This window comes from Sorex araneus, chromosome 4 (genome assembly GCF_027595985.1).
Source record: "Sorex araneus isolate mSorAra2 chromosome 4, mSorAra2.pri, whole genome shotgun sequence".
Lineage (NCBI taxonomy): Eukaryota > Metazoa > Chordata > Mammalia > Eulipotyphla > Soricidae > Sorex > Sorex araneus.
The window spans coordinates 196,726,141-196,842,169 of NC_073305.1; the positions used below are offsets into that span (position 1 = coordinate 196,726,141).

General features: G+C 56.9%; 1 protein-coding gene across 2 annotated transcripts; it reads left to right on the plus strand.

Moving 5' to 3' along the window:
- The first annotated feature begins 15,555 nt into the window (after nt 1–15,555).
- Nucleotides 15,556–107,077, plus strand: COL26A1 (collagen type XXVI alpha 1 chain). 2 transcript variants are annotated; one of them, XM_055135570.1, is made up of 13 exons: nt 15,556–16,572; nt 45,407–45,529; nt 61,781–61,884; nt 99,821–99,882; nt 100,469–100,616; nt 101,490–101,588; nt 102,153–102,281; nt 103,066–103,149; nt 103,299–103,351; nt 103,931–103,966; nt 104,486–104,533; nt 105,715–105,799; nt 106,483–107,077. In XM_055135570.1, exons 1-13 carry the CDS (start codon nt 16,415–16,417, stop codon nt 106,632–106,634), a joined length of 1,281 nt encoding a protein of 426 aa, XP_054991545.1. In that variant the 5' UTR covers nt 15,556–16,414; the 3' UTR covers nt 106,635–107,077. The 2 variants fall into 2 exon arrangements, with proteins under 2 accessions (XP_054991545.1, XP_054991546.1); XM_055135571.1 differs by having other exon boundaries at nt 61,787–61,884.
- The last annotated feature ends 8,952 nt before the right edge of the window (nt 107,078–116,029 follow it).

A 116,029-nucleotide genomic window follows, 5' to 3' on the forward strand; every position in this document is an offset into this window, starting at 1 on the left:
TATGGGATGCTGGGATTCGAACCCGGGTCGGCCGCGTGCAAGGCAAACGCCCTACCCGCTGTGCTATCACTCCAGCCCCTGTTTTTTAAATTTTTTAAAATTAAATCCTCATGTTCCCATGAGCTACAGTTACAAAATTTTCATGTTTGAGTTTCAGTCATATAATGATCGAACACCCATCCCTCCACCAGTGCACATTTTCCACCAATGTACTAGCATCCCTCCCCCCCGCCATGACAGACAATTGCCCTCTGACTCCTTCTCTACTGGTGTGTATTATAGTTTGCAATGTCTGTGTGGATTTTAAATGCCCTTTGGACGTGAATAAAGAGCGCACGCCTGTTCGTTGAGGTTTGGCCGCTTGGCATTTGTGAGGCGTAACTGTCCCCCACCTGCTTCTGATTCCGGAAGCCGTGAGTGAGGGTCCTGCCTCCTCCGTGTCATCAACAGTGTCATCACCATCACCATCGCCGTCATCAGTATTTGGTTGAGGGGGCTACATTCTACTATCTCAGGGCTTCCTCCTGGCTCTGTGCTCAGAGATCAGGCAGGGCCTGGGGGACCCTGGGGGGGGCAGGATAGACCCTGGGCTGGGCATATGCAGGCAAGAGCCGTCCCTGCTGGCCTACCTCTCTGGCCCCCACAGTAGCAACCTTTTTGTGTTTCAAAGTTCATCGGGAGAGATTTGTGCTGAATACACCAGCTCTTTCCCTCTCGGCCGATACCTCACTTGCATGCCCCGTGGTCCATGTTCAGACATGGCTGGCAGCCCCCTGGCCTCCAGGGGACCGTGATCTGGCCAAGAGAAATAGACTTGGCCATGAAAAGGGTCCTGGAATGTTCTATCCTGACTTTTGGTTTGGGAGATGTGTCCCAATGATCAATCCCGTATTCTCTTTGGTTTTGGGGTCACACCTGCAGGTAACTCCAAGACACCTCTTTGGGGGCTTGGGAGTTGCTCCTGGTGGTATATAAGGATTAAACCTGGGCTGGGGGCTTGGCACACAGAGTAAATATGCCAGTTCTTTAAGCTTATCTTTCTCCTCTCTCTCTCTCTCCCTCTCCCTCTCTCTCTCTTTCTCTCTCCTCTCTCTTTCTCTTTTCTATCTCTTTCTCTTCCTCCTCCCTCCCTCCCTCCTTCCCTCCCTTTCTTCTCTCTCTCCCCTCTCTCTCTTCTATTTAATTCTCTTCCTCCCTTCCTCCTTCCCTCCCTCCCTCCTCCCCTCCCTTCTCTCTCTCTCTCTCTCTCTCTCTCTCTCTCTCTCTCTCCTTTTCGGGAGGCCACACCAGCTCTGTTCAGAGCTTACTCCTGGCCCTGCATTCAGGGATCCCTTCTGGTGGGGTTTGGGGACCCGATGAGGGCTAAGTGCCCTTCTAGCTATACTATCGCTGGTCCCCACGACTCATTTCCTTCTCTCCCCATGAGACTTACATCCTGGGGGTCAGGAAGCAGTGCCTCGAAGGGTGAATGTCCATGTTCTACATGCGGGACACAAGGGTTTGAGCCCCTTTGAGCATCCCCAGAATCAACCCCCAAGCATGGAGTCGGAGTTGCCCCGGGCACAGCCCTCTGGCACAGGTGGGCTTCCAGCTGGTCACAGGCACGCCCTGGCTCAGACCTCACAGAGTGTCGTCACTCTGCCACTCCTGCTTCCTCTCCAGGTGCACAAAAACAAACAAACAAACAAACAAACAAAAAACAGTGACTCCAAGCACTGGGGATCAGTGAACATGAACCTGGGACAGCCAGGATTTGGCCTCCCTGGGCTGGAAACAGCACACGGTGATGTGTGCAGAACGGTGGAGCCGTGCATGGGGAGACCTGGGTTCAATCCCCCACCCCGCACAGCCCCCAAGCTCCACCGGGAGGGACCCCTGTAATAACATCAGCAACTAACATAAACCAACCAGCCCCAAGTCTGCACTGTGCACAGCACGACTGCTGGGGTGAGGGTGGGGGAAATCACCAGGTCTTCTGGAAAGTTCTATGGCAAGCTCTGGGCAAAGGCTGACCAGGAAGGTGGACCACTTGTCCAAGTTATGCTCACTCAGATGGCAGGGGAGCCCTGTGTCCCAGAAGCAACAGGCCCTAGCGAGACGTGGCCTTGGCCGTCCACACCACCTTGTCCACGCCGCCTCGTCCACGCCACCCTGCATCTGTCATCAGGCCCTTATGAGCCGGGGCCGGTGCAGCCTGGTGATTGCTACTCAAGGAGCAAGCTCTGACTCAGCCAAACTCTCATTAATCACGAGGGCGATAAATGGAATTGCGCAGGCGAGAGAATTGGATTTGTTTACTTTTATTGTTTGTTTATTATTATTTATTTATTTTCTTTTGCTTTTTGGGTCATGCCTGGTGATGCACAGGGGTTACTCCTGGCTTTGAACTCAGGAGTGAGTCCTGGCGGTGCCTGAGAGACCATAAGGGATGCTGGGAATCGAACCCCGGGTCGGCCACGTGCAAGGCAAATGCCCTCCCCGCTGTGCTATCGCTCCAGCCCCGAGATTTGGATTTGAACATGAGGAGTACGGGGAAATCCAAAGGCACAGTTTGTGGCTGAAGGACTGGAGGCGGCTCTTCCTGTCCGTCAGGGAGAGGTCAGGTAGCCGGGCGCATCGGGGAGCAGGGCCAGGACGCCCTGGGGGGCTGTAGATGGGAAGGTCTGTAGAAAACCGTGTCTGATTCAAGCTGTGAAAGCTGCCAGGTGCCATTGCTCTCAACACCTGACACATGTCAGTTCCTATCAAAACACCTGCAGGGGCCCAGCACCATAGCACAGCTGGGAAGGTGCTGGTCTGGCTCGTGGCTTGCCAGGGTTCGATTCCCGGCACTACATAGGGTCCCCTGGATGGGGGGGGGGCGTCGAGTAATTCCTGAGTGCAGAGCTAGGAGCATCCCTGAGCACCACTGGGTAGACACCCCTTCCCAAACAGAATAAAACAAAATAAACACCTGGGGCCAAAGAGACAGTACAGCAGAGAGGGAGTTTGCCTTGTATGCAACTACCTGGCTTCAATCCCTGGCATCTCATATGGTCCCCTCAGCACCACCAGGTATGGTCCCGTAAAACTTAAACAAAAACAAAGCCCCCCCTGAAAAATACCCATCAGTTTCCTGGGTGGAAGTGACCACTACCTGCCATCTGGGTTTGGTTTGGGTTCTGGTCGTACCTCACAGTGCTCAGATAGTATTCCTTTTCCAGGAGCAGGGACACCCGGCTGTGCTCAGAGGTCATTCCTGGCCAGTTTGGAGGACCATACGGGATGCCGGGGATTGAGCCTGGGTAGGCGTGTGCAAGGCAAGCACCTGGCTGGCTGTATTATCCATCTCTCTGGCCCCATCAGCAGCTTTCCTGGCTCTGTGCTGGGGGGTCATGCTCAGCAGTGCTCAGGGGACCATGAGGTGTCAGGATCAAACCCGGGCCTCCCGCACACAAAGCCTGTCCTCGGCCCATTGACTTTCTCTTGGGAGCCTGCTTTTTGTTTTTGCTGGGGATGTGCCACTCCTGGCTGAGTTTGGAGGCTGCTCCCATCTGGGTGGTGCTGGGGGCCGTGACCTTCTGGGAGCCCCCCTTACAAGCCTGCCCTCAGTCCTTTGAGCCTGGCCCCTCTTGCTGTCTTTGTAGGAGGTCGGGCCGAGGCACAGAGGTGCCCCCGGATGTGGAGGGGTGTCATGTGATGCCTGAACCATAGCCTCTGCTTCCTTTGTTTTGTTTTGGGGCCATACCCGGCAGTACTCATAGCTGACTCTGGACTTTGTGCTCAGGAATCACTACTGACAGGTTGGGGGACCCTATGGGGTCACCCGCTGTATTATTGCTCCGAACAGCCCAGCCTCCGCTCTAGGGCTCATTTCCAAGCCAGCATCACGTTTTTCCCTCCAGGGTACTTTATTTTTTATTCATTATTTGGGGGGGTTGTTAGGCTACACTTGGAGGTGCTCTGGGGCTAAACCTCTCCGCTCTCAGGCGGTCTAAGCAGTGTCTGGGGTCAACAGCTTGCAAGGCAAGTCACCTACCCCCTGGACTTTCTTTTTTTTTTTTTAATTTTTATTAGTGAGTCACCATGAGGTACAGTTACAAACTTATGAACTTTTATGTTTGCATTTCGTTTAAATCCCTCCACCAGTGCCCATTCTCCCGCAGCAATGTTCCCAGTATCCCTCCCACCACCCCCACCCCTGGATTAACTTTCTGGTCCAATTTTCTGGAGTTTTTTTTTGGGGGGGGGTTACACCCAGCAATGCTCAGAGGTTACTCCTGGCTTTGCACTCAGGAATTACTCCTCCTGGTGCTTGTGGGACCATATGGGACACCGGGGATCAAACCCAGTCCAGCCGCATGCAAGGCAAATGCCTTACCCACTGTACTATCACTCCGGTCCCTGGAGTATTTTTAAAATTAATTTTAACTTATTTTTTATTGTTTGGTTTGGGGGCCACGACTGGTGGTGCTCAAGGCTTAGTCTTATCTCTGCTCTCAGGGATCACTCCTGAAAGTGCTCAGGGAATGGTGTGCCAGTGATCAAACCAGAGAGGGCCGTGTGCAAGGCAAGGACCCTATTTGCTGTACCTCTATCCCCTAATTTTCCTGTTGTTTGTGTGTGTAAGTTTATTACTTTAAAATTATTCGTTGGTGTTTGGGCCACAGCTGGCAGTGCTCAGGGCTGACTCCTGGCTCCGTGCTCAGGTATTGCTCCTGGTGGGGCTTGGGGAAGTATATGTGGTGCCGGAGATTGAACCGGGGTCTACCGTGTGCAAGACAAGTGCCCTTCCCACTGTCCTATGGCTCCAGCGCTGTGTGTGTGGGTGGAGTATTTTAAAGCAAATCCCCGACGTCATGTCATTTTACCCGTGTGAGCATGTGCTGAACAGATAGGGAATTAAAAAAAAAAAAAAGAAAGAAAAGTCACAACTGCCATGTCACGATCACACCTAATAAAGTGAACCCTCACGTCCCACCATGGTCCAATATCTAGTTTCATTCCAGTATATGCTCTGTGCTCTTAAAGACATTTAAGGCTGGAGAATTAGAGTAGCGGGTATACTAAAAGGGATATAGCGGGCTTATCTTGCTCGTGGCTGGCCCAGGTTCAGCTCACTCGGCTTCACTCCCTCACACTCCACAGGGACCCTGGGCTCCACCAGGAGTGATCCCTGAGCACTGAGCCAGGAGTAAGTCCTGAGCACCACTGGTGTGGACCCAAAACAAACAAAAAGTTTTCACAATTGGCTGCCTCAACCCAGGGCCCAAACAAGAGCCGCCCACTGCATTTGACTGTTATTTTAAAAGTCTTTTAAAGATTCTTGCACTCTCTTGTAAGCTTTTTATTTCTACATAATTGTGGGCTCACAGAGAAGTTCCAGAGCTGGTTCGCTGGTACAGAGAGTTCCCAGATTCTTTTCACCCAGTGTCCCCTGATGCCAATATCCTATTTCTGAGAGGCCTCCAGGCCACTTCCTGGCTCCGTGCTCAGCAGTGACCCCTGGCGGTGCCCGAGGGACCAGGCCTGGCCTCCTGGAAGGCGAGCGAGCCTCCAGTACGGACAAGCAGGCCCTGGGGCTGATATCCGAGCCCTCTCCAGAGGGTCCTGTCACAACTAAGAAACGCACGCAGACCCATCGCTAATTAGCATTTATTCAGATTTCATCAATTTCCCTCCAGTATCCTGGTTCTGTTCCAGAAGCCAGCCCAGAGCCCATGGCGCTTGGTCATCTTCTGCTCTGCTAGAATAACTCCCTTCTTCTCCTTCATGCCTCTGGCATTTGGAGAAACTTGGCCGCCGCTTCCTGATGGTGCTGATGAACTTGGTCCTCTGTCCTCTGTGTGTCTTAGAACTCCCTCATAAGCACAGAGATTGGGTAAAGGCTCCGTTTCTTATTTTTAAAATTCATTTTTTTTTTTTTTTGCTTTTTGGGTCACACCCGGCAATGCTCAGGGGTTACTCCTGGCTTTGCACTCAGCAATTACTCCTGGCGGTGCCCGGGGGACCATATGAGATGCTGGGAATCGAACCCGGGTCGGCCGCATGCAAGGCAAACGCCCTACCCGCCATACTATCTCTCCAGCCTCTAATTCTGATATTTTTAAGGTTTTTTGAGTCACACCTGGCGATGCTCAGGGCTTATTCCTGGCTTGCACTCAGGAATTACTCCTGACGGTGCTTTGGGGACCATATGGGATGCTGGGGATCAAACCCAGGTTGGCCGTGTCCTGTATTATCACTCAGGTCCCATTAATTCTTTTTTTCTGGGGGGGGGGGAGGCACACACTTCAATGTGTGCTTACTCCTGGCTCTGTGCCCAAGGATTACTCCTGGTGCTCAGTGGACCATATGGGGTGCTGGGATCAAACCCATTGGACTTCATGCAAGGCGAGCGCCCTCGTATTGTGCTGACTCTCAGGCTCCATTTCTTTTTCTTTTCCTTTGTGTGTGTGGTGTTTTTTTTTTTTTTTTCCCTTTTTGGGTAATACCCAGTGATGCACAGGGGTTACTCCTGGCCGGGCTCTGGGGACCATATGGGATGCTGGAAATCGAACCCAGGTCAGCTGCATGCAAGGCAAATGCCCTCCCTGCTGTGCTATCGCTTCAGCCCTTTTTCTATATGTTTTGAGCCACACCCAGCCGTGCTCAGGGGGCTACTCCAGGCTCAGCCTGTGGGGACTAATCTCAGCGGTGCTCAGGGGTCCGTGCAATGTCTGAGAGGGGACCCGGCCTCCCTCCTCCGTGCCTACACTCAACCCGGGGCCCTCGTCTGTGTTTCCGACGGGAGTTCTGCAGACGAGTCCCCCTGCGCGTCACACAGCGCCCCTCGAACCCGCAGCACCCACTTGCTAAGTTTGGGGGATTGTTTGAGCCCTTGACTCATGCTCAAGCCTCCCTTGCACCAAGTTCCTCAAGCATCATCAGACCCAAATCCTCAGCACCCTAGCAAGAGGCCTGGCGTGCAGAGGCCAGCTCTGCACTCCAGCATCGTCCTGGATGCTTCTGGAACAGTCTGGTGCTTGCAGGAGGAGGAAGGCAGCATTAAGAACACTGGAGGGAGGGTAACTCAGGCATAATGGTGCTGGTGCTGCACACGCTCTGGGGAGCCCCAAGGTGGCCCCGCTCACCCCAGGGGTCGTGCCTGCCCCCAAGTGCCTTCCAATAACAGACTTAAACAACTCCCCTCCCCCCCACGTCCCTTAAGGTTCTGGTTAAACTGACAGGGTCTCTCTTCACAACTGTTGTCTGATTTTGGTTTTTTTTGTTTGTTTTTAGGTTATTGGCTCTGTGCTCGAGATCACCCCTGGCCTGCTCAGGGAAACCTAAGGGGTGCCAGGAATCGAACCCGAGTCGGCTGTGTGCAAGGCAAATGCCCTCCCTGCTGTACTACATCTCTGGCCTTGGCTGCCTGAGCTTAATTATAGGACTTTATAAATGGTCATTTTTATTTTGTTTATTATTTTTAATTTTTTTATTATTATTTTTTGCTTTTTGGGCCACACCCGGCGATGCACAGGGGTCACTCCTGGCTCTGCACTCAGGAATTACCCCTGGCAGTGCTCAGGGGACCATATGGGATGCTGGGAATCGAACCCAGGTCGGCCGCATGCAAGGCAAATGCCCTACCCGATGTGCTATTGCTCTGGCCCCCACCTGTATCACTGTATCACTGTCATCCCGTTGCTCATCAATTTGCTCGAGTGGGCACCAGTAACGTCTCCATTGTGAGACTTGTTACTGTTTTGGGCATATTGACTACGTCACAGGTTAGCTTGCCGGGTTCTGCCATGTGGGCGAGATACTCTCGGTAGCTTGCCGGGCTCTCCGAGAGGGGCAGAGGAATCGAACCCAGGTCAGCTGCGTGCAAGGCGAACACCCTACCCACTGTGCTATGGCTCCAGCCCCCCCCCGCCCCCATTATTTTAAAATGATCATTTTAATCCTTGCCATGTTTGGCTTGTTCTAGCCTGCAAAGATTCCTCTCCGCCAAAGCCCTTCATTCTGCCGTGTCCATTTTCCCCATCAAAGGGGACTCCATGGGGATTTTTGGTCTTAACCAATGAGTCTGTGGTGATAGTGTCACTCACGTGGCCTTAGCTCCCCCTCGCAGGGTTTATCTCTGACCTGCACCCCATAAACGAGACGCATGAGAGCAGCCAACACAGAGAGGCTGAATGGAGAGGACACACTTTGCCATTCTTCCTTTCTTTTTCCTTTTTTGGCTTTGGGGCCATACCCAGTGATGCTCAGGGGTCACTCCTGGCTCTGCACTCAAGAGTTACTCTCGGCTGTGCTCAGGAGACCACGTGGGATGCTGGGGACGAACCCGGGTTGGCTACGTAAGGCAAACACCTTACTTGCTGTACTATGGCTCTGGCCTCACACGTTCCCTCTCTGGGTCTTCTCCCGCCCTGGGGAAGCATGCTCCACCTTCCTTCCTGGATTTCAAAACCTGCCTCTTGAGATGCAGTAGATCCTGCGGGTCCGGAAGGTGTGTGTGGGGTCAGACAAGACCTCCCTGGGAACTCCCACCTGTATTTTCCTTGTTTTGGGGCCAGATCTGACTGCTCAGGGCTGACCCTGGCTCTGTGCTCAGGGAGCACTCCTAGCGGGGCTCAGGGGACCCTGTGAGGTGCCAGAGGTGGAACCCAGGTCAGCCATGTGCAAGGCAAACGCCCTCCCCGCTGTGCTATGGCTCTGGCTCCAGTTCAGCTGATACTGAGCTGTTCGGACACTCCACTCCTTCAAGTGCTCAACTCATGTCTTCCAGAAAGATTTTTTTTGGCAGACAGGACTCCTTGTACCTCTGGGAAGAAATGCCTCCTTCCTGCTTGGGGCTGGTCAGTGGTAAGACCCACTCGACCATTTCCATTTGCTGTTTTTCTTTTTTTCTTTTTGGGCCACACCAGCGATGCTCAGGGGTTTCTCCTGGCTCTGCACTCAGGAATTACCCCTGGCAGTGCTCAGGGGACCATATGGGATGCTGGGAATCGAACCCGGGTTGGCCGCGTACAAGGCAAATGCCCTCGCCGCTGTACTATCTCTCTGGCCCCATTTGCTGTTTTTCTTTTTCCCGCTTTGCCACCGCTAAAGAAATCAGCTCAGCCAATGCTGGTGTTTCCCAGGGCTCAGAGCAGCAGCCTTGCTCATGTCACCTCGGAGGCTAGTGACTCTACCCAGCCGGGGTCTGGACAGAACACACTGGCTGACTCACTGCCTTCCTGAGACTCGGGGGGAGAGTGTGTTTTGGGGGCTGACACCCCATCAGCCCCTCGAAAGTCAGGGCACCTTTTCTCAGTCCTCACACTTGTGGGCGAGCAGTGACTCTGGAGAACCAAATCCGGGTTTTTTGGAGGATGACACAGGGCTTGGAGGTCACACCTGGCTGTGCTCAGGGGTCACTCCGGGGGTTTCTTGGAGGACCCTCTGGGGTGCTGGGGGCCGAGCTACACTCGGCAGCGTGTGAGACAAGTGCCTTCCCCAGGGAAGTCCTTCCCTTCCGGCCTTTAGTCCAGGTTTTAACCTGCTTAAATCGAGGACCTTCGGGAGACGGGATATGGATACCTGGGTGCCCGGGGGACTCGGGCAGTTAGTGCTCTAGACAGACCCGAGTGACTCCCCAGGGGTCACCTCTGTGTGGCTTTGCCAAGCCTCCACACTCTGTTTCCAGGACCCCCACCCCCCAGTCCCATGGTGCTGGAGTCCCCGAGATCATCTGGAGCCTGTGCCTGGGGCCAGGGCCCCCCAAAGGTTCCGCCCTCCCAGGATTTCTCATGAGCCCTGGACTGGCAGGGCATGGGGAGGAGAACGAAATGAAATGGAAGGGGGGGCGCACGGGGAGGTGTGTGGAGCTCATAGTGTGGGGGACCCCACCCACCCCCTGCCTCCCCACGTTCCAGTCCTTCAGAACAGCAGGGGTCCCTCCTGGCCCCTCACCCTGCTTCCCGTTCCTTAGCTCCTTCCACTCTCCCAAAGCCTCTCTCTGTTCCTCATTCTCTTGCCTAGGCCCATTGCCACCCCCTGGACCCCCCTCGGCCCCCCGAGCTGTTCCTGGGGCCCGTCTCTGCTTTCCTCCTTAGGAAGCACCAAGTATGTTACTGGGCACATGGGGTGCCCTGAGGTGCTGGGGTGAGCTCAGGGTGCTGAAGGACACAGTGGGAGAGGGGGCTTTGCCCAAGCCCACTTTAGGGGTGATTGTTTACCGCCCGATCACAGCAGGAGTCCTGAGCAGCCTCAGGGCTAAGTTGTGTGGAGCTTGGGGGGCGCCCACAGAGAGCTCAGCCCCAGCCTTGGGGGGACGCCAGGGGGCAGAATCTGTGTCTGAGCCCCCCACCCTGTCTGCGGTGAAGCTTGAAGCTTGCAAGACACCTCCTCCCACACACACACACCTTTTCTCTCTCTCTTTCTTTCTTTCTTTCTTTCTTTCTTTCTTTCTTTCTTTCTTTCTTTCTTTCTTTCTTTCTTTCTTTCTTTCTTTCTTTCTTTCTTTCTTTCTTTCCTTCTTTCCTTCCTTCTTTCTTTCTTTCTCTCTTTTTCTTTCTTTCTTTCTTTCTTTCTTTCTTTCTTTCTTTCTTTCTTTCTTTCTTTCTTTCTTTCTTTCTTTCTTTCTTTCTTTCTTTCTTTCTATTTTTACTTTTTGGGTCCCATCTAGCAATGCTCAGGGGCTACTCCTGCCTCTGTGCTCAGGGGGCCAGGGATCGAAGCCGGGTGTGCTGCATGCAAGGCCGACGCCCTTGCCACTGTCCTTCCCTTCAGCCCTGCCTCTTGCTTGCATCGCTCTGGTAATGGACTGAGTGCTTTGGTTCCACCCCCACCTCATTATGATTTTCTTTCTGTTTGTTTTCGGGCCATAGCCAGCCTTGCTTGGGGGTTACTCCTGACTCAGTACTCAGGGGAACCAGGTGGTACCGGGGGCTCCGGCTTGCAACGCTTCAGTCCAGTCCTTTGGCCAAGTCCCCGGCCCAGAGGGACACCAGTAGGACTTTGGGGTGTTCAGATGAAGGAGAGCACAGTGCTGGCATCTTCCATAACATCCCATGCTGGCTGGACCGGACCCTGGTCAGAGGGAGGCAGCCCGGAGCAGCCCCGAGAGCCCTTGACTGGGGTGCTCCGCTGCTTTGGGGCCACCGCACCCCACTTCTTGGCTGCCATGAGATCTGGAAGCGCAGGGGGCAGGAGCTTGGAAACAGCCCCATTCCTACCTAGCATGCTCTTCCAGAACTTGGGGGGTGTGATGGGGGAACCGCGGAATCCGTGTCCTTTAGGGCGCGTGCGGGAGGGGGGGGAGTGATCTCTGTTTCAGATTAACCGAGGATTTATCGGGCCACTAGGTCAATATTTACCTTGGCTCGGACTGGCTGAGTATTTACTTCTCCGCTCGGTGGCTCTCTGCTGACTTCAGCAGAAGCAGAGATCTGCTTCGTGTCTGCCCGGGAGGGTGCTGGCTGATGGTTTCTTATCAGGCCTGGAAACAGCTGTGGGGAGCTGCCTGTGTGTGCATGTACATGTGTGTGTGTGTGCGTGCGCATGTGTACGTGCATGTGTGCATGTGTGTGCCTATGTGTACACTGTGCATGTGTGTATACGCATGAGTGTGCATGTGTGTGCTCATGCATGTATATGTGTGTGCCTGTGTGTACATGTGCATGCATGCATGTGTATGTGTGTGCCTCTGTGTGTGTACATGTGCATATATGCATGAGTATGTGTGTGCCTGTGTGGGTGTGTACTTGTGCATGTGTGAGTGTGCCTGTGTGCGCGTGTGTGCGTGTGTGTGCACATGCATGCGTATGCGCGTGCCTCTGTGTATACATGTGGTGCGCTTGCATGCATGTGTGTGTGTGCACACGCTCCCACATACAGGGGTCCTTGTGGGGGTGGGGGCTGTCTTCTTACACAGAGCGAGTAATCTGACTCCTCAGCGCGCAAACACCCCCCTTTCTAAGGCTCTTTGAACTCCAGAGCTGGGAGTACAGATCCGGGCAAATCCCTGTCTCCCTCCCTGTCTGCAAAGTGGGGATTAAGAGGAGGCCAGGCCCCGGAGGCGCCCCCCTTCCCCGGCCCCGTATTGTCTGGGTCTCATTGAGTGGGGGGTCGTAGGGGCCCATGACGGCGCAGATGACCCGGCACAGGCAGGATGAGCCCACTGGGCCTTCCTCCGCAGCCCCACGCTCCTCTCCAGAGCGGGTGTCACGGACCGGGGCTCCTGGGGGACTCGTCTTTGATCAGCCGTTGTGTGGACGAGCAGTTGGGCAGCTCAGTTTCGGAAGGTTCTAGATCTCTCCTCAGCCCTGCCCGCCTTTCCACTGGCCTCCTTGCCACTTACCATGAGCTTGTCTTTGTTCTTATGCCCCTGGCACTCAGGGCTTACTCCTGGCTCTGTGCTCAAAAGTCACTCCTGACTGTGCTCGGGGCTGGCTGAGTGCTCGGGTCCAAGGAGGGCGCTTCACCTTGCCACTAGCTCTCTGGTCGTAACCTGGAATTATAAGTTGTTGACCATAGTGTAGGTGTGGTTTGTCCCTTGTCCCCAGGCCTCTTTGGCCTGCCCTGTTCTGGGGCCTTGAGAGGGATGGTTGTCCTTCGAGTTTATCCCTCCCCAACAATAATAAATTTATTCCCGCAAATAATAAGAACGAGTTAGGTTTATCATGCATCTAACGCGTTAGGTACACTGGCGCCAACTCTTGATGTGAATGAGCTGTTGGATTCTTCTAGCAAATTCTGCCGTAAGTGATATTCTAATGCTATTATAGTTAGGGAGGTAGTAGCCCCAGGAAGTAACCTGTCCAAGGTCACACAGCAGGTCTCGCGGGAGTTGGGCCACAGGCGTGATGTCATAGACTCCTTCATGCTAGAGTCTTCCTGGCTCTCAGGGTGCTGCTTCAGCCACTGCTGTCAAAGAGAGTGACAAGGTGACTAAGGTTGGGTCTGGCCATTGTTGCCTTGGAAATAGAGTGGTGGGAGAAGGGAAAAAATGAGTTATAAGAGCCAGAACTGGAGTGGTCTTTTGAGATCAGGAGCCCACACTTCCTTTCACAGACAGGGGTGCTGGGGAGCACGGCAGAGGGGTGTGGGGAGCCCCAGGAAGAAGCCTTGGCTCCTGGCCAGGTGGCCTGCAGATGTGCCCTGTTGCATTCTTGGGTCTTAGACGTCTTTGTTTTTTCATCTGCACCATTGAACTGGCTGGAGTGATAGCACAGTGGGTAGGGCGTTTGCCTTGTACACGGCCGACCCGGGTTCAACTCCTCCACTGCTCTTGGAAAGCCCGGCAAACTATGGAGAGTATCTCACCCACACAGCAGAGCCTCGCAAGCTACCCACGGCGTATTCAATATGCCCAAAACAGTAACAACAAGTCTCACAATGGACACGTTACTGGTGCCTGCTCGAGCAAATTGATGAACAACGGGATGACAGTGACAGTGAGAGTGACCACTGAATCTCTCCAGTCTGCAGAGCACTGGTCCATGGTGCTGGGCCCGAGAGAGAGGACAGGGGTTAAGGCGCACGGCTGGCCATTTATACCCTAGCTCCCTAGGTGGTCCCCTGAACACCACCAGAAGTACCCCCTGAGCAGTGCTGAGTGTGGCCCCTCATCCAGAAAAGGAGTGATCACCAGGCATAGAGCCCTGAGAGGCACAAGGTGTGCTCCTAAAACAAAATCAACCCCCCCCCCCCCCGCAACTCACTGACATTCCAAGGAACTTTCAGGGCTGGGGATGCAGCTAGGGGACGGAGCACTTGCTTTGTGCGTGCATATACGCCCTGAGTTTGATCCCTAGCACCCCAGGGAGCCAACAGAAAGGATCACTCTGATGCTTACTAGCAAGAGCAGCATCAGCACTGGGGTAGTGACAGCCAAACTGCTGCTTTGGCACGACTGCTGTCCCTTGCACTGGGCTTGTCCTTGCTTACTCATGGCTGGACTGAATTTCCCGGCCGGAGGTTTCTGGGGTGTGCTCACAAAGCTTCCATCCAGTAGCCTCTGGCCGCCACGGTGCCATCCTTCCCTCTCCTGTTTCCCCCTCTGTCCCCTTCCGTTGGTGCAGCCCTGGGAAGATGAGCCTCAGAGAAACCAGAAACTTGCTCCCTTACATTCCTGCAACAGAAAGCCAATTTAGAGCAATATGGGTTTCTCTGCTCTTTTTCTTTCCGTTTTTTTTACTTTTTGGACCACACCCACTTGGTGCTTAGGGCTTACTCCTGGCTTTGAACTCAGGGATCACTCCTGGCTGAGCCCCGGGACCATTTTTTGTGCCAGAGATTGAACCCAGGTCAGCTGTGTGCAAGGCAAGTGCCTTACCCGCTGTACTATCTCTCTGGCCCTTTGCTGTCCTTTAAAATCTCATTATGTGAGTAAAGGAGGAGAAAAAGGAAGACAGATGCTTATAAATTCCTGTGGGGGGGATGACTTCATCAGTACTGGGTGTTGGCCAACTGCCTAGGGGGCAGAGTTCAGATTCTTTTTGGGGAGGCACTGAAAAATCCCCTGATAACCCAAATTCTCTGAATCTTTCAGGTCTTGAGAGTGGGATGGAGGGAAAAGATCCAAGGTCCAAGTTACATTTTCTGCTGGGGACGATCACTCCGGGTGCTCAGTCTGTCCTGAGTCCCAAGTAGAGAACCCTGCATGGGGCAAGCTTTTCCCCAGACTAAGTAGCGTTGGTGGGAACCTGGTGGCTAAGGGTGGGGGTGTGGGGGTGCAGTGGGTAGAACATGGTATCCTGAACTGCGTACTCAGGGCACAGACGCGTATGCCCAATGCATATGTGTATACAGGTGGGGCATGCAAAAACAGTCAGGGCACATACTGGATATGGAGGTATGAGAACTGAAGGGTAAAAGCCACCAGAGAAGAGAGGAGGGGAGACCATTCGATTGGTTGTTTTACAAAACCTTATTTGCATAGGGCGTATGCAGCCATTTAATTGGCTATTTTTACAAGAACTCAGTTACATAGGGTGTAACCAATCAGATAGCAGAACCAGCAAGGGGGGTGGGGGGGAGGAGATTAGGAGCTCTATAAATACACGCCACTGTATTAGCGATTAGATGGGACAGGGCAGGAAGCCAGTGGGGAACACAACTGCAGACAACACAGTCAGCATGGACTGGAATGGCGAGACAAAGAAGAGAAGCAACGAATGGGGCACAGAGAAGTTCCTGTATTGTTTTGTTTTGGGGGGGGGGTTGAGTCACACCCCGCGATGCTCAGGGGTTACTCCTGGCTCTGTGCTCAGGAATTGCTCCTGATGGTGCTCAGGAATCATATGGGATGCCAGGGATAAACTGGGTTGGTCTCGTGCAAAGCAAGCACCCTCCCCGCTGTATTATTCCACAGAAGCTCCTGTTTCTGCAACTTTTGCATGAGCTGTAAAATAAAGAGCTGTAAATGAAAGAGCTTAACCTCTGAAGAAAGGGAGTGGCTGGCCCGCTAATCTTACAGTCCATAGACACCCTGCAAGTCCGCAGGTTCTGCTCTGACACCTCCACCTTTGCAACACCTCCCTCCTGCCTTTCTCCGCCTCCCACCCCCCACCCACCACCAATCACCCCACATTCCATGCAAACCCTGTTCCCTGGTCAGCATCTCCACCCGCAAGCTTTTCTCTTTTCCCAGCGGGCACTCTGGAGAGCGTGATTGCCAGTCTCAGCTGGGGCAGAGCAGCCCTCAGGCTTCCTGCAGCTCCAGGATGCTTTTGGGAGAGAAGGAAAAATATTCCAACCAGGAGAGTGCGGCTGAGACTGGGTGTCAGGTACAGCCTGGGGAATTCAGGATTCTGGAAGTCCCGTTGTTCTTCCCCAGCGGGAGAAACAGCAGGTAAGCAGGGAGTCAGCATGAAAGGTGATGAGGGTTTTAGGAAAGACAATTCGGTCCAAAGAACCCTGGACAGAAACACTTATTTTCCTGGTTCCTCATTTTCTGAGCCTCAGTTTCCATCTCTGCACAATGGGAAGGGTGTGAGCTGAAGGAGAGGGTGGAGCGTCCCTGGAGGTTGAAGGTGCCAGGCAGGGAAGAGATGCCCTAAGCGCCAGCAGCCCCGCAGAGTTTGGCTGGGCAAGTTTCTAGATTGCGGGCGCCCGCGACCCCGCTTTCCGGTGGAGAGGGGGTGGGGGGACGCGGAGCGCTCCGGGGACCCTGGGACGCCGCGGGAACCCCCGGCAGTGCGGCCCCTGCAGGCCGCGGAGCGCGGAGGGTTAACGCGCAAGCCCCACGCCCCCTTTGACGGCGCAGAGCCCACCTCGACGAATTTGAAAAGGCGGCCCCGGAGCGGCGTGGGCGCCCCCCAGACCCTCGCAGCTGCCGCCCGCGCGCCCGGCCGGCTCCTCGCTCCGCTCGCGGTGGGGCCGCGGGTCCGGTCCGGCCGCCCGTGCGCGCCGCGCCGTCTTCCCGCCCGGGACGCGGGGTCCCCGCGGGCGGCCGCGCAAGATGAAGCTGGCGCTGCTGCTGCCCTGGGCGTGCTGCTGCCTGTGCGGGTCGGCGCTGGCCACCGGCTTCCTGTACCCCTTCCCGGCCGCGTCGCTGCAGCAACACGGCTACCCCGAGCCCGGCGCCGGCTCCCCGGGCAGCGGCTACGGGGGCCGCCGGTGAGTGCGCGGGGCGGCGGGGCCTGTGCGCGCCGGGCGGCCGGGGCCGGGGCGGGGGGCGGCGTGCTGGGCACCGGGATCTGGGGCCCCCGGGCGGTGGAGAAGCGGGAGCAGGGGACAGGGGCGCGGGGGCGCCGGGAGCTGCGGCCGCGGGGTCTGGGGTTCGGGGGCGCAGAGGGGTGGGGGGCGGGGGGCTGAAGACAAGGGCCTGGGAGCGCGAGGGCCTCCGGGCCTGGGGGCGCCAGGCAGTCCGGGTCTGGAGGCGAGAGGCGGGGGGACCGGGGATGAGGGGCCGTGGGGGGTCGGGGGTGAGGTCCAGGGACTGGGGGCGCCGAAGACTCGGAGGCTGGGGGGTGCGGGGCGCAGAAACGGAAGGTGCGGGGCCCGGGCCGCGGGGTCTCGGGCCGCGCCCACCCAACTCTCTCCTCGTCTCGCGTTCCACCTTCGTCCCGCGGGTGCAGGAGTCTCGGTGAGGAGGCTCGAACCCGCGGCGGCGGCTTGCGGGGTTCCGGGGCGCCCCCCGGACGGTGAGCGGCTCACGTGGCCCCGGCGCGCTCACCTGCGCGGCTCCGGCTTTGTGTTGGGGAGCAGGTTCCCGTGCGCCCGCGGCCGCCCCGCGAGCCCCAGCGCGGGTGACTCGCTCCGGGCTTCGGGGCTGGGGCCGCGGAGGCGCCTCGGCCGCGGCTCCCCCGCCGCGCGGGGACGTGAAACGGACCTCGAGGGGCCGGGACCGCGGCGGGATCGGAGGAGGAGCGGGGCGCCCGCGCCCGCCCAGCGGGACCCACATGCAGGCCCCGTCGCCGCCGGCAGGTGGCGCCCCGGCACCCGGAGCGCCGCGGCTCCCCGCCCCGCGCCCGAAAAGTCCCCAGAAAACGCGGGCGCGCGTCCATCCGGGCAGCTGCCAAACGCCCGGTGGGAAGCGAGTCCCCACTGCAATTAATAATAATTAGGACTCACGTGGCTGTAATAGCTCTCGGAGCACTCATCACACGCCTCCTTACTCTCCACCTCCCCCGGCCCCAGAACCACCCAGGATGGGGATTGAAACAGTACTAGTAAATTTCCTTAACGGGGGAAACTGAGGCACGGAGAGACTTCCCCGGTGGGCGAAGTCAGCCCTCCCATCTTCTCTGAATTGCGTGAGTTTTAGGCTTCACTCTACCGGCTGAGAAGAGACAGACCCTCTCCCCCTTTCTACTTGAGAATTGCCAAACCCAGGCGAAGGACCCCACACCCCCACACAGCCCGCCATATCCTACTACGAGGAGAGGGTGTTTTGTGCTGGGGGAAAAGTGCAACTTCCATGCTGGACCAGGCCAACCTCCAGAAGGCATCAAAGGGCTTCTGGAAAGCGTTGTGGCCCACAGTTTCGTTTCCCTCCTTTTGTCCGGAAACATTTTCCCAAGGCTTCTCTGCGCTTTATTCTCCGAACACCCACTGTAGTACTGCGCTCACTTCCAGATGAAAATGGGCTGGGAAACAAGCTTTTCAACTTGCAGAGTGATAGGGATCATGTGATGTCACGTCTGAAAAAAAATTCCCATCTATAAACTAGAGGCATATGAGCGCCCAGTGGGGGAAAGAAGGTAGGTGGGAGTAGTTATTCCTGCAGGGGTGTGGGGAGCGAGCCTGGTCCAGGGGGGAAGGAGGAGAAGGAGAAGGGGGCTGCACCTCCCTTGGAGCTTTGCATTTGCTCAGATTGTTTTACCAGAACAGATTCCTCTCCATTTGTAATGAAAACGTGTGGGAAGGACCAGCCTGGGGGATAGCTTTGCATGTGGGAGGCCCGGGTTCCATCCCTGGTACCACATGGTTCCCGGGCACTTTGCCAGGAGTGATCCCTGAGCACTGTTGGGTGTGGCCCCAAACAAAAGGAAGGCAAAACAAAATCAAACCAGACTCCTATTGACTAATCCATTGTGTGTGGGGGAGGGGGCAGGAGGGAGAATGGTGCCGAGGTTACCGAGGGGCTGAGTGATCGGGTTTGGGTGGGGGTTTGGGCTGTGACTTGAGGACCTTGGGAAAAAACTTGGAAGGGATCTTCAGCATGAAAGCAGTCAGCCCACACAAGTCTAAGTCCCTGAGCTCCCTCCACCGGGACAGGAGCAGAGAGAAGGTGTAATTAAGTGCAGGGAAGAGCTGGCTCAATTTGTGGGAAACGGATTCCTGAGTGAATTAGATCCCTGGGGCGGGCCCCGGCTTGCAGCCGAGTCTCCCTGAGGAAGCCCAGTGAAGCTTCGAGGATCCCTGCTTGGGTCTGGGCTGGCCCCCAGCTCGGGCATTGTGATGACACATTCTGTCCGGCCCAGAGGAGCCGGGTCCCTGAGTCCCAGAACCCTGGATCGGAGGGCTCAGGCACGGCCTTCAGGACGGTGCGTTTGGCATCTGCTTTTGTCTCCCTTGTATGGCCGGGACTGAAGCCGTGGCCTCGCGCCCCAGCTGTCCGGACACACCTCACGCTCGTTCTGTGCAGGGGTGGGCGTCGGTGCCTGGTGAGGGCTGGGCCACCGTGTGGCTCCCGGTGTCCCTGCTTAAGCTGTTTTGGCCAAAAGAAGAGCCCCCCCACCCCTTGCCTTGGGGGATTGTTTCCGGGAGACTCTCACAGCTCTGCTGAAGGCAAGGATGATTCTTGCCACTGCAGAGCGTTTCTTTACAGTGGGAGGGACTGTGGCATTAAGGGTGGGGTCTGCCTCGAGACCCTCCCCCCACAGTTCTTTCATTTCTCCTAAAGAAGGTTTAGCTGAGAATCTCACCCATCCCCTTAAGCCCAGGGGTGCTAAATGCATTGATGGCCATGTGCCACAGTCATCACTACCCATGTCTAGAACTTTCCATCTGTCCAGCTCTCATTTTCATGGCTCTGTGGTGCTTCGTGGTGGGAGTGACTGGGGTCCCCCCTGTTTGTGCCTGGTTGATAATTGGGCTGGTAATTGGCCTGTTCTTCCCTTCAGGGCCACAAATGACAATGCACTCAGCTCCCTGTGCATGATACGTTGCATATTGTCAGACGCAACCCTTTAGAACACACACTAACGGTGGGTTTCCAAGGTCAGAGTTCAGTGCATTCGAGATTCTTCTAGAAGAGGGAGTGAGTAAGCTTGCTGTCCAGGTGGCAGATTCAGGTTCAATTCCTGGCACCTCATGTGATTCCCCCAAGCCTGCTAGGAGTGATCCCTGAGCACAGAGCCAGGAGTCATTCCTGAGCACTGCTGTCTCCCACAAATATTTCTACTAAAAGTAGCAAATTTCCCCCTGTCAGCTTTAGACCATTTTCCTTGCAATTTTCCTTGCAGGAGAGGGGGTACATTTTTTGTTTTTTGCTTTTTTTTTTTTTTTTGATCACACCCGGCAATGCTTGTGGTTACTCCTGGCTCTGCACTCAGGAATTACTCCTGGCGGTGCTCAGGGGACCATATGGGATGCTGGGAATTGAACCCGGGTCAGCCGCATGCAAGGCAAATGCCCTACCCACTGTGCTATCACTCCAGCCCCGAAGGGGTACATTTTTAATAAGTCTTTTTGTTTTTGTTTTTGGGTCACATCCAGCATGCTCAGGGCCTACTCCCAGCTCTGTGCTCAGGAATTACTCCTGATGGTGCTTGGGGAACTATATGGGATGCCAGGGATTGAATCCAGGCCAGCCACATGCAAAGCAAACACCCTCCCCGCTGTCCTATCACTCTGGCCCCCAGAGTCCCCTTTACAGCTCCCCAAGATTCAGTTTTGTACGGGATGACCAGCCCCCACTCCTCGTTCAGCTTACCTCTCACCCTGGGGTGTTCCTGCATAGCTCCCTAACACACAACTTGACCACGCTTCTGCCCAGTCAGTCCAGCTGTGGGAAGGGCGTTCCAAGGCTCTGAGCCCTGTGCTTGGCCTGTCGGGGGTGCTGTGGGTTCTGGGGTCACCCTCAGTGCCACTGCCCTGTGTGCTGTGGTCGTCTCTGATGAATGTCAGGATGCTCAGCTCCGTCCTGCCTCCCTTGCCCCGTTGTCATGCCACCTCCCCAGCCTCTCCCTGCAGCTTAGGGCTGGGCTCAGTGTTGTTGTGACCCCTCAGCATCCGGTACGGGGCACAGCAGCACAGTGACGGCGACCCGCCAACCCGGGTGGCTATAGCGGGTGGTGCCTCCTTGGCTCCCACCCCGACGCTGATGGGTATTGGACAGCCTCGAGGCTGCAGGCTGGGGTCCCTGTCAGTCTGGACACTGTAAATCAGTAAGGATTGATGGCGTGCCTGCTACATGTGTGTGTGTATGCTGCATGAGTGTGTACTGTGTGAATGAATGTGTGCACACGTGTGTGCCGCATGCATGAGTGTGTGAGTGTGTGCTGCATGCAGGAGTGTGTGCACGTGTGTGAGCTTTGTGCATGAGTGCGTGCCACGTGCATGAGTGTGCATGAGTGCATGATGTGTGCATGAGTGTGTGCATGAGTGCGTGCCGCATGCATGAGTGTGTGCCGCGTGCATGAGTGTGCATGAGTGCATGATGTGTGCATGAGTGTGTGCCGTGTGCATGAGTGTGCATGTGTGCATGCCACGTGTGTGAGTGTGTGCATGAGTGTGTGATGTGTGGGTGAGTGTTGCATGAGTGCATGCTGCATGTGTCTGTGCGTGTGTGCATGTGTATGTACACTTCTTGGAAGTTCTGGAGGAGTGCCCGATGCTTGTGCCGGTCTGTTCTGTGTGTATCCTGCCGGCCCTGGGGGTGCATGGAGCAGAGAAACAATCATTGCTGAGAGAGCACCCCACCCCACCCCCACTTTCCAGACAGGGCGAACTGTTTGATTTAGACCTCTGCGAGTTCCCCGGTGACGCAAAGGAGGGGCCCCAATTTTTATTTGGCATGCACCTCATGAAGGGTGGGACTGGTTGTGGTCGAACAGAGGATGCGGGTCAGAGAAACTGTAGAGTGGGGAGGGCACTCATCAGTCTACCCGGGTTCCACCCCTGGCACCACATTTGGTCCCTTAAGCACCACCAGAAGTGATCCCCGAGCACAGCGCCACGTGTAAGCTCTGAGCACTGCAGGCTGCGCTCCCCCCAAATAAAGAAGTTAATGCATGAAAAGGACTTGTCTGTCCTGACCCTCAGGTGTGGCTCCGTGTTTTAGGGCCCCCAGAGCGCCCCTGTCCCGGCCAGACTTGGGAAACGTTGCTTGAGAGATTTTTCAGATTCTTTCCCGGTGACCCTCATAAGCGGTGGGGTGAGCCTCTGCGCCCCAATGCACCCACACATCTGAAACGAGTTTCTCCAGGAGTACTCGGGCTTCCACATGCCCGCCTGCTTATTGCACTCCGAGGAGTTCATAAACGAGGGCTGGCAGGACGCAGGAAATTGGTTCCATATCCCTGTGGGCTCCAACTTGCAGCGGGCGGGGTGGCGTCTCCGTCTCACCTGACCGCCCAGCCTCTCTCTGAAGTCTCTCAGTTGTTTCAGCCAAGCTAAGGGACCGCTCTTCTGAACACCTCCCTTGTACCTCATTCTTCCAGGAAGAATGCCCATTCTTCCAGGAAGCCCTCCTGAATGGATCTTCAGCTCTGCCCACTTCTCTGCCGTGATTGCCTGCCCGAGTAACCCTGGTTGAGGTTTGGATGCTGTGACCTTCCGCCCACTTTCCTTCAGAGTATCAGTTTCCACCCCATCGTGGCCCTGACGGACAGGCCACTGCCAGTGTGTGTGTGACAGAACAGCTCGCATGCGTCTTAGGGGCGGGCGCTGGTCGGGGCCAGGAAGTTACTGCCGAGCCTGGGGGAGCCCTCGGCAGGCGGTCCCTGGGCCTCCGGAGCGTGTGGGAGGCTGTCGGCAAATGAAAGCAAAGTTGCCTCAGGGCAGCCACTGAGCGCCAGGTGGGGAGATGACAGATGAGGATGAGCCCTAGGCTGAGCAAGGGGCGTGAGGGCTGTGATTAGTGTGGACAAATCTGGATGAAGAGGATGGGCACGCAAAGGGGGCCCGGGAGCCCTGACCAGACCAGGGGGGCTGGGGGGCATCTCTGGGCCTCAGTTTTCCTCATCTATAAAATGGGACCAGCGACCCTTCTGTTGTTTGGAGTTGATAAGTTAATGGGCAGTGCGCTGAGCTGGGCTGGCCAGCCTTCAGTGCCAACAGGGGGGCAGAGGCCGTAGGGTCCTTTTCTTTGCCCTAGATTCCATACTTTGGGGAGCAGCGGCCCTGGGCGGTAGCCACATGCCTTGAGTCTTTGTAACTTTTCATTTGTTTTCTTTACTTTTGGGGGGGCTACTAGTGGTGCTCGGGGGTTACTCCTGACTCTGCACTCAGGGCCCTGAGCTCCTGGTAGGGCTCAGGGGACCCTCGGGGGTGCCAGGGATCAGACCCGGCTCAGCCATGTGCAAGGCCAGTGGCCTCCGCACTGTATTCTCTGGCGACTTTTATGGACTTTAATTGTGGGAGACCCCCTGAGGAGCCTTGGGGTCGCCGCCGGGGGCCCAGGGGGAGCGCCTGGTGCCAGGGAGCGCGCCCGCCCTGATCCCGCACGCCGAGCCCTCTCCCAGGCTGTGACTAGTGCTCTGTGACTGGCAGAGTTGGGGTGCGAGTCCCTGGTCGCCAGAGCCCGCGGGCCATGTGCTCCGGGACTCAGGAGAGCAAGCACGAGCTGAGACTCCTGGGGGCTGAGGGCACCCCAGCCCGCCCCCGAGGGGTCCCCGAGGAAGGCCCTGGCCTGTGCTCTGTCCCCTCTCCGTGGAGCGTCCTTCCTCTGAACGGGACTGTACATCAAAGCCACTGAGACACGGGCCTCTTTTAGAAAAATCGCCTCCCTGTCAATATTGAGGTTTTTTTTTTCCCCCTTGGATGGGGGCACCGCTGGCGATGCTCAGGGCTTACTCCCGGCTCTGCCCTCAGGACTTATTCCTGGGGATGCTTCGGGGGCTGTATGGGATGCTGAGCCTAGAACCCGGGACGGCCTTGTGCAAGGCCAGCGCCCTCCCCGCTGTGCGGTGCTATTGCTGCTGCTCCCTGTCAGAATTCTCTTCCCGAGCCCCCAGGGCGCCGTGTCCTCTCTTCCCGGCTTGTCTGTTATTTTCAAGCGTTCCCAGAGAAACACTTCCCGTGGCCAGGGGAACATGGCTGCAGGCTGCTCTTGGCTAGAGCTGGGCCAGCACCTCACTGCCACTTGGGTCGTGTGCTTTAGTGCCCCCCCCGCAGAGGCGGGTGTGGCGGCAGCTAAGGGCGGGCCTGGCAGTTTCAGGAACCACTGGAAGTGCTCACCGCTGTCCCCAGGAGTTGGGGTCCCAGCCTTTCCTGCGCCCCCACGCTCTGGGTGTTACTCTTTGCTGGACCACTTTGAGAAGGCTGGATCCAGATGAATTCTGTAACGGGGTGGGGGGAGACCCCCCCAGCTGGGATCTGCACAAAGTTCAGAGCAGGCCAGGCGCTCTGTGTGCATGTGTGTGTGTGTGTGTGTGTCCTTGTGTCCTTGTGTGTCCTCGCGTGTCCTCGCCCCACTCCTGTTCCCTTGGCCCTGTCGCTGAGCTGGTCCTTCCAGGTGTCAGTAACGTTAAGGGAACATTGATGAAGCCAAGGATCTAAGTTCCCTCCCCAAGTTATCTTGAGTCCCTGGACCTCTCAGGACCTCAGTCTCCTTGTCTGTAAAATGGGCGTGATTGCATGTTGGCCTCAGTTGGGCCTTCTCTGCATTGGTCTCCTCGGGTACCGGGAGCAGCTCTGGTGCCTCGGGAAAGGATGGGGTTTAGCAAAATGTGGGTGACCCACGGATGCCAAAACCCTGAGACCAGCGGTCCTTTCTCTGGGAGTGTTTCTCTGGGGTGGCGTTTCAGACAGTCCATCAGGAGCTTGGCCCGGTGGGTGTCCAGGCTCCTCAGCTGCCTGACGCGGGGCAGGTGGCACCAGCCTCGTCCACAGAGGCCCACCCCTGCTCCCCAGAAACTCCTGCTGATGTTATAGATGCCACATAGAGCACAGCCACTGGGGTGAGGCGAGCCTGGGGGCTCCCCAGGAAGCCCCTCGGGAGCTCGGGGAGCGGCCTCAGCGCTGGGGTACTGGGCAGGGCGGGGGCCGTTGCTCAACCCCGGGGTAGAGGGACCAGGTTTCTCCTGACACCCGCGGAGCCTCAGGGAACCGTGAAACGGACAGGCCTGGGCCCAGACCAAGGGTGACACGCATCCGTCAGCGCCAGAGACGGGCCTCCAGGACGCACATCCCTGCGCCCCCTCCAGGTCTGGACTTGGCACCTCCCTTCACCCCCGTCTACCCTCTGCGGGAGACGGGGACACCAATATTTGCACGAGAAGGGATGTTCATTCTGAATATGCCCGTGTAAGCTCATGTGTGTATGTATGTGCAAGTGTACGTGTGTGCATGTCATGTCTTCACATGTGCAACATGTTTTGTGTACACACACGTGTTATATGCATGTGATCATCTGTGTGCATGTGACATGTGCACATGTGTATCATGTGCACGTGTGAACACATGTTTGCATGTGTGCATGTATGTGTAGAGTATAAGTATATGAGCACATGTGTCATGTGTGGGCTCACGTGTGGTGCATGTGCATTGCACACCTGTTGATGTGTCCGTGTGTTCATGAACGACGCGCTTTGTGCACGTGTCCACACTGCAGGTCGTTGTCTGCCAGTGTCTGTGCCCTCCCCGGGGTAGCCCCGTTGCTGCAGCGCTGAGGGGGGCTGATGGGGCTTTTCCTTACTCGGAGCCTTCTGGAAAGGTGCAGGCTTCCCTCTCCCCCAGGGAGGGGCCCGGCCCCCTCCCCGCACAGCCCCTGGAGGCGGTGGGCTCTGTGCACACCCGCATCTCCCTGGATCCCGGCCCACCGTGCCCGCTGCGCTGCGCAGCCCTGGCCGAGTGGCTTCCTTCCGGGCTCCGGCTGTCTGCGCCCCGCCAGTTGCCTCTGGCATCTGACATTTTTGTCATTCCTGCTCCCCTGCAGGGGCCAGTCCGGGACTCAGCGCTTCTGCCTTCCTGCCCCTCCAGTGATTGACTTGGCCACACGGCGGCGGCCAGCGGACCCCGCTCCCAGGGGTCTCAGCCTTGAGGGGGGAGGGGCCCCTGTGGGCTGGCTCTGCCTGCTCTTTCCTTTGTCCCAGCTGCCTGCTGACGACACAGAGCTCAGAGCCTGGAAACTTTCCTGACCTGAGGCCCCTGGAGAGGCAGCTGGAGAGGCAGCGGGCGGCGGCCTCGGGGGGCCTGGTGTCTCTCAGGGCTCTGCACCTCCACAGCTGTCCATTACCCTCAGCTGCTCCTGCCCCAGGGCCTTGGCACTGCTGTCACCATCTTTGCTTTGCCTTAGCCAGGCTGACGCCTGTTCTAGCTCTGTGCCCAAGCCCCTTATCCCCGAGGTAAGATCAGGTCCCCTCACGTCTAGGATTTCCTTGTTGCTGTTATTCTTGCTAATCTCCCTCTCCCGGTGGCTGAGGTTGGAATGTCCCCACCCCTCCCCCACTCTTGGGCAGGGTGCTCTGGGCCTGGGCGGGGCAGACCTTAGCTGTTCATAGTGCTTCATCCAGGCACCAGAGGTCCCACCCAGCAGAGTTCCTGGCATCACCAGGCATGGGAACCGCCGCTGAGGATCGAACTCTGGGCCTCACTTGCCGAGTTGTGCTTGTCTTTTTGTGAGGAGTGGGGTGGGGGGAGGGTTCTCTGATGCACTCAGAGTTTACTCTCTTCCTGGAGGCTCGTAACAACCTTTCTTGGGCATTGTTTTTATTTGGGGGCCACACCTGGCGAGGCTCAGGGCTTACTCCTGAGCCCAGGAATTAGTCCTGGTGGTGCTTGAGGGATCAGATGGGATGCCAGGGATCGAACCTGGGTCAGCCACATACAAGGCAAGCACATGCCCCACTGTCCCATTGCTCAGGCCCCTCACCTCATAACAATCTTTTTTTTTTTTTTTTTTTTGCTTTTTGGGTCACACCCAGCAATGCACAGGGGTCACTTCTGGCTCATGCACTCAGGAATCACCCCTGGCGGTGCTCAGGGGACCATATGGGATGCTGGGATTTGAACCCGGGTCGGCTGCGTGCAAGGCAAACGCCCTACCCACTGTGCTATCACTCCAGCCCCTCACCTCATAACAATCTTAAACCAATCTTGTAACCCACTGATAATTGATCAGTGGTGTCTATACTGAGGTTATAGGTTCTGGAGTGCAGTGATTCCTATGCACTGCTTGGGGTTGGTCTCTGGGGACTTACAGAGGATCAAAGGATGCTCAGGAAAGAAGCAATGTCTTGGCACCAGAGGGGTAGTCCAGTGGGTGAGGTACTTGTCTGGCAGGTGGCCAAGCTAGGTTCATTCCCTGCCACCCCAGATGGTCCCCGGAGCCCCACCAGGAGTAAAGCCTGAGTGCAGAGCCAGGAGTCAGCCCTGAGCACCAAAGGGTGTGGCCCTCCCCTCAAAGAGAAAAGAGAAAGTAACCTCTTTGCAAGTTGTATTGGATCCCCGCTGTTGCTGTGACAAATGACAAGTGCCATGCCCTAAAGGAACATAGATTTATTGCCTTCCAGCCAGAAGTCTGAAAAAGGCCCCTGCAGGAGTTCTCTTGTTCTCTGGCTCTGGCAACAGTTTAACATCTGACCCCTAGAGAGACGCAGCTCTTTTCATGCACACACAATTTTTCTAATGTTTTTTTCAGTTGGGTCTCTGAAGCTCTTTTTTTTGGGGTGGGGTGGGGTCATACCCGGCGATGCACAGGGGTTGCTCCTGGCTCTGCACTCAGGAATTACTCCTGGTGGTGCTCGGGGGACCATATGGGATGCTGGGAATCGAACCCGGGTCGGCTGCGTGCAAGGCAAACGCCCTATCCGCTGTGCTATCACTCCAGCCCCAGGTCTCTGAAGCTCTTGATTTTTGTTTTGGGGCCATACCTGGCAATGCTCAGGGCTTACTCCTAACTCTGTGCTTAGGAATCACTCCTGGCAGTGCTCCAGGGACCATATGGGATGCCAGAGATTGAACCTGGGTAGGCCGCATGCAAGGCAAATGCCTTCCCCCCTGTGCTATCGCTCCAGCCTGGATCCCTGAAGTTCTTGAGGTAGGGAAACCTCAGTGTCTCAATAGCATCTCTATGCATGTGCATGTGTGCATGTGCGTGTGTATGGGTGGGTGTTGGTCTTTGTGCAATTCAGTAACTTGCTTCAACTGAGCTTCGTATTATTTTTTTTTCTTTTTGGGTCACAACCAGAGTTGCTCAGGGGTTACTCCTGGTTCTGCACTCAGGAATTACTCCTGGTGGTACTTGGGGGACCATATGGGATGCCAGGGATTGAACCCATGCAAGGCTGCATGCAAGGCAAATGCCCTACCCACTGTGCTATCACTCTGGCCTCGAGCTTCGTGTTTCTTGTTTTGTTTTTGTGCCACACCCAGCAATGTTCAGGAATTACTCCTGGCTCTGCACTCAGGAATCACTCCTGGTGGTGCTCAGGGGACCATATGAGATGCCAGGCACTAAACCCAGGTTGGCCTCATGCTAGGCAAATGCCCTCCCCACCGTCCTATCGCTCCGGCTGCCATCTTTCTTAAAAAATTATTTTTGAGGGGAGACAAGCAATTTTCAGGCCTTATTCTCTGCGCTCAGTAATTAATCCTAGCAGGGCACGGGGGACCCTGCGGGGTGTCGGGGATCAGATCTGGTCAGCCGTGTGCAAGGCAAGCACCTTCCTTGCTGTACTTTTGCTCCGGTCCAAGTCTTCATCTTCTTCTGAAGAGAGGAGTCGTAGGGGCTCTGGAGAGCCCAGGAGTATCCTCTCTGCTCTTTCCTCCTCCCCCTCCTCCTCCTCCACCCCTGAACCAGGGTGTGGGTCCAGGATCTGCGACATCATGAGCTTGGGTTCAAGGCCTCCCCACCGAGCGAGTGAAGATTCTGTTGAATGAGCAGGGCTGCTTTCTGGCACGCCTGCAGGACGCGCCTTCTGATCCGCGCCTAAACCACTGCTAGCTTCATCGCGGGGCTGGGGTGTCCCCGCCTCCCGCAGTCAGCAGCGCCTGTGCTTCCTACTCCCCCGACGTTGCCCCAGGAGTTGGCAGCGACTCTGTTCCTTCCCCTCCCCAGGGGGACCCAGCTTCTGTTTGGGGGTGGGCAGTCTGCCAAGACAGGGATGTGGGCGCCGCCCCCCCCTAGCACTAGCTAGAAACGCAGTGAAAATGAAAACCAAGATCACCTTGACTAGCAGAGCCAAGAATACAAGCCTGTGTCCCTGCACACGGTCCTCAGAACGTGCTGCTTCCCCCAGCCAGGAGGGCATGGGCTCAGACTGTCTCCCACCGTGCTGAAGGCCAGCATTAGGGGCCCGGAGCTGGTGTGGGCGCCTAGCCAGGCTCCTCCTCCTCCTCCTCCTCCTCCTCCTCCTCCTCCTCCTCCTCCTCCTCCTCCTCCTCCTCCTCCTCCTCCTCCTCCTCCTCCTCCTCCTCCTCCTCCTCCTCCTCCTCCTCCTCCTCCTCCTCCTCCTCCTCCTCCTCCTCCTCCTCCTCCTCCTCCTCCTCCTCCTCCTCCTCCTCCTCCTCCTCCTCCTCCTCCTCCTCCTCCTCCTCCTCCTCCTCCTCCTCCTCCTCCTCCTCCTCCTCCTCCTCCTCCTCCTCCTCCTCCTCCTCCTCCTCCTCCTCCTCCTCCTCCTCTTCCTCCTTCTTCTTTCACACCTGGCGATGCTCAGGGGTTACTCCTGGCTCTGCACTCAGGAGTCCTGCCGATGACCCATGGGATGCCAGGGATTGAACCCAGGTCGGCCATGTGCAAGGCAAATGCTCTACCCGCTGTGCTATCGCTCTGACCCCTGAGCCGGGTTCTTCTGGCTTATCACTACGGCTATGGGACATTCACGGACTGAGGCAGTACAAAAGACCCCAGCTCTGGGGCCGGAGTGATGATCTACAGCGGGCAGGGCATTTGCTTTGCACCCGGCTGACCCGGGTTCGAGTCCCTGCATCCCATAAGGTCTGTTAAGCACCATCAAGAGTGAGTGGGGTTGGAGCGATAGTGCAGCAGATAGGGCATTTGCCTTGCGGCTGATCCGGGTTCAATTTCCAGCATCCCATATGATCCCCCAAGCACTGCACTCAGGAAGTACACTCCTGTACTTCCTGAGTGCAGAGGCAGGAGTAACCCCTGAGCATTGCTGGCTGTGACCCAAAAAGCAAAAAAAAAAAAAAAGTGATCCCTGAGTGCAGAGCCAGGAGTCAGCCCTGAGCATCACCAGATGTGGCCCCAAAACTAAATTAAAGGCCAGGACTCAAAATACCTGGATTCCTGTCCCCGCCACGCCCCCCATCTGGAGGTTGGCTCCGCCCAGGACTGCGCGAGGGGTGGGGGGGGGGGACTCGGCCGCACCCTAGCGACAGGCACTTTGCAGGCACCTCGCGCCGGGTTCCTACCTGCTGGGCCCGCACACCTGCTAGCCCGAGCTAAGAAAGGAGCTTTCAAGGAAACATCTGTCCTGCTGCTGTGGGGGTGGGGGACGCCTGCCTAGGGGTGATTTTGTCCGCTTCCGCGCAGCTTGTCTTCTGGGCTGGTCTTGCAGGGAGCTGGCAGACGGTCTGGGACGCCCGGGAGCTCAGGAGCCTCGAGTGGAATTCGAACGGGGGTGGGGGGGGTTGACCCAGCGGGCCTGCGGGGCCCACCAGGAGCCCCTGGCAGTTGGCAGGGGTGCGGCTGAGCTAGGGTTTTGGCAGGAAAGTCTGCAGTTCTTCCAGGCTGTTGGCAGCGGGCTGGCCGATGAAGGGGCTGTGGACAGCTGACCGCAGGACAGCTGCACACTTGGACACAGGATCTGCTCCTGAGATGAGCAGCAGGCTACCTCCACCCGAAACTCCAGACCTGCAAGGATGGAGGGATGCCCTCTGCAGGGGTAGGAAGGGGGACGGGGGTGTCTGGACCTGGCCCCCAAATTCACATCCCGTAGGAGGCAAGTTGACCCTCCCAAGGGCTACTTTTGTTCGGTAACCAGCAAGAGTCAATCTCCAAGAATTATGTGGAGAGCTGGGAATGGAAACCAAATGTTGGTATCAGGTAGAGGAAGCTGACACACAGCTTTGCAAGCCTGGAGCCTGGAGCTCGGAGCCTGGAGCCCAGAGCCTGGAACTGGAGCCTGAAGCCTGGGGTCCAGAGCCTGAATCTGGAGCCTGGAACCTGGTGTTCTAGAGCCTAGAGACTGGATCCTGGAGTCCTAGAGTCTGGAAGTTCTAGAACCTAGAGACTGGAGCCTGGAGCCTCGACCCTGGAGTTCTAGAGCCTGGAAGTTCTAGAACCTAGAATCTGGAGCCTGGAGTCTGAAGCCTGAACCTGGAGCCTGGACCCTGGGGTTCTAGAGCCTGGTGCCTGGACCCTGAACCTGGATCCTGGATCCTGGAGTCCGGGGCCTGAGTCTGGATCCTGGACCCTGGAGTTCTAGAGCCTAGGGCCTGGAGTTCTAGAGCCTGGAGTTCTAGAACTTAGAGTCTGGAGCCTGGAGTCTGGAGGCTGGGGACTAAACCTGAATCCTGAACCTGGATCCTGGAGCCTGGATTCTGGAGCCTGGAGTTCTAGAGCTAGAGCCTGGGGGCTGGAGTTCTAGAGCCTGGAATCCAGAGCCTGAACCTGGAGTCTGGAGCCTGGAATCTAAAGTTCTAGAGCCTAGAGCCTGGAGCCCGAATCTGGAGCCTGGAGCCTGGAGTTCTAGAGCTTAGAGCCTGAAGTCTGGAGTCCTGAGCCTAAACCTGGAGCCTGGAGTCTGGAGTCTGGATCTGGAGTCTGGATCTGGAGTCTGGAGCCTGGAGCTTGGAGCTGAAGCATGGAGCCTGAAACTGGAGTCTGTGGTCTAGGGTCTGGAGTCTGGAACTGGAGCCTGGAGCCTGGAGCCTGGAGTCTGTTTTTTGTTTGTTGTTTGTTTGTTTGTTTGTTTGTTTTTGAGTCTGGAGCCTGGGGATTAGGATGGAGCCTGGGCCTGGAACTGAGCGGGGCTCTGGAGTGGCTTCCCAGATGTTCAGGGGGGAGCCAGACCCTTTCTTTCGAAAAGTAATTACTGCTTTTCCTGATTACATGTATCTACTTCTCCCCTGATTATGATCACTGTGGTTCATTTGGAAAATATGGAACCGTGGGAAGAAAAATCATTTATCATTCTTTTTTTTAACTTTAATTTTTAAAATTCTTTTTATTGTGGTACAATGCCCAAACCATGAAATCCATCCCCTCAACTCTTTTGAAGTTCAGTGGCATTAAATACATTCCGGTTGTCTTGTAGCCATGCAGCTCCAAACCCTTTTCATCCTGCAAAAAAATGGAAACTCTGTACCCCTAAGGCACAGACTCCCCCACCTCCCCGGGAACCACGGTCTGGTTGCTGTCTGTCTGCATTGGACCCCACTGGGTCCCTCATATCGCTAGACTCAGACAGCGCCCAGTGATTGGCGTGTTTCAGGTTCCATAACATCGTCAGCTCTTCCTTACCCGTGTCACCATTTCCCTAACTCTTTTTGGGAAACCATACCTGGCTCTGCTCAGGGATCACTCTTGGCAGAGCCCAGGGGACCATATGGGGGTGCTAGGGATCAAACCAGGGCCGGCAGCATGCTAGGCACATACCCTACCTTCTTCTTTCTGTACTGTCCCTCCAGCAAGAGTTGTGCGAGCTCTTCCCATGTTCTGGGTATTAACCCCTCACTGGGCTGCGGTCTGTAGTTTCTTCCCTCCGTCCGTGCATGGCCTTTCGCCCTCTGGACTGGATCCCTCAGTGTGCAAAGACTCAAGTTGGGGTGCAACTTCACTGACATTCTTTCTTTTGTCCCCCTCTTGTTGATTGTGCGTTGAGTTTTCTAGCTAAGCAATGCTAAACCCAATGTCACCCATGTCTGCCCTTGTCTTTCTCAGAGACTTATTCTTGGGAGTCTCAGCTTAGGTCTCTCACTGGCGGGCATCAGAGCGCTTAGCCCATGTCCGCTGAGAGCATGCGAGTCGTGAAGGAGAAGGGCAGGATGTGGAGCCCAGACTTCCCGCCTGTCTGCCCAGGAGTCACGTGTGTGATGCTTCTATACCCCGTCTGGGTTCTGGACGCCCACCAGGGCTGAGGGTATGGAAACAGTCCCCGAGGGGGGTCTGCCCCTCTCATGGCCAGAGGAGCCCAATAATGACAAGGGGTCCCGGGAGGCCCCGGGTGCCAAAGGTCTGGGCTAAGAGATGCCCAGAAACGCGGGCAGGAGCAATGCAGTGCCCGGAAGGCCGGGGAGGTTCCGGAAAGGAGGGGAAGAAGAGGCAGGAAAGAGGAATGAGGACGGGGCGTGAGAGGCCGGCGGGGGCCACCGGCAGGCCGGACTCAGGGAACCGGAGGCGGGAAGTGAAGATGCGAGGGATCCAAGGCTGCTGGCTGACGGACGGCTTGGACTATGCTCTGTCCTGAGGCGTGTGGGCCCTCCGGGCCCTGTGGGGAGGCGGGGCGGGGGGGGGGGGGGATTGACATGGTGCAGATCCCCCAGAACGCCAGCCAGAGCTGGCCAGTGAATGTCCTGCCCCCTCTGTAAGGGAAACTGAGGCTTGACCCCCTCCCCCAGAGCAGGCCTGTCGCTGTGCCGGGGCTGGGAGCCAGGCCCGCTGTGTCCCCACCAGATCGGCTTCAGGGACCCCTTGGGAGAAGTCTTCAGGCCTTGCTGCTCCCTTTGACTGGGAGTGGGTGGAGAAAACTCCAGAAGAATTTTCTTCCAGAGAATTCCTGGGGGTGACCCACCTTGCGTGTGTGAGACCCTGTGTTCAATCCCCCTGTCCAAAAAATGAAGAAGAAAAGAAAATCAGAGAAAGAACCTCCAGAAGCTTCCTTAAGACAGACTCTGTTGAATTTGGTGGTTTTAGGCATTGCCAACCCGCAGTTGGGAGGCTGGGAGGCTGCGGCCTCTTTGTGCCGGGCCGGTTGGGGGCTCCCCCCACCCCCGACTCCCAGGACTCTGAACCTCGCTGCCTGCCTCATGGGAGTGGGGGGGGGGCTCCCACAGGACACCCCCTCTCCTCACTGTCTGGCCTGTGCCCTTTGCCCTTGCCTGCCTCCCTGGCCTACCTCGCTAATGGAAGCCGGCTGTGCGGAGGGGAGGTGGGGGGTGCGGGGGACAGGGTAGTGGAAGAAAGGGGGCAGGGAGTGCCCTGGCCCTCAGAGCCAGAGCAGATGGTGAGTGAACACAGCGGCTTGTCGGTCTCTACCACACATGGGGGTTTCTCTGCTTTCGAGTTGGCGGACGAAGAAACAGTGTAGGAGTGTGTGTGTGTGGAAGGGGGGGGGGGGCGAGGCACCCCCTCTGCGCTGCATCAGATCCTCGGGGCTGTTTCTCTTCAAGGCATTGAATTCACCCCGGGGCAGGGGGTGACCCAGGAAGCCTCATCTTCCCCCTCCGTGGGGCCTCCTCTGGGCCCAATTTGGCTGGAGCCCCCCAGCCCTGCAGGCTCCAGCTGTGCAGGACCTGATCTCAGGCCCAGGCCTCCCCCCAGTGCCCCCTCTCCCCCCCACCCCCTCCCGCCCTGCCCTCGGGGCTGCAGGGACCTGTGCAAGACCGGGAGGCCCTGCAGAGCTAGTGTTGTGTTTTGTTTTGATTTCCGGGTCACACCCAGCGATACTCTTGGCTCTGCACTCAGGAATCCCTCCTGGCGGTGCTCGGGGGACCCTGTGGGATGCTGGGGGTTGAACCTGGGTGGCAGGTGCCTTACTTGCTATCCTGTCGTTCTGGCCCTAAGGGTTAGTTGTTTTGGTTTTGTTTTTTTTGGTGTGTTTTTTTTGGGCTATGTCTGGAGATGCTCAGGGCTTTCTCCTGGCTCTGCACTCAGGAATTATTCCTGGTGGCGCTCGGGGGATTCTATGGGATGCCAGGGAATGAGCCAGTGTCGGCCATGTGCAGGGTAAACGCCCTCCCCACTGCTCCGTCCCTCTGCTCCGCCTGCAGGGCTAGTGGTGGAAGAGGGCGTGGAGGAACGGGAGGGGACACTGCTGTGAGTTTTTATTTTGTCTGGGATTTGGGCCACACCCAACAGTGTTCAGGGCTGACTCCTGGCTCTGTGCTCAGGGATCACTCCTGGTGGAGCTCCAGGGACCCTAGGGGTCCTGGGGATCGAACCCAGGTCAGCTGCATGCACACAGGCAAGCGTCCTCCCCGCTGTGCTATGGCTCCATCCCTGAGGTGTGGCACATTTTTGCAAGAAGGAACAATGCAGTGGGCGACCTCGTGGGCTCTGAGTCCCACGAGGACTCAGGTCACCCCTTGTCATGGGGTCCTGAGGTGAGGCCGGGAGTGTGAGTGCCCCAGGGGGGACGCAGCGGGGTGCAGGCTCCTGAGGGAGACACTTGTTCCAGAAATGCTGGAGGCCCTGTGGGCAGGACTCCTGGAGGGGGTGGAGGGGGAGCGAGCAGGCGGCCAAGGCCAGGTGTGCTGTGCGGTGACTCGTGCCTGTGCAGGGTTGATGCAAGAGCGTCAAGTTTAGGGGCTCAGATGGGAGGGTCTCACCTTGCTATATCTGCAATGAATTATTATTATCTTGTTTGGGGGTCACACCGGGCTGGCTGTGTGCTGAGCCCGTGCTTCACCCGCTGTGCTGTCTCCTGGTCAGGGCTCTGTTGGGCCCATGACATGCGTCTCAGAGCTGAGTCCCAGCCTGCCCGCTGGGCCCCACATCCCTGTCCCGACACGGGAGTCTCTGGGGATCAGAACGCAGGGGGCTTTCCTGTCCACTGGGCTGTGGCGGGAACTCCCTTCTCCGTGAGGTGTGTTTCATCCTGGAAGAAGAAAACGTGGCATTTCCACCGATGCCCATGCGGGCATGTGGTGGAGCCGAGGTGTTGGATCGTGGAGGAGCTGGAGACGGAGAGGGGAGGGGAGACGATGCGGCGGCTCCGGGTGCCAGGCTCAGAGCAGACGGGAGACGCGAAGGGGGGTCCCCAGGGCAGTGGGGCAGGGGTGAGTCGTGGGGGAGGGCTGAGAGTGTGGAGTGTTCTTATCACAAAGTCCTGAAGTGGGACACGGGGGCACCGCCCTCTGCCAGTGGGCCGTTCGCGCCTCCAAACTGGTCCGGGGGGAGAGCGGACGGGCTCCCAGACCTCCTGGCCAGACGGTTCACCCGTGAGAAGCCTCCCGCAGACGGCCCCACCCCGACAGCTGCACCCCAGGCCGGAAGGAGCTGAACAAAACACTCCCAGCAGGAATGTGGCTGCTGGCCTTTGACCTGGCTCGGCGGCTGCGTGCCCACGGAGGTAGGTGCTACCTGCAGCGAGGGTGATGCCCACAGAAGCACACCGGCCTCGGGCAGGGCTGATCCCCTGGGGCACCCGCTGTGGGGTACCCGGGAGGACCTGGGAGAGAAGCCGTTCATGGACAGGATATGTGTGTGTGTGTGTGTGTGTGTCTGTGTGTGTGTCTCTGTATGTCTGTCTTTGTGTGTCTGTGTGTCCGTATGTGAGTGTCTGTGTGTGTCTGTGTGTCTGTGTATGCGTCTCTATGTATCTTGTGTCTGTGTATGTCTGTGTGTGTGTCTGTGTGTGTCTGTGTTTCTGTCTCTGTGTGTCTCTATGTGTTGTGTGTCTGTGTGTGCATCTCTATGTGTCTCGTGTCTGTGTGTGTCTTTGTGTGTGTGTCCATGTGTGTGTCTCTGTGTGTGCATCTCTATGTGTCTTGTGTCTGTGTATGTCTCTGTGTGTGTGTCTGTGTGTATCTGTGTATGTGTGTCTCTATGTGTAGTATGTGTGTCTATGTGTGCATCTCTATGTGTCTCATGTCAGTATGTGTCTCTGTGTGTGTCTGTGTGTCTCTGTGTGTGTCTGTGTCTGCGTGTTTGTGTATGTCTGTGTGTGCGTCTCTATGTGTCTTGTGTCTGTGTGTCTGTGTATCTGTGTTTCTATCTCTGTGTGAGTCTGTATGTGTCTCGTGTGTGTGTGTGTGTGTGTGTGTGTGTGTGTCAGGGACCTACTAAGAACTAGAGGGGCATCTCTGTGCCCATTCCAGGGCAGGTTGCGGTTGTCTGTGGACATACGTGCCATCGTTCTTGGGCTCAGGGGCCAGCTGCTGGGAGAGAGGCGAAGGCCACAGGGGTCGCCTGGGGGCATCTGGCTCGCCAAGCAGCTCGGGCACCCGGGGGTGGAGCCGGGCCAGGGCTCGAGCCTGTGGTGCAGGCGGGGCCCCTGCTCGGCTGTCGGCCCGCTGGACCCCCTGTGGCCACGTGGCTGCTTGAGGGTGTTTCTCCCCGGCTTGGTGGTGACTGCAGAGCGCCTGCGGGCGTGGAGCCAGTTTGGCTCTAAGGTTCTCCCTGGATCCCTCCGTCCCCCAGACCCGCTGGTGCTGGCAGCTGGGAGCCAGAGGGGGCCACTCTCATCCCCCTCCCCGGGCCCCCAGTGCTGGGAGCGGGTGGCCTGGCCTGTGTCCTCCGTGGGGGGGGCCCCATCCGGACTCAGGAAACGCTTCTGTTTGGGGTTTGGGGCCACACCTGGCAGTGGGTAAAAGGCTGCGTGTGGAGATACCTGGGGGTCCGCCTGGTCCCCGAGATCAGGCCGAGGCCGCCAGCATGGGGAACCTGTGCTCAGCCCTTTGGCTGTGGGTTTTTGTGTTTGTTTGTTTGGTGGGGGGCACACCCAGCACGGCTCAGGGCTTACTCCCGACTCTACACTCACTCGCGGGCACATATCGGGTGCCAGGAATCGAACCTGGGTCAAAGTGTGCAAAGCAAGTGCCCTCCCTGCTGTGCGAGGGCTCTGGCCCTGCCGCTCAGCCCTTTGAACTAGCCACAGGCCAGTCCCTCAGGGACTGAGCGAGGGCCCCCGTCTTTGGGGTCGCGGGGGCGGGGGTGGGGGAGGGTGACGGAGCTGCCAACACTCAGGGCTGGGACTTAGTCCCGGATGCGGCTCCCTGCCCCCTGCCCTGCAGTTGTTCTCGCAGGGAAATCGGGGGATCCCGAGAGACTCCCAGACAGCTGTGCGGCGCGGGGGTGCCGGGTCCTGGCAGCTGGGCCCGGGCTTAGCGCAGAGTCCAGGGTTCCTTTGCGCGGCCGCGGCGGCACCCGCAGGCGCTTTGCCCTGCCGGTGGGGGCGGGCGCCCGTGCCCCCTCCTGCCCCCTTCCGCCGCGCATTCCTGAGATTCTTATCAGGGCCTTTTCCCTCCAGCGAACACGGGGGTCCCTGCTGGTGGCAGGACAGGAAGATTGAAAACAGCAGCGCGGGGCTCCCAGCGTCCCCTCCTTCCTTCACCAGCTGGCGCGGGAGGCACCCATCCCCCCTCAGCCCTGCTGGCTCACCTGGCAGGGAGGCGCAGGACCCCAGCGACACCCCCGCACTGCCACCCTCCTACCTGGGTCCCCGAGTGAGGTGCCTTCTGGGAAATCGGCCACCGCGGGCGTCAGCCTGCCTGTGCTTGCTGTGTGGGGGCTGCGGGGTGGGGTGGGAGAAGGGGGGGTCTTTCCGTGTGTCCCCTCCTTCCCCCTGAAATGCTGCAGCTGAGACTCGGAGGCCATGCCAAGGGGCCCCGGCCCTGGCGGAACTTTCTAGTATATGTGCACCCGTCAGCCTGTTGGCCTGAGCTCCTGCCCTCCGTGGCTACACAGCCTCCCACTGAGTTCAACTGTGCAAGCGGCACCGGCTTGACCTGGTTTGTCCCCACCTGCTGGTGGCTTAGAGCTGTTAGTGGGGTCCTGGTGAGGAGGGCTGTCTGCAGTGGCCAGGGCGCAGGGCTGGAAGGAGCAGGAAGGGCAGAGACTATGGGGTGGGGGGACGGGGCGATGCCTCCTCAGCTCGCCTCACCCAGAATGGGCGTCTCCGCGGGCAGCTTTTCATTTTCCTTTCATTTTATTTGGGAGGCCAGGCCACAAGTTGCTCAGGGCTGACTCCTGACTCCGTGCTCAGGGATCACTGCTGGTGGTGCTCAGGGACCCTCTGGGGTGCTGGGGCTGTGGCAGTGTGTGCAAGGAAGGCGCCTTCTCTCTGTTCTCTTTCCAGCCTCCTCTGATTATTATTATTATTATTATTATTTTTTTTTTTTTTTTGCTTTTTTTGGGTCACACCCCGGCAATGCTCAGGGGTTACTCCTGGCTCCGCACTCAGGAATTACCCCTGGCCGTGCTCAGGGGACCATATGGAATGCTGGGAATTGAATCCGGGTCGGCCACGTGCAAGGCAAACGCCCCACCCACTGTACTATAGCTCCAGCCCCTCCTTTGATTATTTTATTATCCCCAGGTGCCCTCCGGGTGCTCTCGGCTCAGTGCTCGGAGGTCACTCCTTGGGGTGCTGGGGATCAGACCCGAGACCCACTTGCGAAGGAAGCTTGTGCTCAGCCTGCAGAGCCATCTCAGCCCGACAACCTGCCCGTCCACTCTGCTGGGCTTGGGGCTCCTGCGGCCAGCCCACTCCCCATGGGGGTTTTATCTTATGACATTTGAGTCATGGCTGCGGGCTGGGGAGACGGAGCTGGACCCCGGTGTCTCCTAAGCCCTAGGACCGCGCCTGCAGCTCCAAGTCCTCAGTATCTCCGAGCAGCTGCTCCGGCTCCGTCTCCACCTTGCTCGTGATCTGGTGACTGGTACCAGGCAGAGTCCCGGGAATCTTTTGTGTTGTTTCGTTTTGGTTTGAGGCCACACCTGGCGATGCACAGGGGTTACTCCTGGTTCTGCACTCAGGAATTGATTTCTCCTGGCGGTGCTCAGGGGACCCTCTGGGATGCTGGGAATCCGTCTGGGTTGGCCTCGTGCAAGGCCAACGCCCTCCCCGCTGTACTAGCTCTCCGGCCCCTGGGGAACAACATTTAGCTTCACCAAATCTTCCCAGAAATACTCCTAATTCAGTTTCCCTGTGGGGTGCTTGCAGTTGGCACCTCGACACGTTGATGTGAGGAGGGGGGAGTCTGGCCAGGGGCTGCTGGGTGCAACGCTGCTCTGCTGGCCGGGAGCAGAGAAGGAGGGCTGGTGTTGGGTGCCTACAAGAGGGGGTCTCTGACAGCAGCTCTGCTGGCCTTGACCCTTGACCTTTCTGTGGGCCGCTGTGACGCTCTTGTCTGTGCAAGCCCCAGGGGGTGGCCTTGGTGGCACCCTCACTGCCCCCTAGACCTACTCTAGTCCCCACAGAGCTTCTGGAACCCAGGTGGCAGGTGAGCCCTGGTACTGGCCTCTCTTGGGGGTCAGTCAGGTGTGGCCAGCTAATTAGCACCGTGAAGGACAGGAGGTGAGAGGCTGGCGGGGGGCTGAATGGAGACGGGGAGTGAGAGTTGGCTCAAGCAGCGATCGTTCGGGGGTCCAGGGCATAAGGCCCTTGCCTTGCATGGTGCTTACCCCAGTTCAGTCCTCTGACACCATGTCAGTTCCCTTCAGCACCAGTAGGGGTCACTTCTGAGCACAGAGCCAGCTGTAGCCCTGGAGCCGCTCACCTGTTGGGGTTTCCTGGGCTCAGGGGCGTCGAGTCCTCACGGTGGGGGAGTAGAGCGTGGGTCAGGAGAACGGGGGCAGCTGGATCCTTCCCAGGAAGAGCCTCAAAGCCTTGGGTCTTGGCTCAGGCGGTGAGTTCAGAGTCTGGGCTTGAGGGCAGCAAGGAGGCTGACACCTGGCCCTTTGTCTTGAGCACCCCTTAACTTCTATGAGCTCTGCTGCACCCACATTCTGTGCTCAGGGGTTGGGGGCTCGCATAAAGGAAGCCACGTCTCTGCCTGTCCGTGTCTGGGTCGCACTGTTCACCCCGTCACCACGCATCCAGCACGGGGTGAGACAGATGGTGCAGTCAGGGACCCTGACTCCCACCTTCCCTGGAACTCGGGGTGCCCAGGGATGAGCCACAATTTCAATTCCATCAGAAAAGGCCCGGAGCCCTTGTTCCGAGCCTCTGCCTGCCTCCCGTGTTGTTTTTGGCCAATGCTGGATTTGGGGAAGCCATTTCCAGCCCATTAAAAGATCAAATGTCCAGAGATGATGAATGGGAGCGTTTGAAAGCGTTTCCCAATTCACAGTTCATTTCGCTGGAGCAAACCCCAACCCTGCGTGATTCTGAGACTGGGAGCCCCACAGACACGACCTGCAGGGCCACATCTTGGGGGTCAGGGAGCGTGGGGGGCCATGCGGGAGAGCCCCCTGTCCTTAGCTCGGGGCGAGGCGGTTCGCCCACTATCTGCAAGTGCGTGGTGTCAGCGCCCTTGCTCCACTGACAAGGCCATGAAGTGATGGCTGTTCATTGAGACGGAAAAAATGTGAGCACCCCGGGGGCGCCCCCAGTCACCTGCCAAACCACACAGAGTAGCACAGTGGAGTCAAGTGGAAATGACGCCGTTGATGCCGAGCCAGGACTTGGGAACCTGGAGGCCGCCAGTGCTCCAGGTGCGGCGGGCAGGACCACGGAGGGCACGAAGCTGACGCTGACGCTATTTTCCATCCTGGCCCCTTGTCACCGAAGCCCGGAGGCCTTTGATGTTTCTGTTGGTGAAAGCAGGCATTAACAGAGGCCTTTCGCAACAGCGCGGTGGTGAGATACACGTTTGAAAACGGGGCAGTGCCTGGGGTGTCTCCAGAAGGGGGCCACGCTGAGTTTGGGGGTGACAGGAAGAGCCCAGGTCTGGGAGTCTGGCTCTGCTGCCAGCACCAGGGGCTGGGGCTGTACCCAGCGGGGCGCCCTCAGAGTCCCCCTTCAGCGAGGCTGAGCCCCTTCCCAGCTCTGACTGCGCGACCCCTGAGGTCACACCTCTCAGCACCCATCCCCGTCTGCCAGGGAGGAAAGACAAGCCTGACTCTAGCCCTGTGGGCAGCTAATCAGTAGCGACGTGTCAACAGCACTCCCTGCAATGTGCTTATCTCCATCGATCTGGATTTCTCTGCCATACCTCCCCCCAACCCCATTGCACGCGGGGGCAGGGCCAGTTTTGGGTGAACCCTCCTGGGGCCTGTAGGGGAAGGCATCTGGCCTTGATTGTTTTTTTCATTTTGGCACTTTTTTCATTTTGTGTTCTAATCTGTCCATTTTCTTCTAGGGTAAATTTGAAAGGGTCAATATTGGTAACATCTATTTTCCCAAGACATAGGCAGGAATTTGAAAAATGGTGTGAGATCACTATGTGTTAATTGCCTATCATTTCTGATAAGGAATACAAATTCTTATTTTTCAGACTGATCAACATTTTTTTCTTTTCTTTCTTTTTTTCCTGATTTTTGGGCCATTTCTGGCCATGCTCAGGGCTTTCTCCTGACTCTGTGTTTAGGCAGAATTTTTTTTTAATCTGATATCTGGTATGTTTTCTGTTTGTTTCCCATTACAATCTATTTGAGCTTTTTCCTTCTTTAGCTACACTTATATTTGGTTTCATTGATTAACTTTTTTAAGTAATCTGTTTAATTATTAGTAATAAATTTGATGTTTCTTTTTGTTTGTTTTGACTCAGCACTCAGGAATTACTCCTGAAGGTTTTCAGGGGACCATCTGGGGTTCTGGGGATTCAACCCACGTTGGCCTTACCCAGTGTGTATCTCTCCAGCCCCAGTGATAAATTAAATGTTAAATAAATTAGACGTTTTCTGATTGCCTCTTTGTTTACTCATTTCTTCTCTTTTACTTCCAGTGTTTGAATTACTGTTTTTTCTTGCCACTTTCTCGTGCTTTATAAATTTTCCTTTTTGGATCATACCCAGCGATGCTCAGGAGTTACTCCTGGCTCTGCACTCAGGAATTACTCCTGGTGGTGCTTGGGGGACCATATGGGATGCCAGAGATTGAACCTGGGTTGGCTGTGTGCAAGACAAAACCCCTACCCATTGTACTATCACTTGGGCCCCTCTCGTGTTTTTCTAGTATTTGCTTTGCTTTTTCTTTCATGGTTTGTTAGTTTGACTTTCCTGGGGGGAGGGGTGTGGGAGGCACTCCAAGTGGTGCTCCTGGCTCTGCACTCAGGGCTCACCCCTGACAGACCTTGGTGACCAGCTGCAGTGCTGGGATTGAACCCGGGTTGGCTGTGTGCCAGGTGAGCACCTTATCACTGTAGTCCAGCGCCTGGGCATGGCATTCTGGGGTTGACCTTTTACATTTTTATTGTATTTCATTTTTGGTTTGGGGGCCACACCTGGCTGTGCTCAGGATTTACTCCTGGCTCTGCACTCAGGCATCACTCCTGGAGGGGCTCCAGGCACCGTTGGGGTGCCAGGGATGGAACCCGAGTCAGTCGCGTGCGAGGCAAACACCCTCCCTGCCTCACTCTGGCTCCAGCTTTCTGGGTTTTAAACATTTCTCCATGCAGACTAGAGAATAGGTCACCAGGCTGGAGTGCGTGAGCGCGTGCAGGAGGCTCCCTGGGACTGTCCTCACCCCAGCACCCGAGACGGAAGGGTGGTGTCGCTTGGTCGCGGCCCTCCTGTTGCCCATGAGAAATGTGATTTCAGTCTGTCGTCAGTGACCAGTTTCCCTTTTCTTTGTTTTTTTTGGGTCCCACCTGGAGATGCTCAAGTCTTACTCCAGCACTCAGGGATTACTACTTCCGGCTGTGCTGGGGGAAATACGGGATTCAGGGAATCAAGCCTGGGTCAGCCCTGTCCAAGGCAAACACCCTCCCTGCTGCACTGTCGTTGGGCCCCTCCCTTTTCTTCGGGTCCCATTCAATACTTTCTCTTTCCAGCTGTCTGCGTCCTGAGAGTTGGTGTGTGTGTGTGTGTGTGTGTGTGTGTGTGTGTGTGTGTGTGTGTGTGTGTTGGTTCTCATCACAAAAAGTGTCTCTGTGCCCACACTCAGCGCTCAGAAGCCCCTTTCGAATGCAGTGCTCACACCTCCCGTCAGCGCTCGGGAAATGTGGTGATTATTTGTCCAAGAATTCCGTTTCTCGTTGCTCTCTCAGATCTTCCTCAGCAGCTACTAGAGGTCGCAAGTGGGTTTGTGGGCCAAGTCTCTCCCCGTCCCCCACTGTCCCTCTCCGCAACTGTCTGCTTGCTTGCCAGCTCAGCAGCCCCCCCAGTGACTGGGTCCCATCTGCTGAGCTGATTTTCGCAGCCCTACACTGTCAGGGTTTTGCATTTCATAATTTATTTGAGGGTGAAGGCGGGGGTGGGGGCTTGGACCACACCCAGCGATACTCAGGCATCATTCCTGGCTCTGCATTCAGGGATCACTCCTGGTGGAGTTTGGGAGGACCATAACGGATGCCAGGGATGGAACCCAAGTCGGCTACATGCAAGGCCAGTGCCCTGACTGCTGTACTGTCTCTCCAGTTCCCTGCCTTGGGCATTTTTTTTTTCATTTTTGGGGCACACACAGCAGTGCTCAGGACTTACTCCTCTGCCTCCTGGAAGGGTTGGGGATAATATGGGATGGGGATTGAACCTTGGACAGCCGCGTGCAGAGTAGATCCTCTATGACTGTACTCTCACTCCAGCCCCTCCCTGGGCACTTTTTTTTTGGGGGGGCACACCCATTAGTGCTCAGGACTTGCTCCTGGCTCTGTGCTAAAGGCTCACTTCTGGAGGGGACCTTGTGGTTTTTCAGTGATCGAATCTAGATCTGCCATGTGCCAGGCAAATGACCTCCCCCCTGCACTACCACTCTGCCCCACCCCCGGGGGGGTTTTAAGGAGGATCTTATGGGGTTTTGCCTTTTATGTGATTCAGGTTTTTTTTTTCTTTTTGGGTCACACCCGGCGATGCAGAGGGGTTACTCCTGGCTCATGCACTCAGGAATTACTCCTGGCGGTGCTCTGGGGACCATATGGGATGCTGGGAATCGAACCTGAGTCGGCTGCGTGCAAGGCAACGCCCTACCCACCGTGCTATCGCTCCAGCCCCCAGTTTTATTTCTGAGGGCGGGGAGGACAGGGCTTGCCTACCCCAACATCTTTGTGTGTGTGTGTGTGTGTGTGTGTGTGTGTTATTTTATTGAATCACTATGTGGAAAGTTACAAAGTTCTCAGGCTTATGTCTCAGTTATACAATACTCAAACACCCATCCCTTCACCAGTGCCCATATTCCACCACCAAAAACCCCAGTATACCTCCCCCCTGCCCCCCCAACCCCATGTGCGTAACTGATGAATTTCACTTCATTTTCTCTTTACCTTGATTACATTCCATATTTCAATACAAAACTCACTATTGTTGTTGGAGTTTCCCCCCAAAAAAGACAGCCCTACTGCCAAGGAAGCATTTGATAATTAGTTTTCCATTGCTGAGAATGAAGACATATGAAGTCCCACTGTTCCAAGTACATAACTCTTTTTTTTTTTTTCTCTTCCCCCTTTCCACGACACCCAGTTCGTACCTGCTTGATAGACCTCATAATATGGTGAACGCCACACTGAGTTTCTCCCCGAAAATGTACCCCAACATCTTTCTGAGGACTCGGATATTACTTTGAGATTTCTAATTTCTCGGTCTGTGGGTGCAGAGAGCGGTGGGGGATAGGGCTCCTCTGGCGCCTTGATCCCTGCCCCACAGCCCCGTCCCCCTGGGGCTTCCTGCCTCTTCCTGCCCCTGAGGGGCCCTCTGAGGACCGGGCCACTCCCTGTCAGTCAATGGCTTCCCACTGGCCCTTTCAGCCCCTCTCCTGGCTCCCTCCCCCCCGCTGCTGCCTGGGCCACTGTCCCCTGCACAGCTCCGGGTGCTCTGCTTTGACCCCCAGTTTCCTGTGCTAATCATGGGGGGACCCCTCAGCCCTGTTCTCTCTCTGTGTTGGGGTGCAGTGTCTCCTCCTCCGCCTTCCCCATCAGAGTGGGGTCCCGGGGGTGTTCACGATGAAAATGAAGCCATGGTTGGTCGCCGTGGGGAGTGGGTCCTTTCTGCCCTTGGGTCTGGACAAACTCAGCGGACCATTAGAACAACCCCCCAGGCTTGGAGCGGGGCCCTCCTCAGCCATCCTGTCTGGACCTTCAGGAACATTCCAGGCTCATGTGACCATTGTTGTCTCCACAGGCACTGGTGCCATCACACGGTGACAAGGACCGTGTCCTGCCAGGTGCAGAACGGCTCGGAGACAGTCGTCCAGCGCGTGTACCAGAGCTGCCGATGGCCGGGACCCTGTGCCAACCTCGTGAGGTAAAGGCAGCAGGGCTGGTGGCTTCAGTCCTTCCTTCCTGTTCCCCAGATCCATGCAGCTCAACCTGGGTGGCGGTGTGTGTGTGTGTGTGTGTGTGTGTGTGTGTGTGTGTGTGTGGTGTGTGTGTGTGTGTGTGTGTGTGTGCGCGTGCGCGCGCAGACATGAGTGTAGGAGCACGCATGTGCTAGTGACAGACTGTCCCCATACAGTGGGCGTTGGTTGGGCAGAAACCCACAAGGGGCAATGAGTGGGGTGGGGGGTGGAGAGGCTGGGAAGGGGAGGGAAGGCTGAAAAAGGAGTCAGCCAGGCTTGGGTCTCCAGAAGATCTTACCCACATGCAGAGTGTAAAGAAGAGACGAGACAATCCCTAATGGAATCAGCCCTGAGATACGGTCTAGAGAAATGTGATCCGGGCTGGAGTGACAGGTCAGCGGGAGGGCCTTCCCTCAAACGCACCTGACCCTGGTTCTATCCCGGATATCCCATATGGTCGCCTGAGCACCGCTAGGAGTGACTCCTGAGAGCAGAGTCAGGAGTGACCTGTGAGCATCGCCGGGTGTGACCCCCCTAAAAAAGAAATGTGATTGGGGGTGTCCTAAAGGGACTAGAGGGGAAGAGGTCTTGGAGAGGGATCTGGTATTCTGGGGGTGGGCACGGTGTAGCAGCCATGCAGCTGTAAAACAATAGTATTGGTATTATTGTAAAGAATACATATAAGTAAAGAAATAACCCAAAGTGGTTTTTTTTTTTTTTTTTTTTTTTTTTTTTTGCTTTTTGGGTCACACCCGGCGATGCACAGGGGTCACTCCTGGCTCAAGCACTCAGGAATCACCCCTGGCGGTGCTCAGGGGACCATATGGGATGCTGGGATTTGAACCCGGGTCGGCCGCGTGCAAGGCAAACGCCCTACCCGCTGTGCTATCGCTCCAGCCCCCCAAAGTGTTTGTTAATGTGGACACTTTGGATGCTCTTGGAGATATAACCGGCCTCAGCCCCGCCCACCACAGTCCTGTCCCTCATAAACTCCACCTACCACACTGAGGCACCGTCCCTAGCACGACCACACCCAGCCTGCCCGTCACGTGATCATACACACCCTTCAACCACTTTGTGACCACGCCCATCAGCAACACCCCATAGAAAAGCCCCGCCCTCGAGTGATCACACCCACAACCCCCGCCCCTTGCAAAGCCCCGCCCTCTCGCCTGCTCCAATCTCAGCAGGTCCTCGGCCATCACTATGCACCCAGGGCTCCTGCCCCTGCTCAGATTCTCTCTCCCCCTTTCCCACCTCACCTGCCTCGCTTCATGCGTCCTCCACGGTCTCAGTCTGGGAGCAGCCTCAGTGCTCAAGGAGCACTTTCTGCCCCTTCTCCATGGAACACGCTTGCTGGAGCCCTGGCTTAGCCCGGATTCTTTTGGAGCAAGCGGCCCGGCAGAACGCGTGCGTGCAGGTTTCTGGGGCTTTAGAGGTCGGACCTGGTGTTCGCGGGGCCACAAGGGCAGAATCTGCAGAGCAGCCTGAGAGGCTGCAGACCCCGGCAGGAATCCCCGGGCAGCTCGAGCCAGGAGTGGAATTCCCTGCTCCTCGCGGCAGGCCGTCTCTTCCTGAGGCCTCGGCGAGCGGTTCCGATGGCTGGAACGAGGCCCACACACCGTGGCGTGCGATCCGCCTCCCCAGGCCGGCTGGCGGGAATGCTGGCTGCGCGGTCCTGCCCGCGCAAACCTCTGCTCAGCGGGCGCCCAGGATGAATCCTCCCGGGGCTCCTGGTCGGCGATTCACTGCGCCGGTGCCCACGGGGCTGCCCTGCAGCTCCGCGGTGAGCCCAGAGTGGCCGCGGGATGTGGGGTGGGCACAGGTGAGGCCCAGATGATCCAGCTCGGGGCCGTTAGGAGGGGCTGGGGGGGATGTTTGTTGGTTTTCTAGATCGTTCTAGTCTTGGTTGGCGCTGTTGTTACTCTGAAGAAATGGCCGGTGGCTGCTGCGGGGAGGCATCCCAAAGTAGCAGGCCTGCACAGAGAAGATGAGCACTGTCTGCCGAGAAGCCTTCGGCATTGAAGGAGTGACTCTAGACATTCTTCTCCCCGAATAAGCGCATAGGGCAAGAAAACATTTTTCGTTTGTTTGTTCTTTGCTTTGGGAACACACCCTGGCGTGCTCAGGGCTTACCCGGGGCTCTGTGCTCAGGCATCACTCCTGTTAGTATTGAGGGTGGCTCTGCACAAGGAGAGAAAGGACCCGGGCTTGGGGTAAGGTCCTCGGGCGTGAAGGCACCATTGCATTTGCCCGGAAGCTCGTGGGGAGGGAAGAGGCTGCTGTCACGGGGGGGCACGGAGAACCCTCTGCTGCCTGCTCCCGTGATTCCCGAAGGAAGAGTTTTTGCTCCTGGACTCAAGAAGTGATTCTCTCCGTGGCATTTTTGCTCTTGTTGCTTCTCTATCCGCCACCCTCTTGTGTGTTTAGTTTTCCAGCCTCGAGCGTGGGTGCGTGTATATGAGGAATGGGGTTAATCTCACTTTGGAGCCAATGAAATTAGCTTTGTGACTTTGCGTGAGTCCCTCACCCGCTCGAAAGCTTCTCTGTAAACCCCCCATGGTAAAGGAATCCCTGAGGCTGCGCAGTGGCCACAGATATAGTACAGTGGGGAGGTTGCTTGTCTTACACGCAGTCGACCTGGATTCAAGCCCCAGCACCCAGAAGGTCCCCCGAGCCCACCAGGCGTGATCCCTGAGTGCAGAGCCAGGAGTAACCCTTAAGCATTGCCAGCTGTGTCCCCCCTCAAACAAACAAACAAACAAACAAACAAACAAACAAACAAACAAGAAAACAAGTGTCTCTCCAGGAGCCAGGGTCCCTGATATGAAAATAGGGTGCCCAGGGTCATATGAATTAGTTTAGGAAGAATCCTCAAACCAAACCTCTCAGTTCCAGAGTCCCCGCCCCTCCTTCACAGCACCCCCCAGCGATGTCTGAGGGGGGGGCCCTTTTTTGGCTGCCTTGACAGTGCTCGGTGTTGTCACTACTTTTTATTTAGCCATTCATTGTGGTTTTAATTTGTGTTTCCCCGATGGCTACTAATGCGGAGCGTCTTCCCCGGGCTGGGCCGCAGCTGTTTATCTTCTCTGTTGAAATGTCTCATCTCCTCGCGCGCCCGCTCTCCAACTGGCCTCTTTGTTTTCTTACTGTTGAGTCTCCAGCTTTCTTTGGTCTAGATACAATCCATTGTCCGTGATGTTCCGTGGTTTCCAAATAGCTTCTCCCTGGCTGTGGTTTCTCTTTTCATCTCTGTATTTACAGAACCGGCGTTTTTCAGGCTTTGATGAAGTCCCATTGATAGTTTTCTCTTTTCTGAATCTTGTGTTTCGTAGCGAGTCTGAGCCTTTGATCCTCAAGGCTTTTTCCTATGGTTTTTCTCCCCCCCCCACCCCGAATGTTTTATAGCTTTGTGTTTGGCACTTGATGCATGCTGAGTTCATCTTTGCTGGAGCTGAGACTTGGGTTGATTATTACTGGGTTTTGCCTATGGTTTTGCCTTTTACACCACAAGGAGTCCTGGCATTTTCCCCTTGCGCCAGGACTCCATGTGGTAAAGCATGTGCTCCTTCCCCGACCTGATTTTGGAGCATTGTGCCCACCTCCGGAGGTGAGTTGATGTAGGTCTGAGTTCTCTACTCCGTGGCACCCCTGTCCCACCATAATGACAGTTTTGATTGCTGCAGCTGACACTGTAAGACTCAAACCATGAGGACTCCTACTTTCTTCAAAGTTGTTTTGGCCCTTTTCCATTTTATTTTTATAGGAAGTTCAGGATAGTTTTGTCTTTATCTTTTTAGAATCGTGGCAGTATTTTGATAGGAATTATATTTCACCTATGTATCTTTGGGGAGAATTGGCATGTTTATGGTCTTGAGTCTGGTAATGTAGGACTACGGTATTCCTATTCATTTATTTAGGGTTTTATGTTTATTTTTGTGTTTGGGCCGTACCTAGTGGTGCTCGGGGGTTACTCCTGGCTCTGTGCTCCAGCATCACTCAGGAGGACATACAGGGTGCCAAACTCGATTCAGCTACATGTAAGGCCAGTGCCCACCCTCTGTACTATTGCTTCTACCCCCTATTTAGTATTTTTTTAAAATGTTACCTTTTTAAATTTTAGGTTTTTGCCACAGTTGGCAGTTCTCAGGGCTTACTCCTGGCTCTGTGATCAGGGATCACTCCTGGCAGGTTCAGGGGACCCTATGGGGTGCTGGGGATCAAACCTGGGTCAGCTTCATACAATGCAAACACCCTACCCACTGGACTATCTTTCCAGTCCCCTCTTTTATCTTTTTTTTTAAATTTCTTTGACTTTGGAGGATTGTTCTTTTCTTTTCTTTTCTTTTTCCTTTTTGTGTTACACCCAGCGGTGCTCAGGGGTTAATCCTGGCTCTGCACTCAGGAATCACTCTTGGTGGTGCTTAGGGGACCATATGGGATGCTGGGGATCGTACCTGAGTTGGCCGTGTGCAAAGCAAACACCCTTCCCGCTATACTATAGCTCCAGTCTCAAGGGGGGGGGGATTGTTTTTAACATATAAAACATGTTGGGTTTTTTGTTTGTTTGTTTTGGGGCCACATCTGGTGGTGCTCTCAGGGGTTACTCCTGGCTCTGCATTCAGGAATCACTCCTGGCGGTGTTTGGGGGACCTTATGGGGTGCTGGGGATTGAACCCTGGTCAGCCATGTGTAAATCAAGCGCCCTCCCTACTGTACTATCTTTCTGGGCTCCCTTGTTTTTTTTTTATTTTTGAGTGTTTGTCAAGAATATTTTTCCTTGTTAGAACGATAACACAGCAGGTAGGGCGTTTGCTTTGCACGTGGCCAACCCGGGTTCAATTCCACCCTTCCTCTCAGAGAGCCCAGCAAGCTACCGAGAGTATCCCGCCTGCATGGCAGAGCCTGGCAAGCTACCCATGGCAAATTCTATATTCCAAAAACAGTGACAACAAGTCTCACAATGGAGACGTTACTGGTGCCTGCTCGAGCAAATCGATGAGCAACAGGACGACAGTGACAGTGACTGTTAAATTGTGGGGTGTTCAGGGCGCACCTGCTCAGGGGCTATTCCTGGCTCTCTGCTCAGGAGTTACCCTGAAAGTGCTCAGGGAGCCACCTGTGGATCCAGGGGTTGAATCTGGGTCAACTGCACGCAAGGGAAGCACTTTGTCTTCTGGACCAGCTCTCTGCCCCAACTTGTGTTTTTTTTTTGTTTGTTTGTTTTTTTCATGTTTTTTTTCTTTTGCTTTTTGGGTCACACCTGGAGATACACAGGGGTTACTCCTGGCTTTACACTCAGGGTTTACTCCTGGTGATGCTTGAGGGACCATATGGGATGCTGGGATTCGAACCCTGGTCGGCTGCAAATGGCCTACATGCTATGAAGGCAAAAGCCCTACCGCTATGCTATCACTCCAGTCCCCCAACTTGTGTATTTATACTGAAAAATCATATATTATGGTTAGTCCATAGATATACAGCGATACAGTTAATCGATTAATTTTTATATTTTCATTCAAATTCTCTCTCTCTCTCTGTCTCTGTCTCTCTCTCTCCCTCTCTCTCTGTCTCTCTCTCTCTCCCTCCTTTTTTTCACGACTCCCAATAGCACGCTGGTGTAGTGTTCAGAGTCTGCTCCCGGCTTAATGTTTGAGGTCACTTCCAGCAATGCTCAGGGAACCATGTATTGCCGGTGATCGAACCCAGGCACCCCCACGGGGAGCGTGTGCTCGGCCTTCAAGGCTGCCGCCCAGGTCCTGATCTCACTGAGCTCATTTGTTCCTTCTGGGAGTTTCTCTGTGGTTTCCTTGAGATTTCCCATGAAGACAGTTTTGCAGTGGAAATAGTTTTGTTCCCCCTGGTCGGTCTGTTATTTATATTGAAGAACATGTATTTGTGAACACATTATTTCTGTTTCTTGCCTTTTTTTTTTTTTTGCTTTTTGGGTCACACCCAGCGATACACAGGGGTTACTCCTGGCTCTACACTCAGGAATTACCCCTGGCAGTGCTCAGGGGACCATATGGGATGCTGGGAATCGAACCCAGGTTGGCTGAGTGCAAGGCAAATGCCCTACCCACTGTGCTATCACTCCAGCCCCTGTTTCTTGCTTTATTGCCACTTGGAGCAACTAGAATTTCCAGCACTCATTGAGGAAGAGAGGAGAGGCTGGAGAGAATGCTTATTTTGGGGGGGGGGGTCACACCTGGCAATGCTGAGGGCTGATTTTTGACTCTGGACTCACTGTTCACTCCTGGTAGGCTCGGGGGACCATATGGGGTGCTGGGGTTCAAACCTGGGTCCTCTGTGGCAGGGCGAGCGCCCTCCCCTCCCCGCTGTACTGTTGCTCTGGCCCTGGAGAGAGTGCTTTGCTGTCAGTTGAAGGAGAAGTTTCACCACTAAGTATCATGTTAGCTGTATGGATTTGGCAGCAGTTCTTTATCCAATTGAGGAACTCCCCATGATTACTAATTTTCTCTTTGTGTGTTTTTAATCACGGTGCTACATTTGGTTTGGAAGAATTTCTTTGCATTGATGGACATAATCATGTGATTTTCTTTTCTTTCTGTTAATCTAGTGATTACACTGACTGACCTTGGAATATATAACCGGCATTAGGTCCCTGGAATGAACTTTACTTGATCATACTATAGAATTCTTTTAATATTGCTCATACTACTTGCTACTAGTTAAGGATTTTCTTGTTTATATCATGAAGGGTATTGGTCTGTAGCTGTCCTGTTCTGAAATGTGCTTGGCTGACTTGACTATAGAGGTTGCATAAAATGAATTAGGATGTGCTTCCTCTTCCCTTCGATTTGCTAGAAAATATTGCATAGAATTGGTATTAATTCTCCTGAAATGTTTGGTGGAATTCTCCAGTGAGGCCATCTGGATCGGGAGCATTCTTTGGGGAGAGTTTTTCAGCTACAAATTCAATTTCCTTCATGGCTGCAGGGCTATCCAAATGATGAAGTTCATGCTGAGTGAGTTGTCATTTGTGTTTTTGCAACAGCTCCGTCTATTTGCTCCAAGTCGTCAGATCTGAGTGTTTGGTGCTATTCCCGGCTTCATTCCTGTTATTGATACTTGGTGTTTTCTCTCCTTTCTGTCTTTGCCACATTGCTAGACGTTTGCCATTTCATTTCTCTTTCCAGAAAAAGCAGTTTGCAGATTCACTGGCTCTGTTCTCTCTCTGGTTCAATTCCATGGACGTTGGCCCTTATTCCTATTGTATCTCCCTTTGTTGGCTTCTCTCTCTCTCTCTGTGTCTCTCTGTCTGTATCTCTCTCTCCCTTCCTTTCTCCCTCTCTCTCTCTGCCTCTATCTTTCTTTTGAGAATTCCGAGGGCTTGTTTAGGCCCTGTGCATCTGTGGGCAGGGTGGAGGCAGCGGGAGAGGGTGGTGGTGGTGCTTGGTGGATGTCAGGAGGTGCAGCAAAGTGGATGCGCTCAGGCGGGGGCCCAAGAGCCGAGATGACAGGTCCGTGTGGCCACTCAGGGCTGGGGGCAGTCAGGGAGGACTGGACTCGTTCTGAGCAGGTGGCTGCCGGGACAGGCCATTGGCTGAGCTGGGACAGCGGCAGGAGGGTCAGCCCCCATGGGGCTGGGGCCGTGGTGGCTCCCTGGGGGAGACAGGAAGAGGAGGGTCAATCACAGTCTCAGCGGGTCAGGGGACTTGGGCTGGGGCCAGAGCGCATGTCATGATTCTTAGGTGCCACAGATACACGGGCACACATTAGAGTGCTGCCTCGGGCCTGGAGTGTCTGCTTGGCATGCACAGGGCCCCAGGGATCTCTCTGGGGGCCTCTTTGAGCATACGCAGACACACACACACATACACACACACTCACAGACACACACACATACTCACACACACATACTCAGACACACATTCACAGACATACACATACATACAAACACACACTTACACACACTCACACACACATACTCACACACTTACACAACACACACACACACACACACACACACACACACACACACACACACACACTAAAGGGAAACTCAGCCTAAGAGTGCTGCTAGACCTGGGGCTGTAGCTGAGTGGTAAAAGTACTTGGTTGGTATGTGTGAGGCCCGGGTTCCATCCCCAGCACCACACACACATATGTATATGCACACATTCACACACACGATCACATGTGTACACACACGTACACATCCATGTGCACACTTGTGCGCACACACATGTTGCTGTTAGCGGATGCAGCCTCGCCTGTATGAACCTGCTGTTGGTGGCCGCCATCAGAACCGCGAGGTCAGTGGTGTCTGGGGAGGTGTGTGGGTCAGAGCCCGTGAGTGTCACGAGCAGGCGTAGCCCCGGGGCTGGAGGCTGTTGGGGCTGAGCAGCTGAACCGGGGCCTCAGGTCCTGGGGGTGTCGGGCTAAAGAAGGGGCGTCAGCGGCGAAGATGAGGGTGAGCCACAGGGGCCCGGGTGTCCTGGGGGGCAGTTGCTGGAGGGAGGAGTGGAGGGAGTGGGGGAGTTGTGCCATGCTGTGGGGGGCTGAGGTGTGCCCCCTGGGCCCGCTGAGCCTCCTCAGCCTCGGGCCTCCTGCTTCCGGCTTGCGGGCCTCCGGTCTGGTCTGGCCCCGCCTGCCCGGGAGCCCGGGAGCCGCAGAGAGGAAAACCAAGGACCCCTCCTCACACGGCTGTGGTCCCGCTCGGGTTCCCTGGGGCAGCAGCATTAGAGCAGAGGTCTGGGCTTGGGGGCGGGGAGGTGAGGACCAGCAGGGACCCTGGGCAACCCCTGCTGGGTCCCCCATGGGAAAGCAAGATAAGCCACGTGGCCCCTGTGTTGTCCCCTCCCAGGAAGTGGGGTCCCCACCCCCGACAGGCTCTGGGGGGAGTCACGTCCTTGTGCTCCAGGATTTGGCCCCTGCCTGCCCCCTCCCCCAGCTCTGGGGCCACTGCTGGGGTCACAGCTGCCACAGCGCTGACGGATTTCGAGGCTGAGCCGCGGGGCCTCAGGGGTTAAGTTCCCGGGCCCCCGCCCCGCACGGCTCTTTGATGGCATTAGAGCCAACCTTTTCCAGATGTGCAGAGCAAGCGTGGGGTCTGCCCGAACTCTGGGGCTTCACCAGCCCCCTCCTTCCCTCCACCAGCCGGCCTCCCCTCTCTGGTTGGGTTGCCACACCTCCCCCCTCGGGTTGCGGGTTGCACGGCCACAGTGAAGCCCGGGACTTCTCTAGGACACGGCCTTTCTCTCCCCGCTCCAGGAGCCTCCCCGCCCCAACACCGAGGCCCCTGGCCCCTGGCCCCTGGCCACTGTCCCCTTCTGGTGCTGGGCACGGCAGCTGGGAACCCCCAGGCCCCAGGCGCTGTTGACCTACAGCTGAGTTGTCACCTCGGGGGCCACCGCCTGCTGCTGTCGCCTGCCCAGGCTGCCTCCAGGCCAAGAGGCCTGCATGGAAGTGCCTGTGGGGTGGGGGTGGGGTTGAGGGGCCCCCCTGGACCTCTCCCTCGCGGGGTCTCTCACGGAGAGGGACCTCCTGCCTCTTCCTCACCTTCACACTCTCCGTCACACCAGAGTCCCATGACCTTTGGCAGGGGGGGACACAGAAAACTCATAACCTTAGCCACTTACTGCTGAGGGGGCCCCTCCCGCTCAGAGTGGGGGGCTTCATGGAGGGCCGCTGAGAACATGGGGCCCTCATTCCCGAGTCTCACCCCAGCCTCTGCCGCGGCGCCTCGACTTCCCCCACTGTGCGGCTTCCTTCACCCCTGCCCCCGCCGCCAGCCAGCCCTTCCCTGGGGTCTCTCTGCCAGTCTCACCCCATCAGGTCTGCCCTCCTCCTCCAGGCCATGGTGGTGCTCCCCGGGGCGCGCGGTGGTGGGGGGGTGCTCTCCTACCACATGGCTGTGCTGAGATGGAGAATCTCGCCCAGCCCTTTGTTTATTTTCCATCCGCAAGAGCGAGAGGGGTCTCTGCCGGTGTGTGACAGCTCTGCCAGTAAGGAGCCAGGCAGTCGGGGAGAAGTCTGCCTGGCGTGCGGGCCTGGCCAGGACCCAGCTGCCCGCAGACGGACCCAGGCTGCACCCGCCCTGCACTGGAGGCCCCCAGTTGCCACATCGGTGCCCAGTCCACGCTTCAGAAGAACTCTGCTCCCCAATGCACCATGTATTTCTTCCCCTATGGCCCTCAACCTAGTGGTGCTAGCTGACATTTGCTTTCCCGGTTCAGGACAAATCTCACCCCCCTCCACCTTTTGAGGTCTTGCCCACCTTGCGATTTCATTAAGAAAACAATTAAGGAGACAAATCTTGCTCATCTTTTCTTTTTTTTGGAGTCACACCCGGCGATGCGCAGGGATTACTCCTGGCTTTGCATTTAGGAATTACTCCCAACAGTGTTCAGGAGACCATATGGGATGCCGGGAATCGAACCTGGACCGGCATGCGGCATGCAAGGCAAATGCCCTACCCGCTGTGCTATCGCTCCAGCCCAAATCTTGCTCATCTTTGTCAATGTAGAAAAAAGCCACTTGAGGGCGAGAGACAGCAGGGCTCAAGGCGTTTGCCTTGCATGGCCCCGACTCCACTTTGACCTCCACACTTTGGGGTGCCCAGAGCAGCACTGGGAGTAGCCACCAGCACTGACCTGAAAGTAACCCCCAAGCACTGCTGAGGGTGGCCCAACACCCCACCTGTTCCAGCCTCCACCCTCCGACAGACATGAGCACTGCTGAAAAAAGACTTAATAAAAAGGAAAGTTAGACCGTGCTCGTGCATGAGAAGACATTACGATGCTAACTGTGTCCACATGAGTCACACTCAGAATCATGGCGGGCTGTTGGGACAGAGCTTTATAAGCCCATCGAAGAAGCTCAGGGAATGCAAAGGGCCTTGAAACGTCGAGCAAACCTCCAAGGAGGATGAAATTGGAGAGGCCCATCAGCAGGTGTCAAAGCCGCTGTGAATCTATATGAAGAGCGTGGTTCGGGGGCTGGAGCAATAGCACAGCGGGTAGGGCGCTTGCCTTGCACGCGGCCGACCCAGGCTGACCCAGGTTCAAATCCCAGTATCTCATATGGTCCCCTGAGCACCGCCAGGGGTAATTCCTGAGTGTAGAACCAGGAGTAACTCCAGTACATCGCTGGGTGTGACCCAAAAAGCAAAAAAAAAAAAAAAGAGCGTGGTTCTGAGGCTGGAGCCATATGGGACACCGGGGACCCATCCCAGGGTGGCCCTGTGCGTCTCAGCTCTTCCTGCCTCTGGGACCAGCAGGGGTGGGGAGTAACTGCCTGTGTGCTCTGCACTCTAAGGCTCTGAGAGTATGTCCTGAGCACCGCTGGGGGTAGCCCCCCAAAATAAAGAGAAAAGAAAAAGGACTGAGGTTTGGGTACATGGAGAAAACAAGAGGTGAGGAAGACAGGAACGGGCACGCATTTGGTTGCCAGCAGGGCTAGAGAACTAATGCAACTCAGAGAGGGTAAAGGTTTTTCAGTAATGTCAGAAGCAGGTGACTCCAAATGGAGAAGAATGAACTTTGATTCCTCCTCATCAAATAGTAAAGTATTTGGTTTCGTTTTGGGGTCACCCAGCTGTTCTCAGAGCTTACTCCTGATTCTGAGTTCAGTGGTCACTCCTGGTGATGCTTGGGGGACCATAAGTGGAGTTGGGATTTGGAGCTGGGTCGGCCACGTGCAAGGCAAACATCTGGCTCTGCCCTCAAGAGCAGAGGGCACTCTTTCCCACTCCTGCTGCTGGTTGGGGAACCATCTGGGTGTTGGAGATTGAACCAGGGTTGGCCTCGTGCAAGGCAAATGTCCTCCCTGCTGCATTATCACTCTGGCCTCCCTAATTTTTTTTTTCTTTTTGGGTCACACCAGTGGTACTCAGGGGTTACTCTTGACTCTATTCATCCTGATTCTATTCATTCCTGATTCATCAGGAATCACACCTGATGGTGCTCAAGGGACCATATGGGATGCCGGAGATGTGTGCAAGGCAAACATCCTACCCTCTATAGCTCTGGCCCCACCCCTAAAATTTTTATTTATTTTTATTTTTTTTTTATTTTTTATTTTATTTTATTTTTTTTTTGCTTTTTTGGGTCACACCTGGCGATGCACAGGGGTTACTCCTGGCTCTGCACTCAGGAATTACCCCTGGCCATGCTCAGGGGACCATATGGGATGCTGGGATTTGAACCCGGGTTGGCCGCATGCAAGGCAAACGCCCTACCCGCTGTGCTATCTCTCCAGCCCCCTTATTTTATTTTTTGCTTTTTGGGTCACACCTGGCGATGCTCAGGGGTTCCTCCTGGATCTGCACTTAGGAATCACCCCTGGTGGTGCTCAGGGGACCATATGGGATGCTGGAAATTGAACCCAGGTCGGCTGCATGCAAGGCAAACGCCCTACCCACTGAGCTATCGCTCCAGCCCCCCTAAAAATTTCTAAATGATGAAATTGAACTTTATTGGAACTGAAAGCTGACTGTCATACACATTGATTTTAGAAAATGAAAAAGGAGAGTCTCAGAGGGGGAGAAAGCACCGGCTCTCCACACAGCTGACAGAGATGAGCTGTAGAGAACATGCCTGCTTCCAATTCAATTAGGAAAAGACACAAAACTCAATTTAAAAATGGGCAAAAAATCTTACAAGGGCTCCTTCACCAAAGATGATATTCAAGTAACACATAAAGGGACTCAATTTTGCATTTAATTAGTAAAAATGGAAACAAGAATTGTAATGGCAGAATGACATAAGCCCTCGCATGTCAAAAATAGAAAGCATCGACGAGGTCAATGTCGGTGCGGGCGCGGGCACAGAAACTGCTGTGAGGCACAGGGCTCTTCATCTGAGCTGCTTGGGAACCTGTGCACAGGGTGGACCCAGGGGAACCAGAGCGCCATCCTGGGGTCCAACAGCTCCACTCCTAGGTAGGCACGCTAGAGGAACAGAAGCCCATCCTCACAAATATTGACATGAGAAGGCTCATAGCATATTTGGATATCACGGCTCAAAACTAGAAGCAAACTAAACATCCAACAGGAGAGTGGATAATGTGGTACATGGCTATAAGGGAATATTACTCAACAGTGAAAAGGAACACAAATCTGTTACATATACATGGGTGAACCTCACGGAGACACATCATGTGATTTATTTGTTTGTTTTTTGGGACACACCCAGCAGTGCTCCTGACTCTGCACTCAAGGATCATTCCTGGTGGGCTCAGGGGACCAGATGGTGCACTGGGGATTGAGTCATGTTAGCTGCGTGCAAGACAAACACGCTCCCCATACTCCAATCATTCCGGCTTCCAAAGATACAAGTGAAATGTGAAAGTTCCAGGTCAGGCAACACAAACCTCTGGCAAGGGACCTTGGCAGAATGGTGCCTTTGTGGCTTGGTAACGGGAGCCTAGTGAGTTACGGCAACGTTGTCAGGACACATTGGTAAAGGTTGACTCACTGCTAATATCAAACATGTCAATCTAGCACCAGGGATGTGCCTGGTGTTTGCCTTCTGACTGACTGTCATGACCATGGCGATGTGCTTTGTGTTCAAAAGCCCACGCCTACTCCCCTCTCCTATCCCCAGTGCCTGGCACATGGAGGGATGCCCTGGCACCCTGGGACCTACTGCTGAATGTAGGAATGGGAGCAACTACCGAACTGCATGGGGGCCGAGGAGAGCACCTCTGAAGCCCTGGCCAAGGGAAGAGTCTTTCAGAGGAAAGACATTGGAGACAGTCTGGACGCTATTGGGAATTCTCTGGCAGCATCAAGGAAGAAGGCAGAGGACCTGCATGTGCAAAGGCCCTGGGGAAGGAAGAACAACCGCTTGTGTGGTAGTGACTGGAGACTCAGCTGCTGATGGCTCAGGGAGGGGAGTGGAAAGAAGCAGACGGAGAGTTTGGTCTTTGGGAGCAACGGAAAGTTCTGGAAGAGGGCAGTCACAGAACTGAATTAAGGTCTCTGGATTTGCAGGGAAGTCTCTGTGGTTGTTGAGCACCCTGGGGTTCTCGCCGCCCCCCCTGACGAGCCAGGCTCCTCTAGGGAGCCCCAGGCCCTCTGGGGCGCAGAGTCCCTGCCCTCTGGGCTGGTGAAACAGCACCACCTACTGGTGGGCCTGTAGCCCCTTCCAAGGCCGGCTGTGTCTGTGGATGTGTTAGACTACGTGATGTGAATGTGTGAGTGTGAGTGTGGGTGACCGTGGGTGACAGTTGAGTGTGTGTTTCTTGTACAATCTATCTTGACCCCTTGCTCTCACGGCTGTCCAGAGCAGTGATACTGGTACTGGTCACCACTGACCCCCGTGTGCCATGCCTGCAACTTTGGGGGCACCTGGAGGTCAGATGCCCAAGTTTGTGCTCAGCTGCCAGTCTGGGCTTCTCCTCCCAGCTGACCTTGGCCTCCTCACTGGGAGTTTCCTGCTGTGCTTACACTCCCACCCCCACTGCACGCGCGCGCGCACACACACACACACACACACACACACACACACACACCCTAGCTCTTAGCTCTGCAGGGGAACGGGTTGCTGGAATGTTTACGAAGATGAGGATCTGTTGGAAAGAGAAACGAGCAGGACAGGATTCTCCGCAGTGTTTAGGGAATTTCACATGTGGCCTGTGTGTTTCCCATCCAGCAGTGACTGTGCAGACATCACTCCCGCAGCTGCCCACTCACCCCCGCCAGTTGCCTGCTTGTTTCTGCAGTTGCCCACTTACTCCCAGCTCTTCCTGCACTCTCTAAGCCACTGGTGCACTGGTACCAGTGGAGTGTGTGTGTGTGTGTGTGTGTGTGTGTGGCCACCTGGATCAAGCAGTACCATGAGAGTCACGTGTGCCTGGTGAAGAATGAATGAGTAAATCAGATTTTTTAAAAAAAAATTTTGGGTCACACCCGGCGATGCACAGGAGTTACTCCTAGCTCTGCACTCAGGAATTAACCATGGCGGTGCTCAGGGGACCATATGGGGTGCTGGGAATCGAACCTGGGTCGGCCGCGTGCAAGGCAAACGCCCTACCCACAGTGCTATTGCTCCAGCCCCTGAAGAATGAATGAGTTTGTTAAACTAGTTTTTTTTTTCTTTTTTTTTTTGGCTTTTTGGGACACAGCCAGTAACGCTCAGGGGTTACTCCTGGCTCTGCACTCAGTAATTCCTGGTGGTGCTTGGGGGATCGAACCAGGGCTGGTCATGTGGCAAATGCCCTACCAACTGTACTATCGCTCCGGACCTGGAGCTAGATGTCCTTGTCCCTGCGCCCAAGTTTGGGGAAGAGTCCCCAGGCTGCAGCCGGAACCGTCTCCAGCAGGCAGGGTACTGCGAGGATGAGGGGCTTGGGGGGTGAGATGGGGGGCTGCTAGGGCTGAGTCCAGGACCGGAGACCCAGTTTGATCAAGTCGTGACCCCGGTCTAGGGGGCTCAGGAGGACTTTCCGTGGGGATGCTGTGGGTCACGGTGCTCCGAATCGCGGCCGAATGTGGGTCACACAGGTCTGGTGAGGGGTCTGCGCTGGGGCCCTTCTTGTCCTCTTCATCCTCTTGGCCTCTGTCTCAGCTTAGGTCCCATACCAAAATGCCCACAGGGGTGATCGCTCAAGCGGCTGTCCCTCGTGCCTCCCAGAGCCAGGGCCTTGCTGCGCATGCGCTCATGGATGAGCCGGCTTTCCTCCCCTCGCCTGGCCTCGGAGGACACTGCCCTAGAGGCCTGCATCCAGCCCCCTTCCACCTTCCAGACCTCTTGAACAGCTCTCAGATAGAGTCAGATAGGGGAAAAGGGCTCCAGCATGTGAATTCTTTGTTTTTTTGGGGGGTGGGGGTCCCCAGTTCCGCCACCGGGACAGTGGGTGCTCAGGGCATTCCCATCACAGGAAAGCACGCCAAAGCCTTGCAGGAGGCGGGAAGCAGCACTTTAATGAACTCTTAGTTCATTCATTCATTCATTTTGGGTCACACCCAGCGGTGCCCTATGGTTATTCCTGGCTCGCATTTAGGAATCACTCCTAACGGGCTGGGGTGGGGGGCACATGGGATGAGGGAGATGGAACCTACCGCCCAGGCCCCCCGACGCGGGCACTTCAGAACCGACATGCATGAGAGTGGCCACTTGCCCCGAGCTTCTGGCCAGCCCTGAGTGCAGAGCTGGCTGGTGGGCTGTCTAGGGTTAGCTCTGGGCAGGTGTGGGGGCGTTGGTGGGGCGGGTAGCGGCCCCAGCGTCCTGACGCTGCCCTTGTGTTAGTTACAGGACTCTCATCAGACCCACTTACAGAGTGTCCTACCGGACGGTGACGGCACTGGAGTGGCGGTGCTGCCCTGGCTTTACTGGGAGCAACTGCGAGGAGGGTGAGTCCTTGGAACCTGGGGGCGGGGCCTCCTGCATCGGCTGGGTGGGTGGGGCCAATCGGAACATTGGGGTGGGGCCTGGGCAGGACCAATCGGAGCATGGGATGGGGGAAGGGGCGGGGCATGGAACATTGGGCGGGGCAGAGCAGGGCCAATCAGAGCATGGGGCCGGGAACCTGCCTGGTCCAGTTGAGGAGTTTCTGTGCTTAGCGAAGGCATATGAATGGGCCACCAGCTTCAAGGAGAGGGACTGGGGGTGGCCGCGGTTCCTCCTCACCCAGCGGCCTCTGCCTGAGGTCTGCCCTTCCCAGGGTCTGAGCCTAGCCTGCTCTGGCCCAGACGGTGCACAGAGAGTGGGGGTACTTGGCCCTCAGCATAGCGCAGGCGACGCTCAGCCGCAGCTCGGGAATTGACCTGCGCCTCGGCTCCACTTTCTCTTATTTTGGTCTCCCCAGTAGTGCCCGTCCCGCAGATACTCAGCAACACACAGCCGGGCAGGCCTGGTGGTTTGGTGCTTGGGTTGTGCTCAAGAAGCACCAAGCCCTGCGCTAAGTTAATTTTCCTTTATGATTTTATATTATTCTTACTATCATTATTATTTTGTGGGCCACACCCAGCGGTGCTCATGGGTTACTCCTGACTCTGCACTCAGAAATTACTCCTGGTGGTGCTCAGGGGACACTATGGGATGCTGTGGATCCGACTTGAGTCCCGCGTGTAAGGCAAGAGCCCTCCCTGCTATACTATCTGTCCTGCTCCCTGACTTGCGTATTATTTCAAGTTTTCATTTCTTCCTTATTGAACTGACTAGAACTCCTGGTAAAATGTTGAAGCCAAGTGGTATGAGCCGGTACCTTGCCTGGGCTGACTTTAGGGGAGTTCTGTGCAAATGTGCAGTTGACTTTATGCCATAGATCAGATGTGCCGTTACTCACATTCTAAACAGAATTGAGTGTGTTCATCAGGAATGTGCTGAATCGGGTGGAATGCTTCTTCTGCATCTATGGGGTGACCACCTTTATCTCTTCATTGCTGACATGTCACATTACACAGATATGAAACATGACACCAAACTTTTATAACCTCATTTGAATGTATTATTCCTTTTCATATGTGTATATTTTACATTTATCTAATCATCCTTCTTTATGATGTCTTTTCAGTATTAAGTGAGGGTTATGCTGTTCTCATAAAGAGAACTGAAAATATTTCATCCTTTTTTTTTTTTTCCCTTTTTGGATCACACCCGGCGATACACAGGGATTACTCCTGGCTCTGCACTCAGGAATTACTCCTGGAGGTGCTCAGGAGACCATATGGAATGCTGGGAACCGAGTGCAAGGCAAATGCCTTACCTGGTGTGCTATTGTTCCAGCCCCCTCATACATTTCTTACTGTGCCAGTTGGCTTTTGGAAAATTCTCTCAACTTAAACAAAATTTAAACTATTTTAACTTAATCTGACTTAAATTGTTTAAAAGCACCTAATTTTATTTTATTTTTGGTTTTGGTTCACACCTGGTGGTGCTCAGGACTTACTTTTGGCTTTGTGCTCAGGAATCACGCCTGCCAGGACTTGGGGGGGCATACGGAGTGCTAGGAATGGAACCTGGGGTGGCTGCATGCACAGCAAGTGCCCTACTTCTATTTTACTTTCTGGTACTTTTTTTTGGGGGGTGTGCATATCTGGTGGTGCTCAGTGCTTACTCTTATTTCTTCATTCAGGGATCCCTCCTGAGAACATTTACAGTGCTGAGAATTAAACTAGAATCCACTGTGTGCAAGGCAAACACCTTACCTGCCGCAGTACTAACTCTCCAGACCATCTTAACAATTTTATTTTGTTACTTTTTTTTTTTGGGGGGGGAGCATACCTGGTGGTGCTCAGGGGCTATTCCTAGTTCTGTGCTTAGGAGTGACCTCTGGGGGTTTTTAGGGGACAATATCTGGTGCCAGGGATTCAAACCAGGGTCAGCAGGAAGCGAGGTAAGGGCCTGACACCTGCATTATCACGCCACCTCCTTAACTATTTTTTAAAGTGTATAGTGGTAGTAAGTGCATCCATGCTGTTTTGCAACCTTCACTTCTATCCAGTTCTGAATATTCATTATTACCCCAAAGGGAAAGCACGTACTTATCACTTTATGCTTTTCCTGGCTTAGCCCCTGGTAACCGCTTACCTATTTTTGATCTCTCCTGAGTTGCCTATTCTGGATGTTTTGTGTAAATAGAGCCATTGAGGGTCAGAGAGAGATGATACAGGAGTAGGACATGGGTAAAACCCAGGTTAAATCCCCAGCACCACATACTGTCCCCTGAGATCCACCAGGAGTGATCCCTGAGCACAGAGCCAGGAGTAAACTCTGAGCATAACCAGGTGTTCAGAGTTTACAACAACAACAAATTAAGATTATGCGGGCTTCTGTGTCTGACCTCTTTTTTTGTTATGTTTCAAATGTTTATTTTTTTTAATTGAGTCACTGTGAGAGTCACAGTCACAAAGCTATTCATGATCAGGTTTCAGTCATACAATGATCCAACACCCCTCCCTCCATTTCCCACCACCAAAAACCCCAGTTTCTTTCCCCAGCCTGCCTCTATAGCTGGCACTTTATTTCTCTCCTTCTCTCTCCCCTGCGGGGCCCCCCTTCCCTTTCTGAGCACTGTGGTCTGCAACACAGTTACCGAGAGGTTTTCATGAATGTTCATTTACCTACTTTCAGCACGTAGTTCCTAACCAGAGTGAACATTTCCAACTCTTTGTCATAATGGTCCCTTCTCTATCCCAATTGCTTTCTCCCCTAGCACACTTGAGGTAGGCTTCCACCTGTAGACTAATTCTCCTTGCCCTTATTTCTACTGTCCTTGTGTATTAGTCTCATATTCTGTTTTATATATATACATATATATATATTCCACAAATGAGTGTAGTCATTCTATGTCCTTCTGATTCATTTCACTCAGCATGATACTCTCCATGTCCATCCATTTATAAATGAATCTCATAACTTCATTTTTCCTAATTGATGCATAGTATTCCATTATGTGGATGTATCACAGTTTCTTTAACCAGTCATCTGTTCTCGGGCACATGGGTTGTTTCCAGATTCTGGCTATTGTGAACAGTGCTGTGATAAACACAGAAGTGCGGATGGCATTTCTGACGTATGTTTTTGTGCCTCTGGGGTATATTCCCAGAAGTGGTATTGCAGGGTCAGATGGAAACTCAATTTCTAGCTTTTTGAGGAACGCCAAAATTGTTCTCCGGAAAGGTCGTACCAGTCGACATTCCCACCAGCACTGAAGTCCCTTTCTCTCCACATCCACGTCAGCATTGGATGCTCTTGTTCTTTTTCATGTGTGCCAGTCTCTGTGGGGTAGGATGATACTTCACTGTGGTTTTGATTGCATCTCCCTCATGGTTAGCGATGTAGAGCATTTTTTCATGTGTCTTTGGCCATTTGTATTTCTTGTTTGAAGAAGTTTCTGTTCACTTCCTCTCCCCATTTTTTGATGGGGTTGGATATTTTATTCTTAAAATGTTCTGCCAGCGCCTTATATATCTTGGATACTAACCCCTTATCAGATGTGTATTGGATAACTATTTTTTCCCAACCTATGGGATATTTTTGTACTTTTGTCACTCTTTCGTTTGGGGTGCAAAAGCGTCTGAGTTTAATGTAGTCTCATTTGTTTACTGACTTCTTTTTTTTTCAGGGGAGGGTCACACCCAGCGATGCTCAGGTGTTGCTTCTGGCTCTGCACTCAGGAATTATTCCTGGTGATGCTCAGGGGACCCTATGAGATGTCGGGGATCAAACCTGGGTCAGCCGCAATCAAGGCAAACGCCCTTCCTGTGTCCTCTTGCTCTGGCCCCTTTGTCTGGCTTCTTTTCCTGAGTGTCATGCTGAGGCGTGTCACCCGGGCTGTCACATACATCTGCATGACAAATGCCTTTCACTGGAAGACTAGACTGCATTTTGTTTATTCATTCATTGGTTGGTGGCAGCCTATGGGTTGTTTCCACTTTTGGCTTCTACGAGTACTCATGAAACTATTTTTGTTTGTACAACTGTGTTTGATTCCGTTGGACACAGATTTAGGATGGGGCTTCCAGAGTCATGTGAAATTAATGTTGATTATGCTAGCCACTGCTGAACTGTTTCCACAGTGACTGTGCCACTTCACGAAGTTCCCACCACAGCGCTGGAGGCGTCTAGTTTCTTATATCACACGGGGTTCTCTATTTTTCATTAATTTTTTTTCTTTTTTGGGTCACAACTGGAGATGCTCAGGGGTTCCTCTTGGCTTTGCACTCCACAGTTTTTCCTGCTGGTGCTCAGGGGACTATATGGGGTGCTGGAGATCGAACCCAGGTTGGCTGTGGGCAAGGCAAACGCCCTACCTGCTGTACTATCGCCCTGGCCCCTCCATTATTTTTTTTTTATAATGTAGGAGCACTGCTATTTATTCAGTCATTGATCAAGCTGATTGAATTGAGCATGAACTCCACATTTCTTTTTTTTCTTTTTTTTTTTTTTGCTTTTTGGGTCACACCTGGCGATGCACAGGGGTTACTCCTGGCTCTGCACTCAGGAATTACTCCTGGCGGTGCTCAGGGGACCATTTGGGTTGCTGGGATTCGAACCTTGGTCGGCTGCATGCAAGGCAAATGCCCTACCCACTGTGCTATCACTCCAGCACCTCATTTCTTTTATTTTTTAAAATTTTTTAAATTTTATAAGGTAGTTCACAATGTTTGATTACATTCAATATTTAAACACCAGTTCCACCACCATTACACCTTCCCACCACCAAATTTGGGATGTGTCCATCCCAAATCCCAATCCCTATCCCCAAACACAACCGAAACAATATATTTCTATTGTCTGTTATAAAGAACTGCTGAACATGCTTACAAAAATGTGTTCATATAGGAAACAGTGTGAAGATTGTTCTGTTTTGGCAGGAGCCATTAAGACATTCTATAGGATATCACTAACTTGTTGTTTGGGTGATGTGAGCTTTGGTATATATACCATAAAAATATGTATATATGCATATATAGATATTTCCCTCTATGATTTGTTGCCTACTATCCAAGCCCCATCAGATGTGGTGTAGTAATTCTGGAGAATGGGTAGGTAGTGTTTTATGATGTGTCGGGTCCAGGAATATGTTTACTCATATGTAAGCTTGGCCCAAGCACATGGGGAGTGGCCTTGAGCGTGGTGGTGGTTGTGTTGTGGCACGGGGGCCCCATGTCCGGTGGCGTGGTTATGGGGGCCTCATGTTATGCTCCCTTCTGGGAGAAGCATCCATGTGATCTGGATGGTGGTTGATGATGAGATTGTCTGGCGCTGGCAGGAGGTGGCTTATGGACATGATCCCTAGGTCACCGGAGACTGGGGAAAGCGGGCAGAGGATCTCTGTTTCTGGTCCCGTTGAGCCCAGAGTTCAAGGTCACAGAGTTCTGCATTGCCTGGGTTCCATAGGACTTCACTCATGCATGAGGCTCGGCCCGAGTGCCTGGGGGGGCGGGTCTTGAGCGTGAAGGCAGTTGGGTTGTGGAGGTTTTTGGTTGCCGGGGCTGGGTCCCTTGGGGTGGGGAGGGCTCTCACCCGCCCCCACTCTGAGGCGCCCCAGTGAAGACAGCCTGGTGTGGGATCGGGATATTCTGTGGTTCTCTCTTTCGAGAGTTTTAGTTTATAGTCCCTGGGTCTTGGCCGTTGATGAGATTATATGGTGCCGGGGGCAGTTTGTGGGTGTGACTGCCAAGCTACTGGGAAACTGGGGATCTGGGGGAGGAGGCCCAGTCCCGATCCAAGAAGGCCTGGAGTTCTCAGTCATGGGTTCCCGCCTACCTCTGCACTACAAGCCCTAACTCTGTCTTTTGATCTCTTTTGAGATTTATGGGTCTGTGAAATAAGGCCAATAAATGAGCTTATATAGATGAGCCGGAGGTGGCTTATGGGTGTGTCTCCCACATACCATTTTATTTCTTGGTAAACTTGGCCCCAAGTTGTTGGGGTCTGGCCTAAGGCACAGCAGCAATTTTGGGATATCTGGAAGTCTGAAGGCACCATCAGGCTGCTGATGCATTTGCCCCACAGGTACAGGTTGACCTGCTGGTGGCACCATACCTCCCCTCCATTAATTTTTAATAATGTTTTCATTGACTTCATATTCTGGATTTGTGATTTTTTTTAAATTTTCATACTTTAAACAGTCTGGTTGTTCCATTTTCCTTGGGCATTCATCATTTGGGGCGAGAAGTCTGCTGTATATATTATTTCCTGATTTTGTATGTCTCCTCTAGTTATTTTCTAAATTAAAGATATTTGTTTTGGGGACACATCCAGCGTGCTCAGGGCTTACTCTTGGCTCTGCGCTCAGGGATCATTCCTGGCAGACTCAGGGGACCCTAGGGGGTGTCAGGAATTGAACCTGGGTTGGCCGTGTGCAAGATGAACCCCCTCCCCACTGTACCATGGCGTCCAGATTTCATTTCTAACTCAGTTCCTACAGTCACTATCTGCAATCAGGCGCCCCTCAGGCTAGTTCAATCAGTGGCCACCACGTCTTCCCTTTGAAATGGCCCCTGATAATTTAGGAAGGACTTTCACTGTTCTCTTCGTCCGTTTCCCTAGTGTGGATGCTTCTGCAGACTGACATCTGGGGGCCATGCCTTGTGCCCACAGCCAGCTGTGGAAACCGACTCCCTGTTAGGGTGGTGTCAGTGGTTGGATCTTTTGGGAATTTGGTGAGACCATGGGGGTGGAGCCCCGGGAATGGGGTTAGTGCCCTTCTGAGAAGTGACCTTGCAGGGCCCCTGGCTTCTGCTGGGTGTGCACAGTAAGAAAATAGATGAAAGTCTAAGCCAGATTCTCACCAGCCACAGAATCTTCTAGAACCTGGATCTGGGACTCCCCCAAAGTGTCAGAAATAGATGCTTATTTTATGAGACCCTGTCTCTGGCTATCAACAGTCCAGAAGGACTAAGATGCAGGAGCTACAGTTCAGAGGTAAGAAGAGATGAGGCTGGAGTGATAGGACAGCGGGGAGGGCCTTTGTCTCTCACGTGGCTGACCCGGATTCGATCCCGGGCATCCCATAGGGTTCCCCGAACACTGTCAGGAGTAACTGCTGAGAGATTAGGCCAAAGTCAAGTAGCTGTGAAGTGACAGGCGAAGTTTGTTTGTTTGTTTGTTTTGCTGTAGGGCCACACACAGTGGTTCTTGGGACTTAACTCTTGGCTCTGAACTCAGGGATCACTCCTGCTGGCATTTGGTGGATCGTATGTGGTGCCAGGGACCGAATCTGGGTGGGCCACGTCCAAGCAAGCGCCCTCCCCGCTGCACTGTCTCTCCAGCCCCATGGCTCCTGATTAGATGCTCTGGGGACCTCTTAGCTCTCGGGAAATTCCACCTAAAGCTGTCCCAGTGCAAGGGACAGGCCAACCGGACCCTGGACTGGCTCCATCCGGTCAGACTGATCGTGGTCTCATCCCCCTGTTCCAGAGCTCAGGTCTGATTGTTGCCTGGAAACCGTCGCAGAGCTGACGGACTCGAGAGATGATAAGTTTCACTCAACCAGGGAATTTGTTTTTGTTTTTATTTTTGTTTCAGCTGGAGTCCTGAGCAGCACAGGAAATGAGTCCCTGGGTCCCCCAGACAGCAAGGGCAGGCCTGGGGTGAGGTGGCTTAGCTGGTGCTTCCAAGCATCTAGCTGATTGATTTGCATCCAAGATGATGCTGACCTTTCCCCCTTGGCTCCTGCCCGGGGTATGACTGTGTTTGTGTTTGAAATGGCTCAGAGTTCAAAGCCAGAGGGGTTCTCCCGGGGGGTGGCTGCAGCCTTGGGGCCAGATCTGCAGAGCTCAGCGCTTTAGAAGACACGTCTTCTGCGTGAAGAGGGTGGGGTGGGAGTGGGGGGTCCACACCCACCTGCGAGGGCGAGTTGTAAGAGGGAAGGACAGGTGTGTGTGGGGGGCCACATATTCAAGTCCACTCAGGGCCTGGGAAGTTTCAGGCACTGTGCTGGGTGCCGGGGTCACGCTGATGAAAAGGGGGACCTTGGGAGCACCTCCATGGAGGTGTGGGCTGGAGAGAGCAGGGAGAGGGGGAGCAGGCGACCGGAAGAGCACACCAGTGAATCCAACTCTGTGGCATGCCCGCCGGGCCGAAACCACGCGCAGGACCCCAGACCCGCAGCGAGAACAGGATCTCGGTGGGTCTTGTGACCTGGCCCCTGGCTTCCGCTGAATCGCTGCTTGGGGACTGTGGTGGCCCGAGCGGCCCCCTCCGCCCTGCTCAGCTCCCACCTTTAGGGAAACCAGGTCATGACTCTGCATCCGCCCAAGGCGCCCTGCTCTCCAAGCCAGCTTATTGTCGAGAAGCTTCTAGAAAGGACTCCACCTTCCCCAACTCAGCTCCCTTGCTCCCTATCTCCATCCTGCGAGGCTGGGCCTCTGCCCGCCTTCCCACTCCGAGGGTAACCAGCAGAGAGCCGGATGGGGTCCTTTTCTGAATGACCGATGGGGCGGCCCAGTGTCCCTTGGGTGAGAGGGGGTTCAGAGAGGAGTGGGGAGTCTTTGACTGGGGGACAGGAGGGACTTGAGGAGATGCTGATTTCATTTATGGGAGGCTGGTGGCAGCCCTGGGGGTGGGGAACAGTGGACTGTGCCTGCCAGTGGCACTGCTGGGCCGTCATGCCAGCCCTTGTCACAGACCCTTGGTTCCTGGAAGCTTCGGACCCTTGCACAGTCTGGGGGGTGGGCATGAGTGTGGGCTGGGGGGCGCATCTTTTTCAACTCTCAGCAGGTAGCGAGGCCTGACTTATGGGACCCTGGACCCCTTGAAAGCCTCACGCCCCCCCCCTCCCCGCCAACTGGAGCAGGTCCAGCCACATGCCTGGCTCTGCTTTCACAGGGATCTCCTTGGGGGGCCGGGATGCACTGCAGACATTATCTGCTTTTTGGGGGATTTTGGTCTATACCTGGAGGTGTTCAGGGCTGACTCCTGGCTCTGTGCTCAGGCGTCACTCCTGGCGGGTTCAGGGGACCTTATGGGGTGCCGGGGATCCAATCCGGCTCAGTGGCTTGCTGGGTAAGCATCCTCTCTACTTACTATTGCTCGGGCCCAGGGGGATTCTCTTCCTTCTCTTCCTCCTTCTCTTCCTCCTCCTCTTCTCCCTCCTCCTCCTTCCCTTCTTCCTCCGGATGTCCCCATGGTCAGGCTCACACTCTCTCCTGTCAGGAGGCTGCTGGAGAGCAGGGGGCCCAGGCACTCTAGACCAGGCCTCATCCAGAATGTTCAACCTGTGCAGGGAAGCATTTCCAGAACTTTCCAGCTGGGGCCGGGGTTGCAGACTCTGTGGTCAGTAGGACCCTGGCCTGTCCTCCAGGTTAGGGCCCGCATGTCCAGCCGCTGCCCCCTCTCTGGACGTTTCGGTGGATGGCTGAGCTGGACCCCTGGCCTATTGCAGAGGACGGTGATGGACGAGCACCCCCGGGAGCTTGGGGTGCCATCATCCCATCTTCTCCACATCCACTTCTCTCCTTAGGCCTCCTGCCATGTCCTGTCTTACAGGGCCCCCAGCTCTGGGTCCTGCTGGTAGAGGGGTGAAGCAGTGGGCAGGGGACACAGGCAGGGGACCGGGCTCAGTGTGGGTCACCAGCTCACAGCATCAAGTGTGGTGTCGGCGCCCTCCTGCTTCTCTGCAGTTCCTTCCTCTGCTGAAACCCTGAGCCCCTCTGAGCCATTCCCACGGTGGGCATCAACTCCTCCCAAACTGTTCCTGTTGGTGTGTGGACGCCCTCCACGGTGGACGATGTTTGGGATGGCATCAAGAGTGGTGACCCTTTTCCAGAGGCCCACCCTGGCCCAGTGTAACCCCGAAACTGCCATCCTTGGCAGCTAAAGGTTTAGGAAATGTGTTTCCTAACTCATCAGACCTGAAAGCGGAGATGATGCGGCTCTGGGGGCTGCAGGACACATCCCGGGTCAGCTCTCACCTGTTGCGTGAACGTTCATGCGGTCAGAGGCGCTGAGACAAGGAACGTGGAAGAAATGTGTTTCATGGAGGTCCAAGCACTCTCTGGCTCTTGGCAAAGGTAGAGAGCCCCGTGATCTCCTTTTATTGATCATGGTACCTCTAAAGGGTGCAATACAGTGATGTCACCAAAGGCATCAAAAGACATTTCAATATACTGAAATTATTTTCTGAAGGCAGCTTGAAGGGGGAAAATGTTCCTGTCTTGTAGTACAGTCTACATGGGCTTGCCCTGATAGCTCAGTCCATCCCCAACACTCACCCCCTATTCTTCCCCCCTCCCCATTTCCATCAGCTGGGGGCCGATCTCCAGAGAAACACGTACCGAGCTAGGAGAGCTTGTATTTTGAAAGAAACGCCTTTCGTCTGAGCAGTGAATCTCGAGAGTGGGCTCGAAATGTTCAGGAAACCATGTTGTAAACAGATGTGCGCTGCTGGGGCTTTGCGTTCCATTTATAGATGCAGGCGGAGTAAATTTAGCCCGTTCGTTGGGGCCCCTGCGTTTCAGGATGGTAAGGGAGAACTGGCTTCAGCGGCAAGTGCCCCCGCTGCCTGGCCCCTAGCGAGACCGCCCGTCCTAAGGGGCTCTGAAGTCATGCACTGACGTTTCTCCCTGGCCACAGAAAATTTCAGAAGGCCTTCTCCGCCTGCCTGGCGCTGTCACCTGCAGCCAGGACCGCGGCTTGGTTTTTCAGAGAATCTGCCACAGCTTCTTCAGCCTGAGATTCAGGGGCCTGCAGACAGGACGACTTCTTTGCTTAAATACAGTGAACAAGTGGCCTTTGTGAACTGTAGCTACTTCCCTGTCCTCCCTCCGTCTTCGGAGAATCCGAAAGACTTAGAACCTTGTCCTGGACTGGGCTTTGGCTAAAGGGGATGTTGTGGCTGCTTTGAGCAACCTTCAATTCCCTTTCTTCTCATTTCTCTGCTCGCTGCAGTAACAGTAAATTTCCTTCTAGAACTTTCCCTTTGGGTTCACAGCCTGGCATCACAGACACAGGAGCCCTTAAATTTCAGCCTGTGTCCACCTTTGACCTACCTCCTCTACGTAGTCCCACCACCTCTAGCTTTAAAGTGTGAGAGAGAGGGGCTGGAGCCATAGTACAGTGGGGAGGGCGTTTGCCTTGCACGCGGCCGACCCGGGTTCAATTCCCAGCATCCCATATGGTCCCCCGAGCACTACCAGGAGTGATTCCTGAGTGCAGAGCCAGGAGTAACCCCTGAGCATCTCCAGGTGTAACCCAAAAAGCCAAAAAAAAAAAAAGTGTGAGAGAGAGCCAGTGCTTGTTCCTGCACGAGAAGGCTCGGAGGCCTTTGGAGGGATGGGGCTTAATCGGTCTCAGCAATATCGTGGCTCTGAGAGGAGGGAGGCCCCGGGTGAGGGGGAGACACGGGGGAGCTTTCAGGACATATAAAACCTTATAGCCCGGGCTCGGTGCGACAGCACAGTGGGGAGGGCGTTTGCCTTGCAATCGGCCAACCCTGGGTTTGATCCCTGGCATCCCATATGATCCCCTGAGCACCACTGGGTGTGACCCCAAAAGCCCCCTCCGCCAAAAAAATTAAAAACCCTCATGGCTCCAGTTCGCCCCTTCCTATGGGCAGAGCTTGAGGCATCCCCCAAATATTTTTGGTGTTGGAATCTATATGTTACAACATCTTGGATTAAAGATCGCAAACCACTCCAGTACATATAATCGTCATGGAAAAGTTTGAAATAGTCTGAAAATTACCCAAAGCACCTGCTGTCAGAAAAATGGTACAGGGCCTGGAGTGATAGCATAGCGGGTAGGGTGTTTGCCTTGCATGCGGCCAACCCGGGTTCGAATCCCAGCATCCCATATGGTCCCCTGAGCACCACCAGGAGTAATTCCTGAGTGCAAAGCCAGGAGTAACACCTGTGCATCGCCGGGTGTGACCCAAAAAAGCAAAAAAAAAAAAAAAGAAAGAAAAATGGTACATTGCTCCTGAGGGAGCAATCCTCCCTGTCCAACCAACCATCGGAGGGGGCGGGGGCGCAGCACCCTCAAGCCCATCCCGGGGTTTCCTTTCCCACAGGGGAGAGGTGGGAGCTGCCCATTCCTGTCTTGTGAGCAGCCGTGCACGGTGGGTGGGGGGGCAGGCAATGTCAGGAGTGAGTTCGACCCTCTGCTCCTTGCTTGCTCTCTGCGTCCGGCGAGCCCGGGACAGTGGACAGTCGAGGGCGGGGGGGAGCTCCGAGGGCGCCTAGGAAGCGGCTCCTCTAGCAGTTCAGAGTAAAGAGAGTTCAAAAGTGGGGGTGGGGGGCCCTGGCGGGTGGGACTGGAGTCTCACCCGTGGGGTGCTCCCCCAGAGCTCTTGGGTGTGTGATCTGTGATCCCCCCTCCCCCTTCCCTACCTGCCTCACTGGAAACCAGGAGAGGACCCAGGAGATTTCATGGTCCTGCGCCTCCCCCGCCCCCAGCGCCCCCTGGCGGCTGGTGAGCGCCTCCCACTTGGAAGTACAGAGGCTGAGCGGGCTGTAGGGAGGGGGAGGGGAGGGGCCGCACACAGTGTGTGTTCACATTGGTGACCCGCAAAGGGAGCCTGGGGCTGTGGAGCAGAGGCAGTGTGACCTAGGGAGCTGAGAGTTTTGTGGCAGCCTGGGTCCCAGACACCTAGAGCTGCATTTTCTTTTTTTTGGTTTTGGGGTCACACCTGGCGATGCACAGGGGTTACTCCTGGCTCTTCACTCAGGAATTACCCCTGGCGGTGCTCAGGGGACCATATGGGATGCTGGGAATCGAACCCGGGTCGGCCATGTGCAAGGCAAACGCCCTCCCCGCTGTGTTATCACTCCAGCCCTAGAGCTGCATTTCTATTTGCCAGCAAGCTGGCCTTGAGGGGCGAATGTAGGGCTGACTCAAGGGGTCCCCCATGGGACTGGAGCCCCTGATCAGTCAGCCGGGAGTGGGGGGTGGGGAGCCGCTCTGCAGCTTCTGTTCCCCCTCGCCCTGAGTGGTGGTGGGGATTCAACCAGGCCGCTGACCGCACCCCTTGGCTGCCCGGGTGCCGGTGCAAGGCTGGCCACAGACTTGGCGGGGGCTGCACCCCCAGGTCTCGGAGACAGGCTTGCTTCAGCCCCTCGCAGAGGCAGCTGGGCCTCGTGTCCATCTCAGTGACCTGCCGGAAGTGGCAGCTTTTCTATCTCTCCTGGACCCCCGCCTCTGCATGTGTGTGCAGCCTCCCCACCCACCAAACTGTGTCTCAACGTCTCTGGCTGAACTGACTCCGTTTCCCTGATGCAGTCCTAGACTGGGCGGCCCCCACAGGCTTCATCCTTCCCACCACTGGGACCGAGGATGAATTAGTCCCAACAGAGTCAGGGCCCGGTGGCTTCTCTAGTCTTTGTTTCTCTTCCAATGCCATGAGCCTTCTCAGAGCTTGGGGTTCACGGGGGGCTCAGGCCTTTCTCGCTGCACCACTTCAGCAGAGTCTCGTCCCTGGGCCCAGCCTGGGGGAGGGGGTGGTGGTCTTCAGCCTTGCAGCCCTCCGGCTGTCTCACACCCCGTGTGGGCATCTGGGCTGCGGTGCCATGGGCATCGGGCATCATCCTGTGTCACAGGAGACCCGTGGCCAGGCTGGGGTTGTAAATGGGCCAGAGCCTCGCTTTCCCGGAGTGGATGTGCAGCGGGCGTAGGGCACGGTGCTTTCTGCCCAGCCCAGAGCACCTTCCTCTTCCTCCTCCCCTATGACTGGTGCCTGCCTCAGTTTCCCCACTGTTGCTCCAGATGGAGGAGTGGCCCACAGTCCCCCCAGGTGGTGCAATGGAGCAGCACCCCCTCCATGAGTCCGTGGGAAGAACAGGGCTGCCCCATGACTGGAAGTCTCAGAGAGCGAGTCACTTCCTCTCTCGGAACCTCAGTCCCGTCACCTGGGAAGTGGCCACATGTTCAGGGGATGTTCTGAGGTGAATAAGAAGAACCCATGGGACCTAAGCTGTGGACCCTGTGACACATATCTCAGGCCTTGAGATATGGGGGTTTGGTTCCAGATCACCTATAAGCCACTATCGCAACCGAGGTCCACATGTACTTCTGCGGCTGTTGCATATGCCAGGATGGAGCCCAGGACAGCTGCAGTGGCTTTTGTCTGAACTGCGACCCTTGGGGGTGCTAGAATGACCCTGAGGGGCAGTAAGTAGCCTTGGGTGCAGTTTGAGGGGTGCTCTCTGTTTGGCCAATGAAAGTATATTTCTTTCTCTTTTTCTTTGTGGGGGTGGCCGCACCCAGCGGTGCTCAGAGCTTACTCCTGGCAGACTTGAGATGTCGGGGATTGAACCCAGGTCAGCTGTGTGCAAGGCAAGCGCCCTCCCCACTATACTATCACTGGGTTTCTGAGGACCGGCGGTGCCGGGCGATTTCTTTTCTGAAATGGGCACAGCTGGCCACTCTTGAGCCCGGGGCTCTGGCGGTGAGCCTAAGCAAGCCCCTGCGTCCTGTGCATTACAGCCCGTGAGGCACAGCCCTGGAGCCCCCAGCAGCGCTGGGCCGTGGCAGCGCCCCATCGCCAGGCCAGTGGCTGAGTCTTCAGCCCAGCTGAGTTTACTCGGGAGCCCCATCCGCCCCCAAATAAAGAGTTTGAGTTGAAGCAGGGCAGGCTGCTCACACCGAGCTGTGTTTCTGTTATTTTTATTCCTAGGACTCTATTGTTTCGTGCTGTTCCAGAATGTTCTGATTCTCCCCGCCTGCCCTGTATGAGGCTCCTTGACAAATGTTGGCATTTCCCCTGTTAGAATAAGGGTGATGGGGGGCTGGAGCAATAGCACAGTGGGTAGGGCATTTGCCTTGCACGAGGTCGACCTGGGTTTGATTCCCAGCATCCCACATGGTCCCCTGAGCACCGCCAGGAGTAATTCCTGAGTGCACGAGCCAGGAGTAACCCCTGTGCATTGCCGGGTGTGACCCCCCCCCCAAAAAAAAAGGAAAAAAAAAGAATAAGGGTGATGGGTGCTTGGTGCTTGGGACCGAAACAGATCTGGAAGCCAGGAGAGAGGGAGGAGAGAGAAGAAGAGGAGAAGAGAGGAAGGAGAGGAAGGAGAGGGAGAGGGAGAGAGAGAGAGAGAGAGAGAGAGAGAGAGAGAGAGAGAGAGAGAGAGAGAGAGAGAGAGAGAGAGAGAGAGGGAGGGAGGGAGGGAGGTGGAGAGGGAGGAAGAGAGAAGAGAGAGGGAAAGGGAGAGAGGAGAAGAGAGAGGCAAGAGAGGGAGAAGGAGAGAGAGGAGAGAGGGGGGAGAAAGAGAGGGAGAGGGAGAAGAGAGGAGAGAGAAAAGAGAGATCAGAGAGCTATTCAGAGGCCTCTGCTTTCTTTCTGGAGACGTGTCCATTGCAAACAGCACAAGATTAGATGAACGGTGTACCTGGGTCCTAGGGGTCACAGATGTGGGGTCCACCTAGCTTCCTCCCAGCAGCTCAGATGGGTGTGGGTAGCCAGGAGCCCCTGGAGCAGGTGAGGGTTCCCTGCAGAGGCTGTGTCCCCCAGGGCTTCTGGCAGCTGGACCTCGGGGTCCCCCTACTTCCCACCCCACCCCAGGGAACTCAACCTGCAGTTTGAGGCTGTGCGTCTTGACTGTTCCCAGCCAAGTGACAAGTCACCTGCCGTGGGGTTCCCCTCTGGAAATGGGGTTCCGCAGTCCTGCTGCGGGCTGGGGTGGGGGCGGGGTGCCCCAGGTCTGCGTGGAGGAGCCGGGGCTCTGGTTATTGTAAACTCCCCGCAGAAGGAGGCCGACCATGATGTCATGTCTAGACTCCCCGGTCAGGTATAAATTATGGAGACAAAGTTGCATGTTCAGTGGTTAAACTGTAAAACTTTAACGAGAGCGCTCTGCGGCTGGGGCATGTGCCCGGCGCGGCTGTTCCGGGGCGAGGGGACTTCCTTCCCTTCCCGCCCTCCCAGCTGGCAGCGCCCAGCACCTGGTGGGGACCCTGGCAGCCCCGCCTGCCCCCTGGGGACGTCCTGGGACCGGGCCGGCCTCGCAGGGCCCCAAGTGTCCTCGCCTGTAAAGTGCGAGTGGAAGATTCCCTGGTGCTAAGATTTCGGGGTCCTGGTTCTCTGGTGGCCGCGGGAGACCAGTGGGCAGGAGAAATGCCCACGGGGCCCTCCCCAACCGCCAGCCCAAAAGGGTGACAGGGTGTGGCCACGTGGTGGGGGCGTGGCCACGTGATAGTGGGGTAAGGCTACGCGGAGGTTGCGGTCACGTGATAGAGGTGTGGCCACGTGCTGACGAGGTCATGTGTTATGGGGAGGTCTATGTTCTAATATTGTGGGGCCAGCGAGGCCATGCGAGGGAGGGGTGTGGCCACGTGACGGGGTGTGTGACCATGTGACAGTGGGGTGTAACCACATGGTGATAAGGTGTGGTCACATGAGGGTGAGCGTGGCCACGTGCTGATGGGGGGGAAAATGTAACCACATGTGATGGGGTGTGGCCACGTGCTGATGAGGAATGTGATCACACGTGATGGGGTGTGGCCACACATGATGGGTGTGGCCACGTGGTGATGGGGGCATGGGCATGCGGTGATGGGGTGACACCCTACCCACTCGGGATCTACTGCTGGCTCTGTGCTGGGTCAGGCCTGACAGTATTTAGGGATCCAGTGGTGTAGGGGTTCAGTCCGGCGTCGGCTGCACGCGAGGCCAGCCTGTTCACCGCTGTACTTTCTCTCCAGCCCTGCCTTCTGCCCGCGTCCCACACACTTCTCTGTCCCTGATCACCTTTTGCATTTGAGGCAATTTCCTCCGTGGCGCTTCCTTCCGGCAACTTGTGCCTGGGCTGCCTGACTTCGGGTTATTCTGTTTGCAGTTTCTGTAGGCTACGTTTAGTTCCCTACCATCTCTGCTGTTTGCAATGCTTTCCTCCCTCAAACATATAAAGCCTTTTTGTTTTGTTTGGTTTGGTCTTGGGGCCACACCCGGGGATGCTCAGGGGTTACTAGCGGCTCAGCTCTCAGGAATCACTCCCGGTGGTGCTTGGGGAACCCTATGGATGCTGGGGATTGAACTCAGGTCTGCCGCATGCACGGCAGGCGCCCTCCCTGCTGTACTCGAGCCCCTTCATCTTATCACAGCTCACACCTTTCTCCAGAGCGGAGTCCTGGCTTCCTCCTTCCCTTACGGCAGCCATTTCCTTATTACTTTGGTCCCATTTGGCCATTCTATGTGAATCCCATGTACCTGGCAGGGGGTGGTCTTTCTTGAACCCATTGGCACCCCTCACACACACCAGGGCATCGCTGGGCCAGTGTGGAATTTTCTTTTGGTTTGCATTTTTTGTTTGTTTCTGGGCCACATCTGCTGTGCGCTGGGCTTCCTCCTGGTTCTGTGCTCAGAGATGGCTCCTGGTGGTGCTCGGGGCACCCTATGTGGTGCCAGGGATGAAAGCTGGTAGGGTGCATGCAAGACCCCCCTGTGGAGTTTGAGCTGAAATTTTCAGTGGTGGGCTTCTGCATAATTTTTCCTGGGTTATGCAGATCCCAGGAGTTTGAGTGTCAGGGGATTTCATCACATAGAAAGTGCCTCTTCATCATTCCTGCCTGGGCTGCCTGGCAGGTGACCCCAGTCCAGCTGTTCCTGGGGAGTTGCTGTCCCCCACTGGCCCCCATTCCATAGACCCCTCTGTGAAAAAGTGAGTCCCCGAGCAAATGGATTGCTGTGAGTGTCCAGCCTCTAATCTCAACACTCCTTTTTTGGGGTTTGCTTTTGGACATCACCCGGCAACGCTCAGGGATCACTCCTGGCTCTGCACTGCTGACGCCCTTATACTTTCATCTTTTTCGATTGAGCACCTCCTTTTTGGCCTGGGGAGTCCAGTTCCTGCTTTGAAACAGGTCACCCCAGCTCCCGGCACCCCGGTGTCGCATCAGCTCTCTGCTCTCCATTCACGTCGTGGGGGCTTCAGCCCCGATGGCAGAGACTGGCAGTGCCAGGGAGAAGACTTTTCCAGACCATATCTGGGGGTTGCGTGGGGGGTAGGGGGTGGATCACAGGCTGTTGCTGTTGTGTGGGGGGCTGAGGCTTCCCAAGAATATACACTGGGAGCTGATGGACACACAAGGCCAGTGCCTTCGTGGTCAGCGTCATGTTCTTCTCTCTGCCACTCTGTGGCTTCTTGCCAGACCTGAGCTGTATTGGATTACGAGGCTGATCCGGCCAGCATGTTGGGGTCCTTACCGGGTCTTTGTCCCCAATATTCAGGAAGGTTCTCTGAGGTGGGGACAGAACTGAGCCTTTAGGCTTGCCTGAGGGCTGGAGAGGGGAGCGAGGAGGTGGGGGGGACCAGGCTGCGTCCTCTCTGCCCCTAATCTTGTCCCACAGCCTGGGGTGGGCAAAGCCATCTCAGCCATGAACCTGAAGCTCTCTGGGACTTGGGGACGCCTCTCCTTCTGAGCTCTGGGATTTGGGGGCAGGATGTTAGACCAGGCAGGGTGGGGTGGGGACCCCCTGTATCCTCAGTCTCCCCCCACTCAGCATGTTTGACCCCAGGGGAATGGCTTTAGGGGAGTTGTGGGTGTAGCAGGCTTGGAGGAGGGCCCTGGTGGATGCCCTGACCCTGAGCCGGGGTCCCCACAGGCGGCTTGGCAGGGGGGAGGCTGGAGACGGGGCCCGCCCACCCGCCTACCACTGCCACCAGCCGCTGCAGGGGAACGGCCCCCGCATTTATAGAATTCCTGTCTGCAAAGGCCATGCAGTTGCTTTCGATTAGCATACAAACCGACATTAGTGTAGTACATCTGTTGTTAATCCCCAGGCCGGCGGAGGGGGGGTGCCAACACGTCGTTTATTAGGCACGTCCATCCCATAATGTCCTTTTCTGCTGCCTCGGTCCCTCCCGGAGCCATCACCGGGGCCAGGATGTCTTTTATTTTGCTCGAGACCACGTTTCCTCCGCCCAGCCGGGCAGGACGTAATGGATTCCAGGATGTAATTTATGCTGTTTGGGAATCCAGCTCCGCGTGCTGGGCCTCGTCGAGCGAGCTCCGGAGAAGCTGAGCCCTTCATCTGCCCCCGTGGAAGGCAGACAGACACCCAGACCCCCAGCGGCGGGAGGGGGGGGGATTCCAGGCAGGCTCGGGAGACAAAGGGAGAGGAGAGGGGCAGGGTGGAGGGGTGGGGAGGATGGCAGGGACTGAGGTTCTGAAACCCCGGAGGGCTGCTCAGTGCCTACAAGGCCTCGAAAGGAAACGCCCCCGGACACCATTGGGAGGGGCCCAAGGAGGGGCCCCCCAGCCGTTCATTTATTTAATTTTTGTGGGGTTTATTTCGTTTTGTTCTGGGGCCACACCCAGCGATGCTCAGGGCTCAGACTTGGCTCTGCGCTCTGGAATCACTTTTGGCAGTGCTTGGAGGGCCCTCTGGGTACCCCGGTCAGCCATGTGCAAGGCAAGTGCCCTACTCACTCGACTATCTCCCTGGCCCCCTGTTTATTTACTTTTTTATTTGGGGCCAAACCAGCAGTGCTCAGCATTTACTCCTGGCTCTGCATTCAGGAATCATTCCTGGTGGTGCTCGGAGGACCCAATGGGGTGTTGGGGATCGAACCCAGCTCAGCCACTTGCAAGGCCTACCAGTTGTACTATTGCTCCGCCCCCTCTACTAGTTTATTTCTAACAGCAGGCTGGGGTACTGTTCGTGAGGCAGGTAAATTAGGGTGCAAACTCTGGTCCCCTCTGGACAGGCCTCAGGGGACCCCACCATGGGCGGTTGGCAAGGGGATGCTGAGAAGGAGGCAGGAGCTTCTGCTCTTCTCTTCCTGCTGCCAGACCCCGGGCATGGGGACTCGGGGTGACCTGGCCCTGGGCATGGCGGCTGGCCCGGGTGGGCTCCTGCCCGGGGTCATGGGCTTCTGGGTAGAACGACCACCTCAGGGCGCCCCAGCTCTGGTCTAGGAGACCTTAAAGTTAACCCCCATGTCAGCGCTGGGCTTGTTGCAGTATTTTTTTTACTGTTTTCTTGTTTTTTTCGGGGCTGAGGATTGCCTAGGAGTGCTTAGGGTCTGGAGGCTGCAGTGGGGGGTGTGGGGTGGGGGAGGGGTTGGGGGAGGGCGCGTGAGGTGCTGGGCATGGAACCAGGGCTCCTCTGAAAGCAAAGCCAGTTCTCCGGCCCTTCGTGGTTCTGAGGATGTTTGCTTTGCAGGACAACAGTCTAACACTGCTGGGGCCAATGAAAATGCAGCCTGGGGCCAGAGTGAGAACATTTGCCTTGCACATGGCTGACGGGGGTTCGATCCCCAGCATCCCATATGATCCCCAAGCCCACGCCAAAAGTAATCCTTGAACACAGAGCCAGGAGTCAGCCCTGAGCACCGCCGGGTGTGGCCCTCAAATCAAAAGAAAATGAAGGAAATGCAGACTTACAAGGGACATGGAAAGCCCCTCTGTCTCGCCAGCGCCCTCACCTGGCGGAGTAGATCAGCGCAGCCCCTCCCCGCTGCCCTGCTTCTGTCTTCCCGCTGTTGTTTAACGCTGGACGCCATGGCCCCGTGTCCACACAGATGTGAGTTCAGAGCCGCCAAGCCCCGTATGAGTCTGGTTCCGCAGTCTCAGCCACCGGCGGCCTTGGTGGTCTGAGCACCCGGCGGGCCGCTGCAGACACGCCCCTGGCTCCGCCCCACATTTGTCGGTGCTCCCAGAGCGAGAGGGTTTGAGCCCCATCTCCAGGGGTTTCAGGTGGGGGGACTGCAGGTTGGCCAGGGACCTTCTCCAAGACCAGGGCGTGGGGGTAAGCAGACTCCAAAGGGGTGTGTGGGGGTGTCCCTCATTTTTTTTGGAATATTTTATTTTATTTTATTATTTTTTGCTTTTTTGGGTCACACCCAGCGATGCTCAGGGGTTATTCCTGGCTTTGCACTCAGGAATTACTCCTGGCGGTGCTTGGGGGACCATATGGGATGCCGGGGATCGAACCCGGGTCGGCCGCGTGCAAGGCAAATGCCCTACCCGCTATGCTATCGCTCCGGCCCCTTTTGGAACATTTAAATTCAAAGTATCTTTGAGTTTTATTTCATTATCTTATTATTTTTTTATTTTAATGAATCACTGTGAGAGGCAGTTAGAGTTACAAACTTTCATGATTATGTTTCAGTCATACAATGTTCAAGTATCTGTCCCTCCCAGTGCCCATTCTCCGCCCCCAGTGTTCCCAGTTTCCCTCCCCCGCTTCTGTGGCAGGCACATTCCCTCTCCCTCTCTCTCTCCTTGGGGTATTCTGGTTTTCAATACAGACCATCATGTTTGGTCCATATCTACTTTCAGCACATCTACCATCCCGAGCAATCCCTCCAACCAGCATGTAAATGCTGGTCTTTCCTCTGGCTGCCCTACCACCATGTCCACCCCCTTGCTCATGCCACCAGTGTCCCCCATGTCCCCCCTACAGAGGCACCTCTGCTCTTAGCCAGCTGGAACTTTCCCATGAGCTGGGGGTCCCCTGAGCTGTGCCCCCACCCCGCCCCTGCTTCAGGAAGCCTAGCTACAAGGCCACACTGCAGACGGGGAACCCACTCAAGGCCTCCAGCCCCACCTGCCCAGGAAAGTGGGGGCTCGGGAGGCAGAGGGACCCCAGGGGTCCCCCAGCGTGATAAACAACATTCTAGGGTCCTGGAGCTGCTCAGACAATGGGCTTTTGTTTGTTGCTGAAGGGAAACAATAAAAGCCATTTGCAGGGAACTCAGAAATACTCCCTTTGGGGGACTGGGGGCTGTTGGGGCGGCAGTCTGTCCATCTGTCCTTCATTTTTTTTTCTTTTTTCTTTTTTTTTGGGGGGTCACACCCAGTGATTCTCAGGGGTTACTCCTGGCCCCAAACTCAGGACTTACTTCTAGCGGTGCTGGGGGGACCAAATGGGATGCCGGGGATTGAACTGGGTCAGCTGCGTGCAAGGCCAACACGCTGTACTATCGCTCCGGTCCCCCATCTGTCCTTCAGCCAGTGCTCTGGCCATCGTGGGTGAGCAGGACCTGTCTTGGGGGGCCTTGGGCATGAGTGATGCCTCTGAACCCTGTTTCCCTCCCTGTGCAATAGGGCTACACGGTCTCAGCGTCCCAGAGATCAGCCTCAGGTGGGGGCGGGGCGCCGGCCACCTGGACACTCACCCCCCCGGCGGTGTGAGGGAGTGGGGGGCAGCACCCAGGCAGGGAGGATATCAGGGCTGGAGCAGCTCCAGTGGGCACTCAGCACACAGGCATGCCCCCAGCACGCTGGGTGGGACCACAAAACTGCCAGCACCGAAGCATGTGGATGGTTGGTGCCCGCGGAACCAGGCGGCCCGCAAAACCTGGCCGTTGTGTCTGAGTCCCAGTGAGAGGGGCCGTGGGTGGCCAAGCCAGAGTGCGGGCAAGCCTGGAGCAAGCCCCTTGCCTCCTCTCTGCACAGGGAACCTCAGCTGGGACAGACCGGGCTGGCCTGGCCCTGCCCTCCACGCACTCTGGGTCCCTCCCTTCTCCCTAGCCTGCCCTTCCTCGTCCCTCCTCCTCCCCAATTTAGGATGCCCTGACCCCGTCCCCTCCCTGTTTGCCCAACAGACTCTCCTTGCCTACCAAGGCCCAGCTCTGGGGTCACCTCCTTTATGAAGCCCCCCTGGACTTCACAGAGAAGGTGCTGCTTTGCTTCCACCCACTAGTCTGGTGGCCCAGCCGTGTAAGGCCAACATGTCCACACTTGGGATGCCACAACGCCCCCCTCCCACTTTGGGCTGTCTGCAAAGATGTTTTTTAAATGCGTAATCTGTCAGGACTACAAATCATCACAAAATGTTATTACCCCGAAGATGTTTAAAGAAAGCGAATGAGGCAGAGTAACGCCAGCGCTTTCCTCGGGCGCTTGAGGAGCAAGGTCTCGCCGGGGGCCCCCGCAGCCCCCTGAGTGTCAGGGCAGCGCTGAGGATTGAGGATGTTTCTAGAACGGCAGCCCCTGGCCCTCGAGGCCTGGACTCCAGGGGCTTAAATGGGAAGGAACGCTCAGGGGCGCCCCAGGGTGGTGAGAGCAAGCTGCCATTGGATTTCCCATCACCCAAACTGCTGATTTCTGTCTGTGGGCCCTGGCTTAGACCCTGCGCCCTACATGGGAATTCCTGGGGGGGGCCGGAACGGGATTTCGTCTGTGTTTCCAGTACTTGGAGCTGTGCCCGGGGCCGACGTGTGGAACACAGCCCGCAGCAGGTTTGCTGAATGAGTGTGGAGTGGAGGGAGTGAATTAGGTGAGGTCGCGGGGGGCTTGCGGGTCCCCCAGCTGCGCTGCAGGCTTAATGGCATGAACGTGCCTTGGCCTGCCCCCCAGACCAAGCGCGAGCTGCCCGGAGCCCTGCAGGTTGCAAACGAACCCCAGTCCCATGCCCGCCGCAAAAGCTGGGCTTCTCACGTGCAGCCCAAGGGGGCGGGCCTCGTTGCACCCCACTTTCCCGCAGCAGCCTGAGGGAGTTTGTGCAGGGAAATGAATAGGCCCGAATGCATTGTCCCCATTGGGTGTGAATGCCTGGCTCTGGCGGGGAGGGGGCCGCAAGGTCGAGGGGCCCATCAGCTCCAGCTGTCACCACCCAATGCAGCCGTGTCAGCTGCGCCCGCCGTCCTCCCTCCTGCACTCAAGCCTCTGGCACGAGGAGCTTTCTGGAATATTCAGCCTCGATTTCCCTTTCTTCCCCAGAGAAGCTGTCTCTTTCTCCAAGTTCTTGGGCTGAGGGTGTGGGATTGGTTGCAAAGGGACCGGCAGAAGCAGTGGGGACACAATGGGCGGGGCCTGGCGCCCGGCAGAGCTGACATTGCCACAGCCGGGGTCACTGGCGCTGTGCAGAGCAGAGTCATTTTTCTGGTGGGTTGGAACCAGCTGACACTGAGCCACAGGCTGTGGCCATGCCAGGGGCAGATGGCGGGTCCCAGGAAGCAGGAACGCTGGCGTAAGCAGAGGAGCTCTGGACAAACGCCTGCCAGAGAGAGAGACCCCCGGGGCTTGTGGGGCTGGTGGCTCTGAGACCTCCCTTAGGGGGCGTCTGCTCCTTTCTCCCTTTGATGGTTCTGTCATGCTGCCTTGGCGGTCAGGGAGCGGAAAGCCAAGCTGGACCACGGCCAGCGAGTGGGCCTCAGGTGCGTCTGCCTCCTGCTGTTCCTTGGGGGTCACCTGTGCTGGGGATGGGAGGTGGCCCGGGCTCTGGGGGCCCCCGAGACATCTGACTCTTGAATCCCTTTCACTAGAGATGGTCATCATTTCATGGTCATTGTGGTCCTCGATTCTGTGTCCAGGCATTCGTGGGACCTTCGGGTGGTCAGTGGTGCTGGGACTCGAACCCAGAGCCTCATGCAGGAGCCACTTAGGTCACTTCCAGGCCCACTGGTGTTTCATAGGGGCCAAAACCCTCCAAGGGCGGCAGATTCTACTGCCACAAGCCCAGTCTTTGTCCCAGGGCCTCACACCCAGAGAGAGGGGATGGGGTAGGTGCTCGGAAGTGGGGTGACAGTTCCCTTGTGGGTCCAGGAGGGCTTCTCAGAGGAGGCTGACCTTGAGCCATGAGGAGGAATCGGTCCCATGAAACGAGTGGGAAGAGCTGCCTGGCAGACGGAAGGGCACCGACAAAGCACAGAGATCAGCCCCACCCAGCCCTGAGGAAGTGCCAAGGTTAGAGCCAAGATGCGGTCTCAGTCAGACCCAGCCTCGCATGGGCCCCTCTGGAGCTCCAGGGAAATGAGGGGCCTGGGGGCTGTGGGGCTCCCATATGAGCCTCTGGGTACAGGTATGCGGCCCCCCACGAAGCCCCGGTCGGGCTCTCAGGAGGAGGCGGGGCATGTCCTGAGTTGGGTTGGATGAGAGCCGGGACAACGTGGGGAGGCCCTGGGGGGTCTCGCAGCCCCCAGCGTCCCTGTGCCCCTTGGGCTGTGCCTCCTTTCTGGTCTGGGACGTGCCAGGGGCAGGAGGGAGCCGTGCGCACACCCTGACAGGGGTCCCCGCAGTGGGTCCGTTCCCGGTCCCGGGCTGGAGACAGATTCTCAGTGTGCGAGGGAGGTGCGGCTCCCCCAGGAATCTGGTCTCAGCCGCGCTCGCTCGCAGGCACGGGAGAAAGTCAATCCGGCCGGCAACGGCGCATTAATGAAAGTTTGACAGAGAGATTTCATTTCGGAGCGCACATTCCCTGAAGGGTTGGTAATAATCGTGCTTGAAACGGAGCCATCCAACCTCAATGCTTTCCAGATTGGGGAAACAGAGGTCTGCTCCTTCCCGTCGGCCGAGGAAGCGGCCCCCTCCCCAGCCCCCAGCTGTGGCCAGCTCCTGCTGGGGCTATCCGGGCTCACAGTTGGAGCAAGCTGGGGGCCCCCACCCCCTTCCAGGTCCCTTCTCCTGGGCAATGCCCGTCCCCCAGAGCTGAACCCTCAGGACCTGGGGGGACCCCCACACCTGGACTTTGCTGCTCCCTGAAGCTGCTTGGGGTGAGGCTGGCCCCCAAGTGTCCAGCTGTGCTCCACTGGGCTTGGAAACAGGCAAGTAGGGAAACTGAGGTTCACCGATTGAGGAAGGACCGAGCTCTCAGGAACTGTCTACTGGGATCTCAGCATCAAAGTCCTACAGAGCCCCTGGAGTGAGGCAGAACTTGGGAGGGGCTTCTGGGGGCCAGCCTGGGTTCAAGCCTAGGCAGCATGAGTGGGAACAGACCCGTCCACCGTCTTGCCTCTGAACTGGGACACGCACACCTTGTTTGAAGGGCTGTGGGAAGGACAGAATGAGACAAAGCACATGAGACAGCTCAGCCACAGCTGGGCTTTAAGGATGTTGAGGGGGTCGTTGGCACAGAGTGATTGTCAGAGGGTTGCCTCATCTGCATAAACCTACCAACCTACCGCCACCCCCCATCCCAATCCCTGCCCACCCACTTCCTGTTGGGCATTTTTCTGTCTTATCTTTGGGGCTTGCCCTCCTGTGGGGCTCCTGCATCCCTCAGAGCCTTTCCAAGGCACAGGACAGTCACCAGTGATTAAATCCCACCGAGCTTAGTACTACAGGTCCCAGAGGAAGGAAAGATGTTTTCCTGAATCAGGGAAGTGAGTTGCCAGAGGAGGACTCTGATTGGCACAACCCTTGAAGAAAAAACTCAGGGAAGGATTCTGATTGGTTCATCCCTTGAAGGAAAGCTCCCAGGGAAGGATTCTGATTGGCCCAATCCTTAAAGATAAAGCTCCCAAGGAAGGATTCTGATTGGTTTATTCCTTGAAAGAAAAGTTCCCAGGGAAGGTTTCTGATTGGTGCAACCTTTGAAGGAATAGTTCCCAGGAAAAAACTCTGATTGGCTCATCCATGACTGCTCACTCGCCTGAGGCTTTTAGAGAATGCTCAGTGAAAATTGTCCCTGAAAAGAAATGGCTATTGCCTGAAGATGGGGTAGGGAGGTGGCAAACAAGGAGAGATGGCTTCTCCGGGGCGGGCAGCGGGCACTCAGCCCTAGAGGCAGGTGTGTGAACAGCAGGACAGGTGGGAGGGGCCAGGAGGCATCTTAATTCCTTCTCCAGGGCTTCCCTTTAAAGGGGATCCTGGGCTGTCCTGTGCCCAGTCTTTTGTTTTTAATTGAATCACTGTGAGATACACTGTTACAAAGTTGTTCATGATGGGTTCAGCCATACTCTGTCCCAGCACCTGTCTCTTCACCAGTGCACATTTCCCACCATCAACTTCCCCAGTTTCCCTTTTACCCCCGACCCCCGACACCCGAAGGCTGCCTCTATAGCAGATAATTCTCTCTCTCTCTCTCTCTCTCTCTCTCTCTCTCTCTCTCTGTCTCTCTCTACCTTCCTTTTGGGCATTCTTTGCCTACTCTTGATCAAAAACCACAGCCCATGAGTATTCTGTGCCCTCGGCAGGTAATAAAACAATGGACAGTCAAAAACCCACTCTCAATTCAGGTCTGGATTCAGGTTATAGTCAAAACTCCTATCTGAGGGGGCCAGAGCGATAGTACAGCCGGCAGGATGCTTGCCGTGCACGCGGCTGACGCTGGTTTGATCCCCAGCCTCCCATAGCGTCCCCCGAGACTTCCAGGAGTGACCCCTGAGCACAGAGCCATGCGTGAGCCCTGAGCATTTCTGGGTGTGACCCCCAAACCCAAACCACCAAAACCCAAGACTCCTAGCTTCATGTGATCAAGAGGGAAATTCCTCCCTTCCCAGCGGGCTCCCGCCTGGGAGGGGGGCAGTGAACAGTGTTCCTTTCCCTGCCTGCTCTGTCCTCCCCGGCGTCAGGTGGGGCTGAGGGCCAGCAGAGAGAGCGGACTCCCCGCTCAGGCTCGCAGCTGTCTCTCTCGCGGGGGAGTAGGCTCCAAGCACGGCTGGGTGGACGGCGTCGGACTGGGCGCAGGCAAGCAGCCTCCCTGAGCCCTCTCTGTGCAGTTGGGTCCCCAGAGGGTGGGAAGGACATGGGGCAGGGCCAGGAGGAGGATCTTGGCCCTGCGGCTGGGCTGTGGGGTGCCCAGGTCTCCTGGGGGTGCTGGACAGAGCCGCCGTCCTCCCACCACTGGGCCCAGGGCTGTGTAGCTGCAGCCGGAGGGCACGTGACGGGGAACCCCTGTCCACCCTAACGTGGGAGCTCTCGGTTCGTCCCCTTGGCACGCCCACCCTGTCTTGGGTTTGGCCATGGGTGGTTCCCTCCATCCCGGGGCTGAGGCCCTTTGTGGGATCTGGGTGCTGACTGTTCCTAGTGGGGTCCGCGTGCTTCTCTGCTCATGACACCCCCTTCCCACCTGTTCCCCCATCCCCTGGCCCAGCCCCTCCCTGCCTGCTTGCTTTCCACAGGACCACCCAGTTTGCCTACACCCCCAAGGCTAGGCCAGGCACAAATTGGCGGGGGTGTGGAGCTCTTATGAATCATTTTCCATGTTTTTTTTTTCTTAGAAAATATGGCTTCATCCTTAGGCCCTCACGTTGCTCCCAGGGTCCCCTCCTGCTCCTGCTGGTCGAAGGCACCTCTGGGGCTCTGGGAACCCATATTCCCGGGCCTGCTGGCCTGAGCATGTGCGTTGCTGGTCCTTGTTGGTGGGACCCTCTCGGGGTGGTTGAATCCAGCTCCAGAACTGGGCAAGAGCCGGCCTGGCTGGCCCAGCCCCCGCTTCCTTTCGCGCTCTGTTCTTCCTTGTTCACGGGGATCTCTGAAAGGGACCTCAGGTGAGGTTCTGGGGGGGCTTGTCAGTGGGGGCTCAGACCCCACCTCCTCCACTCTGCCTCCAGAGGACCCTGTTCTTTCAGGTTTCGGGATCAGGGGCTGCAGCCTGACCCTCATCCGGGCTCTCCCTTAGCTGCGGGGCTGTCGGGTCCAGAGAGTTTCTCTAGAGCTTGTCTGCAGTGGGGCATCATGGTGCTGGGAACCGAGGGTGGGGGGCTGAGTCCCAAATACCCCCCCCGTCTTATCTCCAGGCCCCAGGGAGAAATTTCATGGTTTGGGGGTGCTTTTCACTCTCACACGAGACCCCACGCGCAGAGGACTTCAGTGACTCACTTTCCTCAGCTATTCGGATCTAGAGCCTGGGTTCTTGGCTGGGCGCAGGGTCCGGGACCCCTCTGGAGAGGAGGCCGCTGTCGGTGAGGCCTCGGTGAGGCGTGAGGACAAGTGTGGGATGCATGTGCACCGATACGGGAGTATTTGGACATGGCTTTGTTCTGACACACATGTGCCGATGTGTGTGTGCGTGTGTGGACGTATGTGGATGGGAGTGTGAACACACACATGTAAACACATGTGCATGTGTGTGGAAGTGTATGGACACGTAGGTGCATGTCTGTACAAGTGTGCAGACATGTGTGTAAGTGTGGACTTGTGGGCCTGTATTTATCTGTGTGGATACATGTGGGCATGTGCATGAGTATGAGGATGTCTGTGGGCTTGTGTATGTATGTGCGGGCGTGTGGGCATGTGTGTGGGTGCACACATATGTGTGCCTGCATGTTCATGAGTGTGAACGCATGTGTGAATGTGTAAACATGTGTGTGACACATGCAGGTATGTGTGCAGAGAAGTGGGGGTTCATAAGTGTGTGGACATGTGTGTGAGCATGTGGACACGTGCAGGTACATGCATGCAGTCGTGTGTTCATGCCCATGAGTGTCTGGACACACCTGTGTGCCTGTTGTTGCCCCCCTCGCCCCCGCCCCCCTATTCAGAGACGCACAGACGAGGCTGATTCTGGGAAACCACAAATGCCGTGTTTGCTTTGCCCTTATCCGCACCCTGCCCCCGGGCCTTTCTGGCATCCCTGGGCCGTGGAGCTCCCCTGGCAGCCGCCCAGGAGGCCCTGATGGGCAGGGCACCCGCAAACAAAAGGAAGGTGGACGCAGGAAGGGCAGGAGCTGAGGGGGGCCCCAGGGGTGCGGGGACTGGAGCTGGTCCCGGGGACCAGGCTTCTGTGACCCTCAGGAGTAGCAGCAGCTGCAGCCCTGGGCACACAGTGCAGGGGTGGGGGGGGTCGGGGGGGAGACTCGGGATGGGGGGATCCAGCCTCCGAGGGTGGAGCTCGGGGCCCTGGACTCACTCCCAGACGCCTGAAGGACTGGGAGGGGACGGACGGGCCCAGAGGGCAGAGGAGAGGGCACTGGTGTCAGAGTCCCCAGTGAGTGGGCTTGGGGGGACATGGCAGGGTTGAGCCCAACAGCAGGTGTGGGTGGGCAGACACCCCCCACCCCACTCAGTGGCACTGACATCACAATCTCCGGGGAAGCTTGTGTCTGAGACGGGAGGCCAGGGGCCTGGGGGCCGCAGTGCAGGCTCCTTCTCACGGACCGGAGGAGGCCCCGGGTCCCAAGACTGGGACACTCGCCTGAGTGATTGGTTGGTCAGGCCTGGCCCTTGCTAACCACCCGTGGGACCCCATTTCCCTCCGGTCCCACTTCCAAGGACCCCCAAGTCAGGAGAAGCAGTTTCAGCTGGTGCCGCAGCCTGTCCCCTCCCCCGACTCTGAGCACCGCCTGAGGGCTCCGCCCCCCCTCGCCCCTCCCCCCCGCCTGCCCGAGGCCCCCCGGACCCGCATGTTGCAAGCACATGTTCGCGCGAGGGCTGCGCGGAGCAGCCGCGCCGAAAACCACATTAAAATGAGCCGGAGGAGAGGGCCCCGCTCTGTAACAGGCTTTATTTTATTTTATTTTCGACTTGGAGAGAAGCATGTGTTGGCTGCGAATCAAAGCTGGCGTGGGGGCGGGGGGCTCTCAGAACGCGGCCGCCCGGCCCCCGCCTCTGGCCTCCGCTCCAGGGAACTGAGAAGGGGTCTCGAGGTTGGGCGGTCTGCGCTGGAACGGCGGGGGGGTGGGGGGGACCGGCGCGGGGTCTCCGCCTCCAGGCTGCAGGGCCCGGCCTCTTTTCTTTCTTCATTTTTTGGGGGTCACACCCGGCCATGCTCAGGGGTTATTCCTGGCTCTGTGCTCCAGGATCCCTCCTGGCGGTGCGGGGGGGGGGGGGGGTGGTGGATCGAGCCGGGTTGACTGCGTGCAAGGCAAGTGCCCTCCCCACTGTCCTCTCGCTCCGCCTCCTCCTTTCACAGCGCTAGTTGGGGTCAGACTGCAAATGCGCTGCGGGGGGGGGGGGGCGGGGGGCGGGTAGCAGGAGCTCTATCTCCCCGGGCCGGGGGAGAAGGGGGTATGTAAAGGTTTCGGTGCGGGTGGGGCACAGGACTGGGGTGTCGCCCCGCAGAGGGCCGGGCGGCCTCCCACCTCCCCGGGCAAGGGGGGCTGCTCCCAGTTCTCACGACGCCCTCCAAGACACTGGAGACTGTGGGTTCCCGGGCTGAGTGCTGGCAGCTCCAGTGGGGTCATGCCTTGGGGTCCTTTTAGGTCCAGACACCCCCCCACCAGGAACCTCGCCTGGATTCCCCGACCCAGACCCCAGTTGCCACCCCCCCACAGTCTCCCTGCTCCCGGAGGGACCAGAGCGCAACTCTGCAGCCCCCCTAAAAGGGCCCCGCAAGCGCCGGCTCCTTCTGCCCCACAGTGCCAGATAGAGCCCCCAGCCTCTTCTCTGGTCATGTCTCTGTGGACACCGCGCCTGCCTCTCCCCGTCACCCCCTCGGTGGCCGCAGCCCGGTCCCCAGCGGGGCTCACGTCTGTGCCCAGAAGCCGCTCTTCCTCGAGGCGCTCCACTGCCACCTGCAGGAGCCCGGCTGTAATAACCACCAGCGCGGTGGATGGTCATTGGAATTGTAGACACTAGCCCCAGTCCCAACATTCCCGGGATCCAGCATTCCCCGAGTCCCGGCATTCCTGGGGTTCCAGCATTCCCAGGGTCCCAGCATTCCCGGGATCCAGCACTCCCAGGATCCAGCATTCCCAGGATCCAGCATTCCCTGGATCCAGCATTCCCATGTCCTGGCATTCCTGGGATCTAGAATCCCCAGGGTCCCGGAATTCCCAGGATCCAGCATTCCCAGGTCCCAGCTCTCTCCAGATATCGAGGGCTGCAGTCAGGCTCTGGAACAGGGTCCCAGGTGGCCGGTTCCCCGTAGGCCACATGCCAACCCATGCCTTGCCGACTGCCATCTGTAGGACGGGCTTCCCTGGCTTACCTCACGCTGCTGTTGGGATGAGACGAGCTCATGTTCATAAAGTGTTGGGTCGGAGCGATAGGACAGTGGCAAAGGCATTTGCCTCGCACGCAGCCGACCTGGTTTCAATCCCTGGCATCCCATATGCCGCCCCCCCGAGCCCACCAGGAGTGATCCCTGAGCACCGTCATTGTGACCCCAAAACAAAAAAGGATAAAAGTCTAAGTCAGGGCTGGACCCAGAACGCTCTCTGCTGCCCTACGCTCTGGCTCCAGATGAACCATTTCACTTTTTTTTTTTTTTTTTTTTTTGCTTTTTGGGTCACACCTGGCGATGCACAGGGGTTACTCCTGGCTCTGCACTCAGGTGTTACTCCTGGCGGTGCTCAGGGGACCATATGGGATGCTGGGAATCGAACCCGGGTCGGCCGCGTGCAAGGCAAACGCCCTCCCCGCTGTGCTCTCGCTCCAGCCCCAGATGAACCATTTCAGATGAGCCTTCCATGGTGTTTAATCTCGTCCCCGTGCTGGGCAGATGCCTCTGCCCCCCAAACCCTTCCATCACCTCGTTACCCCACAGCCCTGGCAGGGGCAGTGCGTGGTGGGTGGGGCTCTGACGTGCCCTCAACCCCGCCCTTTCCCAGGACATGCCTCGGCCTTAGGCCTCCATCTCCGGGTCCAGCCGTGATGGTCCCCAAAGGGAAGGGCTGATCCTGCCCCCTCCACAGGCCTTCCTGGATGCCCCTTCCCGGGATCCCACCAGGAGCTAGGACCCCCACTCCCGTCCCTGCACAGCTCCTGCTGTAACTTTCTCCCCAAGAACGGCGAGGTGGCACACTGCCAGGAGAACCGAGCGGCGGGTTCAGGGGCTCCTGGCGTGCCCAGCACAGCCTCCCTCACCCGTGCCCCTCAGTCCCCGTGCCGCGGTCGCGCTGCAGCTTCACGCTGCTCAGGAGCTCAGGCTTGGCTGTGGTCAGACCCGGCACGCTGGCCCTTGGGGCTTTGCTGGAGAAGGGCCGTGGGCAGCCCGGGCCCGCAGGATCTGACAGAGCGGGTGGGTCTGAGCCCCTGGGCTTGTCTCTAGGTGTCGAAGGAACCCTCCAGAAAAGGTCCCCAACCCCCCTCCCACACCTGCACCCCTTAAAACTCTTCATCAGTGTCTGCTTAGGCCACACCCCGCACCTGTGCTGCTTGGCAGGACCTCGGTGCGTCCCTCTGCCCTCCCCCTGCCACTCCCACTGCCCATGGCCACTGCGGGCTCCCGAGGCGAGAGGCTGTCGGGGTGCGTGTCTGCCAGGACCAGAGCCCCCAAGAGCTGAAAAAGAGACGGTGGGAGCACCAGGCTGGGACGAGCACCACCATCATCTCCTGCAGCCCGTTGGGCTGTGGCTGTCTTCGACTTTGGGGGAACAGGCCCCTGCCCTCAGAGGGGTCGTCTCCTCCTCCAGACCCCCGGGACTTTGCACCAGCAAGCAGGGAAGAGTGAAAGAGCCGGGAGCACCACCCGAGCAAACAAACAGGGGCCGGATTGAGTACGGTGGGGCGGGGTCTTGCCTTGCATGTGACTAGCCCGGGTTCGATCCCCGGCACCCCGCAGGGTGGAGTGGTCCCTGAGCACAGAGCCAGGAGTCAGCCCTGAGCACTGCCCTAAAGCAAACAAAAAAACAAGAAGCCAGGAGCTGGCCGGCCAGCTGCTCTGGCATTTGAGAGGGGCTGCTCCACGGGTGACCAGACCCCTTGGTCTGGGGGCCTGGGCACGGTTCCCACACACCCCCACCTGTGTGCAAGGCCCACCTGGACAGCAGCGCCACCAGCCGGGCGTCCTCTGGGCTCCGTCGTCTCTCACGAGGCCTTACCCGTCCCGGCCAGCCTGGGCTCCCCCCGCCCGGGCGCTTGCTGTGCCGAGTCCATTGATGGGAAACTGGGGTGTGATTCGGGGTCCGCACCCCCCTGCCCTGCCAGGTCCATCTGGTGAAGCTGGCTCTTCCCTGGTGCCAGGTCGGGCTGGGCAGTGAGCTTCCGGTCAGCCTCTCCAGGGCCACCTCACGGGCACTCACTCCTTTTTCTTTAGTAAGATTGTTGTGAGAGGGGCTGGAGCGACAGCAGGGAGGGCATTTGCCTTGCACAGTGCCAACCTGGGTTCGATTCCCAGCATCGCATATGGTCCCCTGAGCACCGCCAGGGGTCATTCTTGAGGCAGAGCCAGGAGTAACCACCCCTGTGCATCGCCGGGTGCGACCAAAAAAGGAAAAAAAAAAAGATTGTTGTGAGAGACAGACCAGGAGGTTTCGGGGCCCATGGTGCCAGCCGACCCACCGGGGCTCCGATCATGCCCGTCTCCTGCCCTCACAGAGCCACGCCCTGGCCCCCCAGAATTGTCTGAAAAGTGCATGTGTGGGACTGCAGCAATAGGACAGCAGGGAGGGCGTTTGCCTAGCGCATGGCTGACCCGGGTTCGATCCCCGGCATCCCATGTGGCCTCCTGATCATCGCCAGGAGTGATTCCTGAGTGCAGAGAAAGGAGTAACCCCTGGGTATCGCCGGGGGTGGCCCCCAAATAGAACAAAAACGTGTGTGTCAGCCTGGAGAGTCGGAGCTCAGGTCTGTTCCCCGGGGCCTGGTCAGTGCCGGCTCCATATCCGGTCAGTGAGCACCACCCGGGGTCACCCGTGAGCACAGCGGTGCCCAGTGTGCCGCCCAGCCCAGAGAAGCGGCGCTGCTCAGAGTGCGGGTGTTGGTGCCAGGCAGTCCCTGGGTCCCGGGGGACTCGCCACTGCCCACACGTGGCCCCGGGCACCTGCACCCCTGGCCTGCAATGCAGGGGGGCGCTGCGTTCCCCCCCTGCCCCAAGCTGCGCCTCTGCATAGGATTTGTCCATGAATGTGTCATTTTGTGGGTGTGTATTCTAGAACCGTCTACTCACGGACACGCGCTTAATGTGTCCTGGGGAAAAATAAGTTTATTTATTTATTTATTTATTTATTTATTTATTTTTGCTTTTTGAGTCACACCCAGCAATGCACAGGGGTTACTCCTGACTCTGCACTCAGGAATCACCCCTGGCGGTGCTCAGGGGACCATATGGGATGCTGGGATTTGAACCCGGGTCGGCCGCGTGCTAGGCAAACGCCCTACCTGCTGTGCTATCACTCCAGCCCCTATTATTATTTTTTTTTACTTTGGGGTCCACACCTGGCGATGCACAGGGGTTCCTGCTGGCTCTGCACTCAGGAATCACTCTTGGTGGTGCTCGGGGGGCCCTATGGGATGTCGGGGTGACTGCGTGCAAAGCAAACGCCCTCTCTGCCAGCCTAGCTCTCCACTCCAGAAATTAGCTTGGATGTGCTCTACACCACGGGCAGTTTTCGTTGGTGTTGGTATGTTTCTCTGTCCCGAGAAACCCTTATTTATTCTCAGGCCAGGGAGTCAGCCACCTAGGATTTGTCTCCCCTTCTTCCGAGTGCTGTTGGTTTCACGGTAAACTTTACCTTCCCTCTAGAACTGGACTTCCGGTCACCACAGCCGGGGCTGATTCCTGCATCTTTCTTTCCCATGGGGAGATCCAATCGGCCCAGCAGCTTTTGGGAAAATATTTACCCTCACCTGACAAAACTGCGTCTGGGTCTTACCCCTCAGCTGACTGCACGTGTGGGTCTGTCTGTCTGTCCTTACACTCTACCTAATCACAATATATAACGTAGTTCTAAGACCACATACCATTACAGTCCTGCAATGGGCCTTCATTCTGCAAGCATTAGCCTCCCACTTTTGTTTTTCTCCCAAGCTGCCGTGGCTATTCTGTGACCCTTGAATTTCACATACGTTTTATTTTGCTTGGTTTGGGGGCCACACCTGGTGGTGCTCAGGGCTCACTCCTGGCTGCTCGGGGCTCTAAGGCGGTGCTGATCAGTCCCGAGGTGGAGACCTTCTCGTCTCATGCGCCAGACGGGGTGAGGGCAAGGTGGGGGACGGGACGGGGAGGAGAAACCCTGGGGGTTACCTGCCTGGCACCCTGCTGATCCTGCCCCAAGGTTGCTGTCTTCGCCTTTCTGCTGGCTCCCCCTGGTGGACAGTTCCGGAACATTTCCCCCCTCTAGCTCTGGAGACTGCCCCGCCCCATTCCGCTTCTCTCAGAAAGTATCTCCTGGGGCGCGAGTGACCCGGGTTCGTCCCCAGCACCCACATGGAGCACCGTCAGGAGTCACAGGAGTAATTCCTGAGTGCATAGCCAAGAGCAACCTCCGTGTGACCCAAAACCAACCAGCTAACCAACAAAAGTGTCTCCTGGGCCAGAGCCGTAGAGCCCTGGGAGGGAGGTTGCTGGTGGCCGCTGGGTCTGATCCCCAGAACGCTACGGGGTGCCCCAAGCCCCCCGAGTGATTCCGGGTGCGGAGCCAGGAGGAGCCCCAGAGCACCTCGGGGCGTTCCGCTCCCCTTCCCCGCCCCCTGCCAAAGAAAAGTGTATCGTGGGCCAGGAGAGATGGTGCAGAGGTGAAGGCGCTAGCCCTGCACACTGGTCCTGCCCCTGCCCCAGAGGGTCCTCCGAGCCCTGCCAGGCTTGGTGTGAGCTGCAGGGTGAGTCTCCACTGGATTTGGGGCTCCTCGGCGCACCTGGTCTGCTGGGGACCCCACACATCCCCCGAGACCTCTGCCAGGAGGAGCTAGGCTCTGGGCTCACCTGTGTCCAGCCCCCACCCCCAGGCCCAGAGCACCCGGGGTCTCGAGACTCAGGCCATGGTCCAAAGAGTCACAGGCTGATCCAGTGTCAGCCCTCTGCCAGATGGGGAAACTGAGGCATGAGGGCCCTCTCGGGTCACACAAGTTACTGATGGACACTTGTCTTTCCACTGGCCACATATAGATGCTCATAGGTACACACAGACACTACCATGCACTCTGACACATGCATACCTATGTGTGCATACATGTGATCACAGCCACGTGGCAATGCATGCCCACAAACACACACTGTGCAACATGGAAATGCACACAAGTACACTTACATAGACATGACTCATGAGCCCACATAGACGTGCACACAGGCATGTCCATCCATGCAGACATGCACACAGGCACACATAGGTACACACATGTCAACATGCATGAATACCAGCCCTCGTGCATAAGGCAGACATGCACACACATGCTCACACATGCATACATAGGCACACACAGGCACACACATGTACACACGTGTCAACATGCATGAATACCAGCCCTTGTGCATAAGTCAGACATATACACACATGCTCACACATGCATACAGAGGCTCACACAGGCACACACATGAACACACATGTCAACATGCGTGAACACCAGCCCTCGTGCACACACAGACAGACATGCACGTACAGGCTCACACAGGTGCCCATATGCTGCCCAGCTCCCGTGCCTCCCCCGGGCAGAGGTTCCTGACTCCACATCTGTGCAGGAAATGTGGCTCCCGGGTGCCTGGGCCTGCCGGCCCCAGGGGTGGAGAATGTCGGACAAACGTCAGGGGTTGCCGGAAGCCACAAAACTTCCCAGCCCGAGTGAGTGCCAGCCGGGCAGGGCGCAGGAAGAGGGCAGCGGCTTGGCTCCCCCACGCCCCTCCTGCAAACTGGGCTGGGCCAGCACTTCCCAGAAACAGCTCCCATGAGCTCAGGGGCCCTCTTCCCATCTCCCCTGCAGTCCCGCTGTCCCAGAAAGCCCAGATGTTCCCTGGAGGGGCGGGCTCCCTCCTACTCCCCTGTGTGCCCCCAGAAGGGGAGAGTGGGGAGGAGGAGGGGAAGGGAGGAGGGAGAAGGGGGGAGGGAGGAGGCCGGGCTCGTGTCATACCATGTCCCAAGGGGCTCACGAGAGGACCAGGCATGTCCCCATGGTTGAGGGGATGGTTGGGGGAAGGTCAGAGGTCAAAGTGGAGGAGGGAGGTATGGGGGAGGGGAGTTCCCAGCCTCAGCAACCCTCACCTGTTCTCTTCCTCTTCTGGCCAATTACAGAGCATCCCTTCCATCCCTTCCATGCCACTGCCTCCGAGCAGCCTTCCCTGACTACGCCCAGCCTGACCGGCGCTGTGCCTCAGGGTGACTGTATAGCCCCATCGTAGCCCTTACCTTGGTCCCCAAGGTCAGGGTGCTGTTTGTGGACACTTGGACAGCTTCAGAGACCTTCCTTGGTGCTCAGGCACTGAGGTCTGTGGGCTCTTGCCCGGAGCTGCCCGAGGGCCTTTGACAAGGCACCCCAGGAGCTGCAGCTGCACAAAGCAGACTTTGGCTCCAAAGTGCTCAGTCCAGGCAAGCTGCCTGGAGGAGGGGGCGTTGAGGATGAGGCCCTGAAGCATGGATAGGAGCTCGAGGTCTATGTCCGGGTGCCGGGGTCACGCTCTGCTCCGCCCTTCTCTTTCAGAATGCATGAACTGCACCCGCCTCAGGGACATGAGCCAGAGGCTGAGCACGCTGGAGGCCAAGGTCAGACGGGCGGCTCTCGTCTGGGCCAGCTGCCTGGGGTCGGCGGGAAGGGCAGACGGAGGCCAGTCTCAGGGGAGAGGGGAGTGGCTGCCCCCTGCCCCCCCCCCCCCGCACTCCTCCTGGCACAGGGGGGCTACACCAGCTAGCTGGGAGCCTCCTCCATCAGGCTGGGCCACACTGCAGCAGCAGAAGCATCACTGACCTGAGCGGCCCAGGCGGGGAGGGACACGCAGGGGGGAAAACGCTGCCCCTCCCGCCCCTGCCCCTCCCTCCTTCTCTTCCTCCTCCCTCCCTCCTTCCTCCCTCCTTCCTTTCTTCCTCCCTCACTCCTTCCTTCCTCCCTCACTTCCTCCCTCCCTCCCTCCTTCCTCTTCCTCCTCCCTCCCTTCTTCCTGCTGGCTCCATGTGTTCCCTGCAAGGGTTCTTGTGGAGGGTCTGGGAGGGAGCCAGTGAGGGGTCCCCAGAAGAATACAGGGATGAGGATGGCCCCCCTGAGGCCCTGTCCAGAAGGGGTCCTGGGGTGACCTGCAGCAGGGGCAGCCCTCCCTGCTCCACCTCACCCCTGCCCGCCCTGTCCCTGGCGCAGGTGATCCTGCTGGAGGCAGCCACTCCGCCCTCGGACCCTGACAACGACCTGCCGGCCCCGCAGGGCAGCCCCCCGCCCTGGAACGAGGACTTCCTCCCCGACGCTATCCCCCTGGCACAGCCCCGCAGGAGGCCCACGGGCCCGGCAGGTGAGCAGCACTGACCCAAGGTGGTGTGCTGGGCAGGCTCTGTACACAGTGCTCGCTGGTCCCTGTTGTCGCCCCAGGTCTGCACGCTGCCCCCACATGTTGGCCCCCAGTCCTGCCCAGCCTCCCTCGGCCCCTGGATAGGAGGGCAGGGTCTCCTGCTCCCATACTGTGAAGCCGGGCGTGGTCACCGCAGCTCCAGGCCTGTGCTGGGGACCCCAGAATCCTACTCACACACTGGCACCCCCTCCCGCTACTACAGTCATGCAGAACAGGGTGGGGGGAGAGGGGAGAGAGAGGGGAAAGGAGGGGTGGGGTGGGAGGGGGGAGGAACAGCAGCACTTGCAGGGGCGGGACAGATGGGCGCTGTCTGTCGCCAGGCTGGTGCTGTCACCGGATCCGCCGCTTCTGTCCAGCTCAGTTAAGCCCCAGCCCAGGCTCTACTCGGCGCCGTGGTGGGGGTCCTGGGGATAGGTGTAGGGGGGGCCCTGTGATCGGATACCGGTAGCCCACCTTTGCGTCAGCGCAGCCGGGAGAGGTCAAGCATGAGGTCAAGCCTCGGCGGCTCCCGGCAGGCTTACAGAGGGAACGTGTAGTTCCAATGAGTGGCCACCGGGTGGCGCTCGCTCTCCACAAATGGAGCCTTGCGCGCCGCGGACCCTGGACTAGAGGGGTGGATGCGCCCCCCCTCCCCCCCCCGCCTGGACCCCCTCCCGGAACCCCCCTCCCGTCGGTCCTCATCCCGCTGCCCCTCTGACCCTCCCGACCTCTTCCCAGGCAGCAGGATGTGGAGAGCAGGAGCTGCCCTTTCTGAGCCTCAGTTTCCCCCCTGTGTGGGGCTGGGGCCGGTTCTCAGCCTGCCTCGTCTCTCCCCAGGGCCCCCCGGGCAGACGGGAGCTCCAGGGCCTGCTGGTCCACCCGGGTCCAAGGGGGACCGGGGCCAGGCGGGGGAGAAGGGCCCTGCGGGGCCGCCAGGTAAGGAGGGAGACCCCCCTGGACTCTGCCCCTGCGGAGCGGGGACCCCTGCACCCCTTGGAATAGCTGGGAGGAGACTGCCGGCCTCGGGGCAGACCCACCTGCCAGCCACACCCACGCTGTCGGCTCCTGAGGGATCCCTGATCCCCAGTGACCCCCTGACCACAGAGGGATCCCCTGGTCCCCGAAGGACTCTCTGGCCCCTGGAGGACCCCCTGGTCCCAGGCTTCTGCTGACACCCTGGGGGGACCCGCTGGCATGTCTGGCCGTGGAGCGCAGTGTCCCCCCGGGTCTTGATTGCTGGGGGACTCCCTGCTCCCCTCAAACCCAGATCCCCGTATTCTCACACTCGGGGGTCTGTGGGTGGCACCTGTGACCCCCTCTCGGGTCCTGTCCTCTGCACTCCCCCTGCACCCCATGCCCCCAGCCTGTGCCCCCAGCCATAGCCCCCACACCCCTGCCCCACACCTCATATCCCCACACCCTGTATCCCCTGTGGCCCCCCGTGCCCCCCTGTGCCCCCCATGCCTCGGTCCCGCCCTGATGTCTCTTCTACCCTTACAGGCCTCTTGGGGCCGCCCGGCCCCCGCGGGCTTCCTGGGGAGATGGGGCGCCCCGGGCCCCCTGGCCCCCCTGGCCCCGCGGGCAGCCCCCACGGTGTCCTGTACTCCCTGCAGCCGGCGGACAAGGCCAGTGAGTGTGGGAGGGGTCCGTCCTCTGGGCCCGGAGCACCGTCAGTCTGGGGCGTCCCCAGGGTGGATGGAGACCTGGCCCCCCGCCCCCGCCAGGCCCCATAACTCCAGCATCTGGCCGGCCCCACCCCATGGGGGTCTGCACGGGGCGGGGACCCCCACTCACCACTGCCCCGGGGTACCCTTGTCCTTGGGCCAGTCTAGAGTGGAGGTGAGGGGGAGCCCGGGTCCCCGAGGGGCTGGTGCGTGATGCTTGTCGGGGAAGGTTCCAGAGGGGCTGGATTAACCTCAGTTCCAAGAGAGGATGTTGGGGCTGGGGATGCCAGGGCCGGGCAGACTGTGCTTGTGAAGAGCTTTGGGGGCTCAGAGCCCCCCTCAGACAAGGCCTCTGCCCACCCCCAGGGTCTCTGGAAGGAGGAACCCTCATTTCTGGGGCCTATGGACCTGACTGTCCTATTGACTCCCCGTGGAACCCCCAGGCCATGGGTGGTCATTAGACAGACCCCCCGCCCTCTCTGCCCAGGGGCCCTGATGGAGGCTGCAGGGTCGGGGGGGTGCCAGAGGACTTCCTGGAGGAGGTGACACAGAGTGAACCTAGCAGGCACAGAACCAGCATGTGGGTTGTAGCCTAGAAGGGGCTGGGCACTGCGGAGGGCCTGGAAGGTTCCGGAAGGCGTCGGTGCCCGATGTGGCACTGTGGCCTGGTCCCCCCATCCCTCGTCCAGTGTGGGCACACTTCCCCCATGCCAAGCCCTCACGGGGGGGGGGCTCTGCTCTGCCCCCAGACGCAGACACACAGCTGGCCTCGGCCGCCGTGGACACGGTGCTGGCAGGGGTCCCGGGACCCCGGGGACCCCCAGGCCCGCCAGGTGAGAGCAGCGGGAGCAGGGGGCTGGGATGTGGGGGGACGGGGTCAGCAGGAAGAGGCCTTGCGGGGGGGCACTCAGGGTGCAGCGGGCCGGGCTGGGGGCCAGTGTCGGGGGCTCCTGGCCCGTGACTGCTCTGACTCTGCCGACAGGCCCCCCTGGCCCACACGGCCCCCCAGGACCCCCCGGGGCGCCCGGGTCCCAGGTAAGGCCCTGCAGTGACGCAGCCCCTCACCCGCAGACCCTTTGCTCTGTGGCCCCTGGGGGCCTGAAGGACACCCCGAGCCCCCAAACCCTGAACCCGAATCCCGACTTGCACAGAGCTGTGACCTCTAGGGGGCACCCCCGGGTGGATGGTTCCGGGGACAAAGGAGAAGAAGGCAGGGGGGGGGCAGTGGGGTGTGGTGGGTGGTCTCTGGTCTCAGGACCCCCGTGCCCCTCTGTGCCCGCGTGCAGGCTGCAGGGGCCTCTAACGGGGGCCGGGCAGGCCCCGGGCTGGGTTCTGCCTGCTGACATCATCTCGGGGTGCCTCTGGCTGGGTGGGGGTCTCAGGGGTCCCGGGTGGTACATCAGCTTCTCCTGGGGGTGCCTCTATGGGGGCTGCTGGGCCTGCTTTGACCCCCCGCCCTTGTCCGCGTGTGAGTCCTGCGGTGTCCTAGTGGGGACACGAGGGTCCGCCCGGCTCACAGGGAAGGGCCCCCAGTGTCCCTCCCCGGCTCTTTGGGGGCCCGGAGCACCGTGGGGGGGAGGGGAGCACTAACCCTCTGGGCGCGCTTTCCCGCAGGGCCCGGCTGCAGAGCGAAGCGTGACGGCCCCGGCTGTGAGTGTGGGGGTGCTGGGGGCCCCGGGCAGGGTGGGGGTCCTGGGGTGCTGGGGGCCCAGGCCGACAGGGCAGGTTGCAGGGCAGCACCCCCAGGAAGTGGGGTGTCCTGAGGCCTGTGGTGGTGGCGAGGGGGCTGGGGTTCCCTTCTGAGTGGCCTGGACCCCTCCCCAAGGCCCCTGGAGCTGGTGCAGGGGCCTGCTCTGTGCTCCAGTGCAGTTGGGGGCCCAGCAGGAGGGGCCTCGCTGTGCGGCTGTAGCCCAGAGAGGTTAAGTTGCCTGCCCGTGGTCGCACAGCCGGGCCTTGTCCTGTGAGCCCCCAAGCCGAGCCTGGCGGACCCCAAGGCCAACTTCCTCCACCCTTGGGGCCAGCGCTTCCCGCTCAGTGTTGGCGAGCACTGACTCTCGGGGTCCCCCCGTCGTGCCCTGCGTGCTGGGGTCCGGGCCTGTCCCGCCATTCAGGCCTGGACCCCGTGTCCAACCGCTGCCGGGCGATACCTGACCGGACTCTCTCCCGCAGGGGGAGCCTGGCGGGAAAGGGGAGGAAGAGGAGAAGGCGGCTGCAGAGGTGACGCCCAGCCCTGACGCCCCTCGTCCTGTCTGGGAACAAGGGGGTCCCGGCCCGGGGGCATAGGGGGGTCCTTAAGGGGCACCGTGCCCAAGAGGCCAGAAAGGGGGTTCCCCTGCTTGGGGGTGGCCGGTGAGGCCTGGCACCCAGAGGGTCCCCCACAAGGGGGGCAAAGTGTGGGCATGGCCTCGGGGACTCCCGAGGTGGGGCTGGGAGAGCAGGGGTGTGTGCTGCTGGGGGGGGCGCCAGTGGGAGGGGCTCAGTGAGGGGCTGTCTGTGGAGATTGGTGCTGAGGAGGCAGCTAGAGGCGTTTGGGAGGCCCCTGTGGGATTGGAGCTGGGCGAGGAGGCTGGTGCCCCAGCAGCTGCAATGGGCTCAGGAGGCAGTGGGCGGCTGGAGTAGATTTTGGGTCAGACTGAGCCACCACTATGACCCAGTTCCCAAGAGCACCCAGGGACGGGGACTTGGCTGGGACCCTCACATGGAAGTGGCCCTCGGTGGCAGGACCTGGGGTGGGCTGGGGCCTTCTTATCTCCTTTTTCTTTACATATTGGGCCATACCTGGTGGTGCTCAGGGGTTACTCCTGGCTCTGTGCTCAGGGATCACTCCTGGCAGTGACCCCTGGACCGTATATGAGGTGCCGGGGATCGAACCCGGCTGTGTGCCAGGCAGACACTCTCCCGGCTGTCCTGTCGCTCCGCCCCGGGTTCCTTTGTCTTAATTTGAGCTGAGTCTTTTCAGCGTCCTCACAGAGCTGCCTGCCCTCAGACAGAGGTGCCCGCGGAGGTGCCCCAGGCCCAGTGCTCGCCTGGGAGTCGCCTGGCGGCTGTGCTCTGAGGACAGCCATGTGTCTCGCGGTGCTCCTGGTGCAGCCCGTGCATGGGCGGGTCCTGTGCACACGCCCGCCGCCTCCCCTGGAGCTCCCTCCCTTCCCCCAGTTGGGCAGAGCCAAGAAGGGGCGACGCAGACCCTCACCCAGAAAGTAGCCTTGGGGTGCAGCCAGCTGGTGCTATGCTGTGCCACTCCAGGCCGCTCACTGCCCTCTCTGAGCTCTGGGTCGTTGGTCTAAACCCCGCCCTGACTGTGCTAGAGGGAGGGAGGAGGCAGAAGTGGCCCCATCCTCCGGGCTCAGAGGGCCCTGCCTCCCCCCCTGACCCTGGGGGCCCCCCTTTCCCGCCAGGGTGAGGGAGTGCAGCAGCTGCGGGAGGCTCTGAAGATCCTGGCGGAGCGAGTACTGATCCTGGAGCACATGATCGGGATCCACGGTGAGCACTGGGCCCATGCTGCCACCTCCGCTGCTGGGCACTCGGCTCAGAGCTCTCCTCCTCCAGGAAGCCTGCCTGCCCCACGAGGCACACGGAGCTTTCCAGCTGTCTCCAGTGGCAGGGCACGGGGCGTGGAGGGGGGACTGACATCCTTGGGCCTGGGTTCGAGTCTGGTCAGTGTTTGTGGAAAACTGAATGAATGAATGAGTGTGTGAGTGAAGCTGGGCAGCAGGGAGGGAACAGGAGGAAAGGGGGAGGGGGAGGGGTAGAAAGGGGGAGGGAGAGGGGGAGGGATGGAGGAGGGGTGGGGTGGAGGGATGAAGGATTGGTGAGGAGGACCCAGGGGAAGGAAGGAGTGGAGGGCCAGAGCACAGCACAGCGGGGAGGGCACCAGCCTTGCGTGCACCTCAGATGGTCCCTGGGCAGGACAGGAGTGACCCCTGAGCACAGAACCAGGAGTAGGCCCTGAGCACCGCTGGGTGTGGTGCCTTCCCCAAAAAAGAGTGAATGAATGAATGAATGAATGGGTGAAATGATGAATGAAAGAATGGAAATGGATGAAGGAACTGGATGATGGGATGAGCGGAGATGGGCAGGGCAGGGGCGGGGCGGTGGGAGGGGAGGGGCGGGGTCATAGCAAAGGGGCCCAGACGCTAACCGCGCGCCCTCCCCTCTCCTTCCAGACCCCCTGGCCTCTCCGGACGGCGGCTCTGGCCAGGACGCGGCCCTGCGCGCCGGCCTCAAGACGAAGCGCGGCGGCCCGACCCCCGACGGCTCCCTGGCCGCCCTGCTGGGCCCCGAGCCCGGGCAGAAGCGCGTGCGCGGGTCCGAGTGAGGCCCGCGGTGCCCGGCACTCCGCAGGCCGCCGCCTAGGACCAGCCCTGGTCTCTGGTTCGCACCCGACCTTCCAGCCTGGCGCTCGGGGTTTCCCAGGGCCGTGGGGCTCGGCGCCCCTGGGGCCGCTCACGCTCGCGCGGGGCTGCGGGTCGGGAGATGGGGGCCCCTCGGCCGGGCCCCTCCTGCCAGCCTGAGCCCCCCGCCCCCACCCCGGTCTCGGGGGCTGCCCCCAGGAGGCAGCAGGAGGGCGGCTGCTGGCCCGTGCCCGGACTCTCCCCACGGACACGGGGTCCCTGCTGCTCCTCTGGCGGGCTGGGCTCAGTGCCCACCCCAGGTGCTGGCGCCACCCCAAGGCGCACCCCCTCCTGCCCCGTCCTGGGAGGCGGTGGCCTTCCCCGGGGCTCCCAGGGCCTCCTGCAGCCTGTCTGGTTGGAGGGGGGGGCGGGCAGGGGTCGGAGCAGGACGTCTGTACCCCCTGACAATAAAGGTGCTCTTCCCACAGGGCTGCAGGGCTGCTGTCTGGGTGGGGTGCGGCGGGCTGTTCCCCCAGGAAGACAAGGGGTACTCGGCCACACACAGGGAGGAGGGGCAGAGGTCTGAACCCTCCTTTCTCTCCAGGCCACACCTTCAGCTCACTGCCGTCCCCCACTCTGCCCTGAGTAGCCCCTTTGTTGGCAAAACCTCATGTAGGTCGTAGCGTCGGCCTCCAGTGCCTCTGCCATCTGACTAGCATGGTGAAGCAGCCAATGCCTCTGCCATCTGACTAGCACAGTGAGGTAGCAGTGCCTATGCCATCTGACCAGCACAGTGAGGCAGTCAGTGCCTCTGCCACTTGACTAGCACAGTGAGGCAGCCAGTGTCGCTGTCATCTGACCAGCACAGTGAGGCAGCCAGGAGGCTGGTTAGTCTCCTGGACCTTCAGGTACCCTGAGAAACTGTCTCCCCACAGCGTTCCCTCCAGGGCCTGTCCCCGGATCATCCCATGGAGACTGGAGACATAGTACAGGGGAGGGCGCTGGCCTTGCATGCAGCCGACTCGGATATGGTCCCCAGCACCCCATATGGTTCCCTGAGTCCCACGAGTGATTCCTGAGCGCAGAGCTAGGAGTAAGGCTGGCGAGACGTTTGGAGGGCCGGACTCCCTCCTGGGACAATGGCTGGACAGAGACCAGGAAGAGAAGCGACAGCCCCCCCTGGCCCCCGCCCCTCCACCTCCCACGGCAGGTGCGGTCAGCCTCACAGTGCCCGTGAGCAAGCCGAGGCAAAGGAGGTCACGTGACCTGCCAGGTGCCCAGAGCCCGGGTGGCAGGGCCAGAACCCCAGACTCTAAGGCCAGCGTCTGCCCTGCAGGGTACACTCTCTACACGGCACTAATGGAGCTTTTTATTCGGGTATTTGGGCCACACCTGGTGGTGCTCAGGGATCACCCCTGGCGGGGCTCGGTGCTGGGCATTTGGACAGTTCTATGGCGTGCAAGACAAGGGCCCCCGTCCCGTCCTATGCCCCAGCCCCTCTGCTGCTGCTTTTCTTTTCTTCTCTCTCTCTTTTTTTTACTTTAATGTAGGAGTACTGCTATTCATTCAGCCACTTATTAAGCTGACTGAAGCAGGCATGAGCTCCACATTCCTTTTTAAAAATTTTTTAAATTTTATTTTCATAAAGTTGTTCACAATAATTGTTTATATTCAACATTTCAACACCAATTCCACCACCATTATTTCAAATTTTCCTACCGCTGTCCAAGCTTGCCTCATAGGCAGGTGCTAAATAATTTATTTTGTATTGCTTGTTATGGGCTGGAGTGATAGCATAGCAGGTAGGGCGTTTGCCTTGCACGCAGCTGACCCAGGTTCGATTCCTCTGCCCCTCTCGAAGAGCCCGGCAAGCTACCGAGAGTATCCCGCCCGCACGGCAGAGCCTGGATAGCTACCCGTGGCGTATTCAATATGCCAAAAACACTAACAAGTCTCACAATGGAGTCGTTACTGGTGTCTGCTCTAGCAAATCGATGCGCAATGGGATGACAGTGATACAGTGTTTGCTTGTTATGAATAGTATGAGATGTCATGCACTCCTGGAATTCTAACATTTAAAAAAATATTTGGGGTCCGGAGGCATCTCTGCGGCATGCTGCTCTCTTCTGAGATCCCTTTGTGAGTCTCTGAATCATGGCCATTCGTGCACTTAGGTGGTGCCCAGAGGCGGTTTGTGGGCGTGACTGCCAGGGAACTGGAAGGGCAGGGAGGTGGGGGGAGGTCACCCATCCCCTGCTCTGTGAAGCCCAGAGTTTTCAGTCACTGGTCCCACAGACCTGGGGTTTTTTTTTAGCGAATTCATCGTCAGGCGCGGAGGGCTCAGGACAGGCCTATGAAGGTTGGCCGTGAGTGTGGTGGCGATTGGGTTCTGGAGGTTTGTGGCTGCTGGGGTTCATTTGGGGTAGGTGGCGGAACACACCTGCCCCCTCTGAGGTGCCCCGGCGAAATCAGCCTGGTGTGGGGAGACATCTCTGCATCGTGCTGCTCTCTCCTGAGATTCACTCGTGAGTCTCTGACTTTGATCTCTTTCGAGATTCATTTATGGGTCTCTGAAGCAAGGCCGAAAAATGAGCTTGTATAGCTGAGCCAGAGGTGGTTTGCCTTCCACATACTTAGCTTTTGGCCGTTTAATTTCTTGGGAAATTTGGTCCCAAGCTGCTGGGGTCTGGCCAGAGGCACAGCGGCAACTTTGGGGTATCAGGAAGCCCGAAGGCACCTCAGGCTGCTGATGGATTCGCAGGTACAGGCTGACGTTGGGCGGTGCTGTGCCCCCGTCTGCTGCTTTCTTCTCCTCTAAGCTGTTCTTGAACCGAACCGTCCTGCCCCACCATCAGATTCTGGACAAGCACCAGGAGTGAAGAGCTCTCCCCTCTCACCCCAGGGCACCCCGTCTCCCCCTGCCCCCGAACCCAGCACCTGGGCAGATTTAGCCTTGGACTTCTTTCCCTGTCTGCAGTGTAGCCATCCAGGGAGGGCTCGGGGGACGGCGAAGCCGAAAGGTGCATCTTCATTAAGGAAGCAGCAGCCCCAGGCCCGGCTGGGCAGCAGTGCCCGCTCGAGAACAGCCGCACTCCTGCATCTCCGTTGCCATGGCGACCCGCACATCTCCGCTCCCTGAGGTGGCAGCGCAAATGGGGGGGGGGGGGCAGCAGATTATTCAATAAATGATGCTGGGACATTTGCTTAGCTATTTGGAAAGAAATAAAATTAGCTCCTTCCTTCACACCACATGCCAAAATAAATTCCAGAGGATTTTAAAGAATTAAATGTAAAAAAGAGAACTCATCAAAACCCAGAAGAGACAAATATTTGATCCTGAAGTGAGTAGAAACTTTCTAAATAGGGAATCAGCGGCAGTGGAGGTGGGGGGCGGGTTATGATAGAGAAAAACTGTGATGTAAAAAGGGAATGATATTTTGTGGTTGTTAATGTTCAAGGACCATTTTATTGAATTCATTGGGGAAAGACAAAGACACGGTTGCAACAAACATAACAAGAGGTGGTTACCTTTAATATGTAAAAAGCAATCACAAATCAACAAAAGCGTCCCAAAAGGAAAATGGTCAGAAGAAGTGTGTGGAAGGAGGAATAACTGTGCATAGTTAATGTATTTTTAAAGTTTTCAGATTCATCGCTAGTCAAAGAAATGCTCATTACAACACTACTGAGATTGGGCCCCAGCAGATTGTTGAAAATCATTTCCTCAGCCATCCTGACTGGAGTGAAGCAACCTTCTTATCTTCAAGGGTACAGATGGGAATTTTACTTTTGAAAAAATGGCTTTGCACCATTAAAACTTTAAAAATATTTCCACTGATCACTTGATTCTCATCAAGTGAAGGTATCCCAAGGGGTTGGCTGGAATTAAGGCGAGAACCAAGAGTGCGATAATGTTCAGTGCTAGTATTAAGCAGACATTTACTAAGTATTTCAGCACAGGGCGAGGCTCCGTAAATCATGGCACACGAACGTGAGGAAATATTTTACAGCTATTAAGGCAGTGCTCTGAGGAATATTGAACAGCGTGGAAATCCCATCGTGATGTAATTGGAAACCAGGGTGTCAATGGGTTCTTGGTGGCCACAGCCCCATTCACTGACTGATGGGCAGAACAGAAAATAAAAACCTCACTGCGGTAACGTGCAAGGTTGAGAATCCAGAGGCGCCTGGGAGCAGGGCTGGGGTAGTAGCTGGGGAACAGGGAGGCCCAGGCAGAGCCTGGGAAAGGGAAAGGGAAAGGCTGCAGGAGGAAGTTGCACCGAGTTCAGCCGCTGCACTACCTGGGCCGCCCTGATTGGTGGAGTCAAGTCATGTGCCAGGAGAGGGAAGGAAGGAGGGAGGGAGGGAGGATAAGAAGAAGGAAGGAAAGATGGAAGGGTGGGAGGAAGGCGAAGATATGAGAAAAGGAATGTAGGAGAGAAGGAAGAAAGGAAAACAGGAGGGAAGGAAGGAAGAAATGAAGGGGGAGGGAGGGAGGGAGGGAAGGAGGGAAGGCCGGCAGACAGACAGACGGACAGACGGGCACGCTTGTGTCACCAGGATGCAGAGGTGGGCGCGCTGTTGGACTCAGAGCCCGGGTTGCAGCCCAGGAGGCGCGACCGTTCGCCGGGTCCAGCATCTCTCCCGCTCCACGCCTGCCTCTGCCTTGCTCGCGTGGGGCAGCCTTTCCCTCGCCCACAGGAGCAGGTGGCCTCGAGCTGTGGCCACAGGAGGGAGGGAACGGGCCATCTGCCTCTGCCCACTGGCCAGGAGCAGCCCCGTGACCCCAGCTCACCTGCAGCCGGGCTGGGGGGGCCCCCGAGGAAGTGGGTCAGCTGGGCCCCAGCAGCAAGCAGATGGCGCTCTTGGATCTGGAGGCAATTTCATTCCAAGGCGACTATTTTTAAAGGTGTGGACGGGGCAGAGGAGGACAGGAAGGGAGGGCGCAGGGAGCTGGGGACAGCCCGGCGGGGGCGGGGGCAGCAGAGCCCAGCTTAGAGACCACTACGAGAGGGCGGCTTTGAGCAAAGCACGGAGCGGAGGAGAAAATCACAGAAACGACAGACGGAGCAGACACCAGGCGCCGAGGCGGGTGCAGCAAGGCAGGGGCCCGACAGGGCCTGGAGCAGCAGCGCAGCAGCCAGAAGACGAGCTCCAGCAGGAAGACTTCCCAGCCGGCCCACAGCCGCGGGCGGCCAGAGACAAGGGTTACAGGGATGGAGAAAGGTGCACTCATGGCTTGGGATTTTATTTTTTTAATTTAAATTTTTTTATTGAATCACCATGAAAAAAGTTACAAAGCTTTCAGGCTTAAGTCTCAGTCATACAATGATCAAACCCCCATCCCTTCACCAGTGCACATGTTCCACCACCAACAATCCCTGTATAACCCCCTTCCACCCCCCACCACCTGTGTGGCTAATGACCTTCACTTTATTGTCTCTATACTTTGAATACATTCAATATTTCAACCAAAAACTCACTATTATTATTTGGAATTCCCCCCCAACAATCAGACCAGCTGAAAAGGGATCATTTGATAGTTTGTTTTCCATTGCTGAGAATGAAGAATATATGGGTTTGGATTTCTGATATTTTAGTAATGAAGTCCAGAGAGATTTCTGCCAGAAGTCGCTGAAAGAAAAGGCTGAGAAAAACCTTTCCCCTCCCGGGGCGGCATGGGGTTGTAGCTCTCAGTTCACAGTCTAGATGCATTTCTGTTTTTTTTTTTTCTTTTTGGGTCACACCTGGCAATGCACAGGGGTCATTCCTGGCTCATGCACTCAGGAATTACCCCTGGTGGTGCTCAGGGGACCATATGGGATGCTGGGATTTGAACCCGGGTCGGCCACGTGCAAGGCAAACGCCCTATCCGCTGTGCTATCTCTCCAGCCTTAGATGTATTTCTGTAAGAAGCCGCTGGGTGCCAAAAGTAGTTAGTAGGCCTCCGGGATCATAGTCTTTAAGGAGCAGAGAAGCCGTTTTGTGTGCCTGGTTTGGAATTTTTAACCATTATTTTTTTTTACGAGGGAATAATTGACATATTCTGTTCATTTCGAGTGCACGACACAAGAATTCCATGTTTGTATACCTGAGAAATGATCAGCAAAGGCTTACGCCGGGCACCACGCAGCCGTGATGGAACTCTTAAGCTCTCCCAGCCACTTTAAAATGCCCAATAGTTTGAGATTATCCCCGTCCTCCCCCCCACAAGGAGGCAAAAGTCAATGACAGCAAAGACTGAAGGTCTCCAATCCCTGTGTCCATCGAATACCTGAGAGAGGGCGGCCCCTGTGGTTCTACCTGCAGAGAAATGAGTGAGACATCAGTAATGGGAAAGAGGGAGGAAGGAAGGGAGGAGAGGAGGAGGGAGAAAGGAAGGGAGGAGGGAAGGGAGGGAGGGAGGGAGGAAGGAAGGAAGGAAGGAAGGAAGGAAGGAAGGAAGGAAGGAAGGAAGGAAGGAAGGAAGGAAGGAAGGAAGGAAGGAAGGAAGGAAGGAAAGGAGGGAGGGAGGGAAGAAAAGGAGGGAGGAAGGAAGGGAAAGAGAACAACCAAATTGGGGACAAGAAAGAAGGAGAGAGAAGGGGGGGAGCAAGCAAGCACCCAAATTGGAAAGGGGACCCACTTAGATCATCCATAGGCCAAAGAAAAATTAGAAAGTGTTCTGAGTTTATGAAAATAAGTTCATGGCAGATAGTAAAAATAGTACAGTGAAAAGCTGTTAGCCTCTTAAAACAGGAAGGAAATGCATAACTTTAAATGGCAATATTATTTTAAGAAAGAAGGAAAAGAGGAAAAAAGGGAGGGAGGGAGGAAGAGAAGAGAGGAAGGAGGGAGGGAAAGTGGAAGGAAGAGGGAAGGGATGGAATAAAAAAAGATGGTAGGAAGGAGAGAGGGGAGGGAAGGAAAGAAGGAAGGAAGGAAGGAAGGAAGGAAGGAATGAAGGAAGGAAGGAAGGAAGGAAGGAAGGAAGGAAGGAAGGAAGGAAGGAAGGGATGGAGGGAGGGAGGGAGGAAGGAAGAAAGGAAGGAAGGAAGGAAGGAAGGAAAGGGAGGGAGGAAGGAAGAAAGGAAGGAAGGAAAGGGAGGGAGGAAGGAAGAAAGGAAGGAAGGAAGGAAGGAAGGAAGGAAGGAAGGAAGGAAGGAAGGAAGGAAGGAAGGAAGGAAGGAAGGGAGGGAGGGAGGGAGGGAGGGAGGGAGGGAGGGAGGGAGGAAGGAAGGAAGGGAGGAGGGAGAAAAGGTAGAGAAAATAAACGATGGGCTTCCGCACAGTGTATCAGCTTGTCCAGGCACCCACAGACTCACGCCTCGGAAATCTCACCCCTCCTGAGGCTGCGAGGTCAAGACCAGGTGCCGGCAGCTGCCATCTGTCTGTCTGTCTGTCTGTCCGTGGCTCACAGAAGCCGGATAAGGAATAGCAACTCAGTGAATGTAGAAGGAAGCCTCGCTAGAGAGCCCGGAAGCCCAGTAGGTGGAAAACAAGCGTGTAGAGACATTTAAACAGGCCGCGTTAGTCCAGTCATAGGGCGCCTGGCTTGCATGTGGCCGCCCCCGGTTCAATCCCGCAGGGTCTCTTGAGCCCCAACAGGCGTGATCCCTGAGCGCAGAGCCAGGAGTCAGCCCTGAGCATCGCCGGCTGTGGGCCCTTCACAAAGAACAACCAAAAGCTGTTGTGTTTTTGGAAGGACTCAAGACTAAGAAAAATGGATAAACCCTTGATTGACGGAAGGGAAGAAGAGGCAGATGCAGGGGCCTGGGTTAGGGAGCGTTCCGGGGGTGCTGGGTGTGACTTCTCGTCCATCGGCTGGCGCTGGGCATCAGACATATCTGTCGAAAAGACTCTTGATGCAAATTGTCTTCAACAGGCATGGAAAAAGCTGCCATCTTTGATCTGTTCTGGGAATGAAACCCCTCGGTGCAGGCAGCCCCATCCCCACTGCCCCCAAGACAAGGGTGTGGGGGGGGTCAGGAGCGAAGAAGGGAACTCCACGAGTGACCATCCCGAGAGAATATGGGGTATGTAGCCCGGAAGGGGATGACCAGCAAGCAGAACTCGCTCTATAGAAGACACCAGACGTCAGAGCCACGAGGCCGGCTCACGACTCAGGAACCCGAGATGCCAGAGAACAGGAAAAAGAGAAGACGAGGGTAGCGAGCCCCCCACCCCCAAGGCAGCACGGTCATCCCCGCAGATGGAGATAAGAGATTGATTAAAGACCTGAGCATGCGTTTATGGTGTTGGAGGAGGGACAGTGAGAATCTTCCGTATCCGATGGAGGTTAACACCGTCCCCAACACGGGCTGCCAGCGACGGAGCAAACGCCTCTCTCTGCGCTTGGCACAAGATGAGACCGAGGCACGACCCTTCCATTCAATAGTCTGCTGGAGACCCCGGGCAGCACTGTGGCCCTGGGCCCTGTCCACGAGGTGGCCCGCCCCCCCACCTGCTCGCTCTTGCCGAGTCTGTTTCCGGGGAATGAGCCACCCCCAGGTGCATCTTTGAGAGCTCCAGGCTGTTCACCCGCGCTCAGCGCCGGGCAAGCCCCTCGGCTGCCGTCTAACTTCAAGCCGTGTTCATCCCTCCCCTACACCTATGCCCATTAGCACTTACTCCTCGCGCACCCCACCCTGCCTGTGATCCACTTCTGGTCTGAGTGGATTTGTTGATGGCAGACATTCAATTGAAAGGGAATCGTTCGAAGAATGTATAAAAAGTTCTTTTGTGTCTGGACTCCCGTGTTTAGTGTGTCGTAAACATGTGCCTGTAGCCGACTATGCTCATTGTTGTGACCGGGAGGTGCTTTGCTATTTGGGGGTCCCATTGGTGGGGGAGCAATGGACTGGTCCTGCTTCGGGGCTACTATCGGTTGAGGCTAGCATGACCTACAGTTTTGGTTCAAGTATCTTTTTGCCACCGCCATGTCCCGGGAAGGGAGTTTCGCTCGCACACTGACAAGACGAGACTCGAGGATGCAAGCGCAAAGCCCCTTTCTTGCTAGCTCAAGCGAGGGTCCGAGTCTCTGTGTCTGTGTCTCTGTGTCTGTGTCTCTGTCTGTGTCTGTCTGTCTGTGTCTCTGTGTCTGTGTCTCTGTCTGTCTGTGTCTCTGTGTCTGTGTCTCTGTCTGTCTGTGTCTCTGTGTCTGTGTCTGTCTGTGTCTCTGTGTCTGTGTCTCTGTGTCTGTGTCTCTGTCTGTGTCTGTCTGTCTGTGTCTCTGTGTCTGTGTCTCTGTGTCTGTGTCTCTATCTGTGTCTGTCTGTCTGTGTCTCTGTGTCTGTGTCTCTGTCTGTCTGTGTCTCTGTGTCTGTGTCTGTCTGTGTCTCTGTCTGTGTCTCTGTGGTCAGATGCTGCTGTCAGAGACCTCCAGTGCAGGGGTGAGGGG

What these genes read in the sequence shown, in the direction of transcription:
- COL26A1 (XM_055135570.1), top strand. Translation starts at nt 16,415, where the DNA reads ATGAAGCTGGCGCTGCTGCTGCCCTGGGCGTGCTGCTGCCTGTGCGGG. An exon ending in AGCGGCTACGGGGGCCGCCG is followed by an intron (nt 16,573 to 45,406) that starts GTGAGTGCGCGG and finishes TTGTCTCCACAG; the next exon opens with GCACTGGTGCCATCACACGG. An exon ending in CCGGGGCGCCCGGGTCCCAG is followed by an intron (nt 103,352 to 103,930) that starts GTAAGGCCCTGC and finishes GCTTTCCCGCAG; the next exon opens with GGCCCGGCTGCAGAGCGAAG.